The sequence below is a fragment of the Macrosteles quadrilineatus genome, unplaced genomic scaffold, assembly GCF_028750875.1.
Source record: "Macrosteles quadrilineatus isolate MER2022 unplaced genomic scaffold, UCM_ALF_1.0 Scaffold_2__2_contigs__length_208266976, whole genome shotgun sequence".
Taxonomy (NCBI): domain Eukaryota; kingdom Metazoa; phylum Arthropoda; class Insecta; order Hemiptera; family Cicadellidae; genus Macrosteles; species Macrosteles quadrilineatus.
Window position 1 is genome coordinate 108,797,476 of NW_026542595.1, and position 144,179 is coordinate 108,941,654.

General features: G+C 35.9%; 5 protein-coding genes and 1 long non-coding RNA gene across 6 annotated transcripts in view; 2 read left to right on the forward strand and 4 right to left on the reverse strand.

Moving 5' to 3' along the window:
- Positions 1–866: 866 nt before the first annotated feature.
- LOC128985760 (GRB2-associated-binding protein 1) lies at positions 867–49,295 on the reverse strand. The gene is made up of 10 exons (XM_054405608.1): positions 48,973–49,295; positions 20,197–20,325; positions 17,640–17,820; positions 17,455–17,462; positions 15,260–15,472; positions 9,978–10,138; positions 9,058–9,342; positions 7,610–7,866; positions 4,729–4,871; positions 867–3,818 (listed from the first exon to the last, which is right to left on the reverse strand). Exons 1-10 carry the CDS (start codon positions 49,096–49,098, stop codon positions 3,576–3,578), a joined length of 1,746 nt encoding a protein of 581 aa, XP_054261583.1. The 5' UTR covers positions 49,099–49,295; the 3' UTR covers positions 867–3,575.
- A 1,810-nt stretch (positions 49,296–51,105) lies between these two features.
- LOC128984761 (MTRF1L release factor glutamine methyltransferase) lies at positions 51,106–62,396 on the reverse strand. Its single transcript, XM_054404123.1, has 8 exons — positions 62,388–62,396; positions 62,253–62,339; positions 57,799–57,887; positions 57,440–57,539; positions 55,644–55,745; positions 55,065–55,154; positions 53,291–53,427; positions 51,106–51,529 (listed from the first exon to the last, which is right to left on the reverse strand). The coding sequence occupies exons 1-8, from the start codon at positions 62,394–62,396 to the stop codon at positions 51,289–51,291; spliced, it is 855 nt and encodes a 284-aa protein (XP_054260098.1). The 3' UTR covers positions 51,106–51,288.
- LOC128985385 (ubiquitin-protein ligase E3A) lies at positions 62,346–96,577 on the forward strand. The gene is made up of 16 exons (XM_054404834.1): positions 62,346–62,587; positions 63,665–63,815; positions 64,573–64,756; positions 67,958–68,157; positions 69,227–69,416; positions 69,838–70,031; positions 85,163–85,339; positions 87,076–87,222; positions 87,768–87,925; positions 88,949–89,126; positions 89,797–89,941; positions 91,560–91,765; positions 92,248–92,415; positions 93,974–94,129; positions 94,986–95,203; positions 95,830–96,577. Exons 1-16 carry the CDS (start codon positions 62,538–62,540, stop codon positions 95,948–95,950), a joined length of 2,643 nt encoding a protein of 880 aa, XP_054260809.1. The 5' UTR covers positions 62,346–62,537; the 3' UTR covers positions 95,951–96,577.
- Positions 96,578–103,782: 7,205 nt separating this feature from the next.
- Positions 103,783–107,020, reverse strand: LOC128984762 (WW domain-binding protein 11-like). Its single transcript, XM_054404124.1, has 3 exons — positions 106,831–107,020; positions 104,463–104,913; positions 103,783–103,849 (listed from the first exon to the last, which is right to left on the reverse strand). Exons 1-3 carry the CDS (start codon positions 107,018–107,020, stop codon positions 103,783–103,785), a joined length of 708 nt encoding a protein of 235 aa, XP_054260099.1.
- A 23,931-nt stretch (positions 107,021–130,951) lies between these two features.
- LOC128986280 (elongator complex protein 4-like) lies at positions 130,952–140,580 on the reverse strand. Its single transcript, XM_054406554.1, has 8 exons — positions 140,397–140,580; positions 138,087–138,122; positions 137,339–137,454; positions 136,332–136,417; positions 135,754–135,893; positions 134,803–135,041; positions 133,182–133,385; positions 130,952–131,748 (listed from the first exon to the last, which is right to left on the reverse strand). The coding sequence occupies exons 1-8, from the start codon at positions 140,536–140,538 to the stop codon at positions 131,629–131,631; spliced, it is 1,083 nt and encodes a 360-aa protein (XP_054262529.1). The 5' UTR covers positions 140,539–140,580; the 3' UTR covers positions 130,952–131,628.
- A 3,201-nt stretch (positions 140,581–143,781) lies between these two features.
- Positions 143,782–144,179, forward strand: part of LOC128987794 (uncharacterized) — a 4,930-nt gene continuing 4,532 nt past the window's right edge. Inside the window, exon 1 of the long non-coding RNA XR_008490284.1 lies at positions 143,782–144,095. This is a non-coding gene — a long non-coding RNA (uncharacterized LOC128987794). The remainder of the gene's footprint in view (positions 144,096–144,179) is intronic.

Consider the following 144,179-nt stretch of genomic DNA (forward strand, 5'->3'; position numbering starts at 1 on the left):
GAGAATGCCATTGAGCCTAAAATATGCACATACATACGATAAAATATTGCCTATACTCATCTCCATTCATACTTGGCTTAAAATACCTACTTTGTATGGTCGCCATTTCAACGAAAATCTCAGTATCAAGGCTGTTTGACTTTAGATGTTAAGTAGCCTACCTTATGAGGCCGTTTGAGGTCGACTTCTTTTAATATACTTTCTTATTCATAGATGTGATGCAACCATCCAATAATACCTTAAAACTATCAAAATAGCTCAAATACTATAAGCACAATTAATTAAGAAACTCTGGAGTCAAGGTGGCCCGCTTTGAGGAGGTGGTCCTTCTATTCAGTGGTTGAGCTGACCGTCTGTGTTTGAGATCATTATTCGGAGCAGGAAGACACCGAGACACTTTGTCAAGGCATCACAGTAGATGACAGTAGCATTATACTCTGTGTGATGGAACCTGTCTCTTGGCTGACCCTCCTACCTTGGCTAGCCAATGGTTGAATGAAGTATTGGGCCAGTTCTAGGTAGATAAAGGGTCAGGAGACAGCCATCATACAGACTTTATTGTCAGTTAGACTGCTTGCCCACCAACACATGAGGAGCAAGGATGTTATAAGCTCATTGAAAACTAAAGGAACATTTTTCTTTGATAGGAAGAACCAAAGACCAACACAAAAAGGGTTGGTTATCTGATAGGCTTAGATATGTAAGATGGTTGGCATTATAATAGTTCCTTCAATTCTTCACATAATTCAAAGCTAATTTAAACCAGTGAATGGTCTTATATGCCTGTGCAGTCTGTTTTGCGGTGGGATAAAATTATTCAATAAACAATCACTCTATGAATTATTAGGAGAAAAAAATGTCACCAGTAAACACAATATATAATTTATTTAGCAACACTTCTATAAACATTATTTGGCAATAAACATATCAAATATTTATTATTACATCTTTAGAAAACATAGTATTCTGAAAGACTGCTATAAGACTACGGTAATGTGGTTACAAGCAAGCAACCAGTTGCGAGATCGTCTGAGGTGAAGGCACATGGTGGTGACTAGAGGGTGTCTAGATCCCCGGTGTCTAGAGTTCGGGTGTCTAGACAAAGTCAGACCTGCACCCCAGTGTTAAAATATTCATATCACAAAACTATTACTAATGCTGGGTTGTAACTAGTAATGTGTCAATACAGCTTTTACAAAGTCGATACAAGAACCAAATCCTGGCCAAAATAATTTCTTGGTTCTCAGTACCGTTACCATCATTAACTAAATAGTAGGCTACTAATTCCTTCAAGTACATTGAAACTTGTGAATTTTTTTCTGAAATATTTATATTGTAAAAATACTTAGGTTACATACTACATAGCGGAGTTAAGTGATTCATAGATGTGTTTGTTATTTCAATTTAAGAAATGGGAGTTGAGTAATTGAACATTCATGTTTTATACAAAAATCCAAAACCCTGTCAAATGAAAAACCTTTTGACTTGAAGACCAGGTTATTTGCAAGTGTTACAGTTTCTAATTGTAAATTAAAATAACATGTTAACCAGAGTTGTATAATGTATAGCTGACCAAGACTCAAGATATTGGGAATTTTACAAAAGTTTTGATGACGGAGAAGTTTGTGAAATGTAAAGAAATTCTAGATAAGCTTGTGAATGTGAAATGGTGCTTTAATGTTGGTTTTCGCTGGAGGTACTTTTTACCAAGTTAACCGGTGGTATCAAGATTTTATTTATGGTACTGACACATCACTAGTTTTAACCTTAATAAAACAATATATAAATGCTTGTGGCCGAATCACCCCTTGATAAATTAATTTAACATTCTCAAAATTCAACATTTTACGAGTTCAACATTAAAATCCTAAGGCACTTTTGCAATACAAAACGTTTAAATAGCTCTAAGATAATAATATGCTAATATCATTGTTAAAATACAATTTTATTTAAAAATATAAAATCGTTTTGAGTAAAAAGAGTTAAAAATCTATAAAATGACACAGTCGCTTAAAACAAAAACATAAACAATTAGGCGATATTTACAATAATACATATATAACACATTAGTATAGCGATATCTATGTTAGAACAAACATACAAATACAAATATATACATTATGACACTAATGAACGATAAATGGTGTAAAGACAAAGTCTTTTTCAAAATATTTGAGTAATATCATTGTAATATGTTCACACATAGGTTAATTGTACGTTTTAAAATAATTGAAGTCAAATAAGTATAAAACTGTTTGGACACTTAAAAAGCTTATTCAAAAACATTTGTACAAGTTAAATTGTCATTATACTTAAAATTCTAAAAAGAAATGCAGTATCTGGATATTTTTTTGTGTTGCCATTAAAAAAAGGATATGATATAAACAAACAATAAATAATATTGTTGTTAAAAACTGCAGTATGTAGTGTGGAATCCTGATTTTGATCGAGCTTTGTTGTTGACATATTCTTGTGTAATATTACCTACCACACATTTACAATACTATTTGTATAGGCACAAGTAGGTACAAGTATTGGACCTATGAATGGATTTGTAGAATTTATCACCCTTGATTTATTTAATATCAGTAATCTTATTGTAAAAATATTGTTTCGATTTCAGTCTGAAGAAATTCCATTTTGTTTTTTCGTAGTCGATTTCAAAATAATCAAAATGGAACAACCGACAAATAAAAGATAAATTGCATAACCGATCCAAAGTAGAAAGAACAATATTAATCAAATGATTTTTTGATGAAAAATAATGCAAAATATATGTTTTTTGAAGATCAAAACCAAATGTATAAGATAGGATTGAATTTTTGACTGATAATGAAGGTAAATATCATAAGACGTCACAGTAATATAAAATGAGAGATTACTAAAGAAGGAAAATACAGTAAGGCCTCTATTATAGGTTAAAACTATGTTTCGGAAACTTTATAGCCATCCTTGTTAACAGGAAAGCAAAATATTTTTAGTTTAAATAATTAAAGGGATTAGTTCTGTGGACCTTTAAATTCTGAAAAGGATGTATGTTATGATAATGATAATAAATTTATCTGAATGGGAAAGAATCAACATTAGCAAAAGAAACATAAACTAATTTACATTTACTCAAAAATTTGAAAATTTCATTGCCACTAACGGTGAAATCTGTTTGGGGTGACTACAAGGTGTCACAAAAATGCTTAGCATGCTATGCAGACCATATTCTACATGCCAAAGTAACTAACATACCAAAATGAGTAAAAATTGTCCATGTTGTCAATGTAAAAAATTTGAAAGTGATTGTGTCGAATAACCTACACATTTAAAAGGTTAGAGTAAACATTTTACACACTTCATATTTTTGAGGTTAAATATATTGTAAAGTGGTTTGTATTTAATCTTGTGCTAAGAATCCTTCCCATTCAGGTAAGCCTATTATCCTAACAAAAAAGCTTGAAATCTAGAACCTTACATACTAAAAAAATACACAACTTTTTTGCTATTTTCCAAAATTACACCAAATATTGACTCAACTCCTGGGAATTTTGGAGACACAGTAGCAACATGTAAAAACCAAAACAGTGTCAGTGGATCGGCTTGCTCATTCGTTCTTGCTCCCGCTCCACCCTGGTGCTGTTGAAGGCTAACGTCTTGAGGAAGTCGACCTTCTTGTAGATGATGGGGGTGGGCGGAGCTCCCGTAGGAGTGGAAGGAGACCCGGACGGTGTGGCAGGAAGAGCTCCGGAAGAGTTAGAGTCCAGAGCCAAGTCCAAGTATTGTATCTCCATCTTGCGCGACAGCCCGTAGTACGGCTCAAAGTAGTAAACCTGCAAGAAAATTGTCAGTGAGTTTAAACTAGTTTAAGCAAAGTACACGAGGGAGGAAAATCTTGGTGTCGATAATTCCAAGTAATTCAAAGTGCGGAGAAGTATGAAGATTCACATTTCCAAGCGTGAAGATTTCTATTAATACTTTAAAATTAATTCTTAGTGCTCTTAGTAACAACATCAAAACTTGCTTCGCTTTTCCAAGCGTTCATTATTACAAGGGCACAAATGTATCCAAGATCTCACATTTCCAAGCTTTACATTCAGAAGTATAGTCGTAGACAAGTTAACGCCTAGGAGTTGGAACCATGCCCTAAGCTGCTACCCCTTGTAGTGTTTTGTTCACAGGTTGACCTGCCACCCGATTGAACTCACAATAAGGAGCCCAATAGTAAAAATTAATTTTCCTTCATATTCCCAATCAAATAAAAAAATTTTGGTACAAAGGTTTCTATGAATATCTTGTTTAATATGGTACACTCAGGAAGACACAACTGAAAGAAGAACACAGAAGAAAATGAAAAAATAACCGTTGAAAACTTTAGATCCTTTCTATCTACCAGCTTTCTTACGACTAAACAAGCATTAATTAATACTAGAGGTCGTCGAGTGGTCTAAAACTCAACTAAAAATATGCAATGTACAGACTTATCTATTTCACCCAACGCTGTAAATAAAACATGTGATTGGAGTTTCTTCCATATGTTTTGATTTTCTGTTTATATCTACTATCTAGTTGTTATTTGGTCACCAGCATGGCAACCCATACGGCCCATGTTAATTTTGCTTTTAACCCTGTTCTCATGGTCCGATCACGCTGGTTTTTGCGATTTTTTTCAAATAAATGTATGTTTACACGCTTTTAATTCTACAAAAATGTTTATAAGGATGGTATTTTTATAACCTTTACCTGGTCATTGAAGGTGTCAGAGTTGCGCCGATGAGGTTTGTTAGGGGTGGGGCTGGGGGCTGCGCGGGGACGGCGTAGACTCTGACTGCCGTCGACCAGTCGTCCCAGTGGCGGAGGACACAGCTTCAATACATTGCCATCACCTGCAAACATGGAACATGAGATATCATAACATAATGGTGATTTGTGTGGGATAACCTTGCAGTATTGAAATAAAGGGTATAACAGCTAGCTTACCTTAGAAGTACAGGTACATAGAACACACAGAAGACATACAATATTTGGTTGGGGGACTTTGTCAAGTGTTGAAGAAGAGAGTTCACAAAATGGCTGAACTCTAAAGATTCTAAAGTTGTGGAGCTTAGTCTCCACAACCATTCAAATGTCCCGCCTAGTTAGCTATCTCAAGTCGAGGACCGCTCGCGCATGCGCAGCAAGCAGCAGGTGAGTGGAGTGACCAAACGAATGTCTGTCGTGCGTCTGCGGTCTCCAAGAAAACATGGAGGGCTGAATAAGTTGGGAAATGGGGGGACGCCCCCTTGAGGTATTGTGTCGTAGTAATAGTAGTATTAATTAATATGTAATTTCATCTCAGGTTACCAAATTCCTATGTCGTTCATACTGTCGTTTATAATTGATTATTTATTCAAATGTTAGTTCACGTTGTGTCCAATTGACTTATATACTAAATATTCCATATGTTGAACAATCAAGATATTTCTGAGTTATAAATGCATTAATTGATCTAACAATCATCAAAGCTGGCTCTTGGGGCCTGTGAATTGCGGTAAATTGTCTCCTCTGTGTTAAATAATGTGTTCAGTTAACGTTTCCAATTTCCAACAAGAACGATTTGGTCAGGAACTTGAATCGCATGACCAGATCACCAAAGTGTGCATCAAAATATGCCACAAAGTAAGCTAGCAGCTTTCCCTTTTTTCTACTACTAAAAATCCTGGCCTAGAGCCTTTCCTGACCAAATGAATGACATATACTCTGTACAAGGGAATCTGTCTCCTGACCCTCCATCTACCTTAAACCTCCGAGTGTTATGTGTCGTAAAAGCGACTCATAACACATCCGCTGTAGTGTTATGTGTCGCTTTTGCAACTCACAAACACTGTTTACGGCGACGGCTCTGGGACTGACTGAATCGGATTGAACTGGATCGAGTTAGGTATCGTTTTTTTCAGCAGATTCAGAGCTTTCTCCTGATGTCTTTTTCTATACGCTTTTCATTTTAGTTCCGAAAATATTGTAGCAGACAGCAGACGTGCGTATTTGTAAACAGCTTGGTTAACCTCGCACCGATGACTGATGTGTTTTATTACGTTTATCATTGTTTTAGTGTTAAAAATCAAAAGTAGTGATATACAAGGTGCATTATAAGAAGATTTAAATGATTTTGATGGGCTGCTTGATGATCCTGAAGAAGTAGGTAGTGATATTGATGTAAATTATCAGTCAGATTCCTAGCTATGGTTAGGCTATGCATTCTTAGCTAAACACTATGTACCGAAATCTGTTTTTTGCCCATAACTTATTTAATTGCAAACCTACTTCCTTATATTATTATATTTTTGGAATCCTCATAAAATTCTGAACAAAGTGGCTATTAAAATATTTGTAGACCTATAAATTATAACAATTTATTGAGCGCAAACATAAATTTTTTCATTTATTTTATAATTTTTGAGAAATGTTAACCCCACATAAATTGTTGAACATTTTTTTTGTAATGTTTTATATGTTACATTGAAGCCCATAATTTTCCAAACAAAATGATATATAAAACAGTATACTTTACATTGTTTTTAAGTTTCTAAGATACATTTTAATAAAACCCTGCGATTGCGCAATAAATGGGCGAACATTAAGACCAAAACTAGAGACACTTGGAGGGTTAAACCACCACACATTTAACCATTGGCCAGTCCCCAGGTAGATGGATGGTCAGGAAACAGGTTCCCTTATACAGACTATAATTCAATTTAGACACTTTTAGATATAGCTGGTGTAAAAAACAGATTTCTGTCAAAAAAACAAAAAACATATTCGCACCGTATCAACGTACAGATAAGACGACTTGTTGTAAGCCATAGCATCTGTTGTCACACTAGCTACTTCAGTAACAAAAACTAAGAAAAATTAGAATTAACACCATGGCATGCTCTGAGAGTACCTTGTTTAACTATGTAATTTTTGAACAAAATAGGCGACAGCTGATCCATATACAGTAGATGGAGATGGGACGTCTTCTTCAGTATGAAGAAGTCAACAGTATAACCAAACAAAAACGGCTGAAAGATACATTTAACATGAGGTACATTCCAGAACTCAAGTTTTGAATTGCAGTAAAAGCCTGCTAATACAGCGTCAGGTTTGGAGCTACAGTAGATCCTTGATAACAAGACTCTCAAGGGGATTATTAAATGATACTTGTTATCAAGGTTGACTCCTTATTGAGGTTTTCAATAACATGTGCTTTGATGTAAAATAAATTCAAGGGGATTTGCAAATGACACTTTTTATCAAGGGTAAATTGTTATCAAGGGTCTTCTTATCGAGGTTCCACTGTACATAAAAATGCCGTAATGATTCTTAAACACCAATAACATTTTTATAACCACAAAACTAAAAGAAAATCACAGTTTCATAAAGTTACAGAGTCGGACCTCGATAACAAGGCTCTCGTTAAGTAATCACCCGCAGTAACAAGTATTAATTTCAAATAGCCTTGAATTTATTTAACCTATGATCACATGTGCAAACTTCAATAAGGAGTCAATCTTGATAAGTCTTATTTGATAATTTCTATGAGAGTATTGTTATCGAGGTTCTTCTGCATCATTGAACATTAACAAATTTAAGATTAACTTACATTCGTCATCAATCCTCCGCCGCGCAGGTACAGGTTTCAGTTTGCGGTTGATAGTGGGAGGTTGCACTGGTGGCGCCAGGGGAGACGGTTCGTTGGACGTCGAGTCCCTGCGCCGAGGCTTGAGTCCTCTGTTGACCACAGGCGGCGCCGGGGACGGCAGATTGGAATACAACACCACGGACGATGAGTCAGAGTGGGGAGGAGAGGTTGGTTCTCCATTCGTCTCGGACAGTCGCGCCGTTGCAGCAAAGTCGTATCTGGGTACAACGGAAATATTTATCAATTGACTCAAAAGATTTCACATATGTTATGTGCTATGCTATTTTAAAGTCTTTGTAAAATAAATATACAAGAAAAAGTGCAGTATACCAAAGAGTATAAAATCTGATTAAAACTCACAAGAATCACACAAACACACTCAGGTCATTAAAAAAAGTTTACAAATTTTTTATAATGTTAACTCAAAGAAATATGTTATAAAATCGTGCTTCTTTTATTACAGTTTGTTTTCAATTGTTATAAGGTAATCAATCAACTTATTACTAGAACCTAGAGTTTAAATTTTTGAAGTTTTATTTTTTAACTCAAAAAGACAAAAGACTCATTAGGGTACAAAAAGGTTAAACCCTCACGCCCAAAAACGTGAATGTGTGTATTCCAAGTGACTGTACCTCTCTGATATTTCAGATTGATCTGAAACTTCCCTTCCCTCTATTGACAAATAGTTCTATCTGAAACTTCCCTCTATTGACAAATAGTTCTATCTGAAACTTCCCTCTATTGACAAATAGTTCTATCTGAAACTTCCCTCTATTGACAAATAGTTCTATCTGAAACTTCCCTCTATTGACAAATAGTTCTATCTGAAACTTCCCTCTATTGACAAATAGTTATATCTGAAACTTCCCTCTAATGACAAATAGTTTTATTTGAAACTTCCCTCTATTGACAAATAGTTCTATCTGAAACTTCCCTCTATTGACAAATAGTTCTATTTGAAACTTCCCTCTATTGCCAAATCGTTCTGAAACTTCCCTCTATTGACAAATAGTTCTATCTGAAACTTCCCTCTATTGACAAATAGTTCTATCTGAAACTTCCCTCTATTGACAAATAGTTCTATCTGAAACTTCCCTCTATTGACAAATATTTCTATCTGAAACTTCCCTCTATTGACAAATAGTTCTATCTGAAACTTCCCTCTATTGACAAATAGTTCTACCAATATTTGTTTTGCCTTAGAATCTTTAGTGTTGTGTTAACTAGCCTACAAGCTACAATTCAGGCCATTTATGATTTTCCATGGAGCCCAATGACCTTTTACATCCAAGAGCTCTGGAATTTTACCTTCTCTTTAAAAACCAAAACAAAGAAAACTAATTGATCACATTATTACATTGTACCTGAATATCAATTGGATTTAAACTTTCAAAAATATCAATAAATACCTGAACACGTCCCCATTAACTTTGCCGGGGGCAGCGTTGGTGTAGGAGTCGCCTCCGTTGATTTGGTGTGACCGAGGGAAGTCGTAAGTCTCGTCAGTCACGCCCGACGCTGACGGCGACACAGACAAGTCTTCTATGTTGCTGTAGCTATGGCTGTTGTTGAGATGGGAAGGTTTGGGAGGCCGAGGAGGGGCAATGGGAATCTCAGCGTCCTCTAGGTTGCGGGTGAAACGTTTGCCGACCGTCACCATGCTACTGGGCTTAGGTGTGTCTCCGTCTGCCGAGCTAGAGTGAAAAAATTCCTTATTTTAACAAGCAGATAGGGCCACATTTAACCTGACTAGAAACAAACAAAAAAGCTCTAGGCTATAACTTACATCATAAAAGAACAAAAACTAAAATATGTCAAAAATACACATTCAAGCACAACCTATTGCAAATATCTAATTACTTGAACAGTTTTACTGATCAATTTACCATCAGACTTACCTTACTGACAAAAATAGTTAAAACGACACACATAAAACCATGAAACATCAAATTTTCTACTACTACCGGTACTTCTTCTACTGGCTACTTCTTTGGTTGTAGAGTCTTTGCTCTCGCTGTAGGATGCAGCAATGCATCCGGTTATTTAACAATGCATAGCAAATTGCAATGTATCAGCTAAAAATTTAGTTTGGAGCCTCAAACAAGAACAATGACTCCACAAACCGAATAAGGAGCTTTAGTGAAAAAATATAGTTTTCATGTGTTTATTTTGTCTGTGAACTTTCAACTATTTTTGTCAGCAAGGTAAACCACCACGTCCTTAAAACCTGGCTTCCAGCATTATCAAATAAAGTGTACAAACCTAGTTGTTTCAACTGCTGCCTACAACGAAACTAAACAACAAACTACTTAATCTACTGTTAACAAACCTGTCAGAAGGCCTAGGGAAGGTCTCCCAGTTTACAGGGGGTTTCTTGGGGTGTGGATGTGGCCATTCCTCTCCGTCAGTAAACACACTCTCTCCATCGGTGGCGGGGCTTTGCAGCGGAGGTGTTGTCGAACCTGAGCCCCGCAGCTCCAACTGTGGGGGCTGAAACAAACAATACCCGTCTTGTAAATATCCAAAATAGTTTTTATTTTTTCATACAATTTTAATTGTTTTTATTCTGGCTAAACACAGCTGACTTTTCTCTGTTGTAAGGGAACAAAGATATCTTCACTCATCCTTTAGTCAATGTGATATAAGAACGGTTAAGGGTGTAGCATAGAGCACAAGGGCCTAGATTTTTTAGGATTTTTTGAGAGGATAGCAGGCTTACCTGAATGGGAAAGAGTCCAAACTGGCACAGGAAACACAAAACAAAACTTTACACTATATACACAAAACATTAGAATATTTCACTGTCACTGACAGCATTTTCAACTAAGGAAGAGGAAGAGATAGTTTTCTAGATGTCCAAAATGGTGGCCAGTGAGTTGTTGAGTCAGTGTTGCCAATAGTATGAATTCAAAAAACACAGTTTCAGTTTATCTTTTATGCACTATATATATATGAATAAATATGTAAGCCTGCTAGTTGGGTTGGATATTGAAGTGGAGTGGGTTAGATTAAAGGTATTATCTCAGGTTTAGGTTTGGGGGTTGTCTAGACTTAGTAAACCATTGATAAGACAATTCCCATCTTCTCAGTTGTGACTGGTTACATTGAGGGGGCAGTGATTTGACTATTTTGGTTGTAAAGCAGTCATTGAAACTAGGGTTGTTGTGGCTCTGGGCATGTTGTACAACTGGTTTGTCTTTGTATCCAGTAGATACATCTTGTCTATGGCCATTCATCCTGGTTCTGAGGCTATTGGTGGATAGGCCTACATACTGTGCCTCACATTTGTTACATTGTAGTTGGTAGATAATGTTCTTCGTTTCACAAGTGTTGAAGCCTCGGATGTTGTAGTTTTCTTTGGTTGTGGAACTGGAAAATGTTTGGCTGGGTTGATTTATTTCACATGTTTTACATCTCTTGTTATCACAGGGATATGAACCGTTAGGGCGTGCGTTGTTTGGGTTGTTGTTGGCCGGGTCAGGAACTTTTGGGTGGACTAGTATTTTTCGGAGATTGGGTGGTTGTCTAAAAACAATGTTAGGTGGATCTTTCAAAAAATTGATGGTGTGGTTGGAGGCCTTGAGGATTTTGAAGCCCTCTTTTAAAATGCCATTCAATGAATGTAGTCCTTGGTGGTAGTCTGTGACAAGAGCAATGTTTTGGCTATTTCGTTTTTCATTATTTGGTTGTGGATGGTCTTGCGCTAAGCGGATTTGGTTCTCCACCAGCTTTCTAGGGTAACCCCTTTTTATGAATGCGTCAGATATTTTGTTATTGAACTTGTTTAATTCATCATCGTTGCTGCAGATCCTTTTGCCCCTGATGGCTTGACTGAACGGGATGGATCTTTTGGTGTTCTTTGGGTGGTTGCTGTTAAAATGTAAATATTGTAGATGGTTGGTAGGCTTGAAGTGTACACCGGTTTGTATGAGTCCATCTTGAATATTTATTTCTAGGTCCAGGAAAACTATTGTTGATGTTGAGATGTTGCTGGTGAATTTAAGGGAACTGAAACTGTTAAGGCTGTCAATAAACTGTTTTAAGGAGTCTGAGCCTGAGGTCCACAAGATAAAAATATCGTCTATAAACCGGAACCAACACAAAGGTTGTACTTTTTGGGATTGTAGGAAACATTTTTCGAGTTTCCCCATGAACAGATTTGCGTAGGATGGGGCCATCCTCGTACCCATGGCAGTGCCTTTAGTTTGTAAGTAGTTTCTACCTTCAAATTGAAAATTGTTTTTTTCTAGAATGAACTTAACCATGTTCAGTAGGAAAGAAGTTGAGGGCTTAGTGTTTTTGGGGCGTTGATCCAGGAAAAATTCTATAGCCGCAAGACCATGTGTAAGGGGGATGTTAGTGTACAGGGAAGTTACATCTATGGTAGCCAAAATCGTCCCAGGAGGAAGAGGTGTTGGTATGGTTGTCAGCCGTTCTAAGAAGTGGTTGGTGTCTTTAACATGTGAAGGTAATTCACTGACAAAAGGTTGCAGGTGAGAATCTACATATGCCGAGATTCTTTCCGTGGCAGAATTGCAACTGGCAACAACAACTGGCCTGATTGAACTGTACATAAACTTCATAATGCAAACTGTCACAGACCCTAATTTCTTGAAGAAACTGCCAAAAAACGACAATCTGACTCCAGGAGAAAGAACAGCTCTAAAATCCTTGAAAAATAATAGAAACATTATGATACTACCAGCTGACAAAGGATCCACCACTGTAATCATGAACAAACAAGATTACACTGCTGAAGCCTACAAACAGTTATCCGACAAAGACACCTACAAAGAGATTGATGAAAACCCAACCAACGATTTTAATACTGAACTCACACAGTGGCTCGTTAAAGAAGCACCTCTCCAAAATATTTCCCCTGAATCAATAAGACTACTCATAAATGACAACCCCTCTACCCCTCAATTTTACATACTGCCCAAGACACACAAAAACGTTTTTCCACCCCCTGGCCGTCCTATAGTTGCCAGTTGCAATTCTGCCACGGAAAGAATCTCGGCATATGTAGATTCTCACCTGCAACCTTTTGTCAGTGAATTACCTTCACATGTTAAAGACACCAACCACTTCTTAGAACGGCTGACAACCATACCAACACCTCTTCCTCCTGGGACGATTTTGGCTACCATAGATGTAACTTCCCTGTACACTAACATCCCCCTTACACATGGTCTTGCGGCTATAGAATTTTTCCTGGATCAACGCCCCAAAAACACTAAGCCCTCAACTTCTTTCCTACTGAACATGGTTAAGTTCATTCTAGAAAAAAACAATTTTCAATTTGAAGGTAGAAACTACTTACAAACTAAAGGCACTGCCATGGGTACGAGGATGGCCCCATCCTACGCAAATCTGTTCATGGGGAAACTCGAAAAATGTTTCCTACAATCCCAAAAAGTACAACCTTTGTGTTGGTTCCGGTTTATAGACGATATTTTTATCTTGTGGACCTCAGGCTCAGACTCCTTAAAACAGTTTATTGACAGCCTTAACAGTTTCAGTTCCCTTAAATTCACCAGCAACATCTCAACATCAACAATAGTTTTCCTGGACCTAGAAATAAATATTCAAGATGGACTCATACAAACCGGTGTACACTTCAAGCCTACCAACCATCTACAATATTTACATTTTAACAGCAACCACCCAAAGAACACCAAAAGATCCATCCCGTTCAGTCAAGCCATCAGGGGCAAAAGGATCTGCAGCAACGATGATGAATTAAACAAGTTCAATAACAAAATATCTGACGCATTCATAAAAAGGGGTTACCCTAGAAAGCTGGTGGAGAACCAAATCCGCTTAGCGCAAGACCATCCACAACCAAATAATGAAAAACGAAATAGCCAAAACATTGCTCTTGTCACAGACTACCACCAAGGACTACATTCATTGAATGGCATTTTAAAAGAGGGCTTCAAAATCCTCAAGGCCTCCAACCACACCATCAATTTTTTGAAAGATCCACCTAACATTGTTTTTAGACAACCACCCAATCTCCGAAAAATACTAGTCCACCCAAAAGTTCCTGACCCGGCCAACAACAACCCAAACAACGCACGCCCTAACGGTTCATATCCCTGTGATAACAAGAGATGTAAAACATGTGAAATAAATCAACCCAGCCAAACATTTTCCAGTTCCACAACCAAAGAAAACTACAACATCCGAGGCTTCAACACTTGTGAAACGAAGAACATTATCTACCAACTACAATGTAACAAATGTGAGGCACAGTATGTAGGCCTATCCACCAATAGCCTCAGAACCAGGATGAATGGCCATAGACAAGATGTATCTACTGGATACAAAGACAAACCAGTTGTACAACATGCCCAGAGCCACAACAACCCTAGTTTCAATGACTGCTTTACAACCAAAATAGTCAAATCACTGCCCCCTCAATGTAACCAGTCACAACTGAGAAGATGGGAATTGTCTTATCAATGGTTTACTAAGTCTAGACAACCCCCAAACCTAAACCTGAGATAATACCTTTAATCTAACCCACTCCACTTCAATATCCAACCCAACTAGCAGGCTTACATATTTATTCATATATATATAGTGCATAAAAGATAAACTGAAACTGTGTTTTTTGAATTCATACTATTGGCAACACTGACTCAACAACTCACTGGCCACCATTTTGGACATCTAGAAAACTATCTCTTCCTCTTCCTTAGTTGAAAATGCTGTCAGTGACAGTGAAATATTCTAATGTTTTGTGTATATAGTGTAAAGTTTTGTTTTGTGTTTCCTGTGCCAGTTTGGACTCTTTCCCATTCAGGTAAGCCTGCTATCCTCTCAAAAAATCCTGATATAAGAACGGTTAAGTCCTTCCATGTTAAATGGAAGTCTGGGGGCAAAGCTTTGGAGAGAGAAAGGCGACTACAGTAGAGTCCCTTTATTCGGATTAACTAGGAACGCACCATTATTGGATCAGCATTATTTCTGGACAAGCACATTTTCAGTAATTAATCGCTGCAATTGTAGATGGCGTTGTTGGGTTTTCCACAATTGTGGGATGCAATAATTATGATGTCCGCAAAGTTGTCCATGATTTTTCCATGACAATTTTGCTTTGTGTATTATTCACAGAAACATATAACATTGCCAACCTACGTCGTTATACTACCTTGGCTGACATTTGTAGTATCATCGCCAGATTCTCCATTGTTGACGGTGAAGTTGTAGTTTTGCAGACTTGTGTGATATTGTTGAGTTTGCCACTGTTTCTGGAGTAGTGCTAGGATTGTCAACATTGGTAACATTTTTACTTGACTCTAGGAAATTTCAGACAAAATCTTGAACATCACCAACGTTTGCGACATCAATGGCCTGGCTGACTTTCACAAAATCGTAGCTAGAATATTCAACAATCTTGGCATTGTTGCCAACATCGCCAAAAGCACATCAATATCAGAAACATCGGCGTAGTTTGCGGCAATATTGGTGGATCCTTCAACATTTGCAGAAAACAATAGAACAAATAATTTACTAAATTTAGTTTGGAATAGGCAGATTCGAAAAATAGTGTCATTCAGCATAGCAGGAAGTACTTTTGCACATAAAGATAAATATTTATACCTGGAGCTTGCGTGGTGCGTCGTAGGTTTCACTGCGTCGCGCATCGTAGGTTTCACTACGTCGCTGCAGAATTAGGAAGTTACTGATACTGTCAGGGCTAGAGAGAGGAGGCCCTGAGATACACTCAGAGATGGGTATGTATGGTCCTGAGGCTGTAGACGCTGGTGACACAGGCGGACTCTCCTCTCCCCCCACCAGTGAGGGTGTCTCCTCCTCTCCTCCAGGGAACATCTCTCCATCTACAACATTGACAAGTAGATACTTAGATACACTCAGAGATGGGTATGTAAGGTCCTGAGGCTGTAGACGCTGGTGACACAGGCGGACTCTCCTCTCCCCCCACCAGTGAGGGTGTCTCCTCCTCTCCTCCAGGGAACATCTCTCCATCTACAACATTGACAAGTAGATACTTAGATACACTCAGAGATGGGTATGTATGGTCCTGAGGCTGTAGACGCTGGTGACACAGGCGGACTCTCCTCTCCCCCCACCAGTGAGGGCGTCTCCTCCTCTCCTCCAGGGAACATCTCTCCATCTACAACATTGACAAGTAGATACTTAGATACACTCAGAGATGGGTATGTATGGTCCTGAGGCTGTAGACGCTGGTGACACAGGCGGACTCTCCTCTCCCCCCACCAGTGAGGGTGTCTCCTCCTCTCCTCCAGGGAACATCTCTCCATCTACAACATTGACAAGTAGATACTTAGATACACTCAGAGATGGGTATGTATGGTCCTGAGGCTGTAGACGCTGGTGACACAGGAGGACTCTCCTCTCCCCCCACCAGTGAGGGCGTCTCCTCCTCTCCTCCAGGGAACATCTCTCCATCTACAACATTGACAAGTAGATACTTAGATACACTCAGAGATGGGTATGTATGGTCCTGAGGCTGTAGACGCTGGTGACACAGGCGGACTCTCCTCTCCCCCCACCAGTGAGGGTGTCTCCTCCTCTCCTCCAGGGAACATCTCTCCATCTACAACATTGACAAGTAGATACTTAGATACACTCAGAGATGGGTATGTATGGTCCTGAGGCTGTAGACGCTGGTGACACAGGCGGACTCTCCTCTCCCCCCACCAGTGAGGGCGTCTCCTCCTCTCCTCCAGGGAACATCTCTCCATCTACAACATTGACAAGTAGATACTTAGATACACTCAGAGATGGGTATGTATGGTCCTGAGGCTGTAGACGCTGGTGACACAGGCGGACTCTCCTCTCCCCCCACCAGTGAGGGTGTCTCCTCCTCTCCTCCAGGGAACATCTCTCCATCTACAACATTGACAAGTAGATACTTAGATACACTCAGAGATGGGTATGTATGGTCCTGAGGCTGTAGACGCTGGTGACACAGGCGGACTCTCCTCTCCCCCCCACCAGTGAGGGCGTCTCCTCCTCTCCTCCAGGGAACATCTCTCCATCTACAACATTGACAAGTAGATACTTAGATATACTCAGAGATGGGTATGTATGGTCCTGAGGCTGTAGACGCTGGTGACACAGGCGGACTCTCCTCTCCCCCCACCAGTGACGGTGTCTCCTCCTCTCCTCCAGGGAACATCTCTCCATCTACAACATTGACAGGTAAAATGTCCAATATTGTTTTACACTAATAACTTGGGATGGACGGGTTCAGAAATTTTGGGAAAATCTTAAGAAAAATACATATCTTTCTTCAGAGTGGTTTGATTTAATCCATGATTTTTTTTATTTGTTCCAACTGTCAGCAAAATTGCAAAGATCACAAGTGATAATAATGTCTCTGGCGATTTCAGGGCTATTGCAGGAGACGATGATGTCTTTGTGATCGCAGTTGATGTTAACAATCAATGTTTTTTTTTGCCAGTAATTAATTATTGCCCATTCAAAATAATTTTCACTCAAGATTTGTTGGTCAAACTCAAGTTTTCACGAGTTGAATATCGAAAAGGAAATCTAAATCCTGTCCCAAACTAAAATCCTACCCATCGCTACTGGTTTCCCCCCCTTTTTTTTTAAAAAAAAGAGGTTAGCGGTCTCTTTTAACCTTGCATTTGCCAGTCCACATAGACTATTTGCCCGTGTGTGGAACGTATCCAGCAAAGCAAGGGGTGAGCCGGTACAGAACGAAGGTGAACTGTAGATAAAATGTTAGCGGCAGTGACCAGGATCTGAACTAACGACATCGCTGCATTGGGCCCGAAGTCTATGACGCTACCGACTGAGCCACCTACTCACTGAACCAGTCCGCTCAAATAACATTGCAGTGTTAGTGTTTTGTTAGGTTTTGACTCGTACTTTTATATTTCCATGTCATTTGACTTGATTTGTTATGTAAATGGAACACAAAAATATTAAAACCACTTTATATAAGCCTAGAGACAGTTATTATACTCACAGGGTGTCACCTCGTACTGAGAGTAAGCTTTGAGTCCACACACTTGACACACACAATCCACCCACTTATTCATCTCTTCCTCCGTTTCCGCAGCCAGATAGTAAGTCCTCTTGGGCGTCTTCACGTCAAACATGTGTTGGTACTTCTGTTTGTGGTTCTCAAACCTGAGCCCAGCATCCACCTGAACAAATATATTGGAATCAAATATTTTTTGCTACCCCAATTTTAAGTATTTGAATTATATTAGATTAATTTTTTTTCCTGTGTTCTTACTGCCCTTATATATGGACAAAAATATACAAACCATCGTAACAAAGGAAATCTTAATAATATAAATATCTTTGACTGTTATTACAACTAGTTTTTTTCAAGCACAAGCACTTGGCTTAGGGATAGATTAACTAGGCATAGGCATAACTAGGATGGCCCTAAGGGGGATGTTACAGAATACTTTCCTCCAGGAAAGGGGGGGTCTGGCGGCTCTCCTCCACGAAACTTTTGAAAATTAGACCTGTAAACTCATGTTTTAGGCTAACTAGAGACATGAAAGAGATTTTTAACAGAAAAAAGGTTTAGTGCAAAAATCACGTTTTAAGGTCAAGAATAGGGGTTCAAACCGATAACCTCCCTCCCGGGATAGTTTGATTGAAGTACAATTGTTTTATTTTAATTTTAGACGTAATGATATATTTTGTTTGACACGACTAATGTAAATCTGTATTTGTCCATAATATTCAATTTTGCACAATACTGGGGTGTGACTTCTAAAACTGTAATTGACATTAAATTTATTTTTTACAAATTCTTTGGAACAAATTGAAAAAAAAATTTTAAAAATAATATGCTTTGTTGTTAGATTAAACAAATTTCTTCCTATCCAAAAAACAATATAAATAAACAAGTGGTGATTTAGACTTTTTTACTTGGTAAGTCAATTTCTTTTAATTGAAAAAAAAAATATGAAGTGTACCTTATTTTTAACATTAATTAGATTTTCCTTAAAAGAAAACTTCCAATTTAAAAACTGAAAATCACTTCTTTGGAAACAAATTTTCTTTATATCTATGGCTAAAACTGCTTCACAAAATGAGGCAACCCAAAAATAAAACACAGTATCACCATTCAACATTAAAAGGTTCTATTTGTAATTTCCAAATTAGAATGAGATGCACATTTTCCTACTACCAACTAGTGTTTATATAGTCAATGCTACTACACTCTAGACTATTATAAGCAGTATCCAATATATAAACAACAATCTGACTGCCTTTGTATTTGTTTTGCGACAGACCAAAGGCTGCTATCAGCAAACTTTCACAACCTCGGCAGTTTGCTGCCTTTCACTTGTGTTTGTTTTTGCCGAGTCGAGTTTCAGTCCTTGAGTGTACCAGTCTCTCTAGTCACCTTCACCAGTCAATATCTTGACCTAACATTCCAATCAATGTAATAAAGAACGATACAATTGCATATTCCCCCTATTTTTAACATATTGTAAAAAAATAAGTTACAACAAATTTTTTGCTAAACATATTTGGCATAACAAAGCTTTTACTTCCTTTAAGCATGTAGTTTGTATAAAATTTTAAATTTCAGTAAAAGAATTTTAATAAAGGAAGGTAAAACATTCTACTACATAAGAAATTTTATAAAATTCTCAAAAATACAATATGTTATCACATTTTATGATCTTAGCTACAAAGGCAGATTACCTGGGAAATACATTTACGGAATAGTTAAACACTTAAATTCGGTTTTTATTTTCCACCCATATCAATTAGATTCTTTTAAGTCTATCCGTCAAATAGATGTTACTGAACAGATTTTTGCCAGAAAATTTGAGTGTTTTCTAATTTAATATGATATTTTCACTACACTGTTTTCTATATCAATTTGATACCTATTTTGTTGTTTTTAATTCAATTTGATATTTTTCACTACGTTGTTTACTATTTCAATTTTAAATGTTTCACTTTGTTGTTTTTAAATTCAATTTAATGTTTTTCACTACGTTGTTTTATAATTCAATTTGATATTTTTCACTTCCTTGTTTTCTAATTAAATTTGATATTTTTCACTACATTGTTTTTTAATTCAATTTCATATTATTCACTATGTTGTTTTCTAATTTTATTTGATATTTTTCACTACTCTGTTTTCTAATTCAATTTTATATTTTCAATAAATTGTTTTCCAATTTAATTTGATATTTTTTAAATTTTTTTAAATTTCTTTCTTTATAAAGGTAATATTGTTCCATAAAGGATAACATTATTAGAATCATATCACGGAGCTTGGCATATTTGAACCCTATTACAAGTGAAGGATGAGTGTAGAATGGAGTGTGGTGCCTTGTGTAGCTTTGTTACTGACTAAGATCAGCTGTTTCATTAGTCAGGACCATTTATTGAAAGCCTGATGCCAGATAATTTTGAATCCAATAAGCCAATCGAGTTTGTCTTTTAAGTAAAAACTAAGTCTCCCATTATAACATATACCTACCAAGATGGTAAGCAAAAGTTGGTAGCAAACTTTCAAGTACTTTTGTACTATATTCTACCTGTTCGCACTGGTCGAGGTCTATCCTCCCCTTGAGTTTCCGGCAGTTCTTGTCTGTGTAGTAGCACAAGAAGTACTGTCCAGGCAACTCCCCCGAGTGGCGCAGTACGAACCACCTCTTGCGCCATCTCTGAAACACACAGACGCAATACTTTGTTTAAAGTTCATTATAGATGATCATAAGTTAGTTAATTAAGATATTACGGCAATTTTTTCCATCATGTTTGGTAAAGAACCAAGTTTTCACAAGTTTCAGGATCTAGAATTTGGAAATGTATCTCAACCATCAAAATATCGGTAACACAAACCACTGTTTGAAAATGACAATTGAAAACCACACGGAGAACAGTACAACAGTAAAACAAAAAAATCCTTAAAAATAGTTATGGTAACAATCAAGATAAAGAAGATTCTTTTTCTATTAGAGATAGATTTTAAGAATTTTTGAGTAACAAGGGGACACAAGAGCAAATTGCGAAGTTCTGGTCAAAAACTTGTTTCCAAGGTATAATGAATCCAGTGCAAAACCCATTTACCATTTCAGGATCAAAGTCACATTTGTCAAAAAAAGCCTATTTAAAATACATTTACATAAACAGTTTAGTCTCTTGTTCACAATCCGACTGTGGTTAAACATTCAACTAAAGCAACAGCTGTTAAATTACAATTCATTTTTAAACAGTTATACCACCGGGTGTCCCATAATAGTCTCCCCCCGTTAATTTTCAAACGAGCTTCAATACACCTTACTAGGGTAATGTAAAGTACTTTTTTGGGGGGATTTTGAAATTCCTCCCACCCCTAAATAGGGGTTGCTTGGGGTAACTTAAAATTGTTAAATAGCACCCCCTATCAAGTAGCACATCGTTTTTAAGGTCATTAGTTAATTTAGTTAAAAGAAAAAGATAAGTGAAAACAAATGACACAACATATAAAACAATTAATCAATGCTATCAGTAAAATTTGACCAATCTTCAAATAGTTTTCTAAGGATACAAACTGACCAATGATATCACAGCTCCTGGAATCCATGACATCAATTTAAATAAACAAAAATATTATCAAGTGAATTCTTTGTTTATAACAAAGACCTTGGCCTTTGGAAACCCTGATAAGGTATTCCTTATCTCTATTATGGTACAAAGTAAATTGTTATCTATTACTAATGCTATAATAGGGTGTAATGGAATTCAGCTATCACAAAATGTGTTATCACCGTTAAAGACTGTAGATACTATAGATTAAATTTATTCACATAGATGACTTGTCCTTATAAATCAGTTAAAGATAGTTTGAAGATTGTTTATGTGTGATTTATATTTAACATTATTTATATATCTATAACAGAATTTAGAACTAAATATAGAACTAACCTAATTTGTTGAGTTAAAAATAACAATACATGGACAGTTAAAACAGTGCCAGTTGCGTAATACCATTGACTAGGCCCTATATATATCTATAAGGTATATATACTCAATGGTAATACCAATGGTAGTACTAAAGTACTAAATTGCAAAAAAATCCCCAGAAAAGCAAAATATTAAATTGGTTGTGTTACCAACATTGTGTGCATTCAACTGTGTGGAACTATTTTCGTAGATGATTTAGTTGTTTTTGTGATTTCCATTTTTATCAAAACCTTTGCAATTTTTTACACTTTATTAAAGGAATAATCCAAACCCAATTTTTGTTACAATCTAATTTGATCTTTTGTTAGGTATTTAATTTAAAACAAAAAATGTATACTATAGCATTATACTGTAAATCTAAATCATGAGTGAAAATGGTAAGAAAATTAAATTAACTATTATTCTAACTGTAGCTATTAACAGCCCAATAACAATTGGCATCTACATTTAAAATCACTCTCATTTGGAATGAAACCAATGACCTTCAGATTTGAAGGCGGCCACTAAAACATTCGGCTACCTAGACAATTAATTAGGTTGGTGTCTAGTATGTACATTTTTCATCCTTGTAAAGTCTAGACTTTGTACTTTGGCTGATCAAAGGTGATATGAGTCAACTTAACCAATTAATTAAGTTGTGTGTAGATTTTTCATCCTCAAAACGTAAGATTAGACTTTGTACTACAGCTGATGGAAGTTGACTCAATCACACATGCAGACATCAGTGACTCATATACAACTCTTACATGAGTCATGTGACTTTTGACTTTGATTAGCTATCATTATGTTCAACATGTGTCAGCTGTGATCAATCTTCTTAAAGGTTTTCTGGTGTTTTGTTTAATTCTTAATTAGCTTAGCCTGCATACAATTTGCAATATACAGTACATTTAAATCTGACCAATGATGAAGTTACAAAAACAATAGAATAAGATACATAAAGCAGAAAACAATAATATATTTCATCACTAGGGCGTAAAGTGACTCTTTTAAACCCTAGCTCGAGTTTTACAATCGAGGCGAAGCCAAGGTCGGAAAACGAGCTGTTGAAAAGACTTCTTCCCTGACAGATAGGAAAATTACCTAACAAACTTATTGTTTTAAAGGTTAAAGTAAAATGATGTTTGTGATGAACAAACAAAAATATCATTAGATAAGATTAAGTTGACGACTGTCGACATACCAAATTTAAATCAAATTAGAAATCCCAAAATAATACATTATACAAACTTGTAATATTAATGTGCACTTAAAATAGTCTATTCGGAGGGCACCAATTAGTATATTATTAATAGGCCCGCAACTAAGCAAAAATGGGGTAGCGGATTTTTATCCACCTGGAATATTACCCCCTGGGCAGCCCTGACGTCACAAACCAGGGGGTAAAATTCCGGCCGCGAACTCTTGAGTTTCGCGACATCAGTTTGATGGATTAAACACGGAATTAAACGTATATTTTAACGGTTGTGAATTTAATCACAACACATCAAATTATAAAAACCTAGAGTGTACGGGCCGTAATTTTATCCCCGGACTTTTACCCCCTTCATAAGGTCAGCTCAAAATATACGGCCCAGATTTTTACCCCCGGAATTTTACCCCCTGGCCAGATATATTTATTATTTATTTATTTATTTACTACATGTCATTACATCATTTTTTGACAGGACATAAAGTCATATACAGGATATACTAAAACTAAGAAATAACAAAAAGTCTTACTAAATTATTAATCTAACTTAACGTCCCTATTTAAATAACATTCTATAGAAAAAAAATTTTTTGTTTTTAACCAGGTCTTCAGGGTGGATCTGAACTGTGTTTTACTATCAATATTTTTTATGCGGAGTGGTAACTTATTGTAAACTTGTGGGCCTATATATTGGGGAGATAAATGAAATTTCTCTAATCTATGGGTTTCAGGCTTAATATAACTCTTAAATCTAGTGTGGTGGGAATGAATGGGTTGGTTCATGAATGAGGAGAGATTGTCTTTAACCCAATTTGAAATTTCTAAAATATAATGATCATAAAATGTTAAAACCGAAAATGTTTGAAAAAGACTTTTATAAGGAGTTCTACGAGGAACTCGCCCAATAATTCTAATTGCTTTTTGTTGAAGTTTGAATATTTTGTTGGAGTGGCATGAGTTTCCCCAAACCAGAATACCATATCAGGGTTGGTACTGATTTTGGAAAATGAAATTCCCTGACTTTTCCAGGTTTTCCAGACTGATATTATACTTTTTCCAGGTATACCGTAAGACGATATCGAATAGTCAGAATCAAGAATTATTAGAAAAAATGTAGGCCTAAATAGTTTACTCATAAAACCAATAAGAAAAGAATTAAACATCTGGAATCTGGAAAATTAAGAGTACCAACTAACTTAACCTCACACTTTTTATGTTCTACTTGGCCTTGACTTGACACTAGCAGATAAGACGATACGGTGCTTCTGATACTGATATATATTGATATTTTGCTTGCGATATCATCGGCTTATATCGGAAGAAACATGTGATATAGGAAAAATAACTACCATGCTTGTACCGGAGACAAAAAGTAGTACCAAACTAAACTATTAAATGTTTCAACTAACAGGATAACATTTTTTTTATAAACTCCTACAAGTGCAGTTTTTTTTAGTTTATTAAAGGTTGAATCAGTATTGAAAGGTTGTTGAAAGGGTAAAGGTGTTGAACTTTTCAAAGACTATACTCCGGGAAATAAAAGTATTATTAATAAAGAAGGCTTGTCCGAATCTGAGTGGAAAGACAGTATAAAAATGATTGCAAATGTGGTGCCAGTGCGTGTTCTCCACAGCAGAAGTCAGGGCAATAACCGCTGCAGGCATGCCTGTGGTGAGATTGAAACCCTTGCACATGCCCTTGGCTTCTGTCCGTTTGGTGAACTTCTAAGAAACACTAGGCACCACAAAATAAGAAGTATCATAGCAAATGCCTTCCGAAAAAGGTATAATACATGGGAAGTGCAAGAAGAAGTACACTGTCTTTCTTCTAACGGAAGCACCAGAAGAGTAGATATTTTATTGATCGAAAGAGAAACTAACAAAGGCATAATTCTCGATCCAACAATTTGATTTGAAATAAACATAAATCAACCTAACGAAGTAAATGAAGAATAGAAAAAAATTATGATTCTACCTTTGAATATTTCAAGCAAAATTTTAAAATTTGGAAAATTGAGGTGATTGGATTGTTTATTGGTTCTAGAGGAACATTATCAAAATGTTTTGTGAACTTTTGGAAACAATATGATTTGGACAGATCCTTTTTGAAAATTATTATTCATGAAACATTAAGAGGTTCATTGACCATAATGAGAAATCATCTATATGGCAAACATCAAAATTAATCAGTCTTATACAATTTTATCTTGTATAATTTTTTCTGTGTCATTGGCATCCTTATTTTTTAAGGCAGATGTATTTATTTTTATAAATAAATTCTTTTCTCTTTTTATAAATTCAATGAGGAATTGTATTCAGTATCGTATTGAAATTGAAACGACGAATGTAGGCCTATCCTTCCGCGCATCGCGGTACTAGCAGTGTTTCCATATGTGGGATTATTAACTTATCCCGAAAACAGGATTTTTAGAGCATGAGCGGGATTTGAAGGGGATGTGGGATAAAACAGGAGTTTTGGCTATGACGTCCGTTTTTATTTACTATGCTTTTATTTTAGTGAAAAACTAACCCCAATCAAAAAAATTACCTTAAAAAATATAATAGCAATGTTTAAACAACTATTTAAACGAAATATGTCCAATTTAACACTCAGAATTTAACATCAAAAATCTTAAGGGATTAAACGGGATTTCTTAATCAAGTGACCGGGATTATATTCTTTTGGTCGTGTAGAATCACTGGGACCTCGGTGCGTTCAATTAAGCCAGTAATCAGAGGGTGATGATAGAATGTCTGTCGATGTTCGATGTTTTTTATATCGATGGTAGGTTCCCGATGTTTTTGTTACATCGATGTTTTCGTCAAACTTCGATGTTTTTGACCAAGTATTGAGACGTAGATGCAAAATGTAGCATATCTGTAAAAAATGTAGTCTTTCAAGAGAAATTCCAGATTTTTTTCTAAAATTCCCTGACTTTTCCCTGACTTTTCCAGACCAACAAAATTCCCTGACATTTCCAGGTTTTCCAGGTTTTCCCTGACCGTACCAACCCTGCATATGTCATTATTGAAGAAAAATAAGCATGATAAACTATAAGCTGAGTCTTCAAGTCAACAGCTTGTCTGATTGCACGAAGAGAGAAAATACAGCGGTTTAGGCCAGGCGCACACAGGCGATTTTGAGTTGCGCAACAGTTGCCCGACTAATCCGACTAATCGGGGGACTGTTGCGCAACTCTCTCGGAGGCTCTGAAGTCTAGCGACAGTTGAGCTGGAGTGCGCACACAGGCAACTTTTTAGTCGCGGATCTAGTCTTGCGACGTGTTGGAAATACATTCGTAACAGCGTTCCGAATGGATTTCAATGATACAGTCGTAGTATGTGCTTTGTTGCTAAAGTTTTGCGCGCGAAAGAAAAAGAGAAGATACTGGGTTCATCCCATATATATATAGGGAGCGACTTGTGAAAGGACAGTTTCAATGACTTTAAATATAGTCGGCCTCTTCTCAACTTCATCAATTAATTGTTCAACATCCTCATCACGCACACTCATACTTGTAATTTTCTAAAATCTTCACACAACAAGAGAGCAAACACTAGTGACAGTTCTGGCCACGAGTAGTTGAACTCCTGGGGTGAGGCGACACAGCGACTATTTAGTTGCATGTGTGCGCATCTACACTCGTTTCAATGGATACCAAACCTGGAGCGATAGTCCCGCAACAATTCAGTCGCAGAGCAGTCGCTGGCAAATTGGGTCCGGGAACATCGGTTGCAACAGTTGCGCGACTGTCCCCAGACTGTTTCCTTCGTGTGCGCACTCCAATTTAAAACAATGTTGAACATTATAGTCGGGCAACTGTTGCGCGACTCAAAATCGCCTGTGTGCGCCTGGCCTTAATCGTTTAATCAAATTAACAACTTGTGATTTTCAGTTAAGATTTTCATTGACAGTTATACCTAAAAAATTCACATTTTGCTGCAGTGGCATTTTAGATTTTGATGTTGTAATTTTACCTGTTTTATATTGATTATTATTAGAACTAAACTCTATAAGCTGAGTTTTATCATCATTCATAACCAACCCATTCACCTGGAACCAGTCTCTGAGCGCTTGCACCTCCCTGTCGAGTGTGTAACACTCAATAGAACACTCTGTAGAATGGTTAATTCTCTTCATTCAGTTTTAATTTAATAGTAAAACATTTTATTATTAAGTAGCCTATCTTAATTTATTTGTAACATCAACTAATCGAACAGGTTTTTAATTTTAATTTTGAGATTCAAGTATAAGGACTCGATCATTGAAGCCAACTTTTGGTTAATATGATCAAAACATTGAATTCTGTTTACTTAGTTGAGATAAAAAATAATGATAAGGAAAGGCTAATAAAATGTTTACAATTAAATAAAAATAGAAATAAGAAAATCAATCATTCTTAATAAATTATACTATCCGGCCAGGGGGTAAAAATCCGGCCCGTACATCTTCAGTTGTCTAAACGCTGGTTATATGGACAGGGGGTAAAAATCAGGTTTTTAATGCTAATCTAATTAATCACGCTCTGTCTATTTTCATTAGACTTCCAAATCCGCGGGTGACGTCAGCTTTGACCAGGGGCTAAAATTCCAGGGGGATAAAATTCCGGCGACCCACAAAAATCACTTAAATAATTCAGTAATAAGGTCCTGGCTTGTAGTAGGATCATTGCCATTAAAATTTTCCTGCAGATAAAAATTATAATATATCTTCAACAAAGCACTGAAATGTATCATGCGGAGAAACCTAATTTTGGCTGGACCATAACACAATTTGCAACAACATACTGTTGTAGCCTCCTCTAATACAAGGTCGCGGCGAGACAAAAGTGGCAACACTGCAGCTCCGGCCTACCGAAACAGCTGTTGCACTAATTAGGCCTATGGTGCGTCTGTTACACTTTGTTATTACCATGACAATAGACCGGGACCGACCGGCGCGACGTTGCCAAACCAACACCACGGCCTTGTAGTAGAGGAGGCTATGGTCAATGGATACACAAACCATATACATAACTATAGTTTGTGTATTCATTGCTATGGTTTCGATAATCTCTTTAACATAAAATCGCCATTGCATCTCTAAAATAGTGACATTTATTTAAATCACTTGGCGATTTATAGGTTAGGTCGTCGTATACTGTAGAAAATGATTTCAGACTGTAGATTCAATCTTCAACTATCATACACCGAAATTAGAACAGGAACGGTATGGATTATAAACATAAACAAATTACGTCACCGGCCCAAAATTAAACATGTCTGTAGGCCAATTTTTATTATTTAACCGGAACTGTCAAAAACGTCCAAACCAAGATTCAGGCCATTGACGTCATTTGTTTATGTTTATCATGCCGTTTCTGTTCTAATAACGGTGCTATCTGATCTTTCGCGTTTCAGAAACTCCTTTCTGAAGAACGATAACGAGAAATCGGTTGCTATTTCAGTGTGTACAGCATGACTCACGGTTGTTCGCCGTAGCGGGTTCGTCCAGTCAACCCCCTTTCACCACCCCTTACTGTACTTGGAATCTACGCGTAATACTTCAGACATCTGCACTTGACTGTACTTTCTCGTTTTAATGCTCCGCATTCTACACAATTAATCAACTCCTTAAATCTACACAGTTATCAGCTACCCTTCAAGACCTTTGGTTGAATGGACGTCTATGACAATGTTATTTTTTTACAGTTACGTCAGTTTACAGTTTACGATGGTGGTTTTAAACCGGGAGAATTTATATGTTTCAATAAAAAAACTTAATCACAATAAATTTTACAACAAATAATTTAGGCCTAATCATTGCACTAGTTTACAATAGTTTTTAGTTATTTTCCGTGCTTTTCAACCTCACCGCGACCGAGACTACTATTTCCAATATCTGTAGGCTATGTCTTTGTTCATAAATCTAAAAATAACAAGGTACAATTTTCGTCATATAGCCACGATCTCACAGACACTTAAACGCCACAATTATCCAACAATTTTCACTCAGTGTCCCACGTGGACTGTGAGAAGATCGCCTAGCGCTCGGCGCCTGTTGAGAGTTTTTGTTTGACAGCGGGGGTGGGAGGGGGGCGTAAAAAAGTTAAAAGAAGCGCAGCGCCTACCACCAGGAGTGTTGATTTTGAATACAGATTCAGAATACGACAGAGCTTTCGAGTAACCACACCCCCAAAACCATACGGATCTCAGTAGTAGTGTTGTCCTGAAATCCAGTGTTTATAAATAAGGTTTAGTGTAATCTTGCACATTATTTCTCTTGTCAAAATATACCCACGAAACCTGAATATTTATGTAATGTTTCGCCCTTTCGCGTTTCACTCCGGGGAAAGCCAAAACCATTACATATTCTCTTCATGTTAAAAAAGGGCCAAGTCTCTTAGAAATAGCCTTGAATTGCTAAGTCCTTTTCGAAACGACCACGACCATGTAAATTCAGCACCTCAGAGCAAAAATTAAGGTGTACAGTACTCAACAGTAGAGCGTAGATTGTCAAAGCCCGATTATCGCAAACGTCAGTTTGCCAAGAAAAGGCCGATCATCGGTAAATGTAAACATTTAAATTGGGAAAACGAGAACACCGTTGTTCTTTACCTTGTCAGTGTTATCTACATGGTCAAAAAGGTTTCAAAATACTTTACAAACTGGCCTTGAATTAATTGTAAAGTCAATTTTTTAAACCCACTAAACACAAATTTTCCAGAAAACAACGTAGTATAAAGTATCTCTTATCACATGTTTAGTACAGTACCTACAAAATCTGTAGTACTAAAACTGAAAATACTCGTGAGAAAATCTCCAGCTAAATTTAAAGGGGTATGAATGAATTGGCCACCTGCGCTGAAACTCCGGTTACATAAACGTAAACGGTCACAACTCACAACAACCGTTCTGCGAAACGAGTTTTGTACTCAGCCAGGCCGCGACGCGACCTTTCATTCATTCCCCCTCCCCGGGTATGTGACTCATTCCCCCCTCGTCAGCTGGCCTACAGCACAGAAAACGTACTACTATACCCAGAATGCCAACCGCATGGTAAAAAGCATTAAGCGGTTTGAGAGAGCTTTGCCTGTCAATCCGTAGGCAGCGCCACCAGCGTTGCCATGCAATAGCATAGCAACGCCGGTGGCGCTGCCTACGGATTGACAGGCAAAGCTCTCTCAAACCGCTTAATGCTTTTTACCATGCGGTTGGCATTCTGGGTTATAGTAGTACGTTTTCTGTGCCTACAGCCTACAGAGCAGAGCAGGTCGAACAGTAAACAAACACAACAACTGTGATAAGTTCCGTGCGTCAGTCACCCTGGTTCCTGGTAGGGATGAATCGATGTTCCGATAACATCGTCGCGAATACATCGATAATCGATGGTTTGACTTTCTGTCTCAGAAAAATATACAGTATTAGCTTTGTTCTAGATTAGCAGTTTCTCATTCGCATACGCCACAAGAAATTAATTATGTTGAAATTTAATACAAAAGAATTGATTTTTGCAGCATTTAGAACAAGCACATCCACAATGTAGGTTGTTTTCTTACTCCACTCTTCGCGATATTTTTGGATTCGCTATTTCACTAGCCATCAATGAAATATATACAAAAATTTAATTTCAGTTGTAGGAAAAATATCGATGGTTCGATAGTTGTCCAAAACTTCATGCATCTATTGATATACATTTTTGTAATTGTAAAGGTTTCTTTATGTATGAAGTAATTTCGACAACGGCAAGTGCAAGTTTATGTTTGGCAATTGACGAGAAAAGGGTTTGAAAATGGGGTTTTAACCCCAAAACTAGTCATCCACGACAAATATAGGATTGTTTGACGACATGTTAGATATTTTATTTTTGTAATTTCAATCAATCCTGGAGACAAATTATGAATAAATCGTTATAAAATATCGATGACTATCGATCCTCATGCTAATTAATTATTCTCCCTCCAGCTGGCCTACCCTACAGCCGCCCTACAGCGCAGGTCAAACTGTAAACAAACATCACCTCGAACGGTGATAAGCTCCGTGCGTCACCCCAGTTCCTAGAAGAAGAAGAAATACCTCTCAGTTTCACGATACACGGAAAACTTTTACATTTCGGAATCCCAAATTATCACACTCTACGCCCAATCTCATATAGGAAAAGATAAGTTGGAAATGGCTTCAATCCAATTAAAAACACATTAAAAGGATAACCTACTAACAGAAATCTTTTTGGCCTAGGAAAGAAATTGTAAACAGATTTACGTGAAGTTTATGGTCTGAAGTAAAGTAATTTTATTACTATTATGTTTCTTACTATGGTAAGAAAATTAGTGGATAGTAATTCAATGCATTAATAAATGCTCGTAGTTGAAAGAATATCTAGGTAAAAAGAACTGTTTTGCTGGGATGCAGTATGTTGTTGCAGATTAATGAACTTCAAGAAACGGGGCTCAATAATTCAAATATTTTGTGATTACCACTTCCATTAAGATAATTACTTTCTTCCTCCTCTATACATAGCATAATACACTACATGAATATTATAACTCTCTCCATCTCATGGATAAAGGACTGTTTTTGTACACCATTTCTGCTTTTAGTTTTGGGTGGGAATATCAGTTTCTGGTCCCCAAAAAGTGGGTTTTTGTACATAGGCTACAGGCTACACCAGTAGTCCGATTTTGATAAAATTTGGTACGTGGGTAAATTCATAAAATCTATAGGTTTTTTCATTTTTGAAATTTTTATATATAATTGTGATTTTACCAAAAAAGGCTTTAATGATTTAGATCGAAAATTTATTTATTTATTGACGGACAAACCATTACATACAGAATACAATTTTTGTGATACAACTATATTGAGTTGATGAGTGATGACTAATAACAAAAGTGCAAACAGTAGGTCTAACAAAATTCAGTAGGTTTATGTTATAGCCCTTTTAATTCTCAAGACAAATAAATTCTTCCACCCTCAAAGCTGCGGAAATAACGGTACTAAAGGTATTGAAATCTTTGTGATTTTCCCAATACAAACGTAGAGAGAATAGTTACTTCGTTAATTTACTCAAGACATTAATGACATTAAATGTCAAGCTAATGGGATAGAGTATATGTGCCAATTTTTCTGTTTAGTTGTTAATGCTTGAATAATGTATTCTAGAGCATTTTACGGCAATTCAACATCAACTGCCCTTATTTTGCAGGGATCAAAATTTATATTAATACAGACAATCTTATTTTAGGTAGAAAAACTAAACTGTTAATAGACACCATAATACATTTACACTTTAATTCAAAAGTTTTAACATTCATGTAGTTTCCTGCATAGCTTTTATATTATCCCACAAAAGGCGCATTTACATTAATTCAAGCTCGTATTCCAGTTCTGCTCGCATTCGTGCTCGAACAAGTGTCAACCACAAATTTACTCGCATGCTAGTAGTGGAATGCGAGCACGAATGACATTATACATCCCTACACAGTTCTTGAATATGTTCACTCATTATACATACTAAACATAAACTAATCACACAGCGATCACTTAAGACCAATGTGATCGTTGATTATGAATACTTAACTTTCTCCTTACAACTACATCACTCGCGACTGCTATTATCCCAGTAACAACTACAATGTAAACACTGCTGGAATTCGATCCGTCATTCGATACTGGAATAGTAACTCGCTCGCTATCGCATTCCATTAACTCTAATGCAAGCTCGATTTAATGTAAACGTGCCTTTACAGTATAAACTAGGAGTACGCTCCGAAGTCGCGTATGAGAATGAACGAAGACAATTCCATGTACATATAATCTGTCTTTGGCCCCTCACCCTGCCCCTGCCGCAAGTTTGTGCGGCGGCAGTGGCCAGACTAACAACGATTTTTTTGTACTACGGGCGTAATGCTCTTTTATTTTAGAAATAATTCTAATGCCACATATATCTATCCAAAATCAAATATAAATAGCATAAGCTCTACTGTTGTCTATCATAAATTATAACATCAGTGTCAGTGGTGTTTGTTATGTTTTTGGCTAGGGATGTTAATGTAAACCTGTTAATTCACATGGCAATAATTTTTAAAACCCCAAAGCAAAAAGCAACTGGGGTCAGTTTGACACTAAAAATTGTCCAACCTAAGTTAGGGCCCGTGTCCCTGGGCATATGCCCCCTTAGCCCCCCCCCCTCAAGGTGGTCCTGTAATCATGTGACAGAGTGATTAAAAATCATGGGCTGAGTATCACTTCTTTTTTAACCTAACGAATTCTATGATGCACAACTAAATTGTGTGTGATACATGGCCAAATAAGTTGAAAGTATTTCAATGTATTACTGTACAGTACCAAAAACATTAATTGAGCGGAGCGAGCGAAGCTCTTATACGTCGACTCCTATGCATTTCGTAATACGCAAACTCTATTCTGCTTAGTAACGGAGTTGTATTACTGATGTTGTATTACTAATTACAACGAAACTTTCAGACAATAATACATACGCATACGGATCCGTCCAGACCACGCCATATTATCATCTGAACCGCTAAATGAACCTCAGATTCGTAATTTTAACCTTCTTTTTACAGCCACTTAGGAATCTCACCGACAAAAACCAATTGCATTTTTGGATTCAGCGTGAAAGAAACTGCAATTAAACATCTATAAAGTACATCATATCGCAATGATGACATACTAAATAATTTCCGTGAAGATGTTCTTTCGGATAAATACTTAACATTACAATATATCGGTATTTATCCGATTTAATCTATACTATTATATAAAAATCTAATGGTGTCTGTCTGTATGTGTGTTACTAATAGGTGCAAAAACTACTGAACCAACTGGGCTTAAATTTTACAAAATTATAGTTACAATTTGGGTCATTCCATATGAAATCAACCAATAAAAAATTATTTTCAACCTGACCATCTTAGATTTTGATGAAATTTTGCATACTTGTAGTATTTTGAGTCCTGAATCCAAATATGCTTTTTAAAAAAATCTATCTTTTATAGTTTTTATGATATAAATATTTGAAAATGGTAAAAATTGGCGTTTTTTACCGTGCGCGCAAATCTAAAATGTTGTCTAGGATGAGTTCTATTAATCCTATCAAGTTGTACAATGGCTCATTTTAAAGAGGATTCAAGTGCCTTTAATCTGATACCAAACTCAACCTACTTTGGTAAAAATTAATTTTTTTTGAAAATTTCAAAATATGTTTTTGAAAAAAAATTTTAGATAGTGTTTTTTGAAAAATTTGAAAATTACATATGTTAAAGAATGTAATCTAGTAAGTACATTATAAAAATTTCAAAATGGGATGATAATGGGATCAGCAGTTATGATAAAAATACTTGACTATGGTTCACTGTTTCCAAGCATTTCGGCGCATACAGCGTGTAAGTACTAACCTAAATGTATCATTAAATAAGAGTCTATTAATTATATGATTAAAATTAAAAATATCTGCCTATATTTGAATTATGTATGTCATATTTTGCTATATATAAACTAAATAAAGCAAGTAAACATCATTATTCAAGTTAACAGAGTTTCCGTCAACCTTTGAACAAATATGGACCAATTTGTTTTGGTTCAGGTTCCTCAGTCTTTTCCAGTTAGTTGTGTTGCAACGATTTACTGTAATCAATCTTTAAGTCTGCCTTTTCACTAGGCTGGAGACTAGTCAGCCACTAGATCTGTGCAAAATCACATTGTGAAGCACTTTACGTTTACACTATCAGGTTGCAGCGACCCATCTCGGCTGTAGCGACTCGGTCTTGAGACAAGAGGAAAGACTGACAAACATAAGTTAGACCTGTGTACCTGTCAAACAAATTACAACTGCTCAAGACCGGGTCGCTACTGCCGAGGTGGGTCGCTGCGACCTGATAGTGTAAACGTAAAGTGCTTCACAATGTGGTTTTGCACAGATCTAGTGGCTGACTAGTGTCTCCAGCCTAGTGAAAAGGCAGACTTAAAGATTAATTACAGTAAATCGTTGCAATACAACTGGAAAATACTCAGGAACCTGAGCCAAAACCCATAGGTCCATGTTTGTCTGTCTTTCCTCTCGTGACAAGAGAGAGAGACAAACAAGCATTGATAATTTTGTCACACAATATACTGTGATCAATCTATATAAATCCTGTAGTAACCTTATTATTGATACATAGATAATATTCCATGATAGCCTAATTATTTAGTTTTGGGGAAATGTCTGCTCATAAGTATAAATAATGTATTCTCACTTTAACAATTAAATTTTTTTAGTGAAAACTGATTTGTGGATTTAAATACCACAAACCACATACCACATTGCTGTATAACTTCTATTTTGATATGTCAAAAATTAAAAAAAGTTACGGAGAATTTTCAAAATGTCCGTCCGGTTATTTTTTAATTTTGCAAGGGTATTTTTAAATATCATAGCAGTCAAATAAAGGAATTGGATTATGGCTGCTAATAATAACTAAAGCTCAAAACACCTGTTTTCATTAGAAAAATCATTTTCAAAAATAACACTTAAAACCCAAGTATTTCTTTTTCATGTCCGGGAAATTTTGCTCCAGATCTAAGGGTCGCGACGCCATAAGTAAGGGTCAGCAAATTGGGTAATTTTTTCTTTCTTTTTTTAAAGTTATTACTGCTTATAAAGAAATCAAAGCAGGTATTTTCTTAATCCCAGATAAATGGGCTATTCAATTATGGTTTTAAGTCATAAATCATAAACTTACTGGGTTTGCTGTAGACATGGAAGTTTGGATGACTTTTTTTTACTAAAAAATGTCAGTGAAAAATAAGTATTTTTAATTTTTTGCAGAACCATAGTATGCACTATTAAATATTTTTTTAAGTAGAGTATTTATCTGGGAATAGAAAATTATAATAAACATTATCATTTAAAGATAAAATTAATATGAACAAAAATAAAATATGAAAAGTGGAAAGTTTGTTCAAAGTAGCCCCCATGTTCAAAGGTTGACGGAAACTCTGTTAACTTGAATAATGTTGTTTATTTGCTAGATTTAGTTTATATTATAGCAAAATATGACATACATAGTTCAAATATAGGCAGATATTTTTAATTTTAATCATATAGTTAATAGACTCTTATTAAATGATACATTTAGGTTAGTACGTACGCTTGGAAAACGCTTGGAAACAGTGAACCATAGTCAAGTATTTTTATCATAACTGCTGATCCCATTATCATCCCATTTTGAAATTTGTATAATGTACTTACTAGATTACATTCTTTAACATATGTAATTTTCAAATTTTTCAAAAAACACTATCTTAAATTTTTTTTCAAAAACATATTTTGAAGTTTTCAAAAAAAATTAATTTTTACCAAAGTAGGTTGAGTTTGGTATCAGATTAAAGGCATTTGAATCCTCTTTAAAATGAGCCATTGTACAACTTGATAGGACCAATAGAACTCATCCTAGACAACATTTTAGATTTGCGCGCACGGTAAAAAACGCCAATTTTTACCATTTTCAAATATTTATATCATAAAAACTATAAAAAATAGATTTTTTTAAAAAGCATATTTGGATTCAGGACTCAAAATACTACAAGTATGCAAAATTTCATCAAAATCCAAGATGGTCAGGTTGAGAGCCTTGTTGATTTGATATGGAATGACCCAATACCAAGGATCATTATAGGACTATTCACATTTCGATACTGGCCGTAGGCTTTGCCCCTTTGGCTTTAAAAGTTCTGAGGTGAAGATTTTAAAAGTAAATAATGATTGGTCTCCATGGCTGTGAGGAGAACACTAACAATGTTTGTTTACATTTGCTTTGACATTTAAATGTAAACAAGAAGAACTGCTAAACTGCATATTTCACAATTTCAGACAGCTGATACAAAGAAATTAAATATAATATTTTCCATAACTATGAGGTAGGTTTATTTTAATCTAACCTTTTATCATGGATTATTCATTCTATAACTATGTCAATGGTTATAGAAAAAACAGAAACTATAACCGTAGCTGTAACAACTCCGGCTCTGCTTTGGATTTTTTTAAAGCGTCTAAGTTATGAAAATAATGTTATTGGTATGTTTTCATGAAAACAGTATGAAAATTACAATGTATAGATGTTTTGTATGAATTTGGAGGCTACTTTAAATAAATTCTAACTGCTTAACCTATTTTAGATTAACTTAACGTAACTTGCACATCACATTGTTTGTTATATGTATATTTAGGTAAATTAAGTTATTGTGTTTTGCTAAACCTATGCTTAAATTAAACTCAAGAATATCATCAATAACTAAATTGTACGTTGATTTTTGTTTTCTAAAATCTGTTGAATATATGTAACTATATTTAATTATCAAATGCTAATACAAAACACTCTTATTTTATCTTAACATAGCTTTCAGTTCACATTTACTTTATTTGATACATTTATTATTTGTGTGTTGCCACACCACTGATTAAATTAAACCAAAGAAAATATCATAAAACTAAGCAGTACACAGTGTTCTTTTGTTTCTAAAATCAATGAAATATCTGTTACTATGTTTACTTAATGGTTACTTATAAGATAAACTGCTTAACCTATTTTAGATTAACTTAACGTAACTTGCACATCACATTGTTTGTTATATGTATATTCAGGTAAATTAAGTTATTGTGTTTTGCTAAACCTATGCTTAAATTAAACTCAAGAATATCATCAATAACTAAATTGTACGTTGATTTTTGTTTTCTAAAATCTGTTGAATATATGTAACTATATTTAATTATCAAATGCTAATACAAAACACTCTTTTTTTATCTTAACATAGCTTTCAGTTCACATTTACTTTATTTGATACATTTATTATTTGTGTGTTGCCACACCACTGATTAAATTAAACCAAAGAAAATATCATAAAACTAAGCAGTACACAGTGTTCTTTTGTTTCTAAAATCAATGAAATATCTGTTACTATGTTTACTTAATGGTAAGTGTGAAAATGTAAAGGCAATGGACGATGGAACTGATTATAAGAACTGGTTTTTTTTATTTTAAGTTGTTTGTTGATATTTTTGTAGAGTAGAATCAGAGATGCAATGAAACATATACTGTATTTGCTATTAGATTTTTTTGTCCTTAATGCTTTGATAATCATATTAGTTTTGTCTGCTGTCTTGAATGCTAAATTATTTGTTTAAAATATGTTATAGTGCCTATAGATATACTTTATTTAGTATTTCAAATGATTGATAAGGCACAGCAATGTTTCTAAAGTTTATAACAGCTGACTTAGTTCTGCTACTGATTTATTGTGAGTGAAGAAACTAACTGAAGATGAAAGAATTTGTGATTTAATATAAAGAAGAGTGAATTTAAAAAAAAATCTTCATTTAAATTTAATTTAACCTATTATTAGTATTTTTGAAACTTCAAAATTGAAATTTAAAATGACAATAATAAATTAAAAGATATTTAAGTAAGGAAGATGAATGTAAATCATGTATGTCAACGTTTTATTCGAAGATTTGGTCAGTTTTTCTCATATCAGCCTAAACAAGATTTAAAATTAATCAAAACCAAAAATGGTGGTATCCACTACTTACCATATTTAAAATGCCTAACTTAAACGATTCTATTAAGGCCATGAACGTTGAATTTTGTTTCGTTGGCGGATGTGTAACTATTATGCAACAGATATAAAGATTAACAGTTTATATTTTGTGTCCTCTTCCCGTTGCAAAGCACGGGTACAACAGCTAGTTTTGTAATAAAAAATATTCTTTATTTCCCCCCGATGTAGCCTAAACATAAAATTGATTAATGGTTTGTTCGGTTTTTGTTTTTTTTTATTTCATAAATTAAACTACTGTCTATGACTATAATAGGCCTAACTTAGGCCACCTAATAACAAAACAACTATGGATACAAAAATAAAATGCTTCGTTAATGTTTTTTTTTTATTTTTTTATTTATATCATTTGGTATCTTAAGATTAATTAAAATTTGATACGATAATTAGGTTATTATTGAACCGATTTATAGTTATGTTAAGGTACTTTTTTATAAACTCATGAAAAATCAAAGTTAACTTTCCGTAGCCAATGTCTTAAACAAATCATACACAATAAATTGATGTTGTTTTTTAGAAATGCTACCTTTGTTATTAGGCCTATTATAAACTAAAAAGTAAGCTACACAGTGTAAAGAGTATCCTTAAAAAATATGTTATGCATAAATTGTTCAATATTGAAAGAGACCTAGGCCTACATGATAAATGGATTAAGGTAATTAAGTTGTATCACCTAGAAATGAACTGATTACGATATTTTATAGGCCTAGCCTAAACTTATAGGCTATATCAAACGAATATTTCATCTTATAATATATCGTAGGCTAGGTTCCCTGCGAAACTGCCCCCCTGAAAATGGGTAACTTAACCTAAGTAGGCCTACTAAGAACACAGGTTTAGTAGCTAGAAGAAAGTTATACATTACCTTTTTAGGTCTAGGTAGGCTTATTAAGGCCTATTTGCTTTATTGGATTTAAACTAAAATGTCTCCTTAAAAATATCAAATTTAGGCTAATACCTATTTAAATTCAATTAGTTAAACGAGAACTTAGGTTTGCTGCAACAAGGAGAGTAAAAAAGTGTTTTTTTATTGTAAAACGTTAGTAGTTTAGTAAGAAATGAATGTATTTTCAGATATTCAACCATATACAATGCACTACTTGTGTGAACCCAGCAATAACTCCAGCAATAAGTAGTGCACGCGCCCTATAAAATCCATTGCTGGCCGTTTTGCGGGAAGATACGGCCGCGTACCATATAACCGATGATGTCACCAGATAGAGGACACTTTAACAGACACGACAGTATCAATATCATGCACCTGGGTGATAAGTTAGGGGGGGGGGGGGTTAAGTCAGCAATAAGAAGTCAGTGCACCTTATAAAATCTATTGCCGGCCGTTTTGCGGAAAAATACGGCCACGTACCATATTACCGATAATGTCACCAGATAGAGGACACTTTAACGGACACGATAGTATCACTATCATGTAAATGGGGGATAAGTTAGGGGGGGGGGGGTAAAGTCAACAATAAGTAGTGTGCATGCCTTATAAAATCTATTGCTGGCCGTTTTGCGGGAAGATACCGTTTTCAGAAGTTTTGCGGTACTGATGATGTCACCAGATAGAGGACACTTTAACGGACACGACAGTATCACTATCATGTACCTGGGGGATAAGTTAGGGGGGGCTAAGTCAGCAATGAGTCTAATAAAATCTATTGCTGGTCGTTTAGCAGAAATTCCGGCCATGATTATTACCGATGATGCCAACAGATAGAGGACACTAGTTGCGCGTGACCGCGACTGCCAGTCGTTTGAGGAAGCTACAGGTGTGACTGGCTGCGCGTAATAAACAGCAACAGCATTTGATAACATGGCCCGCTGGTCGCGTAAGATGGAACCTAGTGGCGAGGGTGCGCGACTGGGGTCAAAACAGCAAAACGGCTAGCAAAAATTTTATGAAGCGCGCTCACTACTTATTGCTGACTTTACCCCCCCCCCCCTCTAACTTATCCCCCAGGTACATGATATTGATACTATCGTGCCCATTAAAGTGTCCTTTATCTGCTGGCATTATTGATAAGAAGGTACGCGGCCGTATTTTTCCACAAAACGGCCAGCAATAGATTTTATGAAGCGCGCTCACTACTAATTGCTGACTTTACCCCCCCCCTTAACTTATTCCCCAGATACATGATATTGATACTGTCGTGTCCATTAAAGTGTCCTTTATCTGCTGGCATTATCCATAAGAAGGTACGCAGCTGGATTTTCCCGCTAAACGGACAGCAAAAGATTTTTTTATTTATTGCTGACCACACCCCCCCCCCCCTAAACTTATTCCCCAGAAACATGATATTGATACTTTCGTGTCCTTTATCTGCTGGCATTATCGATAATAAGGTACGCGGCTGGATTTTTCCGCTTAATGGACAGCGATTGATTTTTTCGATTTATTGCTGGCTTTATCCCCCCTAACCTCTCCCCCAGGTACATGATATTGATACTGTCGTCTCCGTTAAAGTGTCCTCTATCTTGTGACATCATCGGTAATAAGGTACGTGGCCGTATTTTCCCGCAAAACGGCCAGCAATAGATTTTATTATGCGCGGTCACTACTTATTGCTGACTTTACCCTCCCTAACTTATCCCCCAGGTACATGATATTGATACTGTCGTGTCCGTTAAAGTGTCCTCTATCTTGTGACATCGTTGGTAATAAGGTACTCGGCCGTATTTCCCCGCAAAACGGCCAGCAATAGATTTTATTAGGCGCGCTCACTACTTATTGCTGACTTTACCCTCCCTAACTTATCCCCCACTTACATGATATTGATACTGTCGTGTCCGTTAAAGTGTCCTCTATCTGTTGACACTATCGGTAATAAAGTACGCGGCCGGATTTTTCCGCTAAACGGCCAGCAATAGATTTTTTCGAATTTTTGATGACTTTACCCCCCTAACTTATCCCCTAGGTACATGATATTGATACTGTCGTGTCCGTTAAAGTGTCCTCTATCTTGTGACATCATTGGTAATAAGGTACGTGGCCTTATTTTCCTGCAAAACGGCCAGCAATAGACATTATAAGGGACGCTCACTTCTTATTGCTGACTTTACCCCCCCCCCCCCCCAACTTATCCCCCAGGTACATGATATTGATACTGTCGTGTCCGTTAAAGTATCCTCTATCTGGTGACATCATCGGTAATATGGTACGCAGCCGTATTTTCTCGCTAAACGGCCAGCAATAATTTTATAGGGCGTGCGCACTACTTATTGCTGGAGTTATTGCCAGGTTCACACCAATTAAAGCACTTTGATCAATATATGCTCAAAAACAAGCAAACTACAGGTACAACAGTTGAATTAATCTCCATAAGAATAATAGCTACCTATTTAAAATTAAAAATTTTTGGAATTTCCTCCATACAGTAACTATTAGATGTATGATAACGCTTCATTATACTAAATTATTTGGTTTTTAAGCTCTACAAAATGGCTTGGAAAGAAATTGTAAAATTTTGTGTTTGGTCAAAAATGAGAAAATTCTATTTTTACCTCATAAAACCCCCCAAAACTCCCGTTCCTATAGTTAGATCATGCTGGTTTACGAAAATTAATGTAGGCCTAGCCTATGTTTACACGTTTATACCAAATTTCATCAAAATTGGATCTTTTTTGCTTGTTATTGTTTACCGGTAGGGTCTATAGGTTATACCTAAGTTTTTAAAATTCATCGAACCGAATCGTAATTGATATAGCTTATTATTAATTTGATAAAATATCGCAGGTTTTAGTGGAACTCCACCCATGCCTAGGCCTACTAACTTAAATGAGAAATTCTTAGGTTAACTGACTTTTAGAACACTCGTTACATAAGTTCAAACTATTTAGAGATTCAGATGAGCTACGAATGCTTTAAACCTAACTTAGGCCTGCATGTAGTAGGCTTTTTATAGAAACTTGACTGCAGACAGATAAGTTAGGTCTACATACCTAACTTAACTCACCCTAGGCCTACTTAACCTGGAGCTGGAGTTTCCTAAGCTAAGTTAGGCACAGAAACGGATTGCAAAACACAGACTCCTCTTGACTTCAGTTAAGTTTAAACATCCTTACACTGATTCGAATGAAAAATATTGATAGGCCTAAGATATCAATTATTCGATTATATCGATTACTGTATTTCATTCGGTTAACGTAAACATAGTTAACTTACCAAACTTGATATATCGAATGGAATAATCGATAAACTTATATTGATGATATATTCATTAGAATGAGTGTGGACGTAAACGAAAGTGAGGCCCTCCTCATGTCTTAGGCATCTTACAGTCATTTAAGTTAATGTTTAGTTAACTGTTTTCCTAGAAGCGCGTCGGAAGACGTTGTTAAATCGCCTTTCCGCACTCTGCGCCAAGGAAAACCCAGCTTATGGCCAGAGATAGGCTAACTTATACAAGTTAAAGGTTAGAATAAATTGATCTATTAACTTAGGCCTACCCTAGGTCCTTTGATTTAAATTATTAGACTAAAGAAAAGGCCAAGGTAGGCTAGGCCTATTACCTTTGATTACAGGCTACCCTACTTCATAGGGAATACTCTGTCAGTTACACTTGATAGTGTAACCAAGTTAAGTTAAATAGGCCTAGCTTATAACTTACCGGATAACGTTAAGTTATAGGCCTAATATTAAATTTAAAAAAACACTTGAAAGATCATATCTCAATAATGACGATTAATTTTTGAAACACTTAACCAGACACAGTAATTTAAGTTCCTTCCTTGCTTAGAATCTAATGGTCTTTAACCAATGGCCATGGCTCACTCAGTTCCTAACCTATAGATCTAGTTTTTGCCATTGATAACAGTGACAAAGATAGGTATAAAGTGAATTAACTCTTACACTCTAACTAAAATGAGTAATATTTGCGGTGTTTTCATTAAAATGATTGTATCAAAATGTTAACTATTTTATTTTACAACCAAAATTAACAACAAATACACCCGACAGAAAGCACTAACAAACAAAACAACAGACGATAAGAAAAAAATAAACTATTTAACTTATTAGCCTATATGTTTGAAAAAAAAAATAACTCTTAAAAAAATCTGATAGGCATAGGCAGAGTGTGCTATAATAATAATATTGAAAATTAACAATATAAAAAGCTCAAGACAATGTTAAAACCACTTATTTTTAGAAACCCATCATGCCACCCAAGTGATAAAATTCACCCATTATTTTAATTAACAATCATTCCAAGGACTGTGGTCTTACTTAATTCAAGCCTAGGCCTACTAAACTAACAACCATAAAAACATGTAAAAAGTTCAAACATGACTACCTAAACATTTTTATCGATTGTAATACATTTCGGTGGATATTTTTATATCCCATATTTATTTCCTCCGATAATTTTTTTTTAATAATTATAAATTAAAGATTTATTAAGCATAAAACCATTGACTAATATAATATACCTACAGATGTTAAAACTGTTTACTCCATGGATGAAAGAAATAATAGAATTCACTTCGGTCTCTAGAATTCACAACAAAATTGTTGCTTGTAAAATGTAAACAAAAAAAAGAAGAAGAAGGTAGCTCCTAATGTTATTCTAATGGGGGAAAATTAAAATGGTTTTTTTAGGATTTTATAATTATTACTGAACAAATAATCTCCAATAACGAACTTAACCAAGATAATATGATAAAGAACCTTTGTGCAAAACATCAACTTCATATACGTAGTCATTCTCGAGTTTTTGGATTTACATGAGATGCATTTTACACCAGTATGAGAATTCACTTCGTTCATTCAATTAAGTTATTTGACTAAAAAAAAAATGTTAGCACACTCTGAACATGAAAATAGCTCATATCTGTAGGCCTACAGCTGAGATTAACAAAAAAATTCCGTTTTCAATTCTACCAAAACATAAGATATTGGCCTGTCCTCGAAATTTTATTTCCAGTCCCAAATAAACTTCCTCCTTTCCCAAACAGATTAAGTTTCCATCCGTCTCTAAAGGAGCGCTAGGGAACGTATGAATTTTTTTATTATGGTGACCCGGGGCAATTCTGGCAGCCAGACGTGAACCTTAACTTTAACTGCTTGTACCGCGGTGAACATATTTTTCATTTTATTTTGACAATTACCATAGTAATTCTATGTTATTCCTCTAGTGTTTTCATATATTTAGACAACAATCTCAAACTCCCCTTAAGGGGGTTTAAGGTTTTTTTTTTTGGAGTGTCAGATGCCAGAATTGCCCCAACCTTGGGGCAATTATAGCAATACCTTATATTTTCCTTATTGTTTAAATTGCTCTGACATTGGGGCAATCATGGCATAGGCCTAATTTAGCTGTTTAAGATGGTGTTTTAATTTTTGTTCTATCTCTATTTATAAGGAAGTTGTGAATAAACCGGTAAGACAGTACAAGCGTACAAGGGCCTTAACCTCAAAACTTCTAGCAACAATAAACAATAAAAATAATCAGGCTGCCATAGAGTAATCTAAGCAAAAGGTGTTTACAAAGCCATCCAAATGAACTTAAATGAAACATATTACACATAACACACGTTGTTATACAATTTATTCTTTAATTTATACATTATTTGTATAAAGATATATAGCTGCCATAATTGCCCCGGGTTCTTTGCCACAATTGCCCCATAGCATATGAAAATGGGACAATTATAGCACCCATTTAAATTTAAATATCTTAAAGGGATAACTGCTATTACTATTTTTGTTCATGAAGTTTTAAGTCTGAACAATTATCTTTGAGTATAAAAAAAAATAAAATATAAAATTCATAGGGGAAAAAAAATTAGCCGTGTGCGATGTTTCGATATCCTCGGGCTGTGGAAGAAAGTACTTTTTTAATCGCTAATAAAAATTACTGCAAACATTTTATTTTTACAAAAAATGCTTTCCTATATATAGGAGGTATATGCTGAAATAACAAATATTGCTTCACTGATCTGTAAAGCTGAAATTTAAAAAAAATATAGGCCATTGCTATAATTGCCCCGTGCCAGAATTGCCCCGGGTCACCCTACAGAAAATATCTAACAGCTTACTGGAAAGTTAGTAGAAAATGGAATAGTTTTTAGTTATTTTTTAATCCAAACCAAGAGCTTTTGTGTGATTATTGTATGATTGTGATGAAAAGCATTTTTCACTACTCATCACAAAAGTTCCATTTTTGGACTCGACTACTCGTGAACCACCATCTTCCCCTAAAACATGTCACTTTCCTAACTAGTAGTGAAATACTATTTCTTGCAGACCTTAAAATTGAATGGACATTTTTCTTAGTCACAAACTAACACAATGACATTGACATAATATGTATCATCTTAAGTAAAACAATGTGATATTACTTTAAAATGGAGATAAACACATCCCAGTTCCACAGTTATAAGATAAGCAAAGATAAAAAGAACCTTGAAAGATAACAGTCAAATGATAAGAGATAAGAAGGGGTCAAACATGTGTCTTTGTTGTGAACAGTTCAACAATAGAAAGCAATAATAATGACTCATAAGTAAAGGCCCTGTCACACACGGCGAGTTTACTCGCTGACTGCTACTTTAGTCGCCACTAGTACTTGTAAGCTTCAAAAACACTTTCCAGACACAAACGACGAGTTGTAGCGGCTACATTAGTTCGATTGGGACGTGTGGCGTCGTCCTGTAATCCAGCTACTGGGAGGTCACGAATTGTGGATATTTATAGGCATGCACTGTGGATGCGATACTCCCTGGTGTGGATTAACGTCCGCACGAGTGAGTACTACGACTATCCGCAGTACTTACCCGATGATAAGACCAATTTGTATATACCAAGGAAAAATGTGGTTCGGATTACACTATAAACTGTAGGTCCCTTAGCTGCCATTAGCTGTATGGGCTATTAATTAACAGCTCTGTGTCTAAGGAATGTCGGCCTTAGTCACTAACAAGACTACAAGATCGCGCTACTTATCCTACACTCATCTCCATTCATACTTGGCAAAATACCAACTATGTATGGTCGCCATTTCATTAAACAGTATTAACAGTATTAATTACAGTTCTGAGGAACATTTTATTTGTGGGATTAATAATGGAAGCTTTAAGGCGTCCGTTGCAGATTTGCGTTGTATAACTAGAGATCTGTGCGATGAATTATTGTTAAAAATCAAGAAAAAGAAGACACGCAAGTGAGTTTGGGAGTGGTTGGGGAGACGAGACAAACTGGGTGCTTCTTCTAAACCAATGAAAGAATTAGGAAATGAAGACCCCTAATCATGTTTTAACATAATGAGGTTAACCGAGACCAAAATACATTTAGGAGCGAAGCAATTTCATGCTCAACAAAACTAGAAATAACTTTAAGGTAGGCCTACATGGCAATTGGGGACAGCATTGTTTTCTAGGTAGGCCACTAGTAAGGCAACTACTTTGTCCCAAAAGTTGAAGTACCGGTAGGTAATTCTTAAAGCAAGGAACAATTAAATATTTAATATCTACCAGTGAGCTTTTTAGTCCTATCTTTTCGACATTTAAGTATAGATGTGAAAGGCTAAATAAAATAGCATGGTGATTAATACCGATAAAAAGTTGCATGTTTGAATTGGCAGAACTTTGATATAGGTAAACTTAGGACCATATTGGTTACTTACATACCTTTTGTCTGGGCTAATAATTGATTTTCCTTATCTTATCAATTGATTAGTCTGCCAAACAACATAAGCTAAAGTATTTAGTGAAATTTGAGATTCTTAAGGAACAACGATGCAAATGTGTAGGATACCGGTACCCTAAGTTATTTTGTTTTTAAAAATACATAGGTTAGCAGCAGTTACAAGTAATTTAATATGTGGGAATCTGGCTGTGTTGGCAATATGGCATTGGCACAGCCAGAACAATTTTGTGCCTAACTAAAAATATTTAAGTTACTCTGGTCACTTGCAAAATTTTTTGGCAGAGCTATTCACGACCTTAACAACGTTTATCATGGAAAAACGTTGATAGGTATATCCAATTCCATTGTGTTTATCAAACATAAAAGTACCGGTAGGCCTATAGATTCAATCAATAACAAAACTTAGCCTAACCAAAAACCTTAACTTTTTATATCAATAGTACCCCGACAGGCGATCAATAACTTACGATGAAGCAGAATGACTTAAGTTAATCAACATTTTGCAATAACCAAGTTATTGACTGGACTGGATTCTCTAACACAAAATGATAATAAGTTAGGCCTACACAAGCAAATTAACTTATCAGGCCTAGCCTAAGTTAGGCATATTCCTAATTAAATCATGTCAGTTAACTTAGTCCGGGTTAGACTAGCCTAGTTTCTTTTACAATTTAACTTAAAGGCGCCCGGTAACCAGACTTGGATTAGGCGTCCGGGAATTACTGTCATAACCTAACCTAACCAACCAAACTTGCTGACAATGAAAAAATCGAATGAAGGTTAAATTATTAACAGGGATATAAAAAAAATTATAAAACAAAAAGTATTCAAAGCAAAATCTTCAACAAAAAGTTAAAGTCACCAATGGGATTCGAACCCTGGAGCTCTTGCATATATCAGCCGAGCACCTTAAATCCACTACACCACGAACACCGATGGCTATTCATCGTGTAGTAATGGCATTCCAGGCTCTCAAAAACCGGTGACGGCATTGCCGGACGCCTTATCCATGTTCGGTTACCGGACGTGTATCCTCTACAATGGATGTACCTTGCAAATTACGGCAATAAAAAGTTTCTGATTTTTGATTTCTATGTAGCCTAACTAATAAATAGGCTAGCGATATTTTTGATTCTATATTATGATGGGGTCGGTTAGGCATTCTAAATTTCACTGGGATTTTACATGGCCTCATTCCTTAACACGTTCACTACGGGCCGAGAGGTGTTCAGATGCTGCCGTAACCGATCAGATATGCTCGGCAATGCCTTTTGTATATCTTCGTTTTTGCTATAGCGTCAGTCGAAGGAGGACGTATACGGTAACATGTTAGTGTGTAGTGGGTAACTTGCTTTTGGTTGTGGTGTAGGATGGTTAGTAAAATTTCCCCATAAAATCTCCGTCTGGCAAACTTAAAATTCAACTTATTGTCCTATCTTTCTCCCTCCAATTGGCAATACAATGGGACCGGCTACGTTCCAAGCAGTGCTGCTATCTGTGGGTGTTTAGCGAACTAAGTCGACTCTTGTCGTAAAGCAGGATATCACCGAACGTTATTTGCTATTCACCATACCGAAATAATAAAGCCAATCATCCGACATCGGGCTTGTTCGAAGCTCCGGGCTGTGCCGACATGGGGCTACGCCTGCCATTTGATGGGCCGCAGCGAACGTATTAAAGCCCTCTTTTTTATAACAGACTAAACACAGTAACTTAGACCTCGCCTACATTTTTCCTGGAGGCTATTGAAAATTTGTAAGTCTTAACCAATTTGCTTATAAATGACATAACCTTGTAAATCATAAGTCAGACAAGGCCTAGGTCTAGGCTAACCTTGCATACTTATACATAACTTATAGGCCTTCAGGGTTTTTTTTTTAAATAGGTACGAACAAAGCTCCAACTTCAATAAGTAAAAATATTGAACACTTACTGCTCTCCAGATGCTCTTCGTAGGAGGCGATTTTGTCAACCAACCTTCATGAACAATTTCTAAGCTATCAGACTGGGCTGACATTTTCTTTGATTCACTGAAAGTGCGTTCCGTCACAAAAACCATTCATAAAAGTTATAAATAATAAGCATGATAAATTAAATATCAACAAGAAAATTTATAATAGAACAACATAATGTCTGATAAACGATTGATATTGATGGTCCTAAAATAAAAACAAAAACTAAACTTGTAAATATAAATACAACTTCAGCTGAGACCTAAACTGAAACACTTCAAGCCATAGCATTTGCTTGCTCTCACTCACTCTCACTCAGTCAAAGTCAAGACGAAGTGATTCTAATTCCTGACAAGCTGACTAGATCCAGAAACAGGAACACTGACTCATCTCGAGACAGGAAAGTGGCAACAGTTTACATGAGATGACCTCAGTCATTGATTATTGATGAAAGTCTTATAATCAATGCCTAAACTCCTTATATCTGTTCACTTTGCGTAAGTTATATATTATTATGATTTAAAAATGTATTCATTCTATTCAAAAATCATTTAATGATTCTTAACACGGCCAACTTAAACTCAAGGCCACGACCTGTTAGAAGTGTCAATCTCATGGGATGACATGGCAAACAGGTGACATCAGCTGATTTAATCGAACTTTATCGATTTGAATTTAAATTTCTGAACATAAATTTATCAAAATATTAAAAATAAAACATACAGAATTAAAAGCCAAAACAATATGAATTGAATCTATATCTGTACACTTAAAGCGGAGTCAATATTTTCATAGTCCAGTAACCAAGCTTTCACAGATACCGTACGCAAATATCATTAGCTGCTTCCAAACAAAACTGCTGTTACAACCCTACTTGCGACGTTGCCACTTCGAAGGCCGCGGCCTGGAGTTAAGGCAGCCGTGTGCTTACTAACTTGAAATAATTGATTTCTTCATTCTTGACCAACAAAATATGGATAGATTGCGTTATTCTAGCATGGCAATATACTTGAGTTATAATTATAACTAGATGCACTGCCGCGGCGGAGCACGGCCTGTTTGGCAATGTCACAAGTAGTACTGTTTAGAGCAAGACGTCCCATAAGCTAACATGGCAGACAAGTGACATCACCTCATTTAATCGTTTATTATTAAAAGATTAAAAATAAAACATATAGGCTAGGGTTCTTAAAAAACAATATTAATTGAAAATTTATTTCTGTAAATTAAAAATGGAGTAAATATTTTCATACCCAAGCTTTTGCATTAAAAAAAAACACGCACAAATACGCATTAGCTACCACAAAAAAACAGCTGTAACAGCACTTTTAATACTTAATACTTTTCATTGAAATGGCGACCATACATAGTAGGTATTTTAAGCCAAGTATGAATGGAGATGAGTGTAGAATGAGTGGCGCGATCTTGTAGTCTTGTTAGTGACTAAGGCCGACATTCCTTAGACACAGCTGTTAATTAATAGCCCAAACAGCTAATGGCAACTAAGGGACCTACAGTTTATAGTGGAATCCGAACCACATTTTTCCTTGGTATATACGAATTGGTCTAATTATCAGGATAGTACTGACAGTGACAGTGTGCTTCAAGCAAGGGCCACGTCCTGGTGTTAAAGGTGGCTGTTGGCGAAGTTTGCAGGAGTTCCTTTCTTCCTGCTCTCTCAACCTAGGGGTGTTAGAATTTAGGGCGTTTGATGGATGAGGGTACTCAGGGTAGGGACATAGACTAACCAACACAGGGGAGTATCTTTTAACCATGGTTGGGGTTTTCTAGGCTTACGGGTGGAACAGATGCTTTAATCTTGTGGTGTTGCATGTTTATTGTTGTTTTCTAGCAGTGCCAAGTTTCAATGTTATAGATTACTTTGAAAAGTGCTTTATTTGATCGTAGTCCCCCGTGGTTTGCATGTGATGAGCTATGGGCCCAAGAGATATTAGGGCCCCTCTCCACCTACCTTGTAGACGAATTTTCCCCTTCCTTGTGCCCCCTAAAACCTAAAACCTGTTGCTCCCTTTATAAAAGTGGCCCTGTCAGCGTCAGCATAGCATGGTACTAAATAAACTAAATAATAGTACGAGTAAGGAGAACAATCAAAATTCAATTTCAACAGATTTATTTACAGATAACTTGTATATACATAATTTTTGAGTATTCCACCTTTACATCGGAAGACTTTGGACAGGTACGTCTTTTTAAGTACATCTCCAAATGGTCCAGCTGTAAGAGAAACCTTTTTTAAAATCTGTATCTAAAAAGTCCAAATTACACTGTGTCTATGATTATACTTTTTTCAGCTCCACAAACCTATCTTTTTCGCAAAAGTCCTTGTATGACTTAACAAACTGCATGTTCAGTTGTGGATGCTTAGTTATCCATTGCTCTATCAGCGTTGGGTGTGATGCGTCAACTTCCAGGAATAAAAGTCCGCCAGGGCGAAGCGTGGTGGAGGCGAGGGTCAGCAGAGATTTGACGACCCGCAGACCGTCTTTCCCAGCTTCTAGAGCTCGAAGGTCCTCATACCTAAACAAATTTAGACGGATTTACTTATATATATTTATTTGTGGCATTACAGCAGCTTGGACTCATCAAGTCTACAAAACTATTCGAAGAGGTCTAATTTGTGCTCGACAAATTATAAATATTTGTTCATTTTGCTTTACAAGTAATCCTAAGGCGGTTTAAGGTAGGCACTTACCTAAAGTATGTTGTCTACAAGACTGACGAATTATTAATATGATGCATTTGCCTTGAATATAAACAAATTGTTAATTTAGGGTTGCTGGTGACAGTGGTTTTACTTTATATTCTGTCCTTGTTTGTAGGGGTCTGACTTAGGGGAGGTACGATTGAGGCATTAGTTCAAAATTCCTCCGTGAACAGCGCTGTAGCAGAGAGCACTTTGACAATGAAGCACTAATCGCTAAATAGTTCTGTTCATAAAATAAAATTATAAATGCATCAAATTCAATTTTATTATTTTTTAATTATAAAATTAAACTATCATAACCTAACTGAACTAACCAAACTTGCTGATAATGAAATAATATAACAAAAGTTAAGTAATAGAAAAAATAATTCTGTTAAAAAAAAACTAGAAATTGCTCAATTAAAATTTTATAATGACTTAATAATAAAATTAAACTGTCATAACCGAACCAAACAAACCAAACTTGCTGATAATGAAAAAATCTTGGACAAAAAGTTACTGCTACCGGCGGGATTCGAACCCGGGACCTTCAACATATCAGTCCGGCACGCTAGCCACTAGACCACTGAGGCCGATGGCTTCAGGTCGTATTGTTACGCTAATGGCGTTAACTCAGCTAATAAGAAGCCCACAGCTGCCATCGTAGCCTCTTCTATACCTCCCCTGAGTAAATACCTTGTTTGTAGGCTGTAAATTGTTGTTTTGGCAGTATCAGCTAAATAGATAATAGAATAGGACTTATGAAACAAAACAACGATTAATTCATAAAAAAAATAAAATAACAAATTTTGTTCATTAACTTAAACTTTACAGGTTTGATGTATAAGGGCATTCCCATTTGTATTTAAGGGGGGGTTTTGTATTTGTAAGGGGGTGTATGTATTTAACAGAAAAAAATGTTTGAGTCCTTTTCAACATTTCATATTTTTACAATAGACTGCTTCAAAGTTGAGAGAAACTGAAAATACATGTTGTTGACATGATGAGAACTACTTGCCTATAACTGTATTGCAAAAACAGCAAGCATTATCAAAATCCACTTTGCATTTTTAAGGGTATTAAGTTATACAATAAATCAATTTCTAAAATTTTATTTTTAATGGATTATGTCCTATAGTCCTCGCCACCCTAACTTGAGGCAGCCCAAGGCCGCAAGCCACATGTCTAGTGCGGCCTTGGGCTGCCTCAAGTTAGGGTGGCGAGGACTATGACTACTATTTTGACCCAGACTTACAGAGCTTGAAAATGGCAATTTTTTCAAATGTTGATACAAACGTAAGCCAAACCATAGGCCCAACAAAATTGATGATTTGCAATTATTCCTCATAAATAAATCTTAAGAAGAAGATTATAATTCCATCCCGACCTGTTCATTCTGTAAATTCATTTGACCTTTGCGTTTGTACCTTTCTTTTAAAAATCACCTTCTGAGCTACTGAGAACTACTAAAAGAACTACTGAGTTTCTTCGCCCAAACAGAGGACAGACAGAAACATTCTTGTCCAGAGCGCTAACTTGTTTTTCTTCAGTCTTTGTTTTCCCTTAGTTACAAGTAAAAATGGCAGACAACTTACAGCTTGATCTCTGGCTCAAGATCCATCAACTGAGCATAAGGTACATACGGAGGGTTGCTTACGATGATGTCCACCGGGTCATCCAAGTCTACAGGTTGGGACAGAGTTCCATCATCTTGCAATTTGCTCTGGACCACCTGAGGAAAACTCATCTTCAACAACAATACTTTTTACAATAAATTATTCAATTATCAATTATCAATCATTAAAGAATCCAGCTAATCCTTTTGGGACCAGGACCATGGTCGGAACAGTGAAAAGATTGTATCGTCAGAGGAGCATATTAAAAGAAAAAAATAATTGTTTAACTGACATGTATGAACCGCGCACTATCAAAAAATAATAATTTTTCTGTGGGCAACGTTTAATATTTTACCCCGATCGCGAGAGACGATGATGATGTTTCCGTGACCGTGGGACCGTTCAATATTTTGACACGATTGCCGTGGATGACGATAAATGTTTTTGTGATTCCAGGGGATAAACAAGATTTGCCGAGATTAAGGGAGATGGTGATGATCTCCACACGACCATGGCAAATAGCATGGAGAATTTAGCACAATAACACTGTCACTGATAGGCAAGACACGTTTGGATTAAGCATAAAGGAGTCGGACTAGTCAAGGTTGGATTAATGGGGTTCTACAATACATAAATATCGTCTCTTGTTCAGGTGATTCCCTGGTTGGGCCGCCAGCCTCTCCACCTTTTTGATATAAGAAGCGTGAAAGAAGAATATTTATAGACTGTCACTATGAGTGGAACTAAGTAATTTTGTATTTTTAAATAAAACTAATATTTTGTCTTGATGTACGACTTCTTCAGAGAGTAAGATAATATGTTAATTTAAGTTCAAAATACCCCCGCCGCAGCAACCCTGCGTACTAAGCAAATTTCAATTTTCTTCGCTGGATTTCTATTAAAACATTCCTTTAAAACTGCCAGAATAACTTCTTTCCATAAACAAGCAAGCTACAACAGTTGATTTATTCTCCATAATTTCAATAAGAATAACATGGGAATTTTAAATTTTATAAATTTTTTATTTATCTCCGTAACCGTTTGGCATACAACAACGCTTCCATATACAAAATTATTTCTTTTTTGAGCTCTACAAAATGGTTCAGAAAGAAATTGTGAAATGTTGTGTTTTTAAGGTAAAAAATAGGGGAAACCAATTTTTACCCCATAAAACCCCGTTTCCATTGTCCAATCATGCAGGTTCGCAAAATCCTTTGAATAAACGTAGGTTTACACGTTTGTACCAAATTTCATCAAAATTGGATCAGTTTTGCTCGAGTTATCGCGCTAAAGACACACATATAAAATATATATATGAATTTGAACGGAGGGTGTTTGTGACCTATGGGGACCTCAAAATGAAAAAGTAAATTGGTCCCGGGTCTAAGTCTTACCATGAGACCTACGGTAATACCTTATTCCCTATAGGGAAATTCGCTGACTGGAGTGACCAAGGAAGCTTTAACTGACATTTCTCTCTGAAGAAGTCCTACAAGGACACTATATCCATGTCATACTTTGTGTTCTTTTACCATCTATCTACAGAATTAAGCCCCTGACTCTAATTTCCACAGGGAAACTAGGTGCTAGGTGAAATCTATTCCTTTTAAAAAAAAAACCCTACTACTGATTCTGATAATTCAATCAAAACCTACAGTTTGAAACAATATTTCTATTACTGAATTGAATGTTTGTGTGAATCGTCTGTGTAAAAAATCACTCTAATCAGGAATGTGTACAAACTATTCCTTACCTTTAAATTATCTGCCAAATTGTTTTGTTCTGCATTTTTCTTTGTTAACTCACAAGCCAACTTGCTCTGGTCTACTGCTGTTACACGAGTCTGTAAAAACTAGAAATTAATTATATTAAAATAAAATACCTAATATGACTTAAATAATTTTTTTATTTCTTTGAAGCCGCAAAAGATAAATTGTAGAATATTTTGCAGGAAACAATGATCAAATCGAAAGAAAACTAACTTTAATTTATACTGAAATAATGTATCAAATAACTACCGATGTCGCACCAAACCTGCAGACTAGGTGAATTTCCATTCACCTCGTTGGATGTTCACTCAAATATTTCATTAAAATTGTCAGATTTAGTCCCTTTTACAATAACATTAAGATAAATGAGTATTTAGATTTGCTGCTACATGGTAAAAACTGACTGTGTCAATTTCATGCATGACGATGACACTAAAAGAACAGTTTTTAAGTACATTGACACTTTAAGCAAATTTGGAGTTAAATGTCTAACTAATGGTAGTAGCCTCATCTGTTCAACCGGACTTTGCTAAATGTGTCTATTATAATTAACAAATAGGTACCTGAGGAAGAGCTTTCAGCAAGGACAGACATATCGCGCCAGAACCACAGCCAATCTCTAATATGGTGGAGTCTGGCGTCGCCTTCTCCAGAACTAGTTCGACCTGGGAGAAAGATAACATGATCAAAATTGTGCTAATATAACTAACTCTAATTGAGGCATCTTACTAATAAAAAACTATATAGTACAGTCATTTGTTTACATTGATACGAGGGTTGTACATATGTGTATCTCGAGGTCTCCACCGAGCTACTGTCCCAAACGAGCTAGCTCAAATCTCAAACGAGCGTTGTGTTTAAAACTTAATCTACTAAAATTCTAGCCAATTTCCACTGTGCAATGATTATTCTCATCAAAGTAGCCGAAAACGACATTAAGGAAAATCAGGTACCGCCAAGTTAGAACAGCGATCCGTAATTATATTTATGTGGTCTAGGTACTAAACCGCTATTGAAGTTTATCACTAGGGATGGGCTTGACGTGAAGTGGGTAAAGGGTGGAGGAAGTGGTAAACATTTCCAAAAAGTTTAACGCAGTGTGGTCCAGTTGCATTTAATATTCAGTTTCATTTGAGGCAGCAAAGTGAGGAGCTCAGAGCTTCGGAGCCCGAGGTCCCATATTCAAACGCCGCCAATCACCAATGGATTTTATCTATGTGATTTTGTCTCGACCCTCTAGGACTAGCCTGAAGTAATGTGTAAAGCAGTTCCGGGCTAGAACCTTGCATCCTAGGATGTTAAGGTGGTACATAACAAAAAATGTAAAAAGGTGTAGCATAGAGCAGAGGGGCCTAGGTTTTTGGATTTTTATAGAGGATAGCAGGCTTATCTGAATGGGAAAGAGTACAAACTGTCACAGGAAAGACAAAACTTAACAACTATGTACACAAAACATTAGAATATTTCACTGTCACTGACAGCATTTTCATCTAAGGAAGGTTGTAAAGTTTTGTGTTTCCTGTGCCAGTTTGGACTCTTTCCCATTCAGGTACGCCTGCTATCCTCTCTAAAAATCCAAGAAGTGTAAAAGGTTAAAGAAATTGTGCCCTCAGATTTCAGTATGACTGTACAAGGAATTGTTAAAGTGACAGGGAACGGACGAAAATTAAGGACATAGATAAGCCCCTAATCGTCGTGAACATGATAATCAGCGAGCATGGTTTCCTTAACTTAAATGACTGTATAGCCTCGGTAGAAACGGATGAACACCCACTGACGGACCAATTTGTAAATTTATATTGTTTCATGAAAACTCATTTGAGCTCGCTATGCATAACGTTTCTGCATAAACATTTGTCGATTGGCGACAGATGTCAATAGCAGCTGACGCCTTAGACCAGAGAAGTCTAATCACAAAACACAATTTTTACTTGTGTCAAATTTCTTTCTCATCAATTTTAGCTACTGACCATCTCATAGTGGTGGAAACCAACTAGAATAGTAGTGGATGAAGTTAAGAACATAACTGATGTCAGACATGGTCAGGCTTGACCGCAATAGAGACCTTAATCTGCAGACATCTCGCATGGTTTAAAGCTATGTAAATAAGGCTTATTCTACAAAACAATCTTCAGATAGTAGCACTTTTATTCCTGTGTTTTTTTCTTATTTTTGTCACCTTAGTTTTTTTTTTCATAGTTTAATTTTACAATTACTATTGTTTTGAGTAATTTCCATATAAATAGTAAAAAGAAATTATGGGTGGTTCCTCACAGAACAACGTTTAACCAAAACATGAAAATATAAAGTTTACAGTTCCCCCATCTTTATATTTTTTTATGTATTTTTGTTCAGTTACCAACTGTTCAGTCTCTGGTCGAGGGATGAAGACTGGAGGAGTCATCGTCAATCTGAGGTCTCGGAAATCCCACTCTTTGATGATATATTGAACAGGCATCCTACAAACCAATGGGAAATCATTACCATAAAAGTATCTTACCATTTTAACCCAATGTTATAAAAAAATTTAATATTTTTATGTTTCGTGACTTTGGGAATTACCCTGTCTGTTCCTTGGAATTTTCAGCTAAGGATAGTTTACATTTTATATATCAGTACCGGTATTGTAAATGTTAAACTAGGCCTATATCTTTTAAATTTAAAATGCACATTGTTAAATTAAGTAGGAAAATACATAAAATAAAGTAGTGTACCTACCTTGCCAAACGACACTCGCAAAGCTGCTTTATTTTGCATTCTTCTTCTTCAGTAACCTCTCTTTTAAAGTTTAAGTCATATTCATGAGCCTGAAAAAAACTACAAATCAATTAATTATTTATGTACTTCCACACAGAAATCTATTCATTGTACTATTAATTTTTATGATTTTTTGAGAGGATAGCAGGCTTACCTGAATGGGAAAGAGTCCATACTGGCACAGGAAACACAAAACAAAACTTTACACTATATACACAAAACATTAGTATATTCCTGTCAAAGTATTGCACACTGGTAAAAAAGCTGGACCCCGGAGGTTGCATCAAAATGGGATTGAAGGCTGGCTGAGGCAAGTAGTTGAGCATTGACGGGGGTGGGTAAGGTGGGGTAGTAGGTATGGCGGGGGGAGGTCCCAGGGGGGAAAACGTGCCATTGTATACTGGAGTCGGCACGTACCCTGAGGTTGCATCGCAATGGGATTGAAGGCTGGCTGAGGCAAGTAGTTGAGCATTGACGGGGGTGGGTAAGGTGGGGTAGCAGGTATGGCGGGGGAGGTCCAGGGGGGAAAACGTGCCATTGTATACTGGAGTCGGCACGTACCCTGAGGTTGCATCAAAATGTGATTGAAGGCTGGCTGAGGCAAGTAGTTGAGCATTGACGGGGGTGGGTAAGGTGGGGTAGCAGGTATGGCGGGGGGAGGTCCTAGGGGGGAAAACGTGCCATTGTATACTGGAGTCGGCACGTACCCTGAGGTTGCATCGAAATGGGATTGAAGGCTGGCTGAGGCAAGTAGTTGAGCATTGACGGGGGTGGGTAAGGTGGGGTAGCAGGTATGGCGGGGGGAGGTCCCAGGGGGGAAAACGTGCCATTGTATACTGGAGTCGGCACGTACCCTGAGGTTGCATCAAAATGGGAGGGAAGGCTGGCTGAGGCATGTAGGTCCAGTGCATTGGCATATTGTGAATAAGGCATAGCAGCAGGAGTGGTAGGGGGAGGTCCCGGGGGGGAAAACGTGCCATTGTATACTGGAGTGGGCAAGTAACCTGAGGTTGCATCAAAATGGGAGGGAAGGCTGGCTGAGGCATGTAGGTCCAGTGCATTGGCATATTGTGAATAAGGCATAGCAGCAGGAGTGGTAGGGGGAGGTCCCGGGGGGGAAAACGTGCCATTGTATACTGTTGAGGCATGTACGTCTAGTGCATTGGCATATTGGGAATAAGGCGTAGCAGCAGGAGTGGTAGGGGGAGGTCCTCGATGCAACCTCAGGGTACGTGCCCACTCCAGTATACAATGGCACGTTTTCCCCCCTGGGACCTCCCCCCGCCATACCTGCTACCCCACCTAACCCACCCCCGTCAATGCTCAACTACTTGCCTCAGCCAGCCTTCAATCACATTTTGATGCAACCTCAGGGTACGTGCCGACTCCAGTATACAATGGCAAGTTTTCCCCCCTGGACCTCCCCCCGCCATACCTGCTACCCCACCTTACCCACCCCCATCAATGCCCAACTACTTGCCTCAGCCAGCCTTCAATCCCATTGCGATGCAACCTCCGGGGTCCAGCTTATTTACCAGTGTGCAATACTTTGACAGGAATATACTAATGTTTTGTGTATATAGTGTAAAGTTTTGTTTTGTGTTTCCTGTGCCAGTTTGGACTCTTTCCCATTCAGGTAAGCCTGCTATCCTCTCAAAAAATCCTAAAATTTCTAGGCCCTTGTGCTCTATGCTCCCCCCTAACTATTGTACTATTAAGTTATTTAACCTATGCCTATATCATTTTCTTATTTAATAAGTGCTATAAGTTACACCTTTGGCGTTTTGGACCGTTTAAGTAAAGAAATAATCCAAACCGTGATCTTCTTGAGATCTGAAATCATTGGTCGGTTGTTAAAAAAAGGATATAAGCTGGTAACCAAATTAAAAATGACTTGGTTGTTTGACTGTATGGACTTATTAGCCAGAAACAGTCCACACCATAGTCCTACATAGTTAAGCTAAATAAAATGTTTTTAAAAAGAGATAGGCCTACCTTCACTATTCAGCTAAATATTGTTATTGCTCAAAATTTTATAAAGTGAAAGTCATCCAAAAATAGCTTAAATCACTGTTGTATCCGCAAGGAGGCGGGGTGTCCAAAATTAGTAATTATTTATTAGTATTTCATATTTGTTAAAATATTTAATTATTGATCGCACTATAACTATCAATCTCAACTGAACTCTCCTGTAAAATGGCGTTTGCCGTGTATGTAATAAATAAATAAATACTCGGGTGTGCAACTAATGGTTCGTTTATTCAGCGGATATAAGCACACTCATTAATACAAGTTAATATCTTAATTGTAACATGTTATTAACATTCTAATATCACAGACAAATTCCCCATTGACTGGACGAAATTAATTTAGAGGACTAATAAATAGTCCAAGGGTCTGGCAATGTAAGTCTCTCAAAAGTCTACCACCACATACCTGCTAGCACCAATACCGGGAGAGCCATGTCCTCCGTTGTTCTGGACTGCTGGAGATCTAAGACGACTCTAACTCTGTGGTTCGCAAGAACCTACCATATCTAACATCAAGAGTAGTGTGGGCTTATGGCGTCAATGCTAGTTTCCAGAATTATCTTAAGCCATCTATGGTTCTGGGATAATGTTGCAAACTCCTAAAAATGTGAAGACTAACTTATTGCTTAACTTTTGGCTGAGCTACCTGCTCCAAGTAGCCTATAAACTGAACCAAAGTGTAAACTAATAAATTAAACCATGTGATTACACAACATTACCTTTTTAAAATTGAGGACATGCTCGATAATGTACTTAGATGATAAGTCAGGTTCTGGTACACCGCTATCATTAAAACATTTTGACCAACGCTGTTGATGGTCAAACACAGTTTTTCCTGTAATATTATTGGTTCCGTGTGAGGGTTTCTCTCGGTGGTCATCTGGTATGTCATCTTTTAAACTCGTCTTGTTACTAGTATTAAAATCCTTTGACGTAGAAAGTCCAACCGAACATTTCCAAGTAAGAACCAATACACTGCACAGATTGTTTTTATTTAACATATTTCTACCTAAACTAATCATATCTGAGTTAGCCTAGTTGGTAATTAGCAGCCCTAGACCTCCAATAAAATTGAAAAAAACTAACCAAATAGGATACCTACTATGAAATACAATTAATTTACTACCTCCTTATTAATAAACCATCAATTTATTAAATAAAATTAATCTTAAATCTATAAGTTAATGTGCATTAATATTCACTGTTAATGCTAGTCCTAGCACAGATTTAAATTAAAAGAGTAGCCTAAACTGGTAAACAAATATTATTGTTTAGTTTATGTTGACACTTTTTTCACTTTATGGCACAGCGAGCAAACATTCTGAATTCAGTATTTGCAGACGACACTTGATAAAAGCGTTCTTCTAATTTCATTTGCGCCAAGCAATTACCCATACATGCAGCTTTTTAATCTCCAAAGTTGGAATTCACTTTTTAATTTTATAAAAATGTATTCTTAATACTGTATTATAATAAATATTTATTACATTAGCAACGAAGGTCAACCCAACTCAATTGGAATATCAAAAGAAGACTAATTTACCTTTTTCTTAAAATCTGTTTTTAAATAAGATCATAGATAAAACCTAAGGGAGTATGTTTTATCTATGATAAAACATACTCCCATAAGATGAATTGGCACGTTTGAGTGCGCAGATATGACGACAAAATGTTGTTTGTTATAAGGTGGATTTTTTTAAATGCGATTTACTCTGCCATTGTAAAACGCGAAGAAATGCAAAAATTAACAGCTAAATGTGTTGTCAATAAAATAATTAATTGTATTATAATCAACGCACTGCTTGTAAAGGGGAACGTATTGAGTTTCTTTCTTGTTTCAAGAGTTTCCAGTTTTAATAAGTTAGTTTAAATTAACTATTTAAGAAAATTTGAAGACCATATTTTGATTACATCATACATTGATTACATCTGGGGATAGTATCAAGGCCCCACTAGAAAAAAGTTTTTCTAGTGGGGCCTTGATAGTATACCTATTGTCCGTTAAATCTATAATAGTAATTATATAGTAGCTGACCCTGGAGTAGGGTCATTCCATTTATTAGTCTTCCCCATTCTAAAGATCCTTTTTCCAGACAATCATAGTAGAAAATCTGACGAGGAGTCCTAAACTAAACCTAATTAATAATACTTGGGGGAATATTTAATTTATACAGAAATTTCGTAATCCGTGTTTTTTTTTAGTTCTTTTGTGTCGTGTGCATTTAATACAATACCATAGACTAATCGATGTATCTTTGTTTTTATCTATAGTAAAGTAATACTCTGCCACATTAAACATGATTAAATTGTTTGGACGTAATAATAATAATCATTAGATTTTGCAATAGTCAATGATTATACATTATGCAACATATTATGATTTACCTCCAGTTTGCTCCAGTCCACACTCAGGTGCAAATGAAAACCATGAAAACATCGATCTGAGTCCCTGTCGCTTGCTGTTTCGCTGTTCTGTTGTTACTGACTGACTACTGCTGCTTTTGGTAGAGGTGTAGTGACGATCTTCATATTTGTTGCCAAGTTATATTTTTATAAATAGTTAGTAAATCGGTTTGTGCGAACCACTGTTAGTAGGAAGTAGTATCATATTTATATCACCTTTTTATTATTTACGTTATACTTTTGTAACAACAACTGAGTAAAAATTTAATGACCTCAAAGGACGAGGATCTTGAATTTGGCAACGGTGAAGGCTCTGGGTAAGGAACTAATTCTCATTCAGTAAATTAAATAAGTAGTATTATATTTTTCTGTTTTACAATTCTAGGTCTAGCACCTTTGCAAGTCACCGGAATATTAATATTTTACAAAGGCCTTGACTTGTTGATTTCAAATCTTTAGTGTGGCAGTAGGCAAGTTTGCTTTGGCAGGTAGACCTCACCATGTCGTTTGTGATTAAAGCCTAAAATGCAAAGCAACATGACCACGGCAACGTTGTATGTAACCAAATTAAGATACAAGTGATGTGCGATACTTAAGTCAATGCCTATCGATACGGCGTATCGATTTGTATCGGGACGGGATGTATCGATAGGCCTACTTGTATTGTATCGTATCTTCGTGTATCGATTTTGGGTAGACTTCCCATGTATCTGTTGACACAAACAACCGAATGAAAATATCGATCGATAACTTATATAGATTATTCGATTGCCTTTATCATTTGGTTAGTTAGGTAAGGTTAACCATAGACAAATAGAATAAATATAGACTGTCAGCTGTGCTGTGGTTTGCAGAAGTTTTGGCGTCCACCGCTAGGTTTGCCGTGTAGTTACGGCGCACACCGCTGCGCATATGGCTCCTGCGCTCGCCGCCTGCAGCGGTGTGCGCCGTAACTACACGGCGAACCCTAGCGGTGGGTCCCGAAACCTTCCTTTGACAGTCTATATTTATTATATTTGTCTATGGGTTAACCTAAACTTATATCCTTACTTGACCTTTTTTAGCACCTTACAGAATAGAAGATTTTAGTTACTTAATTTCAATTTAAAAAAATGTAGCCTGATACTACTTTGTAATGTTTAACTGTTTCAAAAGTTATTCACTCACCCATGCACTCAGCATAGCAACGCTGGTGGCGCTGCCTACGAATTGACAGGCAAAGCTCTCTCAAAACACTTAATGCTTTTTACCATGCGGTTGGCATTTTGGGTTATAGTAGTATGTTTTCTGTGCCTAAGTTTACTTCATGGTCAGATTCATGTTTGGAATTTTATTTTCAAAAGGTGGTTGAAAACTATTGCTTACAAAGTTTCTAACCACGGTTTGCCCAACAGTGGTGGCTCAAGTTCCGTCCTCGCCTGGGAACCAAAGGACAACATGAAGCGGGCTGCTGCCAAGAAGCTCATCGAACGCTACTTCTACCAGCTGACGGATGGTTGTGGGAACAGCACTTGCAACAACGAACACTGTGCTTCAAGTGGAAAGGTATCTTAAAAATGCTATTTTGTAACTAGTCTTAATTAGGCATTCTAATGGTCCCAAGTGTTCCCTTGGACTATAACTTTATATGAAGCATTTGGGTAGCCTATAGGCCTACCATCTTAAAAAAAATAGGCTAAAATTCATATTTAAGTTAACAGATATGTTCATCTTGTAACAAAATCGTCACAAAAAACATAATCTTTCAAATATGTTTGGTAATCTTTAAGAAAAGCTTCATACTCATCACCCAAACCAACTTGCCAAAATTATTTTCAAAACATAAAAAAAATCTAAAATCTAACTGTCCTAACATTTATAAACATTTAGTCAGTTTATAAACTAACCTAACTTCACCGTTTTTCGACTTTATTAGTAATAGTAAACAATAAACATGAAATATTGTTAAGTATGACATATTTAGGATGTCATGGTTATGTTACGTTTAATGTCAGACTGATTAACCGAGAGTCGTACCTACTTGAACTATCCTGTGGCCAAGCTCTCTTTCATTTTTCAATGGTCCTCCGTTAGTTTTTTTTTTTTTTTAACTTCCTCTAAGTAGGCCTACTAAGACAATTGTGGAAGATAGTCATGGTTGTTGTTGTGATTATGGGAAGTTTGAGGATGGATTTGAAACAAGTAAATAATTGCGAGACTTGATTTCAAAGTAAAGGTTCTACAACTTAAAAAACCTAGAATTCCTTGAATTTTATTTTCATGTGTTCCAATAAACAAAAGCTTAACAACTGAAATGTTTTAGGTAAAGGGATTGTCTCCAAACCAAGCGGCTGCTCAAGCGATCCAGCTGTTCCGGGAGGACGCGCGGCTCTGTGAAACGTTACCACCCAAGGTCCCGCGTACCCATGATGCACCATTCCCTCGCACTCACTGCAACGACTGTGTCAAGCCTCATCCATCACCGCACGTCAAGCTGCCTCAGCCTGGTGAGTGAATATTACCTTAGGCCTACTTATTTGTTCCTTAAGTTATATACCTAGATCTAGATACACTAGTTGTTCTGCGCGTGCCTCGCCTCGGTAAGAGAACACAGAGAATATATGGTGATTCTTTACCACTTTGTCCAATGCAAACTGGATTAAGTGCTTGTTCTTGATGTAAATTAATTTTATCAATGTCAAAGTCACAGGGAAAATACAGATGCATTTTTCCCAGTTTGAACCCGTAAGGTTCCATCCGAACTCTATGATTCTTGCGTCCTTAAGTTACTGTTCCCAAGATCACGCCGGGCGGACAGCGTGAGTGGACGAGCTTGATTACGTAATCAAGTTTAAATTGAAACCATGTTTTTTTTGGGTGCGGTTTCCAAGTGTGAGCAATGACGCCGGACATAAGTTTTCCCGCCATCTGTCTGGCGTGAGTTGAGCGTGGCACGCTGAAAATTACCCCAGTCATTTCTGGCGTGCACACCGGGCGGACAAGTGTAGGACTCTGTGAGGATTCTTGTAAAAATGTAAAAATCAGGCTTAGTTTATTTCAGTGTGATTGTAATAAAAGTAAAATTTATTTAATAAAACTGTAACTATCATCCTATTGATTTTATTATTTTCGGTGGAATTGTAATAGAATCCAATTGCTTTGAACAAATGGTTTGTTTTTTATTTCAACCAAAACTAGTTTCATGTGTCTCTTAGTTTCTAGAACCAGATGGTTGAGCTATGTTTGGTATTTAGTTTACTTATTTTAAGGACTATAAAGCTGTTTTAATAACTCAGATGTTATTTCAAACAGTTTTGACAATATAGTATACCTTTAGTTTGTTTGTAAATGTCTCATTTATATGCAATTTTTTGTCATTGTTGTCACTAGCTCATTTCCCAAGACAAATAACCGTGAATGTCCGCTTTCTTGCAAACCACTCTCATGCCGTGCTTGATCGGACATCCGCCGGACAAAAATTAGCGTCAACGGACATCACGCCAGACAGATCACGCTGGCGTGATCTTGGACATCCTAGCTTTAATTACAACATTTGTCTGCAACATTAATTGTTGTGTTTTTAAAATAAATAATACTGAGCTAATGCATAACAAACTGAAACATAATTCAAAGGTTTAAACACTCACATTATAATCTCACATCATTAATCTCACATTAAAAGAACTGTCACTTCTCTTGATGAAATATAGGTAGAAATCGAAGGTAGTAGCAAAAGCTTAACTCTTCTCTAATATTTTAAATGCAATGAAATATAGCCGTTTAATTGAGGTTCCTACTCGTAGTAGAGTGTTTAAAAAACTGATATTCTCAGAGAAGTTTCACATCTGACATTTCATTCAAGGACCGATATGCAGTTGATAGATTACAGCTTATGGTTTTCTCAAAATATCCTTCTTAGCTTTTAGACTCATTAAGTTCAACCACACTCGCATGTCTTGACCATTATTGATAATTTAGGTATCACATATATGTTTGGAGCACGATAAATCAAGCTAAATACGTAAAACCTAACCCAAAATAGTTGAACTCAAAACTCAAACTCAAAATTTTGATGAAAACAATACTTTCTCCTTACACTATGTATTTAGGTTAGGGGGGATGGAGTAAAATTGCTCTTCAATTAAATCCAAAAGTTATTTTTAAGTGTGGCTCTTGAAAAAGGGGTAATTTTTATAAAGTTTTTTATTATTGCCAATTATTATTATTAGGCATAATATAAAACGTACGTTTGATTAATTTTCTATTTTATTTACAAAATTAGTTCTTCAGTTCACGAGTCCTAGATTAAATATTTCTTGATTATTTACCCCAGTAACGATTGTTCTATTGATACATTTAAATAAACTGTTGTCAACAATACAGTAAACAGAGAGCTGCTTATCACAACGCAGGTTGTTGTGTCGTGGGATGCGTGATGTGACGGAAGTCTATTTCTGTCCCAAGGCAGTGTTTACAAGGCTGGTTGTGTTTGGATCGTTGCCACCCAACGTGACCAAGGCTGCTTAATAGTAAACAAACTCTCTAAAATTGTATCACTTTGTCTCCAATTATGCTTCCTTGGCATTTTTTATCTGAAATATAACTACCGTAGTACAATCTAAATAAATTAATATTGTTGTAAAAAAGTGATGTTGTATATGTATGTTTTGGACCTTGTTTGTGAAACTGATAATGTTTTTTTTATCATAATTTAATGTTTTGCCTCAAAAATTGATAATTTATACATTAAGCTACTTATTTTTATTTAGAATCCCTAAAAGCCAACATAATTTTTTTTTCCATGCATTTTGTAAATTAAATAAATTGTAATTTAAACAAACAAAAAAAGCTTTCCATGATTATAAATTTAAAAAAAAAAAAAATTAAAAACATTGAGGTATGCTACTGGAACTTTTCAAGGTTTTTTAATACGTAATAAAGAAAAAACCTGTTAACCATTTATTCTGTTCTAGATATGGCATGCTTACGGTACCACAAAATCGCTTAGCTTTACACTTAAGTTCCTCTTTGTTTTATTCTGTTAAAATGAATAAAATAATTTGTGGTCTATGTAATTTTTAAACCAACGAGATTCTTTGGTCAAGAAAATGTTGTTAGGATATAGTAAAGTAGAGTTTTGATAGTTTGACAGTTTGAACATGGTACCTAACGACATGACTGTAACAGCGACCAATAATAATAGTCCTCGAAGGATCTGCCGGTCGGTAAACAGATCCCGCTTACTTTTCTACCTACAACTCATCTTTTCCACCCCGTACCCTTATCTATATATCCCCTTCCCTGCCCTTCATTTAAATCAAAACAGTTTGCTCAAGACCTTAGGCGAGTTAAGAGTGTTTGTATTTTTTTCATTTTACACTATTACTTTCTATTCATAAGACACAAGATAAGTTTTACTTGTGTCGTTGTTCTTACAGTGTTAAATGAAATTGAATGCTCCGAAAAGGATTGATAGAGGTGACACAGTAATTTGAAGTGTGATCAGTGAGTTGAATGATTTGAGTCTTGGTTGGTTGACGGTGATTGGGTGGGTGGAGACGAGAAATAGAGCGCTTGAAAGGACTTTGTTCGAAATCGTTGGACGAGAGGAAGAGCAAGAAGAGTCTGTTGTTTTGTGTCGTTAGTTAAAAATGTGTTGTTGGACACCCTGCAGTTCCATAAGTCTGATACATAAATCTTCTTTGCAGGCAAATCTACCCTGGACGAGGCCCAGTTGTTGCGAGTTCTGGAGACTTGTCAGGCAGAAAACAATTACGCGTTGCTCATTAGAACATTGGGCGAAGTGTACTCGTCCCCGGAGAGCCTTGGTCGCAGCTTCCTCAAGGGCGAGACGTCACCTCTAGATGCATTTGCCCCTAGTCAATTGGCTGCTATGAGGAAAGAGGAGGTTAGTGTCGGATCTCGGCATCAAAGCCGAGCCTTTTAGCGCTACAGGGCTGCTCACAGCGACAATTTAAAGTTAAATGCCTTTTAACGGTATATCGATAAAGATCAGAATACAAATGTTGATTTTTTTAATACAGTAGAATCTCGCTAATTTGAATTTTGGAGGAAAGAAAATATATTTAGAACTATGGGAAGTTTGAAATTTAGAGAGTTTGATTTATAGAGGTCAGAATAAATAAAATTTGAACTATGGAGGTCCCAGTTTTAAGTGTAGAGAGTTTGAGAGAACGGAGACTAATGAACACATCGTGGGAACAATAAGAGGGTCAGTTCATGTTTCAACAGGTGTATTTTTTGTCCTGGATTAAAAATACAGAGGCTTACGGTAACGCAGTTCGAATTGTAGAGGTTGACTTCGAATTTTGGAGGTAACAGTTTGAACTACGGTAACAAAATTGGAATTGTAGAGGGTGGAGTATGTGGAAATATGAATTGTAGAGGCTAATTATTGAGGTTCTACTGTATTAGGTTTTTCATAAGTACAACTGTAGATTTTAAGATGGTAAAAATAAACATGATTATTGTTGTAGATTTCTTTGAATAGGCATAGCCTTTAAATCCCTACCACTGATCAGTGCTAGATTTAAGGTATTTGCGGCCCTTGGCCAAATTAACCTGAGCGGCCATAGCTCCTTTTATGCAGAAATTTCCTAGACAGCGGCAAAATTGTGAATATCCCGCAATCACAGGGACATCATCCTCATTGGCAATCGTGGCAAATTATTAATATTATAAAATTAAAATTTCATATTGGTTCTAAACATTTTGTTTGACGTTGTGACTCGTTTTGGTTGTTGGTAAATCCGGCACTGCCACTTCTCCCCCTTTTTTTTGGTTGATCGGTGATTTACTGAAATGATCAGTGTGAACATAACAGAGCCGACTCTTTCACACTGTTTGCAACATTTTTATGGACTTAAAGGCTGGTAAATGTGTCAGTTCAAGCGGAAAGCTCCAAACTACCTTCGCTAGTCTCACTACAAAGAACTTACTGTTGTGTTTTGTAACAGGTGAGGGAGTTGGAGGGTGAGACGGAGAAGGACCAAGACAGTGTTGCCATGGAGAGAGGGGAGGTGGAGTCTTGTAGTGATAAGATCAACATAGACCTGGCCTCGCTACGCAGAGCTTATCAACAACTGTTCTCCTTGTCGGGCAATCTCTATGAGAACGCTCTCGTCCAAGCGCTCGTCACCCTCTCAGGTAAGAATATTTGTTGAGGTTTGCAACCCTGAGATTTTTTATCCATAGATTTTTTATCCATAGTTTATTTATATGGATGTTTAGTGTAATAAGAAGGGGGTGTGCGGGTCCCCGATATTTTAGAATCAGGTTTAATTAGCAGAAGACCTGAGTGGTTGGTTAGGGCGTGATACATTTTGTGGGCCATGCTCGGGTCGGGTTGAGCCGAGCCGTTATTTTTGGGATCGCAGAAAACATCTGTGCCCAAACTAAAATTGACAACTACGCTGCGACTGAAGGTGATGTTCACGCTTATTACCTTCATCATGGGAGTTATGATGATTTCGCTGCAACTGCAGGAGACGATGATGATATAACAACACAAATTTATTCCTGTACGGAATATACTCATTTCCAATGTTGATGAATCGACTGTTCACAGAGAACATGGAGCTGGACCTGAAGATGTCGGGTTGTGGACGCAGTATGGAAGACGGCGGCGGCTGTCCGTTGGAGACAGTGTTGAACGCTCTCATCATCGCCTTGGAGATACCGACACTGGGCGGCTCCGACTATCTGGAGCTGGCTCTGCCGCGACTGTGTAAAGCTGCCGCCCTGCTGCCCATACCCGCCCAGGTGAGTTTAATGTAGCCGATTAAGGTAAACACATTGACTGTATACATCGACTCAACAACTCACTGGCCACCATTTTGGACATCTAGAAAACTCTCTCTTCCTTAGTTGAAAATGCTGTCAGTGACAGTGAAATATTCTAATGTTTTGTGTATATAGTGTAAAGTTTTGTTTTGTGTTTCCTGTGCCAGTTTGGACTCTTTCCCATTCAGGTAAGCCTGCTATCCTCTCAAAAAATCCAAAAAAATCTACGCCCTTGTGCTCTATGCTACACCCTTGACTGTATACTAAAGTAGTCATTCCAAGAAATCCTACATAGGTAAAAATGTCAATGTTTTGTATTTTGTTCTATAATTGTGTATATATTAGTCTCTGGATAAAAATGGAAAAAGTAATGTCTACCCCGTAAAACGCCATTCCCAAAGTCTGATCATATCTTGATAACGGACACTTATGAATTTGGATGGATGGTGTTTTTGGCTTCTGGTGGCACCAAAACAAAACAAATTAAAATTAAATAAGTCAAGGGTCCAGGTGTTACCATAAGACCTAATAGCTTATTCTCTTTCTGAGAAACTAGCTGTAACCCGCGGGCTTTGCCCCGTTTAACTTCTTAATTTTCAAGATTATCTCGTTCGCATGGCTCAATCACGTCCTGGTTGAAGTTTGTTCGCTACGCTCACTCACCTTTAGGTTGGAGCTCGTTCGCTACGCTCACTCACCTTTAGGTTGGAGCTCGTTCGCTGCGCTCACTTGCCTTCAGGTTAGCTCGTTCGCTACGCTAACTCGCCTCCAGGTTGAAGTTCGTTCGCTACGCTCACTCACCTTATGGTTGCAAATTAGCTGTTGTCATAAATGTAAAAGAAATAATAGTGCTGTACCCTGTTGGTAATCCTTGTAACTTTAATGCTATTGAACATCATATAACAGAACCAACTTGTTTAATTGAAACAGCTGTTAAGGGGAGTCGCTACTGAAACTAGTGATTTTTAATAAAATCCTTTTAAAAATTATCATATATACTTTTTTAAGTTCATTTAGTCTTAGAAAAAGATTTACTGCCGTTAAAGTAAAAAAAAAATTTTTTACATACTTTTTGGAGTTTTTTATGTTTTTTGGCGGGGAAAAATGGGGTTTTTTAAATCTCTTATAACTATTTAACTACTGAACCAATTTTATTGTTCGATATCTTATTTTAAAGAGCAAGGAAAGCACATAGCCTACTTTCTGTGCATACTCATGTTATTTTCTCAATTAGTTTATAAGTTATGGCTTCAAAAATAAGGTTTTGAAAAATTTATAGGTTATAAATTTTTATAAATTTTTTTTCATGTACTTTTATTTACCCAATTACAATATCCATGCACAGAAAGTTGATTTATAGTATAAACAATGTGTGGTAAAAATTTCATTCATATAGCTGCAATAGTTAAAAAGTTATAAGAACTTATATATAAAAAAAAACAAAATTTTAAAGTCGCGGAAAACAGCGGTTGAAGTTTATACGTTGGTTTATATAGGCCTAGTTGATGCCCCAAAAGAGGTGTGCGCGCTTCACTTCAAATATTTTTTTCACAGTGAAAAAAATATATATTATACCAAATGTTATGTTTTTCTGAAACCTTACAATCCATAGAACAAGATAAAAAAATAATAAAAAAAATCAAGTTTTTTACAAAATTGGTAGTTTTTCAGTAGCGACTCCCCTTAAGATTCGATAATTCCATTTCTCATAAGGTTAACATGGGAAACTCCAGAGCCACTGGGGCGGAGCCCGAAAGGATTTTTGAAATAAGAATATGCCTATATGTTAATCGGGAATGTGAGCTATCATCATGCCAAATTTCAGCCCAATCCGTCCAGTATTTTTCGCGTTCACTTGTCACAAACATACATCCATACATCCATCCATACATCCAAACTTTCTCATTTATAATATTAGTAGGATTAGTAGGATTTGCTAAAACAAAATTGAATGTGCAAAAAGCATATACATGGTCAATGCACAATACTAGGAGTACGCTCCGAAGTCGCGTATGAGAATGAACGAAGACAATTTCATACATACGGTACAAATATGTAATTTAACAGTAGATCAACCACATTCATATCAGTTGATCAGCTGCTCAAGAAGTTTTAACTTAACTAAGGCACTTATTAAATCCATAATACTATAGATGAAACAAACTCCCTAAGGGAGTATGTTAAATCTACAGTATGACAATACTTTTTCACCAAAGCAGTTTCTTTACTGCACTTTGGGCTTGTGTCATTAAAGCAGCTAGGACCAGGAATCAGGGAGATGGTTTATGCATGGAAACTTTGGTCCAAGGTCATAAGACAGGTTTGAGAAAATCCACTAAAAGAACGGGTAAATCTTTCCAAATTCCGTGATGTATAATCAAAGAATGTATTTCAATTTATTACTAAAACCAGCAATATTGCTAGAAAATGCTAAGCAATATAGGTTTGCCAATCTAATAAATAAAATCTCCAACAATTATTATTTGTGATGATTCATTGCTGTAATGTACAGCAGTGTGTAAGAACATCTCTCACATGACCCATAAGAAGAATTACAATCATATCACAATACATGAGAATTTAAAACTTGTGTGGCGAGGTGGAGGAGAAAACACTATTTTGAACCAGCAGAAACTGCTGATTTTGTTGTGCGAGTGATAAAACAAATGTTTTAAAGTTTTAAAACTTCATATTTAGATTCATATTTTAAGTCATTATCATAATAGTTTTAAATGCAAAATTACTATGAAGAAGTATTTTCTAAATATCAAGTATTTTTTTCCCTCCTACAACTTCACACACAATTGGAGAGTACTGTCAAATGTTCGACTCTCTAGAGGACGAGATCCTAAGCATCGATGGTGAGGTGACTGTTTGGAGGGATTTTAATGCTAGTGTGGTGGAATGTGAAACAAACACAGGAAGGCGGTATGTTTTAGAGAGGGCAGCCAGGCTAGCTCTCTATATCCTAAACACAGGTGACGTTTCCAACATCCGTCACCCCCGGCATGGAAAGATGGTCCCTGACATCTCTCTGGCATCTGAAGCCCTAGCCCACCGGTCACTGATAGGAGAGTCTCTGAGGACTACTCTGCAAGCGACTTATCTGGCAATTTTCTTCAAGGATATTCCTGAACTTGCCTGAGCTGGGCAAATAATATGCCAGCTCAGTTCATCCATCTCAATGTATCTCAGTTGTCTTTGCCAGGGCACATTTCAGGGTTACATAAAAAATTAGCCTGCTGGGGACATTGGAAGTGCCTAATTTCAAGCTACGTTGACAATGCGTTCCACCATCTCCGGCATTTGATCGTTCCATGCCTAGGATTTTTGCCACCGCAGAAAGAAGCCAGTTAACTGGTGGAAACCCAAGATTGTAGAACCCTGGAGAATATGCCTTGAGCTCCAACGAGCAGCGCACCATGCCAGAAACTGGCCTGAAGCTAGATCGGCAGAGCTCAAGGCCGCAATTCAAGATCCCCATATAGTGCTATCAACTGGAGTAACGTCAGGTGCTGGAAGCAACTGTCAGGACATCCAGAACAATTCTTGAGTGATGGGCTACAAGATTGTAACCCAAATGATAGGGACTTGATCACCAACTACAGTCATGAAACCTGTCACCGTTGCTACTGTCATTGAAGCGTTATTTCCAAAGCATCCACCACCAGCGAGGGAATTTGGAGATTAGGACGCGTTACCAGCCTTTCGGGAAGAGGGACTTTCCTCCGCTGTCCCATTCCTTAGAAATGGAAGAGCACCTAGCCCTGATGGCATTCCTGCATAATTTCTACAGCTTGTTGGTGTTCATTAGACTGTTACTTGAGATACAAGTCGCTAACTAATACCTGAAGAATTCAGTACTCAATACAGAACTTGTAGTCATGGATTCTGCTATGCTGTAAGTTAGTTGAAACCAATCTTAAAACTTAAAGTGTGGCCTATCTTTACATTCTAAGTGGTATTGAACTTGGATTTAAATGCAATAATGTCTTGTAAATTTTTATTTGGTTGCTTTTTTTTATGAATATTAACTTTAAAATAACCTTTAGAGAGTCCCCATTTTCAAGTTTTACATCGAATGAAAGTTTTTTTTTTTTATATGGGACTCTTTTATCTCAAACATTCAGTAAATACCAATTTTCATTAAAAATTACCTCCACCGCAGCAAACCTGCCGACTAAGTGAATTTCTACTTGCCTTATTTGATTTTCACTTAAATGTATTTTAATAACATTAGGTTTATCGAGTACCTAGGTTTGTTAATACAAGGAGGGTAATAATAAAGTGTAATTTTTGGTAAAATACTTATCAAATCAAATCAAAAAATCCTTTATTCAAACAGTACATTTCTATACATGAATTGTGTCAAGTCAAGAATAAACATAACTATACATTTGGCAAATTTACAGCACTAATTAATTAAGAGCTATAATCTATATACACTTTCTCCCCTACAACTACTTACTGTTCAACCATTACAACTAACTATTGATTTGACATACTAATAGCTAATTGAAAAAGTCCCCAATCTTGTAGCAGCATTTATCTGACAACAATTTGAATAAACTGGTTTTAAATCTTTTAAAATCTGTCAAACCCTTTATGGTGCTAGGCAGGCTATTATACAATTTTATACCAGAGTAGTATGGAGAATGTTCAATGGTGGAGGTATTATGTCTAGGGTATGTAAGGCTATTCTTTTGTCGTGTGTTATAGTTGTGAAAATCAGAGTTACTTGGAAAATTTGATAAATGTTGTCTTATGTACAAAATTAAATTATATATGTATATACTGGGAAAAGTAAGAATTTTGTGATTTTTAAAAATACTCTTACAGGATTTTTTTCCTTTAAGTCCAAAAATAATACGGATAATTCTCTTCTGCATTTTAAAAACTTTTTTTCTCCTATCTGAATTTCCCCAGAAGATCACACCATAATTAAACAAGTGATAGACATAACCGTAATAAACCATCATAAGAGTGGATATGTCAACAGATTTAGATAAAATAATGAACATAAAATGTGCTGTATTTAATTTTTTTACAACTTCACCAATATGATTTTGCCAAGTCAATTTTTGATCCACTGTGATGCCTAAGAATTTAACTGAGCTTACTGAATTTAGAGAAAGGTTCAAATCTAATTTTGTTGATGAGTCTGATTTCTGGTAGTTTTTTTGGAATTCCATCAGAAGAGATTTATAGCTTAATAGCTTTATAGCTTAATAGCTTAGAATAACAAACAAAAATATATATAACAGGGGAATTTCTTTTAAAATATTTTATTTTTTCTATTTTAAATAACCGTACTAAAACATCTCAATGTATTAAGTTTCTTCTGTTTTAAGCTGTTCAAAATGGTTTAGAGAGAAAATATTTAATTTTTATATAGTCCAAAATGAGAAAAACCAAATTTTACCCATAAATCTGTGTTCCTGTAGTTCGATCATGCTCCTGTGCTAACTCGTCCAAACAGGTTTGTATGAAATTTCATTGAAATTGGATGGTTTTTACTCGAGTTATCGTGCTTACGGACACAAACACACACACACACATATATTTATATATTAGTCTGAACAGATGGTGTTTTTGGCCACTGGAACATCAAAATTAAATATTAAAGTTGTTTCAGGTCTAGGTCTTACCCAGACCTGAGACAGTAATAGCTTATTCTCTATATATGAGTAATTCACTAAATAGTAGCTAAGAAACCAAACTAAAGAGTCATAGGCCTACAACTATCTATATATTAATAGTTTTAAATAATCCATAAACTTAAAACAAAAAGGGATTTCATGTAACAACCCTTTTCCAGCCTATCAAATTTAAAACTTAGGTAAGTCTCGGATTTTTAATAGTTATGTGTCATTTTAATGCTAATGATTGCAAATAGTAATTTTTCATAAAGAAATCTTTATTTTTTTCCATACAACGTACAAACACAAAGATACATTTACAAAAAAAAAAAACAATAACCATCTTAGGTTTAAATATACACTTTCTTAATTTCCTTTAGGGCTTTACCCCCTCTAAGTTTAATTTATTTCTAGAGTCCATCCAAAGATCCTCGATCTTAAGGTCAGCATATCTGGTATGCTGAGAAACTTTCTTTATTAAGATTGATATGTGAATTGTTATTTACAGTGGCGGTTCTAGGGGCCTTGTTATGGAGGGCTACCAGGGTGTTCCTCACCAGTAGGGGTTTAAGAGCTGTCCCCTGGACAGTTTGCTATTTTTTACGTCACATTTAAGGTCTATAAACTATGTTCAAACACAACCGTTACGTATTTACGACAAAAATTAACTTATGTTTGAATTTATACTTCCAGGTCCAATATAAAAACTCCCGTGAGTGGCTTCAGCCTCTGTGCCCCCCCCCCCCTTTGAATCGCCACTGATTTTAACAGCTGTAATTTAACAGCTGTAACTTTAGGTGAATGTTTAGCCACAGTCAGAATGTAAACAAAAGACTAAGCAGTTTACTTGGTCTGTGGATATGATGATTAGTGGCATCATATAATAGTTGGCTAAACTTGTTTTTTTTTCTTTGCTGCATCACTGGTTCATGGTCTGTGAGTAGGTATTGTGAACCAAAAGACACCAGCTCTAGATGTGTAATATTAAATGTTTACCTTGGTTTGTGACAAAGACCGTTGCATACGAGGTAAGTTCGGAAAGTAAGATTCCCCTACTCCCTGGGGGAGCATTGCGATCGCATGTTAGCGCATGCGCAGTAGTTACTTTGAGTCTTCCGAAAGGAAATGACGCCATTTGGAACTCGCTTTTTTTGTCGTACACTTCGTAACGCTTGTTCGTAATGCCTGCGTTGATTGAAAATCCAGCCGATTGTGAAATTCGATCAGTGATTTGTTTTTTTTAATACTGTACAAAAAGTTATATAGCAATTGGCATTTACCGACAAATCTATTATGGGGACAATGTAATGAGTAATTCAATGGTGAGAAGATGTGTTTGACAGTTCAAAGAGGAGCAAGATACAGTGCATGATGAGGAACAAAGTGGACGTCCATCTGTGGTAAACAATGAAATGATTAGTGCAATTAGTCAATGTGAGATTAAAGAAAACTTTAATTTTACAATATGAGCTCTTGCACGTAAATTTCCTCAAGTTTCAAGAATTGTAATTTACGAGATTGTTACTGAAAAAATTTGACTTTTATAAACTTTGCTCACGTTGGGTGCCTAACATCCTTTCTGAACGGGGCAAAAACCACTAAATGGGCAGTGCACTTAATTTCTTGACTCATTATGACGAGAATGGTGATACATTTTCATTGCAGATAGTCATGGGAGACAAATCTTATTATGGGTTGCTTATGATACCTCTGAAACCAAGCATCAATCAATGGAATAGAGGCACACTAACTTACGTTTTTGCAAAAATCAAACCAAAGTAATTCTTGCTATCTCAAAAGGTCATGTGCACAGTTTTCTGGGACAGAAAAGGATTTGGCTTACTGATTTTTTGCCAGGAGGCCAAACAATCAATAAAGATGTTTATTGCGAGACACTCAGGAAATTGCGTCGCGCAATACAGAATAAGCTCCAAGGAATGCTTACGAAAGGAGTGGTTTTCTTTCATGACAATGCTTGATCACACACAGCAAATATGACGAAGCCACTTCTTTAGGGCTTTGGCTGGGAAGTTTTTGACTATCCTCCATACAGCCCTGACCTCGATCCAAGCGATTTTCATTTGTTTCGCAATCTAAAGTCTTTTCTTGGCGGTCAGCGGTTTATCTGCGATGAAGATAAACCGCACTTCGCTCTGCATACTTACCTGTCAAACTGTTTCAATTATTAAATATTTTTGTACAACATTTAATGTATCTCTATGCCAACATCATCCTAAACTGCATGTAGCCCATAGAAACCATTGTAATCCCCTTATCTGCCCTTTAATAAATATTGCAAAACAAAAACAAGAAATTAAAAAAGCTAAAGAAAAGGGTAGAAGGGGACCCCACAATTCACACGCACAAAATTTATCATCAACTGGACGCAAAAAATGCATTTGCCTTTTTTGTAATTGCCATCAATACCTCACGTATTTATTTTGGTTCATACATAACGCATGTTCATCATTGTCTTGAATTAATTCATATTTTGTTCAAAACTGTAAAAATGGAGTGTTCCGTTGAAATGTAAAATAAAATAAAATAAATAAAGAGCTGAAAGAACGTGTTACCTCATGGTTGATTACACAGGCGGCAACATTCTACGAGGAGGGTATATGGTACTTAAACTTGTACCACGCTATGACAAATGTCTCAAATATTGCGGGAGTTATCTAGAAAAATAGTGTAAGAGTTGTAGATTTTGTAAAAATAAATATTTTTCATGTGTATCTGTACTCGTTATTCTTTAATTTCAAAACGGAATCGGTAGTGAACGTGTCACTAGAAAAACATAATCAGACTTATTTCACTCCTTTGAGTTTTAACGGATCAGGCTAAGATTAAAAAATAATCAGATTAACAAAGCACTATAGACAATTATTTTATGATGCTTGCTGTAAGCATGAAACCACTAAGTGTCTCACAGAGTACCTAGAATATATTATCGCATGAAATGTTTGTTCGATATAAATATTGATTCAAATATTTCATTCAACGTTATATCAATTTTCTGTTGTTATTACGGGTATATCTAAGAAAGCCCTACTACTACCGGTATTATCTATGGTACTATGCTATTAGTAATAAGTATTAGCTTAGGTAATGGTAGGCCTAACTTAATAGGTGACACTTTACTTTAGTAATAGTATCCTATTATCCCATGCGTTAAATACCCACCACAACCACTATGCTATGTAAAGGTAAATTGCCAAGATATTTTATTCCTTAATTGCTTAATATAGGCCTAACGGTAACTTAAGTTGGGAATTTCTTTTACCTTAGTTAGGCCTTAAATGTGTGACCTGTGGGCTAGGAAAAGTCACAAGTTAAGTATGAAATATTTTTAAATTGTTGCTTAGCCTACCTAAGGCATATTATGTTAGAAGCATAATTAATTTAACATCTAGGTCCTACCATTTAAATTCTACAATTCAAGATGGCCTTGGCGTACGCAATATCATAGACTTAACACGTTCGCTACTGAGCGTCGCATATATGCGACGCCGCGGTCATTGCCACAGACTGAGGTATACATTTGAATCTTACACATAGACCGGCTGTTACTTGGATAACAGTACACACAGACCATGGGCGAAAACCTGTAAACCAGTGATCATTTACATTGCAATACGCTACAATCTTGTTTGTAAATAAATTATTCTTGTTTTTTTGTATTTTTTATAACCTTTTGTAATGTCGCATATTTGCGACGCTCGGTCTACAGCGAAGACAATAGTGAAAATTATCATAGTTATTCTTTAAATAGACTAAACGTCGCATATATGCGACAGTTCATTTTTTGTGTTTTAAGGTGAAAGTAAGTAAAAAAATAAACAGATTATTCAAGAACAGTTTATAACTGAACAAATATAAAAGCTACATAGGATGTTGCAGCATACATACTGCATACGTACATACAGTGATGCAGAAAAGTAAAGACCAGTTTTTCCAACTATTATATGACATCACCAATCATCATATCCACAGACCAAGCGACGCAGTTGTACGTCAGACATCTCTGTAGACCACTGCAGGGAATTCAGTGCCATCAAATAGACCACTACAAAGATATAAGCGTTTTAATAACATTAGAACCCCGACGCAAATATGCGTCGGCAGTCTATTTTATTGTGACTAGCCGTCGCATATCGCATATGCGACGGCAGTCTATGGGTGGTAACCGGCCGTCGCATATGTGCGTCGCTGGTCCATGTGAATGGAAAATTTCGTACTATTGCAGTAGCGAATGTGTTAACTTCATTATGTTAACAATAGGCTATTATAAAAAAAAAAACACTGCATTGGAGTTGCTTATTTGGATAAAGCCAAGCTAAAAATTGCCCACTTTGACTCATGGCTTATTTTCTCACTCTGTCAACCATTAGTATAAGCCTAGGCCTAACTCGGTGTAGGTAATATTAGAATCAAGCTTATTATGTACTTATTGGTGATGATACTTAAGCTAATTCAAAACAATTTCAAAACTACTTGTATGCCTAGGAGAACAGTTCCGCAGAGAACCTGCAATATATTATCGATTTAAATATCAATACAGAGGGCCTATATCGATTTTGGTTCGGTTCGATAAAGCTATTGTTTCTACAATATATATTTTTGTTGTTTAAAGAGGAATTGAGTTATTAGGTATTGATTTTTTTAAACTCAACCAAAATCAAAATTTATTTTATGAAAGTTAAAAACAAAATAAACAATAACTATCATAATCCAACTTAAACCTTATAGGCTAACTTAAGTCAATTACCGCATACAGTTAGAAAATTTTTAATTTCTTCCGTTTTTAGTCTAATTTCTTCCGTTTTTGGTCGCTCAAATTTAAAATAATACCTCCCCCGCAGCAAACCAACCTGCAGACTAAGCGAATTTCCATTTGCCTGATTGTTTATTCTCCGTAAGAATAATATAGAAATTTTAAATTTACAATTTTTTGGAATTTTCTCCGTGCACGGTAACCATTAGGCGAATAATAACGCTTCATTAAGAAATTACCGTAGCCTATTTGTTTTTTTAAGCTCAACAAAATAGTTTTTGAAAGAAGTTTTAAAATTTTGTGTTTGTAAGGTTAAATAGGGGAAAAACTTATTTTTACCTTAAGTATAAAAACCCCATAGTTCCCATAATCTGATCGTGCTGGTTTGCGAACCCATTAGAATAAATTTAGGTTGACACGTTTACACCAAATTTCATCAAAATTGGATCATTTTTGCTTGTTATTGTTATAGGTTAGACCTAAGTAGGCCTAAGTAAGTTTAAGCACAGAAAATATAGCCTACTACTATAACCCAGAATGCCAACCGCATGGTAAAAAGCGTCAAGTACTTTGAGAGAGCTTTGCCTGTCAATTCGTAGGCAGCGCCACCAGCGTTGCTATGCTGAGTGCATTGCAACGCTGGTGGCGCTGCCTACGAACTGACAGGCAAAGCTCTCTCAAAGTACTTAACGCTTTTTACCATGTGGTTGGCATTCTGGGTTATAGTAGTATATTTTCTGTGGTTTAAGTTAAGTTATTAAAATTCATCGAACCGAACCATAATCGATATATTATTAATTTGATAAAATATTGCAGGTTTTACCGGCACTGCACCCATGCCTAGGCCTACTAAATGAGAAATTCTGAGGTTAGGGCCTAACTGACTTTTAGAACAATCTGTCACTAAATCAATTTATAGATTCTGATTGAGCTATGAATGCTTCAAGCCTAACTTAGGCTTTAGAACAGTAATTATGGAAACTTTACTGCAAACTGATAAGCCGGAGTTTCCTAAGTTAGGCACAGAAACGGAGTGCAATACATAGACTCCTCTTCATGTTGTATGTTGTTTTCTGAATCACTGATGTTAAAATTTAGAAACATTACCTTGATCGCCAAGTGATCCATGTTAGTCCAAAAATAGGATTACGCGCATTTCGACGTCAAAGTGTCATTGTCAAATCGTATAAAAACTTTCTAAACCATATGGTCACGTCACAGTCTTTCCGACACACAAAAAAATCACATTACCGGTACAAAAATACATTTAAAAGTAGGCTTCTAACTAAGCTCGCATGCCGAGGCTCGACTGCCGAGCAACAAAAATACATTTAAAAGTAGGCCTAAGTTACTAACTAATTTGTGGTAGCCTAATACGACAGATCTGCTCGCAAGCTGAGGCTTCCACAGATCTGTCGCCTTACCACAAATTAGTTAAGTTAGTAGGCCTAAGTTACTTTTAAGTGTATTTTGGTAGGCCTACCGGTACCTAGGCTAATGTGTTTATTGTGTGTGTCGGAAAGACTGTGACCATATGGTTTAGAAAGTTTTTGTACGATTTTACAATGACGCTTGTCGTGTTGTGACGATGTCGAAACGTGCGTAATCCTGTTTTTGGACTTACGGTACATGGATCACTTGGCGATCAAGGTAAAGAAATGTAACCTTATATATAGACTCCTCTTGCCTAAGGTAGGCCTCTTACAGTCATTTAAGTTTAAGTTAATGTTAACTTAACTGTTTACCTAGAAGTGCATCGTTGTTAGGTAATTATTAAGCGTTGCTAATCGCTTTTCCACACTCCGCGCCTAGAAAAACCAGGCTTAAGGCCACAGATAGGCTTACTTCTCCAAGTTTAAGTTTATAAGAAATGTATCTATTAACTTAGGCCTAGGTCCTTTTACTTAACTTAAATTAAATAACACTGTAGAAAAGGCCAAGGTAGGCTATTACCTTTGATTGCAGGCTCTAACTTGATAGGGAACACTCTGTCAGTTACACTTGATAACTTTTAGGCCTAATTTGTTAGTGTATCTAAGTTTACTTAGCTTATAATTAGGCCTAGGCCCTGCCGGATAACGTTAAGTTATATAGGCCTAGTTTCAAAATAACACTTGAAAGATCATATCTCAACAATGACGATTGATATTTTAAACACATAGGCCTAACCAGACACAGTGATTAATTAAAGTTACTTCCTTGCTTAGTCTAACCAATCAATGGCCATGCCAGCCTAGATCTAGTGTTTTCCATTGACATGGGTGAACAAAATCGCAAGAAGGTTTACTAATCGAATCGATAGGTAGTTTCAATCAATAATAGCGTAGCCCAGTTAAGAAACTGTACCCCAAAAATCTTCCACTATTTTATATTACAACACCTAGCCAAGAACCAACAGAGAAAACACAACAAACAAAAGAAAACACTGTAACGGGTCAAATGTGAAGGGGGTAAAATAACGGCTAAACCACGAAACTTAAACAGCTGAATGTAAGCTGTTGTTGTGCCCTAGTCGCGACGCTAAACTGACATCGCACCTAACCTCAAATCCCAAGACCGCAGACGACGTTGGTGTCAGTTTGGTTGTTTGGCTGTTCGACTGCGTCTGAGGCCGGGCTACGGGAGAGAAGATGAGCAGCGGAGTCACTTTTGAGCGGTACGCGGCTGTAAGCCTGTTAAAGCTGCCATGCGCCTGCCTTCGCTACCAGTTTTTTTTTTGTTTCTGTAACTCGTGGACCAATCAGGAATCGTTTTAACTTTCGTCTCAATTCTGAGACGAAGGTGAGGGAAGAAGAAGGATTGTGGAGGAGAATTGTGAATTGTCATTCGTAATCCCGGCTTTTCGTAAGTTTGTTTCGCTTTTGGGTCGTTCTCGAAAATTCGTGCAAGTTAAAGTTCGTATCGCAAGCTCTGAAAGCTTAAGTTCGTATGTATTGTTTCGTAGTGAATATTTTGATATAATTTCGTCATCGGGTAAGTTTTGTAACTAACTTACAGATTATTGTATATTACTTGACCAGTTTTCGTGTACGAAACTTGGTTGAACTTGAAGGCTAGGCCTGATTCGCAGACCTAGTCATACGCCTTAACCAACAATTTGAGTAAAGTACTGCAGTTGGTGAAATATATTTTCAATTACGTTTCATAATCCGTCTTGGGACTTTCTTTTTTAATTCTTAAAACCCTTTTTTTAAAGTTCCCCAAACGTACCAAAGTCTGTTCCAGCAGACAGGTTTCTGCTGGACAAGTTCTGTCGAAGTTGGTCTAAGTTGAACACGTGAGGAAGTTAAAGTTTTAGTTTTTCGTTTTTGGCTCAAGGAGCAGTTTCACCTTTTTAGTTTCGTTTTTTTGTTCGTTCCTCACCTGGACCACTTAGGCTAACTTGTTTTCTTATCATTTTAGTAAATTCAGACTCTGTGGGAGTTAGGCTAGGTTAGGCCTATCTTGTACTAACCTTGTTTGTTTCAGGTTGACGACGTAACTCCGTAGGTAAGCGGAGTGACTACTTAGCTTACTTGTTGATTTGTTAAGTTAGCTAGTAGTGTGTCATTTAGATATTTGCCCACAGAGTCAAGTCAAAATTATTTATTTCCCCACAAGCCCTAGGCTAGAGTGGTGATTTCGAGTAGGGTGTTTAGTAACCCGCCACGTTCGTCTCGAGCTCTGACAACCGGGGCTATCAAAGTTAGGCTATCCGAATCACTATCGACTCCTGGGAAACTCCCCGCGACCAGACTAGGGCGAATCCTGGGATCTCGTTTTCTTACCGGTGGCGTAATTTCCCTCTTGTCGTCCGCCAGGAAAATTACGTCACAACACAACCGAACCGACGACGACGTGACGACGATAAGAAAAAGACACTATGTTATATGGTTAGAAAAAATGTCTCTTTAAGAAAAATCTGATTGGCATAGGCATTTAATAGTATGCTATAACAATAATATTGAAAATTAATAATATAAAAAGCTCAAGACAATGTTAACACCACTTATTTTTAGAAATCCATCATGCGACCCAAGTGATGAAGTTCGGCCCAAGGACTAAGGTCTTAATTCAAGCCTGCTAAACAAACAACATAAACACATGTAAAAAGTTAAAACATGTAAATACCTAAAATATTGTTATCGATTATAATACATTTGAGTGGATATTTTTAAATCCCATTTTTATTTCCTCAGATGAATATTTTTTTAATAATTATAATTTAAAGATTTATTATGCATATAAAACCATTGGCTAATATAATATACCTACACTGTCTACTCCATGGATGAAAGAAATAATAGAATTCACTTCGGTCTCTTTGGTCTCTAGAATTCACAAAAAGTTGTTGGTCGTAAAATGTAAACAAAAAAAAAGAAGAAGAAGGTAGCTCCTAATGTTATTCTTATGGGGGGAAATTAAAATGGTTTTTTTAGGATTTTATAATTATTACTGAACAAATAATCTCCAATAACGAACTTAACCAAGATAATATGATAAAGAACCTTTGTGCAAAACATCAACTTCATATACGTAGTCATTCTCGAGTTTTTGGATTTACATGAGATGCATTTTACACCAGTATGAGAATTCACTTCGTTCATTCAATTAACACCAATTAAGCAGTTGGAGTAACTTTTATCAGGCAACTTAATTAACTTAGTTAAGGTTCTTGTACATTCATCTTGGATAGTTGTTCACCAGATGATGTGTTGTAGGCCAGGCTAGCCAGGATCTGGGCACGACATTGTCCTGATAGACTCAAGAATCTTCTAGAAGCCCTACAACAACTCATCACGCTCAGGGTGATAACAGGTCTGGGCGCGTCCAGGTTCACGAGAGACTACTGCGTGCAGGATGAAGACACGATAACTGCTCCGACCAAACTCATGAAGGTAAAAATAGTGTCTTATCTTATGGATAGAGCAACTTGTTCAACCATTACTTACTTACTGCTGTGGCTCTTGGTACCCAAGGAGGTACTTTGCCTCGCCAACACACTGCCTCCAGATTGCACGATCCACTGCTTCATCCTCCCTTCTTCCTATTCTTCTCAAGCCTCTTCTCACTTGATCTCTCCACCTCAACTTGGGCCTTCCAGGAGGTCTTCTACCCTTGGGGTTGTTGTTTAGGGTGTTTCTCACTAAGCCCTCTTCCTTTCTTAACACATGGCCTGCCCATCTCAATCTCCTACTTCTCACCTCAGCCACAATATCTGGGTCCCTGTACAACTGTCTCAACTCCCTGTTGTGCTTAACTCTCCATTCTCCATTTTCAAAGGTTGGTCCAAAGATTTTCCGAATCTTGTTTTAGAACACTATAAGTCGTTTCTCGGTTCTCTTGCTTATCACCCAATTCTCTGAGCCATATAGTAATACTGGTCTTATAGTTTTGTATATACGGATTTTAGTTTTCTGTGAGAGTAGGCGAGAACTCAACAATTAGTGGCATGCCGATAAACTTTTATGTGCTGCATTTAATCTTTGCTGAATTTCAGAGTCTTCTGCATTATTATTCGTCAGCATTACTCCTAGGTAAGAAAAATTGTTTACTTTATAAATTTGTGTCCTTCTATTTCTACATGATTTTTACTATTTAATTGGTTAGTTCTTCCACATTCCATTATCTTGGTTTTGTCTTCATTGATATTTAAGCCAACTTTTTTAGTGTGGTTTATGAGTTTTTGTTTAACCATTGGAACACCTAATATCAGCAATCATGAGTAAGACATTTGTCAAGTATGAAATTAACGGCTAGAGACGGACTTAGCTCTTTGGGCGTAGGCAAACTCGCCTTAGTTCTGATGAAGTGATACTAGTGTTTTCAGGCTTGGAGTTGTCCAAAGAGTAAAGGCGGTTTTTATTGGATAGTCTTTGGGTCTTCACTCTTCACCCCGTTGGAGTCCCACACTACAGGCTAGTTACCTGTGAGAATGTATTTTCCTGTCTCCCCGTGGAAACAAATTCATGAGTAACGTTACATAGTGTCTGCTCCCAGGTATTTCCAATCATCTAGTAAAGTCCTTGAGATTTCAGTTGGGTCTTGGATGATCCCAAAAACCCTCAAAATTATATAATATATCCCCAAGAGTTGTAATTTTTTTTTCTTAAACCACTTGAGTCTCTAGAACGAAAATTGTTTAAGCAACATCATGCTAGTCATATGTATGCGTGGTTCATTTAATTACCAACACTGGACCTTTAAAATCATTTGAATGGAAGGGTTCTTCTTTTTCTTGTTTTCTGTTTTAATTCCTCCTTCCTCCTATTACTTTTGCATCTGGTCTTATCGTAGTTTTCTTTATTCTTCTACAATCACTCTCATTGTCCTTTGTTAATTTACTGTTATTTGTAATATTGTATGTATGTCTTTTAGTGCTTCAAGTGTCTCAGTCTTGTCTTTTAAATCTTCCATTGACATTTTTAGTCATAGTAATCCACTTGATGTTAGTTTTGCTGTTCTATAATTTTCAATCTCTCTGCTTACCCTTGATATTGGAAACCTCAATAAATATCCAAAGAATGAGATTCTTCGCTTTCTTACTGTACTTATTACTGGTTCTACTTGTTAGTTAATGTTAACAAAACATTTTATAAACTGATATAAATATAATTTTTGTCTGACTTGTCAGATCATCTACTACGCCAACCTATTGGCTGGTGAGCTTGAACCTCCGGACACTACAATAGAGGAAGAGATTCCAGATGATGACTACCTTACTCTACACAAGAGTCCGAGGCAACCTCAGGCGCAGGACCCTCTCTCTCAGGAACTCAAGGTAACCATTTATCTCTGCAAACTGTAGTCTCATTTAAACCGCAAATCTTATCCCATGCCTGCCTTTTATGTGTAAAATAAACAGCTGGCATAAAAAGTTCAGATGGTTGAAATGTATTATAAATTTATCGTATTAAGAAAAGGCTCTAGGCCAAGATTTTGAATTGTAGAATAAGGAGGATAGGAGCTAGTTTGCCATGAAAAAGTGTAGGTAGTAGAACATACAGAAGAGACACTGTGCATACAATATTTCGTCCCATAAGGGACTTTGTCAAGTATAGAGAAAGTGATAGAGCTTATAAAAAGGAGTTCACAAAAGGTTTCTACAATCTATCACTTTCTCTACTCTTGACAAAGTCCTCCAGGGGAAGAGATATTTGTGCACAAGTCTCTTCTATATTTTCTATAGCCTACCTATACTTTTTCAATTTAAGCTAGCTGCTATCCTCCTAATTATACAATTTAAAATCTTCGTTGGAACTGTTTCAATTATTTCAGTAACACTGAGTAACATCTCAGAAATGACCAAGAACTTTGACTTAACAGGTGAATGTGTTGGAGAGCCGGAAACCGTTTCTGCCATTCTCCGAGTTCTACAACGAGCCTCTCTCTGACGCAGTAGAGATGGACAAAGACTTTGCCAACTACAAGAGCAGCGAGGGAGATAGTTCTACATCACCCAACAGCAAGTTCAGCTTTATGAGGTAATCAGCTGTCTAGTAAACATGGCGCTAACTTCAAAATCGGGAATTTGAGTCTTTAGGAGGGGAGAAACTGCAAAAAATGTTTAGGCTAGATAATTAAATTAAAAATGTTAAGAATAGATGATAAATCCATTATGTCTGTAATGCAGGATCAAAAACTGATTTGTCTTCCTTGTTAATTCTCGGTTCCTCCCCACCTAGAGGATTTAGAGTCCAAATCCAAAAGTCATAAATCTTGTTTTACTGATATGTGATGGAGTATTCGCAATAAACCTTAAATTACCATGCATCAAGGCTGGGAAGTAGGATTTACGGTGTGAGAGTAATAGCCGGGCAAGCCTTGCTCATGATTTCAACCGAATATTACTAACCACTTCCTGAGGTTAGAAGTTAAGGAAAGGCCAGTTGGCTAATTAGGATTATTATGTACAAGGGTAGGGATCAGCTAGCTTACCTGGTAGACAGACTCCAGATAGCCTTGGTAACACACATAAAACACATAACACAACACAGAAAACTTTTTGTCCCAGTTAGGGACTTCATCAGAAGGGAGAAGAAAAAAGACTGGCAGTTAAAGTTCAGATTCCGAATTTAAACTTCCGAAATTGAATTTGAACTTTACCTTCTGAGGAAGTCCCTACCTGTGATGAAATATTAAGTTTTCTGATTTGTGTCATGTGTTTTATGTGTGTTACCAAGGCCAATCTGGACTCTGTCTACCAGGTAAGATAGCTGATCCCTATCCTTGTACATAATAATCCTAACAACTTTCTGAGTGAGTTGCGTACAAATCTGGTAGACTAAGGCATCAGCATATGTCAATATTAGGATTAACTCAACTTAGAGACCAGAACAGGTCATTCTCATCTGCGGATAGTATCAAAATTCAGATCCCAAAACTTTGCAAACATTGATTTTTCAATTGCACTGTAAAATGGCCATAATCCCTTAAACAATGTTGTGAGGTTTCAAATGTATGGTCCAGGGCTCCCTAACAGTTTCTAATGGTTTGGTTTTTCTCAGGTACTCCTTCATTTTAACTCCTGCCACAAAGACGCTGGGTTTGTACTACGACAACAGGATACGGATGTTCAGTGAAAGGCGGATGAGCTTCTTTCAGACTGTGACGGGACAACCGACCAATCCCTACCTTAGGCTGAAAGTGCGGAGGGACCACATCATCGATGACGCCCTAGTAGAGGTAAGTTAACAATATAAGAATTTGATCATCTTGAATTTGATTTTCTTAGGGGAATAGAACCAAATAGTTAGTAACCTTATCAGCAATCTGACACATATACTTTCAACAATTTGCGTGTCAACAACCCTTGTCTTGGGCAAGCAGAGGGAGTAACTATGATTTATTATGAGGAAAATCACAAAAGTTGCCATAACTTTTTTTACAGAACATGGGACTGCAGCTTACCATTTTTGTTTTGAGTTAAAATTACCATAACATCAAAAATTGTAATCAAGATGATTCAAACCGTATTCTTTCAATTTTATTTTTATGGGGTTTTATGGACAAATCACCATAAAAAAAAATAAAATAAACAATGAAGCCCTAGTGATACCATGGATTAGTACCTGCTAGATGAATATTTCATAAAAATTGGTTCAATGGAATGGTCTGTAGCTCTGTACACATCCACACATTCACAGACACACTTAAAAACCAATTTTTGGGGTTCAAGAGGACCCAAAACAGCTGATTTTCCTCCCGAAATCAAACTCGAAAATCTTGACAAAAACAATACTTTTTCCATAAATACTACATAGGGAGGAAAAGTAAAAATGGTAAAAAACTGGCTGCAACTTATTTTGAAATTGGTGGTCTCTAATTTTGAATCATTTTTCCAATATTGTTACAGCTAGAAGTAGTAGCAATGGAGAACCCCAAAGACTTGAAGAAACAACTGGTAATAGAGTTTGAAGGAGAGCAAGGAATCGATGAGGGAGGAGTGTCAAAGGAATTCTTTCAACTTATAGTAGAAGAAATATTTAACCCTGATTACGGTGAGTTTACCCGTTTGTGCATATTGTTACTCTATATTGAAAGAATATTTGAAGGATTTAACTTAACATAGAGCAGCAAGGGCCTAGGTTTTTAGGATTTTTGTGATGATATCAGGTTCACATAAATGGGAAAAAGTCCAAACTGGTACAGGATGCACACAGCTTTACACTATACATAAAACATTAGAATATTTCACTGTCACTGATAGCATTTTCAACTAAGGGAGAGAGTTTTCTTTAACTTTCTTTGACTTTGGCCAATTGAAAAGCACTATTCTTCATTTGCTTAATCCAAGATTTGGCAAGAAACAGCGTGAAAAGCAATAGGAAATATGGATGGATAAAAATAACACGATAGGGAAGAGAGAAAATGGGTGTTGTTTCAGTTTGAGGTTATGGATGTAAACTAGAGCACAAGGGCCTTGGTTTTTAGGATTTTTTGTGAAAGAGTCCAAACTGGTACAGGATACACAAAAACTCACTGACGGTGTGATGTTCAAACTAACAGTGAAATATAATAAAATTTTATATATACAGGGTGTCCCCTAAGTAAACAGCCAAACTCCGGGAAATGGTTCTATGTGTCAAAATAAAAAGAAATTAAGAATAATTTTTTTTCCAAAATCACTTTGTTAACCAGATATCCGCCATTTTGTACATAAACATTTTTATTTTTCAACTTTTTCACCTGATCTTTATACAACTTGGTATGTAGGTTAAGGTAGAAATAGAAAATATCACTATTAGAAAAAAAAAAATCATCTTGATTGAACTTTCAAAATGGTGTCCATTTTATTTTTTTATTTATTATTTTTTTTTTTTTTTTGTTAACTTCAATTACTCAAAAACGGCTAATTTTATGAAAAAATTTCAAGAATACTTTTATTTAGCATTTTTAATTCCCTATAAAACGATACCAAGTTAAAAAAGATTGTACAAGAAATAGCTGAAATATTACCATCTTTAGTTGTAAAATGGGGTAGAATAAGGCAAAAGCTGCCTCATTTTTAACTAAAAATCGATATATTTAAGCTATTTCTTATTCAATTTTTTTGAACTTGGTATCGTTTAATAGGGAATTAAAAATGCTAAATAAAAGAGTTCTTGGCATTTTTATCATAAAATTGGCCATTTTTGAGTAGTTTAAGTTTAAAAAATTTAAATGGTCGTCATTTTGAAATGTTTAGTTGAATCAAGATGAATTTTTTTTTTCTAACATTGGTCTTTTCTACCTTAACCTACATACCAAGTTGTATAAAGATCGGTTGAAAACGTTAAAAAATAAAAATGTTTATTTAAAAATACAAAATGGCGGATATCTGGTTAACAAAGCGATTTTGGAAAAAAAATTATTCTTGATTTCTCTTTATTTTGACCCATAGAACCATTTCCCGGAGTTTGGCTGTTTACTTATGGGACACCCAGAATAGTGTAAAGTTTTGTGTATCCTGTACCAGATTGGACACTTTCTTGTAAGAATATTTTGTTATGCTCAACAATACAAATTTGCCTCAATTCTTTCATCAGTACCTGTTTCCTTCAGTGTTAATGAGTTTGTTTGTAATGTTGTTTGTGTTGTTGTTGTTTGTTTGTTTGTAATGAGTTTGTTACTTTTCAGGGATGTTCACATTCCAGGAAGAGTCGCAGACTGTGTGGTTCAACACGACATCGTTTGAGAGCGACGCCCAGTACACGCTGATCGGCATTGTGCTAGGATTGGCTATCTACAACAACATCATCCTAGACGTTCACTTCCCTATGGTGGTCTATAGGAAACTGATGGGGAAGAGGGGCACTTACCATGACCTTGAAGACTGGAATAGGGTATGAGCATGCAACTAGTTTAAAATTAACTAAATCATAATTAATTCATGGCTGATAAGGTTTTTTGTTACTTTTTTTTACCCGTGAATGGAAATGCCCAATTTTCATTACACCCATCGTCTAAAGCTTAAAAACCAACAATTTTGTATACTGAAGCGTTGGTGTACAATTATAGGTTACTGAGAAAAAAATTTTAAAAAATAATTCCCATGTTATTTTTATGGATAAAAAGGAAAATGATTGAATTTATTTATTTCCTACTATACTATTAACATAAAAAACCTAAAAAAATACACTTTTTCCCTTCTCTGTAGCAGCAAATCAAATAATCGTTAAATCTCGTTATTGAAATAATGGGGGAAATAATTAACTGTTTTAGAAATACCTATTTGAGTTAAAATCAAATCAGACAAATTAAAATTTGCTTGTCAAAAAATCACTTTTCACACAACTTTATTTAATTAGCATGTGTTTGCTTTCAGACGTTGCACAGCGGCCTACAGGATATGTTGAACTACGAAGGCGATGACCTAGAGTCAATTTTCATGCAGACGTTCAGAGTCTGTTATACGGATATCTTCGGCTCCGTGCTTCACCACGACCTCAAACCTAACGGAGACTCTGTGTTCGTCACGCAGGATAATAAGAAGGTATTTGAAAAGTTAAATACATTTACTGATTGCTGTAAAAGCCTGCTAATCCGGCATTATTTTAAGTATATATTTTTTTAACTCTTTAGGAATTATTAAAAAATAGTGATTAGCGAGCTTTCCTGGGAAAATAAGTGTCCAGGGGCTAATTTACTAAGGAAAATTAGCCCCAGGACTCTATTTTCCTCAATTAGTCTGAACTGTTTAAACAAGCGAAAGAAATTAGTAGGCTGATGGAGACTTCCTTTAACCCTTCGTCGGTGTCTTTGATTTTAAAACATGTTCGGTGACACAGAGTTTTTCCAGATGTTTTAACATTAGACATACTATGTTTTTATACATATATTCATACAAAAACTTATTAAAACTAAAACCATGTGTAATCAATAAAATTGTGCATGAAATCAATAAAAATCTTACTTTACATATATATTTATAACCGATCAAAAGGGGCTTTGTGGAGGGAGGTGTGAGATCAAAATAATGTTCAATCAGAAAGATGCATGTAAGGTACTGTTACTCCTAAAGCTGCCGGCTGGCGATATCACATATTTTTCTATAACGAATGCGTTGGGAGTTGTTGGTGGTGTCACCGACAAAGGGGTAATACAATACAATATTCTTTATTGTTCATTCGTTAAGAATTACAATAGTGTCAATACAATAGTGAATTGTACATGTTAATTTCCATAATTTTCATAAAATTCCTTTATTGAGTAGAAGGGTCTTGCGATTAGCCACTTCTTCAACTCCTGGTGTAGCTTGTTGCCAGTCAGGTCTCTCAGGTAGTCAGGTAGATGGTTCCTCAGCTTGCAGCCGGTGTAGGAAGGTTTTTTCTCCCAAAGAGTTGTTCGGTGAACTGGTAGTGCAAATTTGGAGCCATGACGGGTGTTGTAGTGGTGCAGGTTGATAATTAAACAGCAAGCATCTTGAAATAATCCTCATTTTGATTAATTGATAATTGAAGTTCCATGAAAAGAGATCACTGACAATACGATTATTTTTGTAATGTTGTCTTGAAATTACGCTGATTGTGTCTTCCTATTAATAGAAACCAGCTGAGGTGTACTGGACGAGTAAGTATAGGTGACAAAATTAGGAGTATTATTTCATCCATTGCATCCAAGGGTGCAATGGATCAAGGATTAAGGATTAAGTCTAGTGGTTAGAGCGTGGGACTTTGGTTCCAGAGCTTCCGGGTTCAAATCCTGCCAAATCATCAATGGATTTTATCTATGTGATGATGCCGCAACCCCTAATTTAGCCTGAAGTAATGTGAAAAACAATTCTGGGCTCGTGCCTAGCGTCCTAAGAAAAAAAAAATTGCCAAAGCTAAGCAACGTTCTTGATTATTATTGAAAAGTAACAATATTTCCCATCTCTACAACATTCTCTTTCTTCTTGACTCTACTCTTTTGCCTAAAAAAGCTATTGGCCTAAAATATCTTTTATGCGTTACTACCTTTGCTTCCATTGTTATCCATCTCATTAAGATGGTAAATCTGTAAGGTAGTATGGTTCACTGGCTTATATTCTGCTAACTTATAATTTGTTTTAGGAATTCGTGGACCTATATGCGGACTTCTTGTTGAACACGTCGGTGGAGAGACAGTTCCGTGCGTTCAGAAGAGGTTTCCAGATGGTGACCGACGAGAGTCCGTTGAGCTTACTGTTTAGACCTGAGGAAGTTGAACAGCTGGTCTGCGGCAGCAAGGTGAATTCAAAATAAAGTAACACACAATATCCCCTGGGGACTTGTCAAGTGTAGAGAAAGAGTTCCTTCTTTCTTTCTCTGCACTTTTCTCATTTATCCTCTTTCAATTGAAATTCTGTGGAAAATGAGTGATCATGAATCCAAAAACAACTTTAAGGACAAGATTTCTAAAAGCATCCTAGGGCTCATGATTACTTACTTACTACCGTGGCTCTTGGTACCCAAGGTGGTACTTTGCCTCGCCAACACTATGCCTCCAGATTTTTCTATCCATTGCCTCTTCCCTTCTTCCCAATCTTCTTTCTTTTCTAACCTGGTCTCTGGTGGTCTTCTGCCCTCCGGATTGTTCAAAAGGACGTTCTTGACTAAGGAGTCGTCCTCTTTCCTTAGTAAATGGCCAGCCCATCTCATTCTCCTGCCTCTCACCTCGGCCACTATGTCTGGGTCCATGTATAATTGCCTCAAGTCCGCATTGTGTTTTATCCTCCACTCACCATCTTCAAAGGTTGGACCATATATTTTTCTCAATGAGCTCATGAAAACAGTTTTCAATAGAGGATTTTCGACTTTTAGACAGAAGAGCTAGGTCAAAAATTTTCGTCTATCTCTTCCTCTTCAAACATCAACATAAAAGCGAGACACTTCTCTGATCCTTAGTAGATCGCTACTGTAGGAACCGCAACGCATTGACGGACTCCCAGGAAAACAATTTTGCCCTGTGTTCTATTTTAATCACACTGCATTCTATAGCATAATTGCGTAGCATGCAGCACAGTTACTGAAATTTCAGGAAAACATACCTATACTGCCCTCTGTTGCGCCATTCACTCATCTAACCCGTTTGCCCGTTCTGCAGAGGTTTGACCTGGCCGAGCTGGAGGAGGTGGCCGAGTATGACGGAGGTTACACCAGTGATTCCCTCGTGGTCAGATGGTTCTGGCAGATCGTTCACACTCTCACCCCCGAGGACCAAAGGAAGCTGTTGCAGTTCGCTACAGGCAGTGATCGTGTTCCGGTCGGAGGCCTTAGCAAACTGAAGCTCATCATCGCCCGCAACGGACCAGACTCTGATAGGTAAGTCAGTCTTACCAACCTTTTAGGTTATGTGACTTAGCCCAGTCCTGGGGCAGTTTTCCATTATTCGATTTGATGTGCATAAAGGGATATCATGGTATTATTTGATGTGACGAAACCAAATCTAAAATTTTGAGATTCAAGAAGTATTGAAATTGAGCACTTTAGCAGTTTTTATTTTGAAACTGCTGAATATTTTTGTGTAATTGTAGTTTTTTTACACACAAGTTAGCAGCAATGGAGTAAACAGTTCCCCACTATTTTAGTATATTGAAGTGTCATTATGCGCCTAATGGTTACGTAGAAAAAAAAAAAAAAAAATGTGAATTAAAAATTTTCATTGTGCATTCTCTCATGCATATTTTGATCACATTTGGAAAATGCATTTATTTCTTACTAAACTATTAATATTTTACAAAAAAAAAAACTTTTTTACCCTCCCGGTTGCAGCAAACCTAGAGTACTCGTTAAACTAATGCTATATAAATAGGGAATAAATGTGTTATTTTTAAGAAGACATTTTAGTGTAAATCCAATTAGGCAAATGGAAGTTTGCTTAGTCTGCAGGTTTGCTGCAGTGGGGTATTTTTTTCTACAAGAAGTTTCAACCACAAACTATGTTTCAGGTTACCTACAGCCCATACGTGTTTCAACGTTCTTCTTCTCCCTGAGTACGAGAGTAAAGAGAAGCTAAGCGACCGTCTAATAAAAGCCATCAGCTATTCAAAAGGTTTCGGCATGTTATGAGCGGTTGCGTCGGTGAAACCTTTTACTCGGCGCTTGGTGTACAGTGCTTAGCGCCAACTCATGTACAGTAGTCTTAACATCTGGTAAATGATTTTGTTCCTTTGAGTTTACTGCTCCTTGTGTTATAATTTATTTATAGATTATTCGATTGTACAGACCGGCATTGTAGTTTTGTACAATTTGTAGAGTAAGGAACGTTTATGGATTGTTTGCAAAAACATGTTAAATGAAAAATATCTCCGAGTTTGTGAGGTTTGCGTTAAATAGTATTTTGTATCTTTGTAATATTTCTTGGTTGTGTTCTCTAAAAATTGTGTTTATATTTGTGATTGCCTGAAATTTTAAATTAGCTAGATCATTGAAAATTTGTAATAATTTTAAGGTTATGTATTAAAACAAAAATATTTTTTGTACTTTGAGGAAATCAGTTAAAAATTTAAAAATGATTAGGAGTGTCTTTTATTTAGTCTGTGAAAATCCAGAGATAATAAACCAATCTATTATATTTTATTGTTTATGTATATTAAGTTTATAGCTTATTTATTATTGTGTCTACTGTGTTAAAAGATAAACTGAAATATTTCTCTTGTGCTTGTTGGAGATTGTTAAATAAATATTTGTATCAAACTGTATGATGTACGATTTTATAAACGGCTCTAATTGCAATTTAATGACTTTTTATTTCTAGTTTCTTTAGTTGTTTTTTGGGTCAAATTTCTGAAAATAATCCACCATATAAAACAGTTATACTCCCTTAATTCAGTTTAGAAACCTGATTCAGTTGTGCCACAATTAAATTGCTTTGTGGTGAAATTAAATTAATGACTTATCAAAATGAAAACTATGTCTTAATAAAATGTAAATGTTGTGATTTAATTTGTTTAAACCACGGACACCATTTAGTATCTATTTAAAAAAGATCCACCTCAAAACTTTAGACTTCCACTAAGAGTAGCTTGAGATTCTAACGGACACATGTTTCGACAGAGTCCACGATCTCCCATTCTGTTTAGTCAGTTAGTAGTTTTAGTCAGTTTAGTAGTTTCTGTATTTTCCTATGACAAGCGCATTACAAAACAATTAGCTAGGAAATTAAATTATTAGCTATTACCGTAGGTTTCAGGTTATACCTGGACCCGACACTGATTTAATTTTTTGTTTTGATGTCCCCAGAGGCCTAAAACACCCTTCAAATTCTTATATATGTATAAGTGTGTCCGTTAGCATGATGATTTGAATCAAAATTTTGTGATTTTAATTTAATTTGGTAAAAGTGTAAATCTATGTTTTGTTCACTATTTGAAAGGGTTTTGTGGGGGTTTTATGGGGTAAAAATTGGTTTACCCATTTCTTCCCCTAAAAACATAAATTTTACCTTCCTTGTAGCACCAAACGTAGAATCACTAGAATAATGTTATTTATAAAGGAAATAAATCTGAAATTTTAAGGGAATATTTAAGCGGAATTCTAGCCAGGTAAATGGAATTTCACTTAGTCTGCAGGTTTGAGGCGGCGGGGGTATTTAGTCTATTGTAGCTTAAAGCCAAAAGAAGAACAAGGCTAATAACAGATAAATAATTAGCGCAAATACATTTGATAAACAAAGTTCAGACTGGTGTGAGATTACATATTTTTTAACAAGCACAGAGCTAAAATTGTATCATGCAGATTTACATGTATCCTTTGATATTTAAGATTTTATCATTGCCAGAAAATTGTATGGTTTACATAGTCTTATCAAATCATTTGATTATTTATATCTTGTAAAAATTGTTGTTTATAAAACATATTGAATTGACGAAGAAATGGTTGTGCTGAGTCGTAAGATATATAAATGGAACTATGTACGTAATATGATTGTGACAATTTGCAGGGTAAAGGTTTAAAATAATATATAGTTTTGATGGTGATAATTCTTGATATGACTTATTCCAATTGTTTTAGTATAATGTTTCACTAGGAAATTAAAGCCTAACACTTTATAAGATCGGGACGCATATTTTTGTGTTTATTTTAAGCTCAATGTAACATGAATCGACATACTATTTTCTTTTCTCAGGATCGAACTAGTGAACTGAACACTGTGACAACTCAGCTTATTTTGGTAAACAAATGTTTTTTCTTCAACCAAAAAAACATTTTTGCTGAACAATGATCGTATAGCTCATATGTGACTGTTTTAGTAAAATCAAATCAAGTTTCAATATACTGTACTTTATAATTTAAAAGACACAGCTCTGTTGAGATCTATGTTACATGTTTTCCGATGAACATTTGTTACATGTTTCCCTCTTTCTCCAACAAACATTTGTGTCATGTCCCCCTCCTATTCCTCATCCAAACATTTTTTTCATTTCTCCTTGTCCAAAGACAATAGTTTCCAATAGTACCCATCCACAATGTACATTTTTCTCCTCCCAACTATGTATATTTGTTATGCCGATATTGTTTATTCCTCAAGTTACATATTGTTATGTAAATTATTCTAAATGTTGTCTTTGCATACTGTAATAGATGCTCAATAACTTCTAATGTGACTGTCAAGAAAACTTTGGAAAAATATTGAGAATAAAATAAGTGATATGCAAATAATTGTGAGTTGGTAATTATTCTGCCCCAAATTGTAGTTAGTACAAGTAAAATTCTACTAAAAGACTAGTAGAAAACATAAAATTTTGTCTGTTAATGAAACTTGCAGGAAATATAGTAGTTACCATTAGGATTTGAAGTCTGAAGAGTCCTTAGTGATTTTATGGATACCATTTTATGGAGGTTTACGTTTGGGGGTAGTGATTTTGAGAAATTTTTATTTATGGGATCCAAGCAAGTGGGGTGTCTTTTCTCGGCCTTAGTCACTAACAAGACTACAAGATCTCACCACTCATCTCCATTCGTACTTGGCTTAAACTATACTAAATAAACGGTATCAGCAATCTGACATATACTTTCTCCCATAAGCTCGTCAACAACCTTTATCATGGGTAAGCGGTGAGAGTAAATATGTTGTTTATAGTTAAAAACTACATAAGTTGCAATAGCAAACACCGCAATTGTTACAGCAATGGGGTGTTGTACTATTTTTTAGAATTATTTTTAAGGACCATAACATATTCACTTTGATCAAAACCAGCTTTTCTCCAAAAATCCAATTTTTTAGTTATTTATGGGGTTTTTATGGGAAAATAACATAATTTACAATAACTTTTGAACCGTAATTTTTACAGAAATGGGAGTTGTACCATTTTGTTCACAATTTAAAGGGCTACAACATACTATTTTTTTATCAAAATCGTTCAGGCCATTTTTGAGAAAATTGATTTTTCTGTTTTTTATGGGAAAATCCCCATTAAAAATCAAAATTTCAAAAAAATTTAAAAAACGCCTGGAGATACTATGGATTAAAACATACATAGGTACCAAATTTCATCGAAATCGGACCACAGGTGTAGTCCCTAGCTCTGTACACATCCAGACACACATATATCACTTCGAAAATCACTTTTTTGGGTCCAGGGGGGCCCAAAACAAATATATTATCCACTCAAAACTCAAACTCGAAAATTTTGACGAAAACAATACTTTCTCCATATACCATGCTATAGGAGGAGAAAGTAAAAATATGCCTAAAACAAACAGTTCCAAAGGCTTACTAAAAGACTAATCGACAAGAAACCCATTTTATTCTATCAATTGTTCATTTCAATTTAAGCACAGAAAACGTACTACTATAACCCATAATGCCAACCGCATGGTAAAAAGCATTAAGCGTTTTGAGAGAGCTTTGCCTGTCAATCCGTAGGCAGCGCCACCAGCGTTGCCATGCACTCAGCATAGCAACGATGATGAAATAATTAAACAAAAAAAGTGTTTGACAATCCTGCTCACTAGAAAACAAAGGAATAGTTACAGCTCTCGATTACAGGCCCAGAAACCCATCTGGATTGCTTAAAGTTTGCAGACTTGGAGGAATTGTTTCTAACAACAAATTGTGACGATTTCCCTACCGGTAGCAAATTGTATGTTTGTTGGTTTGAAAATTGCCTGAAATACCAGGGTGCTAGAAAGACTAACTTGCAGTGAATACTGTGTTGTGTCTAGAGTAATTCAGTTACCTTTCATTATGGCTTCAGAAAATGACACTGTATACACTTCTCTAATGATGGCTAAAAATGAAGGAGACTAAATAAACTTTAAAACTATCTTTGTGGATAGTTCGCTCGCTCTTGCAGAGAATTGTTGTCGGACTGGGAGGGTTCCACTTAGTGATGTCTTTTTTAGGTACCATCGGGTTCATAATGGCTGATAAAGGGTTGGACCAGAGTGTAGTGTACTCAAAGAACTCAGTTGCACACATAATGGCCATGCTTATTCGTGTGTAATTCGTGCTCATGTGTCAGCATCTACCGCTTGGTTTTGAATCATGTACATTTGACCCATGAAGAGGATGTTGAAATCAAAGAGTGCAATTTTTTACTGATTGTCCGCCAACTAAACAAACTGTAGATAACAATCCAGTCAAAAAAGCCAAAAGTTTTTTTCAAAAAAGTGTTTCTGACAAATTTAAACAAGAACTTTTGAAGGTTGAAGAGATTGGACCAACCGAAAATTATGGATTCAGTACATTAAAATGGTAGCTTTGGTTAGAAGGTTTATTCAAGCAGAAAGAACAGGTAGAGATCCCCAATTGGCCGTTGTAAAGATGATGATGCCTTATTTCATTGCAAGTGGTCACTTACACTACAGTAAAGCTTGTTATATACCTTCAGTTGATGTCCAAGTTACCCCAGCAAATGGATCCTCAGGAGTGTAGAACGTTCGCCAACGGTTACTGCACCGTAAGACGCACTAACAAGTTCTTTTTATTTTTTAATATTTTTCTTTTACTAACCCAATTACATTGTAGCATTAATATTCGAACATCAAAATCTTGACATGCATTATAAATAATAAATGTGGTAAAAGTTCATCTTGCTGAATAAATTATAATTATTAGTGCAATCACTCACAACAATACAATATATGACAAAAACAAACTAATATCAATAAATAATGTACAAATACATATCTTAAAAAATAACATTGGCAATTATTTAAATATCTATAACAACAATAACAAATTAATAATAAATAACACATAACATACATAACAATAATAAATAAAATACAACAACAAAGTCTAAACAGAGTAATTAATTTAATAACAATAATTATTTGGAGTAATTAAATATCTAAAAACGTATTTCCTGAACATACTGTGACAGTTAAAAAATATGTCTATTTGGTCGTTATTAATTGTGTTGAACAGCCTTACCATTGAGTTGAGCGGCGAATACATTCCAAGGTTCGTTCTAGAGAAGTGGGGGGAGAAGAGCAAACGCGAACGTGAATTGTGTCTGGGCAACGTGAACCGCACACGGGACAGCAGCGCTGCGTCGTCGAGCTCACCACACACCAACCACCTCAGATACAACATCATTGACACTTTACGCCTAGTACTCAACTGATCGATTTCAAACAGTGTGAGAAGTTCTGAGTAAGGGACCAGCATCGTATAGTGAATAAATGTTTTGTAATAAAGAAATCTCAAGAACCTTCTTTGGACATCCTCTATGAGATCGGATAAATAGTTCACACTAGGATACCATACCACAGAAGCATATTCTAATCTTTCGAGCATAAGTTCTGTTCGAGAATATGGACCGACATGGTCAAAGAGCAGACTGCCAATTGTTAGTTAAGGTACTGGGGTGTATGATAAAAAAAGGGTTTAATGATGAAATGTTAAATGCAAATGTCATCCAAAATCTGTGTTTTCATATATTTTTGAGTCTTTTGAAGACTTCCCTGGAGTATTTATTTATTTATTTATTTATTAAACATCATCACATTACATCAATTCTCTTGACAGGTGATTTGTCAGAAAGTCTAATACTAATACTATACTACATTTTAAAATAAAATAGCTTACAAAAGAAATAAAGCATATAATAAGCTACAAACCTATGGGAGAAGCAATATCTTTCAAATATACTCATTTTCCAGATATTCCTCTAACGAGTAAATGCCCTCTCCAATAGGAAATTTTTTAAAGATAGTTTAAATTTAGAGAATGAGGCAATGTTTTTAATCCCAGCGGGTAATTTATTGTAAATTTTTGGTCCCATATACTGAGGGGATAAATGAAAGATTTTAAGCCTATGTTGAACTGGTTTTATAATATTTTTGAATCTTGTGTTATGTGGATGAGATTGTTGACAGTCCATGAATGTGTCGAAATCACTTTTAACCATTAATGCCAATTTGTAAATATAAGAGCTAAAAAAAGTTAAAATTTTAAAATTAATAAATAAATCTTTACAATGTGTTCTACGGGAGACTCTGGCCATTAATCTTACAGCTCTTTTTTGGAGAATAAATATTTTTTTTGGCCTGGCTTGATGAGCCCCATACAGTAATTCCATAATTCATAATCGATGAAAAATATGCGTGATATACTACTATTTGTGTTTCTAGATTAGTAGTATCCCGAATTATTGTGAGAACAAATGTTGCTGAGCGTAGTCTTTTTGATAGGTTTTTAATGCGTTTTTGCCAATTTAGTTGTGAATCGATTTCTATTCCCAAATAATTTATTGACTGTTGTGAATGAATTGTAGTTAAGTTTGTATTTACAATTATTTCTTGGTTAATATTGGATGCAGAAAACTGAATTAGTTGAGTATATTTTTTTTCCGGCTGAACAGCATATCGATGCTCCAAACAGTAGAGTCAAAAGAGATGAACAAGATATTGAAAAGCTAAGTACTTGGTTAGAAACACATGATCCTATTTCAAGTACATCTACCGCCATCATTTCAGTTGTCAGTTGTGTCATTGGGAACGATTCGATCAACTGCCACCTAGACTTCTTGTAGGATTTCAGTTTAAGGAAATCAAACTGAAAAGGTATGACAACATTCGTCCATTAAGTCCAGCCAACTCATCATATGAAATTCTACAGCAAAGGCGTTAACATTGACCCACTGATCCTGTAAATGAATGCTTTTAAGCAAAGAAGAAGACTTATGAATGAGATTACTTCTCATTTCAGGTTGCACCTTTCCTGTCATTGTTTACCAACACAGGAATGAGTAAGAAGGTCAAATCTGCTCTGTGCAAAGAGTTTGATAGTACTTAAGAAGAATACATGAAGGAAAAACTGGACAATTTTTTAACTTATATCATTGATGGTGGGCATACATTTTACTTGCAGTAAAATGGGGTAGCAACACAAAAAAATCAAACTTACCCATGTATTTGATGGTTACAGTGATCCCGAAGGGTTTAAAAATGTGAGCAGCTACGCAGATATCAACTTTCTACTACTCAGAAAAAAATAACTGAAATTTTCGCTGTGTACAAAAAAGAAAGATTTCTTGCTAATGCCATCAACATGTAAAAATGATATTCTCTTAGCACACTCATTCAATGGTTGTGATAGGCCTCCATCAAGGCAATTTATGGCAAAGGAAAAACAACTACACAAATCGCTAGAGGTTGAAAGTGGTTCGGCCAACCACGTTCACACCTTCAACGAACCTGACGCCAATCACATTGAGGTGAAACAAGCAGGGGAATGTACACAAATTTTCTTGTACGCATCCAAGGACGGGACGCTAAATCAACATAGATTTAATCTCTTTCAGAAATCGTTAATGAAAAGAGTAGCCAGATTGGAATCACTACCATCAACATTGGACAATGCTGCTCAACACTCCTACCGCACCACTATCAGATACAACTCTGGCTAGGGAATAAGCTGCGTCCTAAAGAGTAGGGTTAGTAGGGTTGGGTTAGACACAATAACTACCGTACTTGCTACCAATCAGAACGACTACTGAGCCAGCTCCAGGGACAATACTAAAATTGGTATATTGTTCGTTTAAAGGTAGCTGTTCAACATCACAATGCTCCTATGTAAAGAGCGGGATTCATTGTTCACATTTTTGCTGATTTTGTGAAGGCCATGTAGCCTACAAACTCTAAAAACCCAACTCCTGTGCTGTCAATTGGCAGTAAAATTGTGTCAAGTCAAGACGTTAATAGAGAAGATTGAGTTGAGGACCCTGACAATTCCACGGATGGTGATGATGCATCAGTGGCTAATGGACAATATGACACGTAGTAGTTAAAGAGGCGTGATTTTCTACCAGTTTCTTAGTTAATGTTCCTACATCGTAACATGTGACTAATAGATTCATGACCAATTTTGTAATAATTGATATTAACTGAATTATTTTACCTTGGTTTGTCATTTTTTTATGAATAATTTTTTTTCATAGTCTGGCAGTGATTTTTTTATGCTTTTTTTATTCTGTATCCTAAAAAAACACAGAAAAAGACACCCCACTAGCTTGGATCCCATAAATGTTCTCAAAATCACTTACTCCCAATCTTTAACCCCCACAAAATGGTACTTCCAAATCACTAGGGACTCTTCAGATTTCAAATCCTAATGGCAATAACTACCTACCTAACTACCAACCCCGGAGGATGCATCGCAATGGGATTGAAGGCTGGCTGAGGCAAGTAGTTGAGCATTGACGGGGGTGGGTAAGGTGGGGTAGCAGGTATGGCGGGGGGAGGTCCCAGGGGGGAAAACATGCCATTGTATAATGGAGTCGGCACGTACCCTGAGGTTGCATCAAAATGGGATTGAAGGCTGGCTGAGGCAAGTAGTTGAGCATTGCCGGGGGGTGGGTAAGGTGGGGTAGCAGGTATGGCGGGGGAGGTCCCAGGGGGGAAAACAGCCATTGTATACTGGAGTCGGCACGTACCCTGAGGATGCATCAAAATGGGATTGAAGGCTGGCTGAGGCAAGTAGTTGAGCATTGACGGAGGTGGGTAAGGTGGGGTAGCAGGTATGGCGGGGGGAGGTCCCAGGGGGGAAAACGTGCCATTGTATACTGGAGTCGGCACGTACCCTGAGATTGCATCAAAATGGGATTGAAGGCTGGCTGACGAGCCTAGTGATTTGGAAGTACCATTTTGTGGGGGTTAAAGATTGGGAGTAAGTGATTTTGAGAACATTTATGGGATCCAAGCTAGTGGGGTGTCTTTTTCTGTGTTTTTTTAGGATACAGAATAAAAAAAGCATAAAAAAATCACTGCCAGACTATGAAAAAAAAATTATTCATAAAAAAATGACAAACCAAGGTAAAATAATTCAGTTAATATCAATTATTACAAAATTGGTCATGAATCTATTAGTCACATGTTACGATGTAGGAACATTAACTAAGAAACTGGTAGAAAATCACGCCTCTTTAACTACTACGTGTCATATTGTCCATTAGCCACTGATGCATCATCACCATCCGTGGAATTGTCAGGGTCCTCAACTCAATCTTCTCTATTAACGTCTTGACTTGACACAATTTTACTGCCAATTGACAGCACAGGAGTTGGGTTTTTAGAGTTTGTAGGCTACATGGCCTTCACAAAATCAGCAAAAATGTGAACAATGAATCCCGCTCTTTACATAGGAGCATTGTGATGTTGAACAGCTACCTTTAAACGAACAATATACCAATTTTAGTATTGTCTCTGGAGCTGGCTCAGTAGTCGTTCTGATTGGTAGCAAGTACGGTAGTTATCGTGTCTAACCCAACCCTACTCTTTAGGACGCAGCTTATTCCCTAGCCAGAGTTGTATCTGATAGTGGTGCGGTAGGAGTGTTGAGCAGCATTGTCCGATGTTGGTGGTAGTGATTCCAATCTGGCTACACTTTTCATTAACGATTTCTGAAAGAGATTAAATCTAAGTTGATTTAGCGTCCCGTCCTTGGATGCGTACAAGAAAATTAGTATACATTCCCCTGCTTGTTTCACCTCAATGTGATTGGCGTCAGGTTTGTTTTGTTGAAGGTGTGAACGTGGTTGGCCGAACCACTTTCAACCTCTAGCGATTTGTGTAATTGTTTTTCCTTTGCCATAAATTGCCTTGATGGTAGGCCTATCACAACCATTGAATGAGTGTGCTAAGAGAATGTCATTTTTACATGTTGATGGCATTAGCAAGAAATCTTTCTTTTTTGTACACACAGCGATATTTTCAGTTATTTTTTTCTGAGGAGTAGAAAGTTGATATCTGCGTAGCTACTCATATATTTAAACCCTTCGGGATCACTGTAACCATCAAATACATTGGTAAGTTTGAATTTTTTGTGTTGCTACCCCATTTTACTGTGTGTAAAATGTGCCCACCATCAATGATAAGTTAAAAACATTTCCAGTTCCTCCTTCACCTATTCTTCTTGAGTACCGGTACTATCAAACTCTTTGCACAGAGCAGATTTGACATTCTTACTCATTCCTGTGTTGGTAAACAATGACAGGAAAGGTGCAACCTGAAATGAGAAGTAATCTCATACATAAGTCTTCTTCTTTGCTTAAAAGCATTCATTTACAGGATCAGTGGGTCAATGTTAACGACTTTGCTGTAGAATTTCATTTGATGAGTTGGCTGGACTTAATGGACGAATGTTGTCATACCTTTTCAGTTTGATTTCCTTAAACTGAAATCCTACAAGAAGTCTAGGTGGCAGTTGATCGAATCGTTCCCAATGACACAACTGACAACTGAAATGACGGCGGTAGATGTACTTATAGGATCATGTGTTTCTAACCAAGTACTTAGCTTTTTCAATATCTTGTTCATCTCTTTTGACTCTACTGTCTGGAGCATCAATATGCTGTTCAGTCGAAAAAAAAAAATTATACTCCAGGGAAGTCTTCAAAAGACTCAACAATATCTGAAAACGCAGATTTTGGATGACATATGCATTTAACATTTCAAAATTAAACCCTTTTCTTATCATAAACCCCAGTACCTTAACTCACAATTGGCAGTCTGCTCTTTGACCATATCGGTCCATATTCTCGAACAGAACTTGTTAGTGCGTCTTACGGTGCAGTAACTGTTGGCGAGCGTTCTATACTCCTGAGGATCCATTCGCTGGGGTAAATTTGACATCAACTGAAGGTATATAACAAGCTTTACTGTAGTGTAAGTGACCACTTGCAACATCATCTTTACAACGGCCAATTGGAGATCTCTACCTGTTCTTTCTGCTTGAATAAACCTTCTAACCAAAGTTAACATTTTAATGTACTGAATCCATAATTTTCGGTTGGTCCACTCTCTTCGACCTCCAAAAGTTCTTGTTTAAATTTGTCAGAAACACTTTTCTGAAAAAAAATTTTGGCTTTTTTGACTGGATTGTTATCTACAGTTTGTTTAGTTGGCGGACAATCAGTAAAAAATTGCACTCTTTAATTTCAACATCCTCTTCATGGGTCAAATGTACATGCTTCAAAACCAAGCGGCCAATAGCGGTAGATGCTAACACATGAATAAGCATGGCCATTATGTGTGCAACTGAGTTCTTTGAGTACACTACACTCTGGTCCAACCCTTTATCAGCCATTATGAACCCGATGGTACCTAAAAAAGACACCACTAAGTGGAACCCTACCAGTCCGACAACAATTCTCTGCAAGAGCGAATGTGGCAGGGCTGAAAGTACACTGCTTTCATGAACAGTGGTAAATCAAATGCCACAAAGATAGTTTTCAAGTTTATTTAGTCTCCTTCATTTTTAGCCATCATTAGAGAAGTGTATACAGTGTCATTTTCTGTAGCCATACCTAATGAAAGGTAACTGAATTACTCTGGACACAACACAGTATTCACTGCATGTTAGTCTTTCTAGCACCCTGGTATTTCAGGCAATTTTCAAACCAACAACCATACAATTTGCTCGGGAAATCGTCACAATTTGTTGTTAGAAACAATTCCTCCAAGTCTGCAAACTTTAAGCAATCCAGATGGGTTTCCGGGCCTGTAATCGAAAGCTGTAACTATTCCTTTGTTTTCCTAGTGAGCAGGATTGTAAAACACTTTTTTTGTTTAATTATTTCATCATTGGGGGTATGAATGGCATCTAATGGAATTACACGCATAATTCCACTCATGCTGTGGAATGGGGCATGCCCATCAATGTTGTTACATTGACATCGCAGTTGTCAAAACTGAACAGTGTACAATCAATCAAATATTCTTCCCCCATTGCTCTATTGAGCTTTCATTTTATTTTTTTATACATCCCAAGTAGCTAGTATTTAAAAATGTAATGTTTTATTATGTAATATGCAAATTATCACATCAAATATTCTTTATTCATAAAGTTTAGACAATATGTCTTCAATAGGGTCATTAAACTAACTCAAATACAAATTATAAACTAAATAATTATAACTAGTGTACATGTTGCTCGAATTCGAGCAATTGCAAAGTATTACAGGAGTTATTTCAAAACGAATAACAGTCATATTTACAATAATGAGTCAATGAGTTTAAAAGAGTCAACTCAAAGATTACCGGTGTGTAACTCAGACTATGTTTATCTTTGTTATTGATAAACCTAAAGCAATCCAGCTGGTTTTCCCCTTCTCAAAATGCCTCGCTGTAAAGGCAACACAGGTCATTGATAGAGGGCCAATTGTGAACGATTAGTCGTTTTGGGGTAGTGTTAGGGCCTACTTGAAACATAATAGTTGAGATTGTCCAGGGTCATGTGCTGACTGTGACGAGTTAAGCCTATTAACTCGCCATTGTTCTGTCGCTGCGGTCGTTATCACGATTACGCCTCCTGTCGTTATCTTTCGTTGTCGTCGCGTCGGAGGCATTTGAAAGAAAAAAAACAAATAAACAAATTATAACTACTCAAAACAACAATAAATGCACAAATTTAAGTTACAATCATGCTAACACGTTCCGTCATAGCAACACAAAAAAACGATAAATACACAAATTTTGGATACAACCATACTAACACGATCCGTCCTGGGGGTAATGTTGACACAAACTCAAATAGTAAAAGTAAATAAATGTACTCCGGTGGGGCACACGGAAGATTTCTCAGGTGCCGTTTCGACGTCACTAACTGCTGCGTCTGAAGAAACAATTTTATAATTTTTCTATTATTAAATTAAACTGTCATAACCTAACCAAACGTGCTGATAATGGAAAAATCGAATGAAGGTTTACTAATCCAAAAAATATTTCTGTTCATAAAAAAAATTTTTAAATGCCTAAAATTTAGTTTTATAATTTTTTAATTATAAAATTAAACTGTCATAACCTAACCAAACCAACCAAACTTGCTGACATGAAAAAAATTGCTGACAAAAAGTTTATGCTACCGGTGGGTTTCGAACCCGAAACATTCGGATTATTAGCCCGCCACGCTAACCACTACACCACCGAGGCCGATGGCTCTCAATCGTATCGTTGCGGCATTGGTGTTCCCTTAAAGTGACGTCAGTAGTAAGTGACGTCAAACGGCACCTGAGAAATCTTCCGTGTGCCGTTTTAGACCAGTCAATCCGTTGTCAAAATCAACCATACGTGGACAAAATTGGCGTCCAAGGAATTTTGTCTGAACTTTATGTTTTTTGGGGTGCTGAATCCGAATCTGAAGTCGTCCAACAAATATTTCTTGAGCGTTCCGAGATATTCGCAAAAAATAGCAAAATTTTAGCACATTTTTAAGTTTTTATGTTATAAGTCAAAAACTATGAATTCTAGCGACTTTTACCCCCGTACAAAATGGAAGTTGACAAAATTCCCTTCAAAATGCACTATTCACACTTGAAAATCGATTAAAAATAACCTCCGCTAGAGCGCATTGAAAATTGGTTATTTTACTGAATAAAAAAAAAATCAAGCTTTTGGTCTGATTTTAATATTACTCAGCAAACACCCACACCCTTCCACCCTAGAACTATCTCAACCCACTTTCCCCCCTCAACCCCCCCTCACCCAATTTACTATACCACTCTTTCCCCCCCCCCCCCCCATTCCACAGTGTCCTTTCTACTTTTCTTGGGCAGAATGTGATAAATAATGTTCGATAGGTAGGTTTCCATGGTTATGATTAACATGACAAGGCAGTTGTTATCATTGACCCAACGACATGAAATAAAACTCTAAATATGTTGTTGTTATTTTATTTTTGTCTTAACTAATAACAGAAATGATGAGGTACAGATGTTATTGAATACAATGTTTAATGGCAAATAAGTGGTTAAAAAAATTCTTGAGGGGTGGGGATTCATACAGACTGGATCAAAAGATTTCTTTCTATTTATAAAATGCAATAAGTTAAGATGTCGATTGAATAATAATTTGGAAACAATATTTTAGTAAGATGGTTAATTTTTCTTTTCTTTTGTTAATATTAATGAAATATGGATGTAGTTTTAGTCCCAAAATGGATTTATTGATACAGTTGATAATTTAGGAATATCAAAACCTCCTGTGACTGATTGTGAAAATAATCAGACTGTATCCCAAACACTTTTACTGGACCTTCATCCAACACAGACCACAGAAGTTTGTGAAATAATACGTAGTTTAAGCAATTCGAGCTCTGTTGGCTGGGATGAGGTCCCAACAAAACTTATAAAAATGTCAGAACCATTAATAGCCCCAGTTCTTAGTATAATAGTCAATCAGTGCTTCAGTACAGGTCAGTTCCCAGATAAGCTTAAATTATCTGAGGTAAAACCAATATTCAAGAAAGGAATTAAAACAGATACAACAAATTACAGACCTATTTCTATTTTAAGTAATTTTTCCAAAATATTTGAAAAAGCAATAAATTCACGCATTACCAATTTCTTAGAAAGTAATAATCTTTTTTCAAAATCACAATTCGGTTTTAGGAAAAATCAATCTACTACATCTGCATTGACTGGGTTGGTTAACATGGTCACAGAAGCATTGGAAGGGAAACAAAGTACTGCAGGAATTTTCTGTGACCTATCAAGTGCGTTCGACTGTGTTAATCACAAGATTTTAGCAAATAAACTAAAGAAAGTAGGTATTGGAGGTAAAGTCATGGAACTACTCTCAAACTACTTAAATAATAGAAAACAACGGACAGTCATTTTAAAAAGTAAGAGAAAATTTGTATCAAGATGGGAAAAGGTCATCCATGGAGTTCCCCAGGGTTCAATACTGGGACCTTTATTATTCCTGATATTTATCAATGACATTGATTCTCACATATCTGGTGATATTTTCTTATATGCTGATGACACCAACGTTATAGTTCAAAATTCAAATATTCAACAATTGGAAATCTCCATTAAACAGACTATAGAAGAACTGCAAGATTGGTTCACAAAAAACTGTTTACTAATGAATAATTCAAAAACACGTATAATGCATTTTAAAGTAAAAAATTGTAAAAATTCTGACTTTTTATCTGATAATATATTAAACTTAGCGGATACTCATAAAGTTTTAGGCATTCATGTTGATTCAAAATTAAAATGGGACGACCATATACAATTCTTAACAAAAAAGCTCAACTCTTTTCGTTTTGCATTAAGTGTAGTTAATGACACAACATCTACTGATATTGGTAAACTAGTATATTACGCCTACATGGAATCTAGACTCAGATATGGTATTGTTCTTTGGGGATCCAATTCCAAAACGAAAAAACTTCTCAATGCACAGAAATCAGTGGTGAGGACAATGGCAAAAGTTTCCAAAAGAAAAAGCTGTAGATCATTATTTAAAGAATTTGGAATTTTAACAGTAACAGGTTTATATATATTAGAAATTGTCAAGTTACTCTACAATAATCAGGACAGCTTTGATAAGTATAAATTTAACCATAACTATTTCACACGTCACTCAAACTTATTTCAATATCCACACCATAGACTTTCTCTGTATGAAAATAGTCCAAATTACATGGCAATCAAAATTTTTAACAAACTATCAAAAATCATAAGCAAAAATTCATCAAAAAATGTCTTCAAAACCTTACATAAATTATTATTGGAAAAGTCTTACTATAGCATTGAAGAATTTTTTCTTGATAGTTTTGAAGGGTAGGTTGGCCACGGTTTATGAAAGATTGCTGTAGTAGAATTAAATACAGGACAAAAGCCTATATCCTGTTCTGATACAGACCAGACTGGTCTTGTAATTTGAGCTTAGTTTTAGGAATTTACAGATAAATTTTTTCTTTTTGTTCAGTATTACTATTATATTTTTAAAGTGTTAATAATTGTAATTAGTTTTATCAAAAATATAACAGTTTAGTATTAGTTTTATAAATATTGACAAAACTCCTATCTATGTACATTGTACTCCAAAAGATGTTATGAGTTAATAAAGAATTTGAATTTGAATTTGAATTTGATCTTGGAGGGATCTATAGTTTGAGTTAACAATAATTGGAATGTTCTCACCAATCTTCTATAATAATAATTTTCTTCTAAATAATGTAGGCCTAAATTCTTCTTTCTTCAGTTAATTTGGATATTTTGACAATACTTTATTTTATAATTTAACAATTTATTTATCACAACTAATACCCATTTTAAATTAAGTTAAATTAAATTAAATTAAGTTAAATTAAAATATATTTAATTTAACAAATACTAATACTTGTAAATAACAAATACTTGGTTGAGTTGAAAAAAAATCTAACAAACTTAACATTACCTAAGGTTTTAACTAGAACAAAATTGTTGTTTGAACGAATATAACAATAACATAACATAACAAAATGATAACTATCCCCTCCTATCTTCTACAAACGTTATTAACATAACATTAATTAAAGTGGTTAAACAAATTTTTTTTTACATAATACGATACGTGAATGGAATGATAAACAAATTTTGATATATGAAGTGAACATGAGACATATACAAGATGAATGGTGCTTATAGGTAGTATGGAGTACATTAAATGAATTTATAATAGTTGTTGATGATTGCTTGATGATAACCTCTTATAACTAAATACATTTGTGATTATGACTATAGCTATAGTTTAACAATTGGAACAGAGGTAACTGGGGAAATTGGCTTGATCACTCACTGCTTGTGTGGATATGATTTAAAATGCTTCCTGTTTACAGCAATGTTTACTGGGTTAAGCACTAAGCACTCATGACTACAGTTTTCATCTTCTATCTTCGGTTATGGTGTGTAGATCGGTTCAATGTATTTTTTCATGGTGGATATATGATAGGGTCCATATAACTTATCATTGTAGAGGTCACTTATGTGGTAGGTTGATGGTCCAAGTATTTCTCTGATGACAAAAGGGTTCTGATGACAAAAGGGTCTGCTTAAAGCAGTTCAGTCACTGTTGTCGGAGAAGGTATCGACCTTCTGGTGCTACCAGTGGGCTTAGCATATAATCTAGTGGAGAAGGCTAAGGGTTTGAAGGTGCTGGACAAACACCCCCAGTTGTCTTCCCAGCTAGTCCTTTTCAGGACACCTTCCCATGACTTCACCTTTAACCAGGACTCCATGTCATTCAGGCAAGAGAGTCAATCTTACCAGCCTTATACGGGGAAACCGGGGGGGGGGGGGGGGGGGGGGTTGATGGGGGAAAGTGGGTTGAGATTGAGATAGTTTAAGCATTGACTATTGGATACAGAAGTTGTTGTATTAATAGTCAATGGTTATAGGGTGGAAGGGTGTGGGTGTTTGCTGAGTAATATTAAAATCAGACCAAAAGCTTTAATTTGTTTAAATTCAGAAAAATAACCAGTTTTCGATGTGCTCTAGCGGAGGTTATTTTTTATCGAATTTCAAGTGTGAATAGTGCATTTTGAAGGAAATTTTGTCAACTTCCATTTTGAATAGGGGTAAAAGTCGCTAGAATTGACAGTTTTTACTTATAACATAAAAACCTAAAAAAGTGCTAACATTTTGCTATTTTTTGCGAATATCTCGGAACGCTCAAGAAATATTTGTTGGACGACTTCAGATTCGGATTCAGCGCCCCAAAAAACTTAAATTTCAGACAAAATACCTTGGACTCCATTTTTGTCCACGTTGGATACGGATTGACTGTACTATTTCGAATGTACTCAATGTGTTTCATTGAATTGAAAAATAAATAACAGCAATTAAATTATACAGCTGATTAAAATGGAAACAATTATGTTCTTCATAAGGATAACATGGGAACTTTCAAAGCCACTGGAGCAGAGCCCAAGGGACTTTTTCAAACATGTAAGGCCAGTTAGCAAATCTATGCAACACGCTCTTTCCAATGAGACGTCAATGGATAAAATCGGTTAAGAAATGGCGGAGGAGTTTAACCGACAAAGTTTCATATAGCGTATTAATTATATAGATTATTACAAATGTTTTAAATCGTAAAACTAGGTACAGTACCTTAAATTGAAATGAACAATTGATAGAATAAAATGGGTTTCTTGTCGATTAGTCTTTTAGTAAGCCTTTGAAACTGTTTGTGCTAGGCATATTTTTACTTTCTCCCCCTATAACATGGTATATGGAGAAAATTTTGTTTTCGTCAAAATTTTTGAGTTTGAGTTTTGAGTGGATATATTTGTTTTGGGCCCCCTTGGACCCAAAAAAAGTGGGTTTCAAAGTGATGTCTGTGTGTCTGGATGTGTACAGAGCTAGGGACTACACCTGTGGTCCGATTTCGATGAAATTTGGTATGTATTTTTTAATCTATGGTATCTCCAGGCGTTTTTTCATTTTTTTGAAATTTTGATTTTTAATGGGGATTTTCCCATAAAAAACGGAAAAATCGAATTTTCTCAAAAATGGCCTGAACGATTTTGATAAAAAAATTAGTATGTTGTAGCCCTTTAAATTGAGAACAAAATGGTATAACTCCCATTTCTGTAAAAATTACGGTTCAAAAGTTATTGTATATTATGTTATTTTCCCATAAAAACCCCATAAATAACTAAAAAATTGTTTTTTTGGAGAAAAGCTGGTTTTGATCAAAATGAATATGTTATGGTCCTTAAGAATAATTCTAAAAAAATACTACAACACCCCATTGCTGTAACAATTGCGGTGTTCAAAAGCTATTGCAACTTATGTAGTTTTTAACTATAAAACAACATATTTACTCTCACCGCTTACCCATGATAAAGGTTTTTGACGAGCTCCGGGGTCCAGCTTATTTACCAGTGTGCAATACTTTGACAGCAATATACTAATGTTTTGTGTATATTGTGTAAAGTTTTGTTTTGTGTTTCCTGTGCCAGTTTGGACTCTTTCCCATTCAGGTAAGCCTGCTATCCTCTCAAAAAATCCTAAAAATTAATAGTACAATAAATAGATTTCTGTGTGGAAGTACATAAATAATTAATTGATTTGTAGTTTTTTTCAGGCTCATGAATATGACTTAAACTTAAAAAGAGAGGTTACTGAAGAAGAAGAATGCAAAATAAAGCAGCTTTGCGAGTGTCGTTTGGCAAGGTAGGTACACAACTTTATTTTATGTATTTTCCTACTTAATTTAACAATGTGCATTTTAAATTTAAAAGATATTGGCCTAGTTTAACATTTAAAATACCGGTACTGATATATAAAATGTAAACTATCCTTAGCTGAAAATTCCAAGGAACAGACAGGGTAATTCCCAAAGTCACGAAATATAAAAATATTAAAAATTTTTTTATAACATTAGGTTAAAATGGTAAGAGACTTTTATGGTAATGATTTCCCATTGGTTTGTAGGATGCCTGTTCAATATATCATCAAAGAGTGGGATTTCCGAGACCTCAGATTGACGATGACTCCCCCAGTCTTCATCCCTCGACCAGAGACTGAACAGTTGGTAACTGAACAAAAATACATGAAAAAATATAATGATGAGGGAACTGTAAACTTTATATTTTCATGTTTTGGTTAAACGTTGTTTTGTGAGGAACCACCCATAATTTCTTTTTACTATTTATATGGAAATTACTCAAAACAATAGTAATTGTAAAATTAAACTATGAAAAAAAAAACTAAGGTGACAAAAATAAGAAAAAAAAACAAAAAACACAGGAATAAAAGTGCTACTATCTGAAGATTGTTTTGTAGAATAAGCCTTATTTACATAGCTTTAAACCATGCGAGATGTCTGCAGATTAAGGTCTCTATTGCGGTCAAGCCTGACCATGTCTGACATCAGTTATGTTCTTAACTTCATCCACTACTATTCTAGTTGGTTTCCACCACTATGAGATGGTCAGTAGCTAAAATTGATGAGAAAGAAATTTGACACAAGTAAAAATTGTGTTTTGTGATTAGACTTCTCTGGTCTAAGGCGTCAGCTGCTATTGACATCTGTCGCCAATCGACAAATGTTTATGCAGAAACGTTATGCATAGCGAGCTCAAATGAGTTTTCATGAAACAATATAAATTTACAAATTGGTCCGTCAGTGGGTGTTCATCCGTTTCTACCGAGGCTATACAGTGATTTAAGTTAAGGAAACCATGCTCGCTGATTATCATGTTGTAAATGTGTGGTTTCCCTGGACACTAAATTAAAATACCTAGCTCAATAAAATAAAAGGGCAAACTGAATTATTAAACTCAACACTTTTAATTCAACCAACTAAAGAAGACATAGATTAGACTATTATTGTTTTTAACAACACATTTAACAATTTAACCATCTGGTATTCATCATTGAAGTATAACATTAAAAACAGACATGTGGCAAATATTAAATTGCACTCAACACCCCTCCTCAATTTAATAATTTTACATTTGACTCAATTAAGGGGGACTCACTTGTAAGGGTTGCATGGATATTCAGAAAGTTAAAGACATTAAATATCTTGGTCTCACAGTCGATGAAAATGTTAGCTGGAAGCCCCACGTAAATAATCTAAAAAAATATCTATGGTCTTGCCTAAGGAAATTTTATTTGCTTAAGTCTTGCTGTCCTCGGTCTATTTTAAGAACTGTTTATTTTGCTTTGGTGGATTCCAAACTGCAATATGGCATATCATGTTGGGGAGGTATTTACCACTCCAGTATCATTCCTTTGATTGTAGCCCAAAAAAATATAGTAAGGTTGATTATGGGTGTAGACAGGCTAGAACATTGTTTTCCCTTATTTAAAACTCTAAAAATCTTTCCACTTAGACACCTCTTTGTTTTCAGAGTACTAAGAATATTTTTTTATTAGATCTGGTCACGTTTTAGGAAATCAACAGGTTTATTCTGATAGACTAAGATCTAGAAATTTTGTTGTTACTCCACACCCTTATAATGAGTTTTTTAGACGCTTTTTTAGTTTTCTAGCTCCTAAGTTATTTAACTTTCTTCCAAAGGATATTTGTTTAAGTACTAGTTCTAAAATATTTGTAAATAGGTTAAAGAAGTGGCTTTTTGCTTTACCTGGAGTTGAAACATTATTGTCCTAGTTGTTGTAAATGGAAGTACACATGTTTTGATTTTTTTTCTGTACTGTATTTTATTGTTATTATCTATCACTTTAATGTTTTATTTGAATCTGTGGAAAAACGTTTATTTCATAGTTTTAAATTGTTTTGATACAAATTTGCCATTATATATGTTTAATCTTTTACATAGCATAATGTATTATTTGTTTTTGTTCTCCAGTACGTCTTTTAGATTGTAATGGTTCCTCAACACGAGAAAATGTGGAACCTAACTATTCATTCTCAATTTGTATTGGTTATAACTATGTCTTGTATTCTATGTAATGTATATTAATTGTCAATTATTGTTATTTTGTTGTATTGTTGAATGAATAAAGATATTTTGAATTGAAATTGAATTGAATTAACAAACAAACAATCCTAACATCTTTCTCAAGAAATGAGAAACGAATGAATAGCTTGATACCATTCTAATGGTGCCTGTTTCAAGCCATATAGCGCCTTTTGCAATTTGCAAACGGAGCCAGGTGTTCCTTCAACTCCTTCAGGAATGGACATATATATTTCCTCCTTCAGCTCCCCATGAAGAAAAGCATTGTTGACGTCTTAATTGTTCAAGAATTAATCCACGTTCATTTGCTACAGCCAGCAACACCCTAACTGTTGCAAGATGAACCACTGGAGCATATGTTTCTTCATAGTCAAAACCCTTTCTCTGTGAACATCCTTTGATAACAAGTCTTGCCTTGTATCGTTCAATATTTCCGTCCATGTCTCTTTCTTCAATTTGAAAACCCATTTACTGGAGATAGCTTTCCTTCCAGGTGGTAGTTCAGTGTAAGTCCAAGTTTTGTTTTCCTTTATAGAGTTAAGTTCTTCCTTTACAGCTTGATACCAATGATCCTTATCATCACGTGCTGCAATATCCTTGTAACTTTGCGGTACATCATCGACAAAGGATTCAGCATTCAGAGCAAGAACTGCATAATCCTGTAAGTATCTTGGCACATTCCTCTTTCTGGTAGAGTGTCTTATTGTTTCTTCTTCACTTACATGATACCACAGTAAGTGGTACGTCATGTCGAGGACGTCATCAAGATGGCGGATAGCTAAAATAATCTTTAGAAGTGCTCTCCTTTATCTTTTAAAATAGTTATTTTTAGCCTACAAAATATATTTTTAATCAGTTAAAAGTGAATTATAATAATTTAATTAACATACCTCTTTTCGTTCAGGAAAACATAAAGTGAAATAGTTGGTGATAGTGAAAATCCAGGACGTTATCTGTCCAGCACAGTTGGAATGTGATAGATAACTAGTTGCACAAATATCCTGATAAGACCTGGTTGCGCAAATCTCCTGATAAGACTGGACAAGGTCAGGTTCTCCAAGTAACTCAGGTGGACTTGTGTCGTCTGTTTGTTTACATTTTTCCAGGACTTTTATTAATTTAACCCATTATTATTATTATTTATTTTACTACATTATTACTACAAGGATTTTTATTTTTTTTTACATTTTGAGAACTAAAAATACGTTGTTGTTTTTGGTTGTTTAATTTGATTTGGTTGATATATATATCCTTCATGAAAAGATGTTTTATCGTCAGGTGAACTGAGTAGCCTGATAAAATATAGCCTTTAAACGTTTGAGCTAATTAAAATATATGTCTTAAAATTGCAAATATTTTAAGCCTAAAATGGTTCTTGCAAATAAAATTACTAATGTACTAAACAAATCAAAGGAAAGTCCTCTAATTAGAACAAGATCAATTACCAGGAAAAAAGCTGACCTCTCTAAGATTAATGTCACAAAAAATAACTCAAAAACTGACATTAAAGAAGTAATTAGTGAACCTGTGACTGAGGTAAATGAAACCACTGCGAACTTAACTTCTACTATACATGACAAGGAAATAGAGGAGATAAAAATTAAACACCATGAACTGCAGGCTAAATTATTGGAAGCAAATGAACAAATTAAATTGCTTTCAGTTTCATTACAGAATTTGAGTAGCAAGTTGCAAAATAATTTGATCCAACCTGTATGGCTCACTGATGAACATTTAAACAAATATTTTGATCAATTAAATAATCATATATCAGGGTCGAATGCAAATGCTTATATACTGAACCCACTTATCAGTCATGCATTGAAATCCTTGATAAATACAGATCACCTTTTACAGCCACTGAATTTGCCAAGTAAAAATATTCTCATTATCCCAGTAAATGACTCAATTAACTTTGAGAGTGAAGGTGGCTCTCATTGGAGTCTGCTAGTATTTAAACATGACATAAATACCTTTTATTACTATGATTCTATACCATCAAAAAACATTGAACAAAGTAAGCTCATTGCTAACAAAGTAATCAATTTCTTTTCAAAAGATAGATATGATTTCAATGTTGTTCAAGGTCCAATTCAGAACAATGCATATGACTGTGGTATTTTTATGATACTAGCCATTGAACACGTTCTACAGATGGACCTATAGATAACTGTGATTTTGCCAACTTTTCAATTCCACACTTTGATGAACTGGATTGCATAAAAAAAAGATGTTCATTAACTTACATCCTGAGTAATACAACTGACGCAAAAACTGTAAAAGCCTTGATGGTTCAGAAGACTGCTCCCATTTCAGAGTATCCTTTTGTACAGCCCAAAAAAAGTTGTAAGACATCTGGACCTGAGTTAGAAAATCCCCCAGGACCTACATTATCTAACAGATATAGTGCACTGTCTAATGATCTACAGAACAGCTCATCTTATGTAACTGCTAACTCCTTAATTACTAATCTAAAATGTAAACAACAGCCAAAAAAACAACAGAAACAATATATCAGGACTATATCACCATTGAAAGCTCATCATAATAAAGGACGACCAGTCCATTTAAAACCAAACAAAAACTGTGCCGCAAATATAAACACATCAGAAGCTATCCCTGTACTAAAGCGCAGAAAAAAGGTTTACATATTTTCTGATAGCCATGGAAAGGACTATGACTATGAATCATTTGCGTGTGCTAACTCGGGTACTTCTGTTGATTATACAGGGTGATTTGTACTCAGTGTGACAAATTTTTTTTGATGTAAGTACAAAGTAAATGAAGTGTGATGATGCATATCAAATGTTCCAAGTCTCAAAATTAGCGTCCCAAAAAATTATTTTATGTTTTTCAAAAATAACCATGCTTTTAAACTTAATACAGCGATTTCTCAATTACCTGTATATGAATTTGAGTAGATAATGTCATTTTCGTGTTCTACATTAAATTTTGAACAAGAATAATGGAAAATGACGAAGGATCAGTGGTATAAACTCCATTGTAAATAGATTCAAAGATAAAAATTAAGATATTTGATAAAAATTTTAAAAACAATGGTCTGTTGTATTTTTCACACCCTGTATACAAGAAAGTGTCGGAATATGTTAAAAACTGCGCCATTTTATAAGCTTTCCAACCATATGCTACACTATTGAGGTTTAGATATTTTTTTGTTTGTTTTGGTGGTTTGAATACCAGGAAACAGGGAACTTTTTACTGTTTTTACTGTTCAAGCTGAATCAAAAATACAACTTTTGCTTAATACATGCCGACTTTCTATGTTTTAAATGTTAAGGACACCATGCTTTGTAGTCTTCAAACCATTAAAGCGTACATAAGCAGACATAAACCTCAATAGTGTAGCATATCGTTGGAAAGCTTATAAAATGGCGCAGTTTTTAACATATTCCGACACTTTTTTGTATACAGGGTGTGAAAAATGCAATAGACCATTGTTTTTACAATTTTTATCAAACATCTTAATTTTTATCTTTGAATCTATTTACAATGGAGTTTTTACAACTGATCCTCCGTCATTTTCTATTATTCTTGTTCAAAATTTAATGTAGAACACGAAAATGACATTATCTACTCAAATTCATATACAGGTAATTGAGAAATCGCTGTATTAACTTTAAAAGCATGGTTATTTTTGAAAAACATAAAATAATTTTTTGGGACGCTAATTTTGAGACTTGGAACATTTGATATGCATCATCACACTTCATTTACTTTGTACTTACACCAAAAAAATTTTGTCACACTGAGTACAAATCACCCTGTATATTGAATCCAACATGACACAAGAATTCTCAAATGAGGACACGGTTATAGTCATTGCTGGTGCTAACAATATTTGTGACGTCACCTACTCCAACCGGGAACCAGCAAGGTGTATATTGAGAAAATTCAAGGAATTAGTCGCAACAAATCAGCACACCAACTTAGTCTTTGTGACACAATTTCAAAGACATGACTTGACATCGGACTGTGTGATTAATAAAGAAATTTACAAAATAAACTGTGAACTCAAACAACTAGATAGCTTGCATCTGATCAATGTAAGTGATTTCAATAGGCACCTTTTCACTCGTCACGGCCAGCATCTAAACAAATTTGGCAAACGAGTTCTCTACAGGAGAATCGCTGATTTTGTTTTAAACAAAAACCACTACTCAAGTCATCCACCTCAGATATTAACTAGCTCTGTCAGAATAATGGAAGTTGACATGGGATCTGCAATAGACACATATAACAACTCAGATGTGGCTTTTGCTCATTGCATCTCAGCAGATTTTGGACATGCAAAAAACATGAGTGAAGGAGTTACTACGATTTTTAAAGAAAAGTTTGGCAAGCCCTGTGCAACTGACCTGTGTGACAAAAATTTAACTTTTCAAAAATCAAGGAGTGGAGCTGGCGTATATGGACTTGTCACAAAACCACAGTATTTTATGAACTCTAATAACTTTTATAATTATGACAGAATTTATGACGCAGCTTTTAATCAAATGACCCGTCACTTTAAACAAGGAAAATTCAAGACCCTCATATGCTCCCCCATGGGCTGTGTGCGTGATTGTATTCGGCCTTCACACTTTATCTCTAATATCACAAACTTTGTCAACAGTAGGCCTACTGGAGCCTCAGTGGTTATAGTGACTTCAAATGACACCTCTAGAAGTAGGCTACGGAGTGGAATGTCACCTGCAAAATTTGTTGAAAGGATGAAACAGCTGATTGGATTGGACAACAAAGCAACCTCACAGCCCTCCTCCCCGCATCCAGAAAGCAGCACAATTGATCTCTGCTCTACAATGTTTGACCCGGAGACACAATCAGCAGCGGACACTCCTCATGAGCTCCCATTTCACCTGACACCGGACATAAACTTGTCTGTTATCTCTGACACATCACCATGGCGAGGATGGTCGACACCAGAGCAACGTCCTGTCACTTACACATTGCACGGACAACCACAGAAAGATGAGATATGCCTGACTTCTACTAGTCCAGTATCTTCGCAATCACATCAGCAGCCCGTCCTAGCCCCTGGCCATCTCCAATACAGCGAGGCGGTGAAGTGTGTGTCAAGTGAAGTGGAAAAGCAGAGTAACCATGCCAGTGAAAAGTGTAGTCTAAATGTAAATAGTTCTCATGTAAATAGTAGCTTTGATGTAAATAGTATAATTTCCAATAGTATTCTAATGAACGATCAAATCTGTAATCCTGATGTTGCACAGCTTCTCTCAAATGGCTTAAATAGTTTAAACTGCAATCTTTCCAAAAAACTTCCAAACACATAAAACAACAAAATCCTACTACCGCATCAATGTTCCGTCAAAACAACAAAAGTAAAACAAACTGCAATCAAAATAGTAATAACGAAATTAGTATCCTACACCAAAATATCCAGCACCTACCCTCCAGACTAGACATGTTGTCTATCTTACTAGATGAAATTTCAGTGGATTTATTAGTACTGACAGAACATAAAATGAAATAAATCGTTTGAATATAAAAAATATGACAGTTAAATCTTTTTATGCTCGAAAATTAACATGTGGAGGTGGTGTATTAATTTTGGCCAGATCAGCACTCAAAGTAGAACCTCTTGAATTAACAGAAATAACGAGTTTGGTTCAAGACAAAGAATTTGAGTGTAGTGTGGTTAAAGTACGAGCAGGAAAATATTCTTTTGTTTTAGCTGGTATTTACAGAACTCCTAAATTGTGTTATGACAAAATATTTTTAGAAAAATTTGATGTACTATTGGAAATTTTAAATAGAAATTATAAAAACATAGTGGTTGTCGGAGATGTGAATATTGATGTGTTGGAGGAATCGAAAAATAAAAAATTGTTGTTTAATGTTTTAAACTCTAACCATATAAAAGCATTGGTGAATTTCCCAACTAGAATTTGCAAAACAAAAAAGAGTGCAATTGATAATGTTTTTACTAATATAGCCAAGAGCAAAATAAAAGTTTCAGGAATAATTACTGTGTAGTTACTGATAACAGTATAGAAATTTCAAAAATCCAAAAAACAATTGTAACATACCGTAGGAAATTTACTGATGATAGCATTGCTCAGTTTTGTAAACTATTAGAAAGTGAAAACTGGATTAATGTGTTTAATGCACCTGTTAATAATAAGTTTGACATTTTCTTTGATATAATTAAGTATGATTTTGATGTTTGTTTTCTTCAATTATCAATTATCAATTATCAATTATTTAAGAAGTAGATTAACCAGAGGAAATAGTAATTGGATTACAGATGATATTATAAATAAAAGAATAGATGTTTTAGATTTGAGTAATACTGCTACGAATGTTAAAGATAAATCATTTCAAAATATTCTGATAAAAAAAAAGAAAGAACTAAAAAAAGAAGTCATGGAAACTAAATGCAATTATTATCATAACTTATTGGAAAAATCACGAAATGTTAGTAAAACTACATGGGAAATTGTAAATAGGGAAGTTGGAGCAAATCATAAATCAAGCCATGGTGAAAGTTTAAGTTTACCATATATTAAAGCCAATAACTGCACGGACGTTGAAGAAGTCTGTCATCTCTTTAATGATTACTATACAATGATGGTTGAAAATGACATATTGCCCAAACTTATATCTTCTACTGGTTCGAAAAATATTATTTCACCCTCCAAAAAATTTATATCAAAATTCAGTCTTTCACCAATTACTTATGAAGAGCTGGATAACATTATAACTTCTTTTGATAATAAATTTTCCACTGGCTGGGATGAAATACCAATGCCAATAATTAAACAGGCTCGTCTATATATATTATTACCATTACTACATGTTATAAACTCTTCTTTTATCTCTGGAATCTTCCCCGAAAAATTAAAAAAATCAAAAATTAAACCTTGTTATAAAAATGGTAACCCAGAAGAAGTGTGTAATTACAGACCTATCTCATTGTTATGCTCATTTTCAAAAATTTTTGAGCGAGTTGTGCATATACAACTTTCAAAATACTTAGAGGAAAATAATTTATTAGATAAGGAACAATATGGTTTTAGAGAAGGAAGGTCCATGATTGACGCAGGAGTCGATTTCTGTGAATCTATAATTAATTCAATTGATTCAAAGGAAAAAGTAGTGGGAATATTCTTAGACTTAACAAAAGCCTTTGATAGTGTCTCACATGATTTACTTCTTGAAAAACTTAAATGTAACGGTGTAAAAGGGAGAGCTTGGCGTTGGTTTAAATCTTATCTTACAGGCAGGCAGCAGTATGTCACAATTGATCACATAAATAGCCATAACCAATTAATTACTTACACTTCCTCAACGAAAATTGTTAAGTATGGTGTCCCTCAAGGATCAATATTGGGGCCCTTATTATTCTTAATTTACTTAACTGACTTCCCCTCATTGATAGAATCTTCCAATCGTGTTTGTTTATTTGCCGATGACATCAATATAAAAATATCCGGAAATTCAAATGCTGATGTGGAAGTCTCTTCTTTTGTTGAGCTTACCAAATGTAACCAATATTTAAATGAAATCAATTTATTACCGAATACAATAAAAACTAATTATATAAATTTTTCTTCAACGAGCAAAAATTCACCTGAGTTTAATATTTTTATGGATACAATTTTACTAAATGAAGTTAAAACAATAAAATTTCTTGGATTGCATATAGATGATAAATTCAACTGGGACAGTCATGTTGAAAACATTTGTAATAAAGTCAACTCAGGCATACATGCATTAAGACAGATGTCAAAATTTAGTAGTTTAAAAACCTTAAAAATAGTATATCATTCCTTAATTGAATCACATACTTCTTTTGGGTTGTGTCTTTATGGGGGCACATCAAATTTTAACCTACATAGCATTCTGGAACTTCAAAAAAAAGCAATTCGCATTATGTTAAAACTAAAGTCAAAAACATCCGCAAAAGAGCAGTTTAAAGAAATAAGAATTATGACTGTTTTTAGCTTATACATTTATCAAATAGCCCTTTATATTCAATCAAGACATGAAAGATTGCCAAAATTGAACTCTTTTCATACATTTTCAACCAGAAAAGGTAATGAATTGGCGTTCAACAGACATAATTTATCGGTTTATGAAAAAATTCCATCTTATAGTGGTGTTAAATATTTCAATAGCTTACCTGACAATATAAAAAATATAAGTATTGAAATTATTTCTCACCAACAGACCCTTGTATAAATTAGAAGATTTTTTCCAACTTCCTGAAATTTGATTTTTTTTATAATAACAATTTTCTTTGTAAGTAGTCTTAAGTTTAATATTGTGTTTTTATCACTGACTCCATTCTGTACAAAATGTGCAATATGAATAAAGTTATTTTGATTGATTGATTGATTGATGATCTTCAATTTCTTCTTCCTCTTCTTCAAGATCTGGTATAGAAATTCTTAGATTTTCATCAGACAATGATCTGGGTTCTTCTTTGTTCTTTTCTTCCTTTTTACTTGATCTGGATTCATGTACATGATCGGGAATCAAGTCTTCAATTGGTGTGCTCCCAAAGTTAAATTTTTCCTCATAAAACACAACATTTCTTCCAGTGATTATTTTTCCTTCTTCAAGACACCACAGTCGATAACCATTAGGTCAATATCCAGTAAAGTAACACTTCAAGCACTTGCTGTCAAATTTACTTGATAATCTTTATTAAATCAAATAACATCGATAACACAAACCTTAAATGAAGCTGAGCAACAGCTAATCAAAGAGAGACAACTCAGAGCTGAACTAACAACAATGTTTGAAGATCAAGACAAGGACAAAGATCAAGTAATTTGTAATCTAGAAAAAGAAATAAAGAACCTACAACAAACTATTAAGAACCCAACAAAATATAATGTTTCTGGAAATCATCAAGCAAAAACACTTTAACATTCAAAAACTCCGAATCTCAAACCCACAGCTCTGAGCTCCCAACACAAAACAGCTCATTGTCCCTGCTACTTGAGCTAGCGAAGCTGAAGACCTGGCAAGAAGAAACAGAAAACACTTTAACAGCAATTAAAAGTAAAATATTTCAGCAAGAGAATGCTAAGAATACAAACTTCCCCAGTGATACACAACCCACACCGTCTTGTGAAAGCCCGAAAACCGATGCAAACGGAAGAATAAGGAAACAGCTAAGGGTAATGAATAGGAATATTTTTAGTGTGTCACTCCAGATGAAAAAAAGTAAAGAAAAGGACATAAACATAAACAATACAAAATCGAAATTAAATACTCTCCAGAACAGTTTAAAGTCTACTCCTTGCCCCAAGTCCACTCAATGTGCACAACAAGAATCTCCCATCATTGATAAACTTCCTGCTAACAGACAGACATTTAAAGTACAAAAAGGACCTCCCTGTACCGCTAAAAAACTACAACCAAATGAATCACTTGAAGACTTTTTAAACCAACACATGGAGTACATAAATGGGATCTCACACCATAAGCTACCACAATGTAAACAACATAACCAATCAATACTGAAAGACTCAAATCAGACCCTAAACCATTTTTTAGGTGTGAAGAAACAAACAGACGACAAAACATAGAATCAACTTCCCCCCTGAATGACAACAACCAAAACACAAACCCCAAAGCACAAAGAAGAGATAATCAGGGACATTTAGTTATTACACAAAATAAAACAACCTCCATCACAATTTTTCACCAAAATGTTCAAGGTCTTAGGAAAAAGATTGAAAGAATAAATCATCTAATGAGTGAACTCAAACATACTATCTTGGTGATTACTGAACATGGACTCAGCTCAGATATGTTATTACTCACTAAGATTAGTGGGTACAACCTAGTCACATATTCCTGCAGGGAAGAGCATAGAATGGGAGGAGTTGCAATCTATATCCAGGAAAATGCTGCTATCAAGGCAGAAGAAATAGAAATCTCCAACCAAAGTTTAGACTTAGTTTTTGAAGCAGCATTAGTGAAAATAAGGATAAAGAACAAAAACTGCTACTTACTTGGTATGTATAGACCACCAGGGGGACAAGCTAGGTTAGCCATTGACATCCTATCAGAAGTTCTGGAGTCACTTCAAGCTGACACCAAGACCGTTGTATTAATGGGCGATATCAATATAGACAGGCTAACTGAAAATGCCAGTAGTAACTATCTTGAAGAGGAACTGTCAACTTTTGGAGTTAGAAGACTACCACTCCCAGCGACAAGAATCACTAACCATTCAAGAACCTCTATAGACTGTATCTGTACGAACACACATGATAATGCTATAGATTTCGCTATAATTAACGCTGGAATAGCAGATCACACAGGCCAAACATGTACCCTCAAAATACAGAGTGAAGTTACTGCTAAAACGGATATGTCACAAAAAAGAATTTTTTCAAGAAAAAACCTGGATAGCATGAAAGACGAACTCTCCAAAGAAAACTGGATAAAGGTGCACAATGCCCCTGATGCTGAAGAGGCATACTCTGCATTCCAAAGGACTGTAAGGCTCATACTGGACCATGCCTGCCCTATCAAAAAAATAAGAGCTAAGCAGAAAGGACAGAAAATTAAGGTTCAGTATGATGAAGAAGTCAAAATACTAAAAGAAGATTTTCTAGATGCCTTACACCGATACGAGCTTACCGGAAATGTAAATGATAAAACAACAATGTCGGAAAAAAAGAAAACATATGATTTAAAGCTCAGGTCCCTCAAGCGACAAGCCACTGCAGAATACATCACAAGTGCTGATAATAAATCCAAAGCTGTCTGGGAGATCATCAACAAAGAAAAACAATGTAAACAGAAGGAAGAACCAAATCTGCAGCTGGAAATAGAGGGAAAAATATTAGATAACCCTACTGACATTGCTGAACACCTAAACCAATATTTTGCAGAAATAGCAGACTCCACTTTAGAGAAAAACAGAAGCCAATTCAAAAACAAAAAAATTACACATCCACTATTTCTACCACAAAACAATGTCCAGCCACTAATTTTAACTCCTACAACCATTAAAGAAGTCTTAGCAACAATAGCCTCACTAAAATCAAAGCTGTCATGTGGAGTAGATGAAGTGCCATCAAAAGTTGTAAAACACTGTGCCGAACAACTGGCAGCCCCACTTGTCAGCATAATAAACAAATCTTTTAGCCTTGGACAATTTCCCTCCGCCCTAAAAATAGCAAAAATATACCCAAAGCACAAAAAAGGCTCACGCACTAAACAAGAAAACTACCGCCCTATCTCATTAATATCAACCTTTTCAATAGTAATAGAAAAGGTCGCTCTGTCAAGAATGCTGAGTCACTTGGAAAGCAATGATCTAATCACTAAAAACCAACATGGTTTTCTCAAAGGGAGGTCCACCACCACAGCTCTAACTAGTTTAATCGAACAAATCATTGACCATCTAGAAGCACGCAGATATGTATCAACTGTCTTACTTGACTACAGCAAAGCTTTTGACTGCCTGGGCCATAATCTCATCCTAAGCAAACTCACAGCCCTAGGAATAGAGGGAATGGCCAAAGACTGGGTGGCAAGCTATTTGAAAAGACGTACACAAATTGTCGAAATCCAGCAAAACACAAATGGGAGAAAATCTGTACATAGGTCCACACAACTTTCGATTAACAGGGGAGTGCCCCTGGGCTCAGTCATGGGCCCATTTTTGTTCATCCTTTTCACCAATGATTTTCCAGATTTTATTAGGAATGACAATTGTGAAACAATAATGTATGCTGATGACACAACTCTTCTATTTATGCATGACTTACCACAAGAATTACACTCCAACATCTTATCCTCAACAGACAAAGCACTGCAGTACTGCCTTCAAAATGACCTGGCCATTAATCCATCAAAAACAACCCAGTTAAACTTCAGCCAAAAACATGAACAAATCCAAGAAATTCCTGAAATAACCGTTGAAAAAAACTCAAAACTGCTGGGCCTGACAATTGATGAAGACCTCTCCTGGAACGACCACATACACAACCTGACCAAAAAACTTGCATCTGGTGTCCATGTAATAAAGAGGATGAAATGGATAGGAGGTCTGGAAACAGCTAAGACAGCATACTATGCTGTAATAGAATCGCATATAAGGTATTGCTTAATATCTTGGGGAGGAACATCAGAAGCAAACCTCAACAAAGTGTTGGTACTCCAGAAAAAAGCTGTCAGGGCACTCTCCGGCCTTGAGCGCTTAGACAGCTGCAGGGAAGCATTTAAATCCCTTAAGCTCCTAAAAGTGACAGCACTCTACATCCATGGAGTTGTCCTGTACACAAAAAAACTTAACCTTCCCAGAAATGAGAATTTTCACTCCTACCACACCAGAAAAGCAGCCGACTACAACCTTCCGATCCACCACACTACACAATACAGCAGAAAACCCTCTTATATTGGCCGAAAAATCATCAACTCTCTTCCAAACAACCTCAAGAACGCAACAGGAAACCAATTCAAACAGCAACTCTGGGACTGGCTTGTGGACCGACCGGTGTACTCCCTTAAGGAATTTTTTGACCAATTATGAACTTTCAACACAAAAGAAAATGTAAACTGTTAAAACAATCTAAATGTTAAACATTCTGAATCTTTCTGACGCCATTGTATTTCTTAAAGAAATCACAAATAAAGAAAATTGTCTATTGTCTATTGTCTATAATTCGTCACCAACGTCCCCCCAAGTCGGGGTGCTGAAGTTTCCAGGGTTTGAAAATATTTATATATCTTAGCCTACCACAGGTACAGGTTTGTAAGTAAAAAAATGTAGTGTACAGGTGTGAACTCAGTACCAATAACCAACAGTGCTACTGTACCATCATCATTGCTCACACCTGGGAAAAGCCCTACAAAAGATAAAATTTAAAACGATTCTGGTAAAGGCCCTACCGTGATTTTGATCAATAAAATGATACAGTTAAAGTTGATCGCTAAGAAAACTCTAAATAGTAAGCACTATTAAAAATTAAAATCGTAAATTGCCTGTTATCTACAGGAACTTTCATAACTCATTCTTTACATTCAGCAAAATCACTCTCTCAAGTCAGTAAAATCATTAAACTTGTACTTGATATTATGTTCGTTATCACGATTCATGACTCTAGCCCGCTTAACACCTTTGGCCTCCAAGGTTTTTTTTAAACTAGGTGTGGGGACATTAAACCAGTGTGTCACCTGGTTCGTACACAACTAAGCAATTACCCGACCATTTAAGGACCATTTAAGGACTAGGCTTACTGACAAATATTTAATAGGGATTTACATCCAATCTTTACCCTCCTATAATTTTGACCCACTTCCATCAGGTCGGACCACAATTTCCTTGGAATTATGAAAAAAATATTAACTTTTTTTCTAAGAAATTTTACTTCTAGGTTTCAAATTATAGAAGAACAAACTCGTAAAAAATAAAAATAATTTTATTATTTTGTAACAGGGTATTAAAAAAAATTTGTACAGTTGCATAAATAAAATAACTATGGAGAATAATAGACATCCCAGTTCCATGTTGAAGTTCCAGCATTGACTTTTGGTTACACAAGTAAACATCCCATCTAGACAAAAGTTGTTTAAACAAAAACAAAACAGTTGAATAAGCCATAGACTGTGCTACAGTTTAAAATTTTGTTTTATCCGTTAGTTTTTGTTACTGAGGAAGTTCATGCAACAAATGAGGAGCTATAGCTTACAAAATGTCATCCTATCAGTAAAAATTGAATAATTGATTGTAAAATTGGTATAAAAAAATAATTTATAACAACACAACACTCTTTCGTTGGTTCAATTCAACTATGTCCATTTTAATTCTAATTATGGTGATAACTTTAACATGGGGATGGAATGTCTGGTTCAACAATAGTCAATGGTAGTACATTGGCTCTCCCTACAGCTGGATTTTCCTAGGTGCGGAATGCGAAGTGTGGAGTCCGTTCTCCTCTTTTCTGAGGAAATTTAACGGTACTGATTACCTAACAGCAGAGCAGACCGCCATTAAAATCGCTTCTCTGCGTTCCGCCCCTATGAAAATCCAGCTTTATAAACTTTACTGGGAGACAAACGTGACACATTCAAACTATTTCTAGAAGTCCAGAGCTTTGCCTCTTCCTCCACTTGTCGCACAGCTCATCGTTGGAGTGGAGATGATTTCGTCTTGCTCTCGTTGTGCAGACTCTAGCAGTTCCGGGGGCAGATGGAGTTTCTATCAAAAAAGTGGAAAACCCTTATTATTCATTACTTATTTTAAACTGCACAATGTGAGTTAATGAAGTGTAAAGTTTGTGTGATTGATAATTGATTGATAATCTATCTATACTATTATAAAAAAGAGGTGGTGTCTGTGTGTATGGGAAAAGTAAACGCGAAAACTACTGGTCGGATCGGGCTGAAATTCGGCATGATGATAGCTCATATTCCCGATTAACATATAGGCATATTTTTATCCCAAAAATCCTTCCGGGCTCCGCCCCAGTGGCTCTGGAGCAAAGGTTCCCATGTTAACCTTATGAGAAATGGAATTAATGAATCTTAACAGCTGTTTCAATTAAACAAGTTGGTTCTGTTCTATGATTTTCAATAGCATTAAAGTTACAAGGATTACCAACAGGGTGCAGCACTAGCATTATTTCTTTTACATTTATGACAACAGCTAATTTGCAACCAAAAGGTGAGTGAGCGTAGCGAACGAACTTCAACCTGGAGGCGAGTGAGCGTAGCGAACGAGCTAACCTGAAGGCAAGTGAGCGTAGCGAACGAGCTAACCTGAAGGAAAGTGAGCGCAGCGAACGAGCTCCAACCTAAAGGTGAGTGAGCGTAGCGAACAAACTTCAAAAAGAACCGAAATTTCTTAAACCATGTCCTCACTCATAACTGCTATAAGCATTTGATACTTATATGCCAACCCCGTACGAAGGACGGGTACTCTGCTAGTTGTAAATAAAAAAAAACTATAGAACCTTTTAATTTAGATCAGGTATCTCACGTCCAAAATGTATAAGCATGAGATCCTTTAACCCTTTGATTTGGGAATTTTTCCACGATTTCTCTATAAATTTACTTTTTAGGTAATTTTGTTTTTGGCTGTTGTGGCATTGTCAAACCATCTTAAAAGCAGTGTTTACACAAAGCCAGTTAGCGGGCAGGCTACCTGTCTTAGGTAACTTGAAATACACTAGAGGCAGATAACCTGCCTGCTCTACTGACCTTGTAAACACACGCCTGAATGGTTAAGTATAACTGGTCATGAAGTAGATTATCATTGATTTAGTTCAACCAGAGCTACATAAAATTAATAAGGTAATGATTATCCTAAGATATACTTGGATTAATCAAGGCCATTAATTTACAACAAGATTCAATGTCAAAAATAAATAAACAAGCCACTTTCAGCAGTTACAAACACTTTTGAGGTTAACTTCACCAAATAGACAATGGTTAAGTTTAAGAACCATCTCTAAAAAAGGGGGATGTTATTTACTCGGTCACCAAGTAACTGAAAAGCTCGTCTACCGCTAGAAGTGCCTCAATTTGTTTGGTCACAAAAAAAGTAACATTACAATGTTTTTCTTACAGAAACTATTGTTCCAAAACGTTCCTTATTTTCCAAATAGTTGCTTGTATTCAAAGCTGACATACCTCGACAACAAACTTTCGCTTCCTGAGTTTGAAAGCCCAGTCGTGGGTGTCAGGCGTATGTGAAGTGAGAGTGTTGAGGCTGCACAGCTTGACTACAGACAACAGTCCGTTGTACTCACTGTACGCAGGGTTAGAGTTGTTTGCTAGAGACTGCAGTCGGACAACCGTGTCAGACAAGTGCTCACACTGCTCTACTACAGCTCGCTGGAACATAAGAAATCATCAATAAACGGTCTCAGCAATCTGACACATACTTTCTCCCATTAGCTTGTCAAAAACGTTTATCATGGGTAGGCGTTACCTATGATATTTTATAGGAACAATCACAAAAGTGGCAATAACTTTTAAACCGTAAATTTTACAGCAATTGAGGGTTGCACTATACTGTTTAGTCTTATAATGACCATAACATACTAATTTTAATCAATACCGGCACTTTTTTCAAAAATTCTATTTTAAATTTTTTATGGGGTTTTAATGGGAAAATGACAAAGTTAACAAACCATTTTGTTCAGAATCTAAAGGGCTGTAACATACTAAAGTTTTATCAAAATCGTTTGGGCTGTTTTTGAGAAAATCTGATTTTTCTGTTATTTTATGGGAAAATCACCATTAAAAATTAAAAATTTAAAAAAAAGTGAAAAAAACGCCTGGAGATACCATGGATTAGAACCTACATACCAAATTTAATCAAAATCGGACCACAGGTGAGGTCTGTAGCTCTGTACTCAATCACACTCACAGACATCAATTCGAAAACCACTTTTTTGGTCCAGGGGGACCCAAAACGTATGTATCCACTCAAAACTCAAACTCAAAAATTTTGACAAAAACAATACTTTTTCAATACCGGTATACTGTGGTATAGGGGGAGAAAGTAAAAATTAGGTTAAAGATGTAGAGCACAAGGACCTCGATTAAGAATTATTGTTACAATATCAGGTTTACTTAAAAGAGAAATAGGCCACTCTGGCACAAGAAACACATAGCTATACCTTTCTTAGAAGCGATGTTTGAAAATGGTTCCATAAATTTTGAAACAAAACTAGTATCCACCACAATCATATCCGTTAACAGGTGATAAAACTTACCATAAAATAATACAATAAACTATACACGATTGATTTAAAATGTCGCTGTCACTGACAGTATTTTCAACCATAGAAGGTGAGAGTTGAATAAAGAGAGTGAAATATTCTAATCTAATCTTTGTACACAGTATAAATATTTTCTTGTGCCAGAGTGGATTCTTTACATTTTAGATGCCTATCACAACAAAACTCAGTTAAAATAGTATTTTTCTAAAGGCCTAATCCCCGTGGATCCTGATTTTCATTGTCACCATCATCAAAAGCAGCCCCAACCTCTAATTTGCTGGTAAGCCCTTACAAGTAAAACGCAGACTTTTCCTCTGTCATTGGGTTGTATAATTTCCTATGGTGATTTAAGCATGACTGGTTTATAATTGTACACTTGTAAGCTTAATCATTGAAAAAATATTGGATATTTTGCATAATTACAATAAACTAACACTTTTATCTCCACTGTAGGGAATGAAATATTTTACACAAAATATTAATTCCCACAAACAAAATCCGGAAGGAATAACTAAAAGACTAACCTCAACCATGTCAGTGGATAATGTGATTAGAACGCAGGCAAACGCAGCCTGTAGCATGTGACGAAGGGAGAGCAGAAACCGAGGCAGATAGTCTGGCTGAGGCCACAACGGGGAACCGAGGCTGTGTAGAACGATCCGCAGAACTGTCCTGCGTGGCTGCGCGAGCTTCACACTGTGACCTTGCTTCTGTATGTGGCTGTACAGGTCTGACAGAAGCGCAGAATACGGATTCTCACAGTCTGTTAGGAGATTTAACAGAATCATAATTCAAATCATTCACAATTTAGAAAATAATTAGAATTGACCATACCACTAGACAGGCAGTTATATGGGATAGAATTAAACACAAAAAATGTACAGTGTAATAAACGTTGTCCAGCTATTATCATCGTCATCTACTCCAATTTCAGCCAAATACTGAACATTTCCCTGTAGTCAAGTATACATCATTGTTCTCTACGATTGGGGAAAAATCCTGATCATCTACCGCAGTCATATAAATATCATCATCGCCTCTCACTTACATAGATTTCACGATCACTTATTGTCATCATCTGCTGCGGCAAAAGCGTTAATTTTTTGACTACACACTATTTGCAGACAAGCCCTGCAATCGCGATTGTTAAAGCTGGGTTCAAGCTCGATTTTCAAACTTGGTGCTTGATCTTGTAGGCTGAGTAAATCGATCCGCTAGCACATTTCTGGTATTATTTAGTTCCTCAAGTCAAATTTAAAATATTTCAATACACGATAATAGAAACGTTATATCAATTCTAGCAACAAACTTGAACTAATTTGTAGTTAGTAAGTTTTCTGGAGTACCGGTAGGTAAATCAGTTGTGTAAATTCTTAAGATTACTCAGTGATGGATCACCGATTTCTCTACAGAAATAAATAATACTTTGTACAGAACAATCACGAACAATCTAATCAATTGAGTTACGAACTCACTTGTGTCGTAAGGCCAGTGAGTGATCTCTGCATTGTCAAGGACCTCTTTGCTGTAAGGACTTGTCAGGTCAAAGTTGTGGCCGAACACAGGAGCTCCTGACAAAGACGGACTTGACTGCACCATCGGAGTGTCTCGATACCTTGACAAACACATACAAGTACCTCTTGTTAGTTTACAGCAATCATCAAAGATTTAGTAACTGGTATATAAAAAGGAACAAAATTAAGAGAAAGGAAATTAGTAATTAGATCTTCATATAAAAATTTTTACATCTAATTTTGATTACCTTAAAAGTTTAGCACATTGACAAGAACGTTGCACGGTTCTTCAAACAACCTGGCCAACAGTCGGCTCGAAAGATCAGTTCAGACCTAAAAAATTGAGCTATATTTGTATACATATGAGTCAGCCCAATTTTTTAGGTCCGAACCCGAAATCTTTCGAGCCGACTGTTGGCCAGACTTGAAAATATCCAGACCCACAGATCCCTAGTTCTTCCAAACTTAACCATTTTCGCCTTTTTTTGGTACATAAAATTGTTTGGCTCATAAAATTGCTTGATAACTGCAAAACTTACCTCCAAGCAATCTTTAGGTCATCAGCATTTTGATCAGAAGATCTTGAAGACACTGAGAATTCTACAGGGCTGGGCAAATCTTTCACCTACGACCAATATAGTCAATCTTGGATGAATTATTTAATATTGCTATAAAGAAGTGTAGCACACTATAGATTCCTAAAACAATAGCCGCGACAATACTACAAAGAAATTAGAATCAAAGTGGCCAAACAGTATCAATAATTTTGGGGTTAAGACATAAGGCCATGGCCCAACTATTCTTCAGCACCAGTGTGCAGTGTAAGTAAGCTGTTTATAGATCGGCCGCTTGGAAAGCCAGCTAGTACCAAGGCACGGCGCCGCCCCGGTGTCGTGGGAGTTGGAATCCTGTGTTACCAAATGGAACTGCTTACACATACACCGTCACAGCAGAGCCTAGCCGCCGTTGCTGTTGCCGGTTTGTCATTGGCAGCATCGCTCCCGCCGGTGCGGTTGGCCGGTTTTCTGAAGTTATTGAAAACCATAGTTTTCAACCCGTACTGGCAGCGGAGTGGGGAAAGGGCCATAGTCTGTCTCACTCCCACAGCTCAGTATCTCTCTCTCGCACTACTGCTACAAGGAGCTCGCTTTCTAAGCGGCCGACCTATAGTATTGTTTTCAGGATTTTTTATTAGGATCAGGCTTCCTTGAATGGGAATGAGTCTAAACTGGTACAGGATACACAAAACCCATTCAGGTAAGCCTGCTCTCCTCATAAAAAAATCCTTGAAACCTAAGCCTTTGTGCTCTATGTTACAACCTTAACCTCATGTTTAGTATTGTTTGTTACACTGAATTCTGTTGAGATATTCGTTGTACTAATTAACTTTTGTTGGTAATCTTGAATGTTCTTTAACAGGCCTAAGAGAGGGGCGGTTACAACTGAAGAAAAGTTACGTACCGTACTTAAATGAGTAAAAAGGTGAGAATCTAAATAAGTTTGAGATATATGTTGTATTTTACCCAATAAATATGAATGAACTTACCAATTGTCGTGTGTCACAATCAATGCTGGCAATATAGAGGCAATGTTTACAAGCGATTCCTTCAGCAAGGAAATATTTTGCTAGATATTTGCTGAAAACACCGAATTCATCTTCCTCTGTAAATAAGAATCAATAAATTATAAAAATAAGATTAAAACTTTATATTTTGGCAATATTTTTAACAATACATTGTAGATACAAAGTTGAATGAAAAGGTTTCAATATTAATTATTTTAAATAGGCTAAATAGAAAACAAATTTTAAACTTAAACCTAAAATGTTCATCTTTAAGGTTTGTGAAAGGAATCTGAATAATTTACTAAGCTAAATGCATTTTTCTGATAATTTATTGATCTTTATGATAATTTAGTTGAAAAAAGTAACGGTCTCTTAGTTTATAACTAAGGAAGTTTTTTGAATGTCTTCTTATAATGATGAATTCCGTCTAATAAGTCTAAAAATTTCAACCTAATTAGGCCTATACACAATTTTTTAAACGTACAGATGAAAAAGTAGGCCTATTCAAGATAGTGTTATGACATTTTATTGTAAAAATTTTGTACCGTAGTAGTTTTGAAATAAAAAATAATTAGCCAAATCTAAGATCATAGATGTAATATCGTACCGTACCCTGGATGATGTGAAATGAGACTGAGGTAGGGTAGGTACCTATTTTATTAGATCATTACAAATGAAAAGTTTGTTCGAGATAGCGTGGTTCTGTTCTCATTAACATAAACTGACTCACCAATGAGAAAAATAGATCCTAGTGGCAAACCGCCTCCTGAAAAAGATTAAAATTGATACATAAAACCTGTGTAATGTATTAAATTCTAGATGAACAACCTGATCAATTGGTGGCTACAACATTGTCACATAAATAAACCTAAGTTTAATCAACATTACGTCAGGCTGTAAGGTAACTATTCAAGTAGGCCTATCATGGATTAAGTTAAATAAGGTGAAAAAATTGTCTTTGAAATAAGCGCTTAGAAAATAGATACTTTGGTATTATCTGGAGGCCACGTATTTGAGAGGGATTTTTTTACCGGGTACTACCAAAAATAACTAAATAATTAGAAAGAAATTATTTTAATTACCGACTTACTGTCCAAATTTGGTATGATTGTGAATAGCGACCTTTGAATTCTGCCTATAGAAGGCAGTGATGTTGGCGAGAATTGAGTTGAATGTGTCGCTGCCGCTAGCTGCCACATGAACTCCGCCAAGTAGGTAAACCAGCAGGGTTAATATGCATTTTAGGGTTTGCACGCGATTTTTGAATTTTTTTTTTTCATTCTACTCGAAATTTAACGCTGATTCCGAAAATGACGTTCTTTTTCCGCGGAAAACGACCATAACGCGGAAAAACGACCAAAACGACCAAAAACTCTTTTTTTACCAAAACACGTCATGTGGGTACTCAAATTAACCGGAATATTTAGCAGATCACGACTATGCAAGAATTTTTTGGATCCGAGGTCAAATAAGCGAGATATCCACGAAAACGTGATACTACCAGCAATAACTCCAACTCACTAGGGGACAGGTGGGAATTCGGGGTTTTGGGTGGGGGAGACATCTAACGTGGTTTATCGTTGTAATTTAATGTGTAAAAAATAATGGGTAATTATTCGGGAGAATTATGGGAGATATGCTTGAAATTGGGAAATTTTTCAGTACCAACCTATTCATTGGTTGTAGTAGCACTGCCATGTTGCTCGTTAGGTTCGGTTAGGTTAGGTTAGGTTAGGTTGGTTAGGTTAGGTTAGGTTAGGTTGGTGTGGTTGGTTAGGTTAGGTATTGGTTAGGTTAGGTTGGTGTGGTTGGTTAGGTTAGGTTTGGTTAGGTTGGTTAGGTTAGGTTGGTTAGGTTAGGTTGGTTAGGTTAGGTTGGTTAGGTTAGGTTAGGTTGGTTAGGTTAGGTTAGGTTGGTTAGGTTAGGTTAGGTTAGATTGATTAGGTTAGGTTAGGTTAGATTGATTAGGTTAGGTTAGGTTAGGTTAGGTTGGTTAGGTTAGGTTGGTTAGGTTAGGTTAGGTTGATTAGGTTAGGTTAGGTTAAGTTAGGTTAGGTTAGTTTGGTTAGGTTAGGTTGGTTAGGTTAGGTTAGGTTGGTTAGGTTAGGTTAGGTTGGTTGGGTTAGGTTAGGTTGGTTAGGTTAGGTTTGGTTAGGTTGGTTAGGTTAGGGTAGGTTAGGTTAAGTTAGGTTATGCATAGTATCATCCCTTTTACCTGTTAAATTAAAACATAAACAATTATAATAAAATAATGACCAGCTGATCCTGATCAGCTGGTATTTTAACACAGACAAAAGTTAGAGCAAAAATCCAAAATAGCATCGCATATTTACGTGAAAATCTCGCTTATTTGACCTCGGATCCAAAAAATTCTTGCATAGTCGTGATCTGCTTAATATTACGGTTAATTTGAGTACCCACATGACGTGTTTTGGTAAAAAAAGAGTTTTTGGTCGTTTTGGTCGTTTTTCCGCGTTATGGTCGTTTTCCGCGGAAAAAGAACGTCATATTCGGAATCAGCGTTAAATTTCGAGTAGAATGAAAAAAAAAATTTCAAAAATCGCGTGCAAACCCTAAAATGCATATTTACCAACAGCAGCGCTGCAGCGGTTATGTTAGGTTGGGTCATTATAAATTAATATTACAAAAACTTAACTTAGGCTACCATTCACTAATAGGCTTGGTGCATGTTAGATAATGAATGTGTTTTTTTTTAGAATTTTTACCTTGGTAAACCCACCTTTGTATATATTTACTAGTAAATAACATGTTTTACAGAGTAAGATTTAATTGAAAAAAACGATAACCTAGGCCTATTATGCACTTACTAAATGTAATTTTAACCAATGATATTTTTGTAGACAAGTGTGCCGTTGTCTAAAAACGTGTTCCAGTTAGTTTGCGAGTGCGAATGCGTGTGCGTGTGCGGCACTGCGGTGCCGTGCCCTGAACGGAAATAAAAAAGGTTAGGAAACAACGGAAATGCTGCCATAGGCCTATGTTCAGGTGATCTAACCTATAATATTATTACGCGACTGACCAATCAATGAATCCAAAGAAAGCACCCCACTTGAGATAAGAACTTGATCCTTAATAGACACAACTTTGGTTCCCGGTAAATTATGATACTTTCTTCCCCTATCATCTTTTAAAACAAATTTCGGAGTGTCGATACTTTCCATTCTAATTAACCGCTTCTGCTTCTGCTTTCTGCCTTCTGCCGTTCTGCCTTCTGCTAATCTGCTCTGCTCTGAGCTTCACTTCAGTCAGTTCAGTTCACGCTGCCGACAGCAAGACATGAGCGAGGTGAATAAAAACTAGAGAACTCTCCCACTTGTATTATTTTGAGTGAACACTTGTCAGCAAGTGAATAAAGGAAGAGTTCACTTCCACTACAATGGAACCCTTTTCTGATGCAAGACAACTCTTAAAAACATGTGAATAAAGAAAAAGCAAACACTTGTCTAGAAAGAGAACACTCTTAGATTTACAAGTCAGGGTCAACCCACACTTGTAACTGTTCACTTGCCTAAAATTACTGCTTTCATGCATATTCGTGAACGAAAGCAATATGGGATTAGAAGAAGTATAAGCCCTAACAAGTGCAAACAATTACTCAGATTTGAGGATGCAAGTGTAAATTACATTTCAGATTATTTTTTGAATGATGTTGTTGAGAATCGAGGTGGAGCTCTGTCGAAAAGGGAAAAGATAGAAATTTTCTTAAGATACTTGAGTGACCCTGGGTTTCAAAGTGGGGTAGCTGTCGATATTGGAGTTCACCGAACTACTGTGAACAATTGTTATATCAGTAAATGTAAATAGGTTTCTGTAAATAAATATGTCTGTTTATTAATAATGAATTTATTTAAATGTTATACAAAACTGAAACTACATAATTTATTTTCATTACTTACTACAACTAAAAAAAATGTTCTCTTTAACGATAACAAACCATTAGTTTAGATAAGTAAATATTAAAATGAATACTATGTATCTATTTTGTTGCACCAAACTTAACAACGTATGTTCTTTTGATAACAAACTATAAAAACGTCCTAATATCCTATATCTGATTACTTTGGCCGCAGAATTAAGCTGTTGCAAACATTGCCCAAGTTAAATTGTTTGTTTTTATTATGAAAAACGAGTGTTCTCTTTAAAACACAAGTGTTCTCTACAAGTGATCACTTGCCGGCGCAAGAGGGAACCCTCCGAACCACAAGACAACTCTCGCGAGTGAACTCTTGTGTTTATTCACATGTTATTTAAGAGTAGACTAGACTTGCTTAGTGAACACTCTCAAGCTATCACTTGTTTTTATTCACCTCACTCATTGGATTGGCAAACAAACAAAACAAACATTTTCTTTTAGAGTTCGTCGTTGAAAGCTGGCTCAATTTAGACAACCATGCAACTACACTGTCTAGTCCAAAACGCTGATTCAGTTTCAAATTAAAGGTGGCCGTGGTTTCGGTGTTTTATATTATACTCGTATGTTTTTGGTTGGTGGTATGTCAGTTAGTTCACGGAATTATATGCAATAAGGCTTTTGGTGTTGTCATAAAGTTTCCAATGTCATGCTACAGGGAACTCAGCAAAATTATTTTCATTATATTTATGACTTGTCACTAAAAGGCCATACATTGCCTTCACCTTTTCACAGGTGACTCTATCCTATTGTTGAGACGTGTTTATGACATATCAGCCTTTCGAGGTGAAGCTGACAACTAATGGAGCTGGTCAAAGGTTGGTTTACTGTACTACGAATCATCTCCTAGTCAACGTGGATAAAACAGTTTCAACAGTTATGTACTCTAAAACCAACGATTGGTCTGAAAGAGACTGTCAAGCGTCTTGGTTCCTGGTTGATCCAAATACTCAACTGGAACCACCACCATTGTCAGCTATGTGCGTGAAGTAACAAACAATGGATATAATCTACGGTGAAACTCACATGATTCTTTTTAGCGAATTTCCCAATACGGGGAATAAGCTATTACCGTAGTACTCATGGTAAGACCTGGACCTGTACTCATGGTAAGGAACATTTTGACCTTAGTCACTAACAAGACTACAAGATCGCACCACTCATCCTACGCTCATCCCCATTCATTCTTGGCTTAAAATGCCTATACATTCGTATGGTCGCCATTTCAGATTAAAGTATTCAAGTATTAAGTCTACTACTACTGCACAGTATTCATGTTATCTACGTTCTGGTTAGCTGGGTTCACTCTCCTGCTGAATGCGGGGTGCTGCTTTTCCGAAAAAGTTACTGAAAACTTCAATATTCTCTGCGTCACGCGAGCTCTAACGGCTTATTTTTCAATAACGTGGGACTCATTTATTTATCAGCATGTACTTATTAAAACCTCAGATACTTTTGGTCTTAGTGGAGATATTCGCAGACATGGTGTGTGACATTGATTGTTAAACATGAGGAGGTAAATACCCAGTCAGCACACGAGGTATTATATACATATATCTTAGGTCAATCTTGGTAAACTATGTAAAGTATATTGAAATATGTAAAATTCACATATAATTTACTCGCTGATATTTACATAGAAAATATCGTTACCTTTTGTTTTAGGTCAACATGAAATACTGTCTTAATTAATATGTGATTGATTTAAACCTATTTTCTGGCCTATTTCTCGATACATTTAATGTATACTGAATGTAACTTATTCACATCCCATATACTTTAATATTGACGTAAAATATACATATATTTACGTCAAATATACATAAACCATTTTCCTGGATTCATACACCAGATAGATTTGTAAATTTTGCTCAAAGCCTTGAGAAAGAGATATTTTCACTCAGACCAAACAATTGCTTTTAGAGAAAGTTTTTCTTAGAAGAAGGGACAGTAGGAATTTACAATACAGGCAGCTAGACAAAGAACTGTAATACAAAGGGGTGGCAAGTGCGAAGGTCACTTGTAGAATTCCTTCACCAAGCCAAGAAGTGTACAGTAGTTAGACCGAACCGGTTTGGGATTGGGGTTGGGGTTGCAGCGTTGACTTATTGGATCCGAATAAAAATATCGAAGCCAGACTGATAGATACTAGAATTATATCGATAGTCAATATCAACATCGAACTTGATAGGCTCGATATTTCTATTCGATAGCTTACTGGGCAGTTATGATTAATTTAAATTTATGTAACTACTACAGTCTAAGTTAGAAAAACTAAATAAGTTAATAATTAATAACTAATATTATTATTATTACTAAGGTATAACTGAAATCAATCATAAATCAAATCCTTTCTACACGGAGCATTACTGGTCTTTCGATATGCATTGAAAATCGTATTAGCACGATAGTATCGAATGGGTCGGACAGTACCGTAACGCCGACTAGCCGTCAGCCGAGGCCGCCATTGTTGTTTTTGTTTTTTATTTTTAGTTGTTTAGTTCTGTGTTTCTGCTGCAGTTCGAGTTCTTTACTTTATCTCTTCTGCTTTTTATTCTGTGTAGTCTCTGCCCTCTTCGAGATCAATATTTCAATCGTTGTTTCCAAAACTTAGCTGTTAATTATTCAGTTTTTTAGTTAGTTTTAAAAGTTTATTTTACAGTTGTAACTAATTTAAGTTCAAGAATCAAGAAGTTTATTGGCCATCGGTGTTACCGTTGGTCCTAGGCCTACTTTTAAGATTTTCGCTAGATCAACCTAACTTATTTATGTTTTCAATTCATCATCAATTTTCTACAACCCTCAAAGGTAAGTGTTTTGCTTTTATTTATGGTCTAAACTTACAAATACTGGATTTTAATTAGGCTAGGCTAAGTTAAGTTACATCATAGA

Excerpts from the sequence above, each read along its gene's own strand:
- LOC128986280 (XM_054406554.1), bottom strand. The coding sequence starts at position 140,538 with ATGGAAAGTATCGACACTCCGAAATTTGTTTTAAAAGATGATAGGGGA. Across the intron at positions 136,418-137,338 it reads ATTGTGACACACGACAATTG|GTGAAAGATTTGCCCAGCCC; the intron begins GTAAGTTCATTC and ends TATTGGTCGTAG. Across the intron at positions 135,894-136,331 it reads GACCTAAAGATTGCTTGGAG|GTATCGAGACACTCCGATGG; the intron begins GTAAGTTTTGCA and ends GTGTTTGTCAAG.
- LOC128985760 (XM_054405608.1), bottom strand. The coding sequence starts at position 49,098 with ATGGTTTTTGTGACGGAACGCACTTTCAGTGAATCAAAGAAAATGTCA. Across the intron at positions 17,821-20,196 it reads ACCTCGACCAGTGCGAACAG|GTGGATGCTGGGCTCAGGTT; the intron begins GTAGAATATAGT and ends ATATTTGTTCAG. Across the intron at positions 4,872-7,609 it reads GCGGAGGATTGATGACGAAT|GTGATGGCAATGTATTGAAG; the intron begins GTAAGTTAATCT and ends CCATGTTTGCAG.
- LOC128984761 (XM_054404123.1), bottom strand. Across the intron at positions 57,540-57,798 it reads TGCGAGTGTCGTTTGGCAAG|GATGCCTGTTCAATATATCA; the intron begins GTAGGTACACTA and ends ATTGGTTTGTAG. Across the intron at positions 55,746-57,439 it reads GACCAGAGACTGAACAGTTG|GTCGAACTAGTTCTGGAGAA; the intron begins GTAACTGAACAA and ends TCTTTCTCCCAG.
- LOC128984762 (XM_054404124.1), bottom strand. The coding sequence starts at position 107,020 with ATGATGTTGCAAGTGGTCACTTACACTACAGTAAAGCTTGTTATATAC. Across the intron at positions 104,914-106,830 it reads CAAAGAGCAGACTGCCAATT|GGTACGTGCCGACTCCAGTA; the intron begins GTGAGTTAAGGT and ends ATGCAATCTCAG. Across the intron at positions 103,850-104,462 it reads CCTCCGGGGTTGGTAGTTAG|TATTGTCCCTGGAGCTGGCT; the intron begins GTAGGTAGTTAT and ends TACCAATTTTAG.
- LOC128985385 (XM_054404834.1), top strand. The coding sequence starts at position 62,538 with ATGACCTCAAAGGACGAGGATCTTGAATTTGGCAACGGTGAAGGCTCT. Across the intron at positions 87,223-87,767 it reads CTCTCTCTCAGGAACTCAAG|GTGAATGTGTTGGAGAGCCG; the intron begins GTAACCATTTAT and ends TTGACTTAACAG. Across the intron at positions 89,127-89,796 it reads TCGATGACGCCCTAGTAGAG|CTAGAAGTAGTAGCAATGGA; the intron begins GTAAGTTAACAA and ends ATATTGTTACAG.